Here is a 143,202-nt window from a genome sequence, read left to right on the forward strand (position 1 = left end):
AAGAAGATTCAAGGACATGGCGTACTAGGTAAGCATTTGTAGTGCAGGAATGTGGGGTGGCAGTCAGGAAACATATTCCAAATCATCTGGCTGTATATACGACGGAGCTGATGGCCACACTGTTGGCCTTCCAGTGGGCGGAGAAAGTCAAGCCAGACAGAGTAGTTATTTGCTCTGATTCATGTGCAGTGTTGATGAGTCTGCAGTCCTTTAGCTCATGATGTACTACAAACCCATGGCAGGATTAGACGAATGGGTATACAGAGAAGAGTTACTTGGGTCCCAGCCCATGTGGGAGTGGAGGGGAACGAGGCAGTTGAAGTACTGTACTGGCTAAACAAGCACTTAGTCATGCGGATGTTGATGTTGTCGTTTCAATGAGCAAGGCAGACTCAAAAAAGTTCTCTCCAAGATCGCATAGCAGTTCAGACGTCTTTTGTCCTCGTCTTGTCGTGTCCTGTATATATATATATTTACAACTTTTTTCACATACATTTTATTTTTATTTTCCATCAACTCATCTTCTAAACACTCTCCTGCAACCAGCCTCACCAATTTATATTTATAAAAAATTATTATTTACCTCAGATCTGTAATCCTCCAAGAAGCTGGCCAGAAACTCCAAGAAGCTAGCCAGAAACTAGCCAGAAGCTAGCCAGGAGCTAGCCCAGAAGCTAATCCAGAAGCTAATCAGAAGCTAGTTAGCTTCTTTACTGGCAAATCGTTAGTATTCAGCTAACCACGGTTTGTGGTCATCAGCTATCCTTTAGCTCGAAAATCTATCGCCAGTTTTGTACGGCGCAGCGCGGCTCGGAACGGAACATACCGGACCAATTTTTCTCTCCATGTCCCTGGATTTCAACTGCTCTCTGGACATTCATACCCGGATCTCACAGCTAGCTAGCTGCTATCCGTGTGACAGTCGGCTTTCGTCGATTCCGGAGCAAACATCGATTGTTCCGGTGCTAGCCAGCTCCGTCAATCACTCCTGAGTTCCATCATTCACTCCTGGGCTGCAGTCACCTATCCGGACCCGTTTCACTGCCTACGCGGAGCCCCACCGGGCCTTCACAACTGGACTGCCGACGTTATCTACCTGAAGGAGATCCGGCTGGCTCCTCTGTCGCGACGTTACCTGAACGCCCATCTGCGGCCCGCTAACCGTTAGCTGTCTTACCGGCTGCTATCTGAATAGACAATCTGACAATTTATTTATTTGTATTATTATTATGTTTTCTTCTCGGGCCTCTATAACTATATCTATTGTTCTTATTTTTGTTGTTGTTGTGTGATTTGGATTAATCCCCTCTACCTCACGGAACCCCACTAATCTACTGACCGAACGCAAGAGGTGGCTAACAACAGACTCCATCCTATGCTAGCTTGCTACCGGTTGGCTTGGCTAGCTGTCTAAATCGCCGTGACCCTCAACCAACCTCTCCACTCACTGGACCCTTTTGATCACTCGACTAAGCATGCCTCTCCTTAATGTCAATATGTCTTGTCCATTGCTGTTCTGGTTAGTGTTTATTGGCTTATTTCACTGTAGAGCCTCTAGTCCTGCTCACTATACCTTATCCAACCTATTAGTTCCACCACCCACACATGCAATGACATCTCCTGGTTTCAATGATGTTTCTAGAGACAATATCTCTCTCTTCATCACTCAATACCTAGGTTTACCTCCACTGTATTCACATCCTACCTTACCTTTGTCTGTACATTATACCTTAATACTATTTTATCGCCCCCAGAAACCTCCTTTTACTCTCTGTTCCAGACGTTCTAGACGACCAATTCTTATTGCTTTTAGTCGCACCCTTATTCTACTCCTCCTATGTTCCTCTGGCGATGTAGAGGTGAATCCAGGCCCTGCAGTGCCTAGCTCCACTCCTATTCCCCAGGCACTCTCTTTTGACGACTTCTGTAACCGTAATAGCCTTGGTTTCATGCATGTTAACATTAGAAGCCTCCTCCCTAAGTTTGTTCTATTCACTGCTTTAGCACACTCTGCCAACCCGGATGTTCTAGCTGTGTCTGAATCCTGGCTTAGGAAGACCATTCCCATGCCCCATTCAAGAAATTTAGAACCAGGAACAGATATAGCCCTTGGTTCTCCCCAGACCTGACTGCCCTTAACCAACACAAAAACATCCTATGGCGTTCTGCATTAGCATCGAACAGCCCCCGTGATATGCAGCTGTTCAGGGAAGCTAGAAACCATTATACACAGGCAGTTAGAAAAGCCAAGGCTAGCTTTTTCAAGCAGAAATTTGCTTCTTGCAACACTAACTCAAAAAAGTTCTGGGACACTGTAAAGTCCATGGAGAATAAGAACACCTCCTCCCAGCTGCCCACTTCACTGAAGATAGGAAACACTGTCACCACTGATAAATCCACCATAATTGAAAATTTCAATAAGCATTTTTCTACTGCTGGCCATGCTTTCCACCTGGCTACTCCTACCCCTGTCAACAGCACTGCACCCCCAACAGCAACTCGCCCAAGCCTTCCCCATTTCTCCTTCTCCCAAATCCATTCAGCTGATGTTCTGAAAGAGCTGCAAAATCTGGACCCCTACAAATCAGCCGGGCTAGACAATCTGGACCCTTTCTTTCTAAAATTATCTGCCGAAATTGTTGCCACCCCTATTACTAGCCTGTTCAACCTCTCTTTCGTGTCGTCTGAGATTCCCAAAGATTGGAAAGCAGCTGCGGTCATCCCCCTCTTCAAAGGGGGGGACACTCTTGACCCAAACTGCTACATACCTATATCTATCCTACCATGCCTTTCTAAGGTCTTCGAAAGCCAAGTCAACAAACAGATTACAGACCATTTTGAATCTCACCATACCTTCTCTGCTATGCAATCTGGTTTCAGAGCTGGTCATGGGTGCACCTCAGCCACGCTCAAGGTCCTAAACGATATCTTAACCGCCATCGATAAGAAACATTACTGTGCAGCCGTATTCATTGATCTGGCCAAGGCTTTCGACTCTGTCAATCACCACATCCTCATCGGCAGACTCAACAGCCTTGGTTTCTCAAATGATTGCCTCGCCTGGTTCACCAACTACTTCTCTGATAGAGTTCAGTGTGTCAAATCGGAGGGTCTGTTGTCCGGACCTCTGGCAGTCTCTATGGGGGTGCCACAGGGTTCAATTCTTGGACCGACTCTCTTCTCTGTATACATCAATGAGGTCGCTCTTGCTGCTGGTGAGTCTCTGATCCACCTCTACGCAGACGACACCATTCTGTATACTTCCGGCCCTTCTTTGGACACTGTGTTGACAACCCTCCAGGCAAGCTTCAATGCCATACAACTCTCCTTCCGTGGCCTCCAATTGCTCTTAAATACAAGTAAAACTAAATGCATGCTCTTCAACCGATCGCTACCTGCACCTACCCGCCTGTCCAACATCACTACTCTGGACGGCTCTGACTTAGAATACGTGGACAACTACAAATACTTAGGTGTCTGGTTAGACTGTAAACTCTCCTTCCAGACCCATATCAAACATCTCCAATCCAAAGTTAAATCTAGAATTGGCTTCCTATTTCGCAACAAAGCATCCTTCACTCATGCAGCCAAACATACCCTTGTAAAACTGACCATCCTACCAATCCTCGACTTTGGCGATGTAATTTACAAAATAGCCTCCAATACCCTACTCAACAAATTGGATGCAGTCTATCACAGTGCAATCCGTTTTGTCACCAAAGCCCCATATACTACCCACCATTGCGACCTGTACGCTCTCGTTGGCTGGCCCTCGCTTCATACTCGTCGCCAAACCCACTGGCTCCATGTCATCTACAAGACCCTGCTAGGTAAAGTCCCCCCTTATCTCAGCTCGCTGGTCACCATAGCATCTCCCACCTGTAGCACACGCTCCAGCAGGTATATCTATCTAGTCACCCCCAAAACCAATTCTTTCTTTGGCCGCCTCTCTTTCCAGTTCTCTGCTGCCAATGACTGGAACGAACTACAAAAATCTCTGAAACTGGAAACACTTATCTCCCTCACTAGCTTTAAGCACCAACTGTCAGAGCAGCTCACAGATTACTGCACCTGTACATAGCCCACCTATAATTTAGCCCTATCAACTACCTCTTTCCCAACTGTATTTAATTAATTTATTTATTTTGCTCCTTTGCACCCCATTATTTTTATTTCTACTTTGCACATTCTTCCATTGCAAAACTACCATTCCAGTGTTTTACTTGCTATATTGTATTTACCTTGCCACCAAGGCCTTTTTTGCCTTTACCTCCCTTCTCACCTCATTTGCTCACATTGTATATAGACTTGTTTATACTTTATTATTGACTGTATGTTTGTTTTACTCCATGTGTAACTCTGTGTTGTTGTATCTGTCGAACTGCTTTGCTTTATCTTGGCCAGGTCGCAATTGTAAATGAGAACTTGTTCTCAACTTGCCTACCTGGTTAAATAAAGGTAAAATAAATAAATAAATAAATAAAAAAGCCTAATATGGACAGTGAGTGTACAGAGATGGCAAGAGCTGTGGAATAGAGATACCAATCTCAGGCATTTATTTCAAGTACAGAAGAAAGTCGGGGAGGACAGTAGGAATGGACAGAAGAAAGGAGACTATTTTTACAAAAATTAAGGGTCAGACACAGCCGGTTGAATAAGACTTTGTGATAGGAAAGCATCCAACAGGAAAGTGTGATTATTACCAGAAAACAGAGATAGTGGAGCATGTATTGATACAGTACGGGCAGCATGAGAGGGAAAGAGAGAGGTTGAGAACAACATATTTGAGTCTGTATTTTTTAAGAGAAATTGGGCTGGCAGGTAGGATTTAGTTTCTCCCTCCAGTGCAGTAGGTGACGGCAATGAACCATAATTGTGGATGCCAACCGCCGATGAACCCCACCGAAGAAGAAGAAGAAGAAGGAAATTCCGGTCAACTTTCAGAGTTTCGCGCGCGTTCGAATGTCAAACAAAGAACTGCGGGTACATTCAGCTATCAACATTTTCGATTAAATCAATACATTTGCATAACTTCAGAAATGACAACTGCTGATTACGACCAGGCTTCACTACCGGACTTATTGCCTCTGTACTACCGCCGACTTTTCCCTTTCTCTCAATACCACCGGTGGCTGAACTATGGAGGAGGTGAGTACAGTAAGCTAGCTACTGCTAGCCTCTACGCTTCCGAGTGGGAAGTTCTCTCTCCCTACTCGAACAGTTATTTTATTCAGAATGTTCAATAAACTCTATCGGTTGGTTGTCAGTTAACGTTATGTTGCTAGAAATGAGACAAACATCAACAGCAAAGTTTTTTTTTTAACGGCAGTACCAGCAAAGGACAGTATAATATGAATATAGGCTAAAACTCTAGTGTAGGTAGCAGAATCGCTGGAGTAACTATTTTATTGGACGTATCGAGAGAAGTGGGAGGATCAGGCGTAACATGGTTTCTCCACAGGTAGAGAATCGCGGTCCAAACACGTAAAATAAACACCCTATCCCCTCAGCCCCCAAATTAAATGGGCACTTCTGATGACGTCTGATGACTTCTGAAGAATATACACTTGCAGGGCAAGGGAGGAAATAATCATTTTTAAATGGACCACCCTTAGCCTGAAATTCGTCACTTGTTCATCCCGCGATGATTGTGTTTTCAGCCACCGTAAACTTGCGGGTGCTTTATATGCGCTGCAGTCAATTGAGTGCATGTCTACGTATATTAAACATATAATTATTAATATATGCCTACAGTATGATAGGTAGCAAATTAATTAGCTAACTAACGTTAGCCTGCCTAGCTGGAACTTCTGAAGGAAAAATTTGTATTTCTACAATTTCCAAAAGATACCCAAACAAAAATATATTAGTTTGTACATAGTAGCGAAATTTCTAACTTATTTGCATTCGTTGTTACTTACACTTGTATTTTGATTTCTCCATTGATGTTTTTAATTTTTTGCTGGCTTTTCTTAGCGGATGTACAATCTTCGCGAATTGAATTATGGGGCGTTTCAGACCAGGAGTGAACATAATTGGTAACTCGCAAAGCCGACTAAAAACGAGGGCTGATGGGCTTACGTTGCCAACTTCCCTTGCTTGGCTAATCATTTGGACCCCCTTCCAAGGTGGTGAGGTGGATTACGCCAAGGGCATAAGGCGAGGGTAAGTGGACAAGGGTGTGTCTCTTAAGTGTTTGGACCGCAGTGGGAGTAGATGGATTTTGTTCCAAAAACTATAATCTGTTATGAAAGGGAAAGGGGGATACCTAGTCAGTTGTACAACTGAATGCATTCAACTGAAATGTGTCTACAGCATTTAACCCAACCCCTATGAATCAGAGAGATGTGGGGGGGGCTGCCATAATCCATATACATTTAGGAAATGTATTACAAAAATACTAAATTGATATCACATTTACATAGGTATTCAGACCCTTTACTCAGTACTTTGTTTAAGCACCTTCGGCATCGAGTGTAATTGGGTATGACGCTACAAGCTTGGCACACCTGTATTTGGGGAGTCTCTCCCATTCTTCTCTGCAGATCCTCTCGAGCTCTGTTAGGTTGATGGTGAGCGTTGCTGCACAGCTATTTTCAGGTCTCTCCAGAGATGTTGGATCGGGTTCAAGTCTGGGCTCTGGCTGGGCCACTCAAGGACATTCAGAGACTTGTCCCGAAGCCACTCCTAAGTTGTCCTGGCTGTGTGCTTAGGGTCGTTGTCCTGTTGGAAGGTGAACCTTCGCCCCCAGTCTGGGGTCCTGAGCGCTCTGGAGGAGGTTTTCATCAAGGATCTCTCTGTACTTTGCTTCGTTCATCTTTCCCTCGATCCTGATTAGTCTCCCAGTCCCTGCCACTGGAAACATCCCCACAGCATGCTGCCACCACCATGCTTCACCATAGGGATGGTGCCAGGTTTCCTCCAGATGTGACGTTTGGCATTCGGGCTTCATCAGACCAGAGAATCTTGTTTCTCATGGTCTGAGATTCCTTTAGGTGCCTTCTGGCAAACTCCAAGCGGGCTGCCATGCATTTTACTGAGGAGTGGCTTCTGTCTGGCCACTCTACCATAAATGCCTGATTTGGTGGAGTGCAACAGAGATGGTTGTCCTCCTGGAAGATTCTCGCATCTCCACAGAAGAACTCTGGAACTCTGTCAGAGTGACCATCGGGTTCTTGGTCACCTCCCTGACCAAGGCCCGTCTCCCCTGATTTCTCTGTTTGGCCAGGCGGCCAGCTCGAGGAAGAGTCTTGGTGGTTCCAAACTTCTTCCATTTAAGAATGATGCAGGCCACGGTGTTCTTGGGGATCGTCAATGCTGCAGACATTTTTTGGTACTCTCCCCAGATCTGTACCTCGACACAGTCCTGTTTCGGGGCTCTACTGACAATTCCTTTGACCTCATGGCTTGTTTTTTGTCATGCCGCATAACTGTGGGACCTATAATTGACCGCTCTGTGCCTTTCCAAAACATGTCTATTCAATTTAATAAAAAAAGTGCTGTTTGAATGAATATTTACGCGCCTGCTTCTGCCTACCACCGCTCAGTCAGATACACGCTAGATAATATCTAGTAATATCATCAACCATGTATAGTTTGTTTTTTATAAGATGCGTTTAATGCTAGCTAGCAACTTACCTTTGCCTGTTACGCGAATGCAGTAAGCCGTCTCCTTGTGGAGTGCAACGAGAGAGAGGCAGGTCGTTATTGCGTTGGACTAGTTAACTGTAAGGTTGCAAAATTGGCTCCCCCGAGCTGACAAGGTGAAAATCTGTCGTTCTGCCCCTGAACAAGGCAGTTAACCCACAGTTCCTAGGCCGTCATTGAAAATGTGTTCTTAACTGACTTGCCTCGTTAAATAAAGGTATAAAAACAAAACAATTTTTTTTAAACAAATCGGCGCCCAAAAATAACGATTTCCGGTTGTTAAGAGAACTTGAAATCGGCCCTAATTAATCGGCCATTCTGATTAATCGGTCGACCTCTACTCCACATGCTTAATTACATCACTTTTGTTTTGAGCCGCGTTCACAGTTGGCTTTGAACAGGGCACCTTCCAAAACAAATGCAATCAACTTTCACCCAGTGCAAAACACGCCTAATAGAATCTCCTCACTAGATTACTGGGGATATTTTGTCTCAAATTTCCAACAGCATAGGGCATGTAAGGATTTTAACAGCTTTGCAGACAATGACATTGTGCCCCATGCCTCTGGCATTTTTTGACTGAAACAGTTTTGCCCCTCCAACAACACACTTGCTATCTAGTTCACAACCAGTCAAGTTTATTGGTTGAGGACAAATTCTTTTGCAACCCCTCAGTGACAAAGAACTACTTCCAGAATCGAGAGTTCTCCTTCACGTTGAAGGATGACATCTACGTACGATATCAGTCGTTCAGCACACAGAACGAGCTGGAGAAGGAGATGCAGAAGATGAACCCGTACAAGATTGACATTGGAGCAGTCTACAGTCACAGGGTGAGGATCCATTACCCACTGTCTGGATCTGACCACCACTTACTCACATACTCTTGCTCTCTTCTCCCTTTATCTCTCTCTCTCACACACACCTCTCTCTTGTCACTCAAGTGTCCATTCAATTTTTTTTCTTCTGCCACCCTCAGCCCAATCAGCACAACACAGTCAAGTCTGGATCCTTCCAGGCTCTGGAGAAGGAGCTGGTGTTTGATATTGATATGACAGACTATGATGACGTCAGAAGCTGTTGCAGGTACTTGATCACATTAGCCAGAAAGTGTCTGTAGTTCAACCATCTTTATGATTGTAAAGTTGTGGAGTATGTTTGAATGTACAACAGATTATAATTTGGGGATGATCATTTTTGAAGTTTTGGGGATCTGGGACCGTTCATCAGCTGTCTTGTCTTGCAGTGGTGCAGACATCTGCCCAAAGTGCTGGACTCTGATGACCATTGCCATCCGTATATTGGACCGAGCCCTTCGAGGTGAGTCAGAAAAACGGTTAATTTTCACAGGATTAAAAGAGGTTCAAGACAAGAGCTCAATCTTTCTATTGGTCATTTTACAAAATTGTCTGATGTTGATTAATTTTCATTGTTACCTGTGTTTGTTGATTTTTTTTTCTGGGGTGCTCCAGATGACTTCGGTTTCCGGCACTGCCTGTGGGTGTACTCTGGCAGGAGAGGGGTGCATTGCTGGGTGTGTGACGAGGCCGCCCGGAAGCTCTCTGTGGTGGCACGCTCTGCTGTGGCTGAGTACTTGAGTCTGGTCAAGGTAAGACCACTTCTCATGACATCATAACCCACTCTAGGCTAAAAGAGGTTTCCAACAATCAAGGGTTATACTCTTCTTGGCTATATTTTAATGGATTAGTAGACTCAATCACATGCAATATTTGATAGAGGTGATGCGGGAGCCTTACATTTATCGACTTCTGTTCATTTGAATCAAGAAGTTCTGAGTAAAGAAATGCTAACAATCATAAGATCAACATCATCAAAGTGTTCAACACTGGAGATTGTCACACAAAAATTATATTCTTCAGGGTGGAGATGAGACGGTGAGGAAAGTTGTGCTGTCAGACCCAATTCATCCATTCATCACGTAAGATCACGTTTCAGAGCCATACTTGTATCCTTGTTAGCTGTTGTGGGTTCTACTAGTTGAGAAAAGGACCATTAGTTTAAGTTGTTGTCTAACTGTTAAAGGGCAGAATCATGTTGAATTTTGACTGACCAGTTGACCTCTAACCCTCATCTCCCCTCCAGGGAATCCCTGACTGTGGTGGAGCGCTACTTCTCCCAGTACGCTCTGCTGGGACAGGACATACTGGGTAGCAAAGAGGCTGTAGACAAAGTGCTGGCTCTTTTACCTGAAGATATCCTTTTCCTCTGTGCCACTTTTCATATGAAATGTGGCGTGCATACAGTACATACACTCAGTGGCCAGTTTATTAGGTACCCCACCCAGTTCACGAAAATAGATCGCTCCTACAGACGATGAGTCACATGGCCATGGCTTGCTATATAAAGCTGGCAGACAGGCATCGAGGCATTGTTACTGTTCGGTTGAACGTTGGAATGGGCTAAACGAGTGACCTAAGCGACTTTGAGCGAGGTATGATCGTCAGTGCCAGTTCCAGTGTCTCAGAAACGGCCGGCCTCCTGGGCTTTTCACGCATGTCAGTGTAGGCTTTGCCAAGAATGGTGCGGATATCATTTATTTATTCATTTTAAATTTTCCTGTTCCGACAGGTGCATGATAATGGCCCATTCTAAATACAAACACATTTTGCACATATTATTTAGTATATGTGAAGACAAGATTAATTTGAAAAAAGTGTAAATGGTGAGGATATTATCACTTGTGAATGATGCACAGCGCATGCATTTTTCAGCAACTTTTTCAAATCATAATCTCATGCATCATGTTGCCTAGCCCATAGGCCTATATCTTTTGCTAACGTTTATATCACAACTGAAGTGGCCAAATAATGCCAAACGTAGCCTATAGGCAGTGGCGTGAAGTACTGAAGTAAATATACTTGAAGTACTACTTAAGTAGTTTTTTAGGGTATCTGTACTTTACTATTTATATACTGAAAATAAATATCAACGCAACATACTACAATTTCAAAGATTTTGCTGAGTTACAGTTCATATAAGGAAATTAGTCAATTTAAATACTTTCATTAGGCCCTAAATCTATGGATTTCACATGACTGGACAGGGGCACAGCCATGGGTGGATCTGGGAGGGCATAGGCCCCACCCACTTGGGAGCCAGGCCCAGCCAATCAGGATGAGTTTTTCCCCACAAAAATACTTTATTACAGACATTAAAAACTCCTCAGCACTCCCCCTCAGATGATCCTGGAGGTGAAGAAGCCGGATGTGGAGGTCCTGGGCTGGCGTGGTTACATGTGGTCTGTGGTTGAGTCCAGTTGGACGTACTGCCAAATTCTATAAAACGGCTTATGATAGAGAAATTAACATTACATCTCTGGCAACAGCTCTGGTGGACATTCCTGCAGTCAGCATGCAAATTGCAAGCTCCCACAACTTGAGACGTTGTTTGACAAAACCTCACATTTTAGTGGCCTTTTATTTTCCCCAGCACAAGGTCCACCTGTGTAATCATCATGCTGTTTAATCAGCTTCTTGATATGCCCACCTGTCAAGTGGATGGATTATCTTGGCAAAGGAGAAATGCTCAGTAACAGGAATGTAAATACGTTTGTGCACAAAATTAGAGAGAGAAAAGCTTTTGGTGTGTATGGAACATTTCTGGGCTTCTATTTCAACTCATGAAACATGGGACCAACACTTAACATGTTGAGTTTATATTTTTGTTCAGTATAAAACCAAATACTTTTTTACTTTTACTCAAGAAGTATTTTACTGGGTGACTTTTACTTGAGTGATTTCCTATTAGGGTATCTTTACTTTTACTCAAGTATGACAATTGGGTACTTTTTCCACCACTGCCTACTGGCCCAAGACCCCTGGAACATGTTTGGAAAGCCCATAGTCTACAGAACCTAGTGAAACTAAACCCAGTCATTGCGCAATTGAGTGTGAAAACTTTTTTTTTTTCAATTGTATTGTTCTTACCATAGCCTCAGAAAGTAAGGGCGCTGAGGGTGCTGCATCACCCCCTTAAAAAAAATCTGAATTTATATATACATACATACAGTTGGAAGTCGGAATTTCACATACACCTTAGCCAAATACATTTAAACTCAGTTTTTCACAATTCCTGACATTTAATCCTAGTTAAAATTCCCTATTTTAGGTCAGTTAAGATTACCACTTTATTTTAAGAATGTGAAATGTCAGAATACTAGTAGAGTGATTTATTTCAGCTTTTATTTCTTTCATCACATTCCCAGTGGGTCAGAAGTTTACATACACTCAATTAGTATTTGGTAGCATTGCCTTTAAATTGTTTAACTTGGGTCAAACGTTTTGGGTAGCCTTCCACAAGCTTCCCACAATAAGTTGGGTGAACGGTGTAACTGAGTCAGGTTTGTAGACTTCCTTGTTCGCACACGCTTTTTCAGTTCTGCCCACAAATGTTCTATAGGGTTGAGGTCAGGGCTTTGTGATGGCCACTCCAATACCTTGACTTTCTTGTCCTTAAGCCATTTTTTCCGCAACTTTGGAAGTATGCTTGGGGTCATTGTCCATTTGGAAGACCTATTTGCGACCAAGCTTTAACTTCCTGACTGTTGCTTCAATATATCCACATAATTTATCTTCCTCAAGATGCCATCTATTTTGTGAAGTGCACCAGTCCCTTCTGCAGCAATGCACCCCCACAACATGATGCTGCCACCCCCGTGCTACACAGTTGGTATGGTGTTCTTTGGCTTGCAAACATCCCCCTTTTTCCTCCAAACATAACGATGGTCATTATGGCCAAACAGTTCTATTTTTGTTTCATCAGACCAGTGGACATTTCTCCAAAAAGTATGATTTTTGTCCCCATGTGCAGTTGCAAACCGTAGTCTGGCTTTTTTATGGCATCTTTGGAGCAGTGGCTTCTTCCTTGCTGAGCGGCCTTTCAGGTTATGTCGATATAGGACTTGTTTTACTGTGGATATAGATACTTTTTTTTCCCGCACCAAAGTACGGTCATCTCTAGGCGACAGAACGCGTCTCATTCCTGAGCGGTATGACTGCTATGTGGTCCCATGGTGTTTATACTTGCGTACTATTGTTTGTACCGATGAATGTGTGGTACCTTCAGGCGTTTGGAAATTGCTCCCAAGGATGAACAAGACTGGAGGTCTACAATTTTGTTTCTGAGGTCTTGGCTGATTTCTTTTGATTTTCCCATGATGTCAAGCAAAGAGGCACTGAGTTTGAAGGTAGGCCTTGAAATACATCCACAGGTACACCTCCAATTGACTCAAATGATGTAAATTAGCCTATCAGAAGCTTCTAAAGCCATGACATTTTCTGGAATTTTCCAAGCTGTTTAAAGGCACAGTCAACTTAGTGTATGTAAACTTCTGACCCACTGGAATTGTGATACAGTGAATTATAAGTGAAATAATGTCTGTAAACAATTGTTGGAAAAATTGCTTGTCATGGACAAAGTAATGTCCTAACTGACTTGCCAAAACTATAGCTTGTTAACAAGAAATTTGGAGTGATTGAAAAACGGGTTTTAATGACTCCAACCTAAGTGAATATAAACTTCCGTCTTCAACCTTATGTATGTATATATTTTTTATTTCCCAAAAGTAGTGCCCTGGGCCTTTACTAGTCCTGTATTTTGCAACCCCCCCTCTGAAATGGACTACATTTTCTTCATATGTTTCTTTAGACCTGTCTAAAATAAATTATGTATTTACTGTGATGGTGTAGGCTATATTAAATTGATTTATTAGACTTTTAAAAATGTAGATGTTTTAAAGGTCCACATCAGTGGCTTGGAGGCTATGCGCTGAAGCCAGAGATTATAAACATGTTTATTTTAATTAACGGTTACTGTAAGACTGGCAGTTACTTGAATGACAATCACCTACTGACAAAATGTCATGACCGCCACAGCCTTCGGTGCGACAAACAAAAAACATCCAGTCAGTGGCAGTCCTGTGGGCGAAAACAGCTCGTTGATTTAGGTTCTAAGAGTGGCAATAATCGTTCAACTTAGCAGGTGGGCCACAAACAGGCAAAGAATGGCACAGTACAACAGTGGTGTGCAGAATGGCATCTCGGAACGCGCAATTTGTCAATCCCTGTCACAGATGGGCTGACGAAGTGGCTCTAGTGGGCACCCGATCACCAACATTGGACATTCGAGGAGTGGAAAAACATTACCTGGGCCAACGAATCACGGTCCTTGTTGCATCATGCTGATGGCAGACTCAGGATTTGGCGTAAGCAGCCTGAGTCCATGGCCCCATCCTGCCTAGTGTCAACAGTACAGGCTGGTGGTGTAATGTTGTGGGGAATGTTGTCCTGGCACACGTTAGGTACCTTGATACCAATTGAGCAATGTTTCCATTCCCCAAAGAATTTCAGATGTTCTGGAGGCAAAGGGGGGGGTCCAACCCGGTACTAGATGGGTATACCTAAAAACTGGCCAACAGTGTTCTGTGTGTCGCAGTTTAGCAGGTTTTGTGATATATCATTACATGTTGAGGGAGAACTTGCCTATCCTTAGCAGAGACTTCACATGTCAGAAAGAAGCTGCTGCAGTACTTCCAGACTGAAAAGAACCCTGAGATGCGCTGGGATACACTCAGAAGTATGGCCCAAGACAAACGCGTAGGTGGCCATGATCACACAACACTGCAATAAAGAGTGACATAAGCCCTGTTTGAACACAGTACAACAATGTGGTGATGTCAATGGCAGCCAAGCATGCCCTTATGAAAACTGCTTTTTTTCAACCAGACGACTGCCAAGAAGGGCCACTACTTTGAGATGGAGATCATGCTTCAGTACTGTTACCCTCGGCTGGATGTTAACGTCAGTAAAGGAGTCAACCACTTGCTGAAGAGCCCCTTCAGCGTCCATCCCAAAACAGGTGAGGAGAAACTCATGAAGTGCAAGACTAACACGTTGAACCATGACAAACATTTAACCCAAATGTTGCCTGTGAGAGAAACAGTCAGGATGCTTCTCATCCAATTGAGAGAGATAATCTTTGGATGTCAGCCCAACACGCATAACCTTTCCTCCCTATGTTCCTTACCTCCCCACAGGGCGCATCTCTGTTCCCATTGACCTGAGAGAACTGGATCGCTTTGACCCCTTTGAAGTGCCCACTATCAGGTAAGCCCACAGTCAGTTTGTCATAACATTGTAAAGAGCTTTTCAAAAATGGTATTCCCAAAGGGCTAAACAGAAGGTTTGTGTTGCGTCTGTAGTGTTCTCTGTTGGTTTTCTCACCGATCCTGTTATTGTTTCTCCTTGTAGTCTGATCTGTGAGGAGCTGGATCAGCCCAAGACTGAAGAGGAGCAGGAGGACACCATGGAGAATGAGAATAAAAAAGAAGCAGGAGAGCGGCGGAAGATGAGAGGTACAGTGCCTTGCGAAAGTATTCGGCCCCCTTGAACTTTGCGACCTTTTTCCACATTTCAGGCTTCAAACATAAAGATATAAAACTGTATTTTTTTGTGAAGAATCAACAACAAGTGGGACACAATCATGAAGTGGAACGACATTTATTGGATATTTCAAACTTTTTTAACAAATCAAAAACTGAAAAATTGGGCGTGCAAAATTATTCAGCCCCTTTACTTTCAGTGCAGCAAACTCTCTCCAGAAGTTCAGTGAGGATCTCTGAATGATCCAATGTTGACCTAAATGACTAATGATGATAAATACAATCCACCTGTGTGTAATCAAGTCTCCGTATAAATGCACCTGCACTGTGATAGTCTCAGAGGTCCGTTAAAAGCGCAGAGAGCATCATGAAGAACAAGGAACACACCAGGCAGGTCCGAGATACTGTTGTGAAGAAGTTTAAAGCCGGATTTGGATACAAAAAGATTTCCCAAGCTTTAAACATCCCAAGGAGCACTGCGCAAGCGATAATATTGAAATGGAAGGAGTATCAAACCACTGCAAATCTACCAAGACCTGGCCGTCCCTCTAAACATTCAGCTCATACAAGGAGAAGACTGATCAGAGATGCAACCAAGAGGCCCATGATCACTCTGGATGAACTGCAGAGATCTACAGCTGAGGTGGGAGACTCTGTCCATAGGACAACAATCAGTCGTATATTGCACGAATCTGGCCTTTATGGAAGAGTGGCAAGAAGAAAGCCATTTCTTAAAGATATCCATAAAAAGTGTCGTTTAAAGTTTGCCACAAGCCACCTGGGAGACACACCAAACATGAGGAAGAAGGTGCTCTGGTCAGATGAAACCAAAATTGAACTTTTTGGCAACAATGCAAAACGTTATGTTTGGCGTAAAATCAACACAGCTGAACACACCATCCCCACTGTCAAACATGGTGGTGGCAGCATCATGGTTTAGGCCTGCTTTTCTTCAGCAGGGACAGGGAAGATGGTTAAAATTGATGGGAAGATGGATGGAGCCAAATACAGGACCATTCTGGAAGAAACCTGATGGAGTCTGCAAAAGACCTGAGACTGGGACGGAGATTTGTCTTCCAACAAGACAATGATCCAAAACATAAAGCAAAATCTACAATGGAATGGTTGAAAAATAAACATATCCAGGTGTTAGAATGGCCAAGTCAAAGTCCAGACCTGAATCCAATCGAGAATCTGTGGAAAGAACTGAAAACTGCTGTTCACAAATGCTCTCCATCCAACCTCACTGAGCTCGAGCTGTTTTGCAAGGAGGAATGGGAAAAAATGTCAGTCTCTCGATGTGCAAAACTGATAGACATACCCCAAGCGACTTACAGCTGTAATCGCAGCAAAAGGTGGCGCTACAAAGTATTAACTTAAGGGGGCTGAATAATTTTGCACGCCCAATTTTTCAGTTTTTGATTTGTTAAAGTTTGAAATGTCCAATAAATGTCGTTCCACTTTATGATTGTGTCCCACTTGTTGTTGATTTTTCACTTTATGTTTATGTTTAAACTTTATGTTTGAAGCCTGAAATGTGGCAAAAGGTCGCAAAGTTCAAGGGGGCCGAATACTTTCGCAAGGCACTGTAATTCAAAGAGACCAGTGCAATTCATTACTAAGGGAGCCAAGGGATCTGATATGCGTTTGTTCATTGCACGTTGATTTGACTAACAAAAGCTTATTGGTTTCAGATTACAAACGAACAAGCTTGGCGAAGTATGTGAAACTGTTTGATAATTTCTTGGAGGGGATGGCTCACTCAAGGAAAGGGGAGGTTCTTAAAAACAGTGGTGAGTGTAATTTAAATCCTCAGTGGAAGAATACAATTGTTAGCATGGACATTTCTAAAAGATTTGATTATCATGGCCTTATTTCTCAATTTCTTTTCAGATCTTCAAAAGGACTTCTAACCCTGTGCGGTGTCCAACAATAGTTGTCTAATCTTAAACAAGCATGTCGTATTAGTTGTTAATCTGACATTTAAAAGATGAACACACATTACATATAAGCAAATGGTTTCAGTCTGAGAATTGTCATGCAAATATATTACTCTATGAATGATTGAAAATATCAGTTGTGCAAACTTTTATATGGCTTATTGTTTTCTCATTAAACTGACTTTGTCCTCCAGTTTGTCAACCTATTTTGTGTCTTAGTATTGCTGTAGTGGAGACCAACTGGATCTAGTCAGTTCCATCATGGCATGTGCCTTGCCTAATAAATCCAACTGATACCAATTGAGTCTGAAACAAAGCACTGCAAAAACTTGGAAAGTTTCCACACAAGCCAGAATGTATAATACAATGATATTTGAATTTACTTTACCAGTTGTTTGTGAGGTTGGGACTTCAGTGGGTTGAAATCTGAGACAAAGTATCCTACAGGAAAGTTATTTCCCTGACTTTTTATTTCTATCACCTGGCACATGCGCCAAATCATGAAAACACCTGCAAGACTTTGGTTAGTATGTGTGCATCGTGTTTATGTACTACCATCTTGCGCACGTGCATTAGGCCTCAAGCAAACAAATATTGATTGCCACACACAGAGACTTGTTTTGATGTCTGTTTATTGCCTGTGGATATTTTCTCAAATTTCAACCCACTAGAGGACCAACCCCACATGCAATCGGCAGAGTAAGATCCAATATAAGTTTATTCAACATTCGTGACAGACAACGGGACATTAACTTTTTTAAATGTAATTGTGCGTTTCTATGCTGTAAAGTTACTCAGCATTGCCACAGCGGGACGATTCTTTGCCATGAGAGTCGAAGACAAGGTCAGAAGCATTTCCCCCCCCCAGAATGTCAGAATGAAACTTTTGATAGGCCTATGTACCAGTGCCTATAACTAAACATTAATACCATCCAAATTGTATTGTTCGCATACACACACACTATATATACAAAAGCATGTGGACACCCCTTCAAATTAGTGGAGACAGCTATTTCGCCACGCCTGTGGCTAAAAGGTGTATAACATTTAACACACCGCCATGCGATCTCCATAGACAAACATTGGCAGTAGAATGGCCTTTACTGAAGCGCTCAGTGACTTTCAACGTGCCACCTTTCCAACGACGTCAGTTTGTCAAATTGCTGCCCTGGTCAACTAAGTGCTGTTATTGTGAAGTGGAAATGTCTGGGAGCAACAACGGCTATGCCGTTTAGTGGTAGGCCACAGAAACGGACCCCGAGTGCTGAAGCGTCTAGCGCTTAAAAATCGTCTGTCCTCGGTTGCAACACACTACCGAGATCCAAACTGTCTAAAAGCAATATCGGCACAACGACTGTTTGTTGGGATCCTCATGAAATGTAATCGCATACAAGCCTATTCCTAGCGTCGGCTGGAGTGGTGTAAAGTTTGCTGCCATTGGACTCTGGAGCAGTGGAAAGGCGTTCTCTGGAGTGTTGAATCACGCATCGCCATCAAGCAGTCCAATGGCCGAATCTGGGTTTGGCGGATGCCAGGAGAACGCTACCTGCCCCAATGCATAGCGCCAACTGTAAAGCTTGGTGGAGGAGGCAGAATGGTCTGGGACTTTTTTTAGTGGTTTTGGCTAGGCCCCTTAGTTCGAGTGAAGGGAAATATTAATGCTACAGCATACAATTACTTTCTAGACGATTCTGTGCTTCCAACTTTGTGGCAACAATTTGAGGAAGGTCCTTTCCTGTTTCAGCATGATAATGCCCCCATGCACAAAGCGAGGGCTGTACAGAAATGGTTTGTCGAGATCGGTGTTAAAGAACTTGACTGGCCTGCACAGAGCACTGACCCCATCGAACACCTTTGGCATGAATTATAACACTAACTGCGAGCTAATCGCTAACATCAGTGCCCGACCTCACTAATGCTCTGAATGGAAGCAAGTCCCTGCAGCAATGGTCCAACATCTAGTGGAAAGCTTTATAGCAGCAAAGGGGGGGACCAGCTCCACATTAATGCCAACATCTAGTGGAGGCTGTTATAGCAGCAAAGGGGGGGACCAGCTCCACATTAATGCCAATGATTTTGTAATGAGATGTTTTTCTACTTTTGGTCATGTACTGTATTTAGCAGATGTTATTGCAGGTGTAGTGAAGTCCTTGTGTTCCTAGCTCCAACAGTGCAGTAATATCTAGCAATACACACATCTAAAAGTAAAATAATGGAATTAAGGTATATAGAAATATTAGGATGAACAATGTCGGAGTCCGGAGTATGTATTTTGTGTGTGTTGTGTGTGTATATACACTACCAGTCAAAAGTTTAGACACACCTACTCAAGGGTTTTTCTTTATTTTTTTTTACTATTTTCTACATTGTAGAATAATACTGAAGACAAAACTATGAAATAACACGTCATTTAGTAACCAAAGAAGTGTTAAACAAATAAAAATATAATTTATATATGAGATTATTCAAAGTAGCCACCTTAATGACAGCTTTGCACACACTTGGCTTTGCACACACTTGGCATTATCTCAACCAATTTCAAGAGGTAGCCCGCTCGAATGCATTTCAATTAAGGTGTGCCTTGTTAAAAGTTAATTTGTGGAATTCCTTTCCTCAATGCGTGTGAGCAAATCAGTTGTTTGGTGACAAGGTAGCGGTGGTATACAGAAGATTGCCCTATTTGGTAAAAGACTAGGTCCATATTATGGCAAGAACAGCTCAAATAAGCAAAGATAAACAACAATCCATTATTACTTTAAGACATGAAGGTCAGTCAATCTGTAAAGCATAAAGAATTGTTAAAGTTTCTTCAAGTGCAGTCACAAAAACCAAGCGCTATGATGAAACTGGCTCTCATGAGGACCGCCACAGGAAAGGAAGACCCAGAGTTACCTATGCTGCAGAGGATAAGTTCATTAGAGTGACCAGCCCAGATAAATGCTTATTTGCATAAGAATTCAATTCCATTGATCATCTTTGAGATGTTTCTACAACTTGATTGGAGTTCACCTGTGGTAAATTCAATTGATTGGACGTGATTTGGAAAGGCACACGTCTGTCCACATAAGGTCCCACAGTTGACAGAGTAAAAACCAAGCTATGAGGTCGAAGGAATTGGCCATAGAGCTCCGAGACAGGATTGTGTCGAGGCAAACATCTGAGGAAGAGTACCAAAACATTTCTGCAGCATTGGCGGACCCCAAGAACGCTGTGGCCTCCATTTTTAAATGGAAGCGGTTTGGAACCACCAAGACTAGGCCTAACTGAACAATCAGGGGAGAAGGGCTTTGGTCAGGGATGTGACCAAGAACCCGATGGTCACTCTGACAGATTTCCAGAGCTCATCTGTGGAGATGGGAGAACCTTCCAGAAGGACAGCCATCACTGCAGCACTCCATCAATCAGGCCTTTCCACCAATCAGACGGAAGCCACTCAGTAAAAGACACATTTTTTTATTCATCTTTTATTTAACAAGGTAGGCTAGTTGAGAACAAGTTCTCATTTACTAATGCGACCTGGCCAAGATAAAGCGTAGCAGTGCGACACAAACAACACAGAGTTACTCATGGAATAAACAAACATACAGTCAATAATACAATAGAAAAAGTCAATAAATAGGCCATAGTGGCAAAATAATTTACAATATAGCAATTAAACACTGGAGTGATAGATGTGCAAATAGAGATACTGGGGTGCAAAGGAGCAAAATAAATAACAGTATGGGGATGAGGTAGTTGGATGGGCTATGTACAGATGGCTATGTGCAGTGATCTGTGAGCTGCTCTGACAGCAGGTGCTTAAAGCTAGTGAGGGAGATGTGAGTCTCCAGCTTCAGTGATTTTTTTTGTTGTTGTTGTTGTTGCTGTTCGTTCCAGTCATTGGCAGCAGAGAACTGTAATGAAAGGCGGCGGAAGGAGGAATTGGCTTTGGGGGTGACCAGTGAGATATACCTGCTGTGGTGTGTGCTACGGGTGGGTGCTGCTATGGTGATCAATGAGCTGAGATAAGGCGAGGCTTTACCTAGCAAAGACTTAAGAGGACAAGGAGCTAATGGTTTTGGCGACGAATATGAAGCGAGGGCCAGCCATCGAGCGCATACAGGTCGCAGTGGTGGATAGTATATGGGGCTTTGGTGACAAAACGGATGGCACTGTGATAGACTGCATCCAATTTGCTGAGTAGAGTGTTGGAGGCTATTTTGTAAAGGACATCGCCGAAGTCAAGGATCGGTAGGATAGTCAGTTTTACGAGGGTATGTTTGGCAGCATGAGTGAAGGATGCTTTGTTGCGAAATAGGAAGCCGATTCTAGATTTAATTTTGGATTGGAGGTGTTTAATGTGAGTCTGGAAGGAGAGTTTACAGTTTAACCAGACACCTAGTTATTTGTAGTTGTCCACATATTCTAAGTCAGAACCGTCCAGAGTAGTGATGCTGGACGGGCGGGCAGGTGCGGGCAGCGATCGGTTGAAGAGCATGCATTTAGTTTTACTTGCATTTAAGAGCAGTTGGAGGCACCGGAAGGAGAGTTGTATGGTATAGTTAACACAGGTTAGTTAACACAGTGTCCAACGAAGGGCCAGAAGTATACAGAATTGTATCGTTTGCGTAGAGGTGGATCAGAGAATCACCAGCAGCAAGAGCGACATCATTGATGTATACAGAGTAAAGAGTCGGCCCGAGGATTGAACCATGTAGCAGTTTGGGTCTAGAGTGTCTCCCCCTTGGAAGAGGGGGGTGATGCAGCAGCTTTCGAATCTTTTGAGATCTCAGACGATACGAAAGAGAGGTTGAACAGGCTAGTAATAGGGGTTGAACAAATTTTGGCGGATAAATGTAGAAAAAAGGGTCCAGATTGTCTAGCCCAGCTGATTTGTAGGGGTCCAGATTTTGCTGTTCTTTCAGAACATCAACTATCTGGATTTGGGTGAAGGAGAAATGGGGAGGCTTGGGCAAGTTGCTGTGGGGGGCGCAGGGCTGTTGACCAGGGTAGGGGTAGCCAGGTGGAAAGCATGGCCAGCCGTAGAAAACTGCTTTTTGAAATTCTCAATTATCGCGGATTTATCGGTGGTGACAGTGTTTCCTAGCCTCTGAAGTTGGGAGGAGGTGCTCTTATTCTCCATGGACTTTACAGTGTCCCAGAACTTTTTTGAGTTTGTGCTACAGGATGCAAATTTCTGTTTGAAAAAGCTAGTCTTTGCTTTCCTAACTGTGTATATTGGTTCCTAACTTCCCTGAAAAGGTGTATGTCGCGGGGGCTATTCGAAGCTAGTGCAGTACACCACAGGATGTTTTTGTGCTGGTCAAGGGCAGTCAGGTCTGGAGTGAACCAAGGGCTATATCTGTTCCTGGTTCTAAATTTTTTGAATGGGGCATGCTTATTTAAGATGGTGAGGAAAGCACTTTTAAAGAATAACCAGGCATCCTCTACTGACGAAATTAGGTCAATATTCTTCCAGGATACCAGGGCCAGATCGATTAGAAAGTGACGGCCCACTTGGAGTTTGCCAAATGGCACCTAAAGAACTCAGACCATGAGAAACAAGATTCTCTGGTCTGACGAAACCAAGATTGAACTCTTTGGCCTGAATGCCAAGCGTCACGTCTGGATGAAACCTGGCACCACCCCTACGGGGAAGCATGTTAGTGGGGATGTTTTTTAGTGGCAGCGACTGGGCAACTAGTCCGGATTGAGGGAAAGATGAATGGAGCAAAGTACAGCGAAATCCTTGATGAAAACCTACTCCAGACCGCGCAGGACCTCAGACTGGGGCAAAGGTTCACCTTCCAACAGGGCAACGACCCTAAGTACTCAGGCAAAATAAATCAGGAGTGGCTTTTGCGACAAGTATCTGGATGTCCTTGAGTGGCCCAGCCAGAGCCCGGACTTGAACCTGAGGAATATCTCTGGAGAGACCTGAAAATTGCTGTGCAGTGACACTCCCCATCCAACCTGACAGCTTGAGAGGATCTGCAGAGCAGAATGGGAGACTCCACAAATACAGGTGTGCCAAGCTTGTAGTGTCATACCTAAGGAGACTCGAGGCTGTAGTCGCTGCCAAAGGTGCTTCAACAAAGTACTGAGTAAAGGGACTAACTAGTTATGTATGTCGTGTCTTTACTATCATTAACTGAAGACTTATAGTTTTTATCAAAGATTCTCTGTAATTAGTATTACGCGATTAGACTGATTAATCATATAACCGTAATTACTAGGAAGTCGGGGCACCAAGGAAAAATATTCAGATTAAAAAGTTATCATTTCCTAAAATAACTTTTCAGATATTTTATCTGATCAATTAGTCTTCGAATTAATGAATTATTTACTTTACCTCACGTTAGTCTCATTCCAAACATCATTCCAACATAAATTGTTGGTTATCTGCATGAACCCAGTCTTCACTATGAGTCAACCATACATCAATTGTCTTAAATCATTTATTTATTACTAACTAAGTAATTCACAGAAATGCATAAACATACAGAAAATATGGTTACAAGAAATTATAGGAGAATGTGCCCTAGTGGGCTAAACCGGCATGGCGGCTTGTTAGACAAAAGGGGAAGTGGGGGTCGACTAAGAAGTCACTACAGAGTGATAATTATAACAACTGAAATGCTAGTCCTTTGCACATGAACGCTCACTCATTCGGGAACAATTGCACTCAATATATATATTTACGCTCAGTGTGTCGTCTTGATCGCTGGTGAAAAGTTTGTTTCTTGTGTAGAATTGTCTATCTCTCTCCCTCTCTCTCTGTCTGTCGTGGTTATAGTGTATAGTTCAGAGTGATATTCATTTGTTTCGTTATAGTGGGGATGTTTCGGAGGTTGTCGTGCTTCGCGTTCAATGATACCGAATTCCTAGCTGCAGACTAGTAATTAATATCAAAGACTTGTTCTTATTCTGTCGGTATCGATAGTAGTTTAACCACATGATATGGTTAAAAGATTTAGCAATGGTCAACAACCTTTGTCTCCTCCTAATGGAGAAAAACATGGTCTGGTGATAATTTCTCAAAGTTGGGTTTTATTCGGAATGGCAGAAAAGGGCTGTCCCAGGACGCCTGACCCTAACTGGGCTCAGGGGCAGTCCTCTGATTTAGTTAACTCCAATCCCCTTTTTGAGTTTTCCTTCATTAAACAGTCCAAAATCATATTAGACAATTTTACAAACAGTATCATACTCACTCATTCATCTAATACAATAATTAGATGTAAACCTCATATCTGAGGCTATTATATAAACAGCATTATGGTAATGTGGCCACACCGTCTCCAATGAGCTTCCCCAAGTTGTGACAAACAGACCAGTTTGTAGCTGGATTCTTCACCGATCTTTTATACTTTCTCCAGAACATGAAATTTGTTCGTACCTCAAGTTCTGTGAGGTGGAGGAAATTCCTTTGTGCTCCATGAAAATTTCCTCTGCCTCTTATACTATGTGGCCATGTGGCAGGGTCTTCTCAGGAATTTACGACCTCTCTCTGACCACAGCAGCCTAAATGAAGGAGGAATGGGGGAGGCAGGGAGGGGGGATGGGCTTGCTATACCCAAAGAGGCCAACGTCATGACAGTATTTATGTAATTTTTTTTAGTTTTTGCTTTGTCATTATGGGGTATTGTTTGTAGATTCATGAGAGGAAAAAAACAATTGACTTGATTTTAGAACATGGCTGTAACATAACAAAATGTGGAAAAATGACATGTGAAATGGGTAAAAGAGTATGTAAACAACAGCCTAGTTGAAGGAGGAAAGGGGGAGGCAGGGAGAGGGGGATGGGCTTGCTATACCCAAAGAGGCCAACGTCATGACAGTATTTATGTAATTTTTTTAGTTTTTGCTTTGTCATTATGGGGTATTGTTTGTAGATTTGATGAGATGAAAAAAACAATTGACTTAATTTTAGAATTTAGCTGTAACATAACAAAATGTGGAAAAATGACATGTGAAATGGGTCAAACAGTATGTAAACATTATTAAAGTGACCAGTGCTCCATGTCTATGTACATAGGGCAGCAGCTTCTAAGGTGCAGGGCTGAGTAACCAAGTGGTAGCTAGCTAGTGACAGTGACTTAGGTCAGGGCAGGATACTGGTTGGAGGCTGGCTAGTGATGGCTATTTAACAGTCTGATGGCTTTGAGTTAAGAAGCTGTTTTTCAGTCTCTCTGCCCCAGCTTTGATGCACCTGTACTGACCTCGCCTTCTGGATAATAGCAGGGGGGGGGGGGGGGGGGGGGGGAACAGGGCGTAACTCAGGTAGATGAGGTCCATGGTGATCTTATTGGCATTCCTGTGACACCAGGTGCGGTAGATGTCCTGGAGGGCAAGTAGTGTGCCCCCAGTGATGCATTGGGCGGACCACACCACCCTCTGGATAGCCATGTGGTTGTGGACGGTGCAGTTGCTGTACCAGGTGGTGATACAGTCCTTCTGTTCACCTGATTTAGAATTCCTCACAATCAAATGTCGACCGCATTATCTACCAAGGGAATTCTCTTCGATTATAATCACAGCCGTATATATTCCCCCCCAAGCAGACACATCGATGGCCCTGAACAAACTTTATTTGAGTCTTTGCAAACTGGAATCCATATATCCTGAGGCTGCATTCATTGTAGCTGGGGATTTTAACAAGGCTAATCTGAAAACAAGACTCCCTAAATTGTATCAGCATATCGATTGCGCAACCAGGGCTGGAAAAACCTTGGATCATTGCTATTCTAACTTCTGCGACGCATATAAGGCCCTGCCCCGCTCTCCTTTCGGAAAAGCTGACCACGACTCCATTTTGTTGATCCCTGCCTACAGACAGAAACTAAAACAAGAAGCTCCCGCGCTGAGGTCTGTTCAACGCTGGTCCGACCAATCTGATTCCACACTCCAAGACTGCTTCCATCATGTGGACTGGGATATGTTTCATATTGCATCAAACAACAACATTGACGAATACGCTGATTCGGTGAGCGAGTTCATTAGAACGTGCGTTGAAGATGTCATTCCCATAGCAACGATTAAAACATTCCCAAACCAGAAACCGTGGATTGATGGCAGCATTCGCGTGAAACTGAAAGCACGAACCACTGCTTTTAATCAGGGCAAGGTGACCGGAAACATGACCGAATACAAACAGTGTAGCTATTCCCTCCTCAAGGCAATCAAACAAGCTAAGCGTCAGTATAGAGACAAAGTAGAATCTCAATTCAACGGCTCAGACACAAGAGGTATATGGCAGGGTCTACAGTCAATCACGGATTACAAAAAGAAAACCAGCCCTGTCACGGACCAGGATGTCTTGCTCCCAGGCAGACTAAATAACTTTTTTGCCCGCTTTGAGGACAATACAGTGCCACTGACACAGCCCGCAACCAAAACATGCGGACTCTCCTTCACTGCAGCCGACGTGAGGAAAACATTTAAACGTGTTAACCCTCGCAAGGCTGCAGGCCCAGACGGAATCCCCAGCCGCGTCCTCAGAGCATGCGCAGACCAGCTGGCTGGTGTGTTTACGGACATATTCAATCAATCCCTATCCCAGTCTGTTGTTCCCACATGCTTCAAGAGGGCCACCATTGTTCCTGTTCCCAAGAAAGCTAAGATAACTGAGCTAAACGACTCACTTCCGTCATCATGAAGTGCTTTGAGAGACTAGTCAAGGACCATATCACCTCCACCCTACCTGACACCCTAGACCCACTCCAATTTGCTTACCGCCCAAATAGGTCCACAGACGATGCAATCTCAACCACACTGCACACTGCCCTAACCCATCTGGACAAGAGGAATAACTATGTGAGAATGCTGTTCATCGACTACAGCTCGGCATTTAACATCATAGTGCCCTCCAAGCTCGTCATCAAGCTCGAGACCCTGGGTCTCGACCCCGCCCTGTGCAACTGGGTACTGGACTTCCTGACGGGCCGCCCCCAGGTGGTGAGGGTAGGCAACAACATCTCCACCCCGCTGATCCTCAACACTGGGGCCCCACAAGGGTGCGTTCTGAGCCCTCTCCTGTACTCCCTGTTCACCCACGACTGCGTGGCCACGCACGCCTCCAACTCAATCATCAAGTTTGCGGACGACACAACAGTGGTAGGCTTGATTACCAACAACGACGAGACGGCCTACAGGGAGGAGGTGAGGGCCCTCGGAGTGTGGTGTCAGGAAAATAACCTCACACTCAACGTCAACAAAACTAAGAAGATGATTGTGGACTTCAGGAAACAGCAAAGGGAACACCCCCCTATCCACATCGATGGAACAGTAGTGGAGAGGGTAGTAAGTTTTAAGTTCCTCGGCGTACACATCACAGACAAACTGAATTGGTCCACCCACACAGACAGCATCGTGAAGAAGGCGCAGCAGCACCTCTTCAACCTCAGGAGGCTGAAGAAATTTGGCTTGTCACCAAAAGCACTCACAAACTTCTACAGATGCACAATCGAGAGCATCCTGTCGGGCTGTATCACCGCCTGGTACGGCAACTGCTCCGCCCACAACCGTAAGGCTCTCCAGAGGGTAGTGAGGTCTGCACAATGCATCACCGGGGGCAAACTACCTGCCCTCCAGGACACCTACACTACCCGATGTCACAGGAAGGCCATAAAGATCATCAAGGACAACAACCACCCGAGCCACTGCCTGTTCACCCCGCTATCATCCAGAAGGCGAGGTCAGTACAAGTGCATCAAAGCTGGGACCAAGAGACTGAAAAACAGCTTCTATCTCAAGGCCATCAGACTGTTAAACAGCCACCACTAACATTGAGTGGCTGCTGCCAACACACTGACTAAACTCCAGCCACTTTAATAATGGGAATTGATGGCAAATGATGTAAAATATATCACTAGCCACTTTAAACAATGCTACCTAATATAATGTTTACATACCCTACATTATTAATCTCATATGTATACGTATATACTGTACTCTATATCATCTACTGCATCTTTATGTAATACATGTATCATTAGCCACTTTAACTATGCCACTTTGTTTACATACTCATCTCATATGTATATACTGTACTCAATACCATCTACTGTATCTTGCCTATGCCGCTCTGTACCATCACTCATTCATATATCTTTATGTACATATTCTTTATCCCCTTACACTTGTGTCTATAAGGTAGTAGTTTTGGAATTGTTAGCTAGATTACTTGTTGGTTATTACTGCATTGTCGGAACTAGAAGCACAAGCATTTCGCTACACTCGCATTAACATCTGCTAACCATGTGTTTGTGACAAATACATTTTATTTTATTTGATACAGCCCGACCGGATGCTCTCAATGGTGCATCTGTAAAAGTCTGTGAGGAACTTAGGGGCCAAGCCAAATTTCTTCAGCCTCCTGAGGTTGAACAGGTGCTGTTGGGCCTTCTTCACCACACTGTCTGTGAGGGTGGACCATTTCAGATTTCAGTGATGTGTACACTGAGGAATTTTAAGCTTTTCACCTTCTCCACTGAGGCCCCGTCGATGTGGGTGGGGGCGTGCACGCTTTGTCTGGTCTTTTTTGGTAAACAGGCCTATAACTGTTGTGTCATCTGCAAACTTGATGGCACAACACCTGGGGGTGTCCTGTCAGACTGGGTCATGCACTTCCTGACGGGCCGTCCCCCAGGTGGTAAAAGTAGACAACACCTCCACTACACTGATCCTCTAACACAAGGGCCCCACAAGGGTGCTTGCTCAGCCCCCTCCTCTACTCCCTGTTCACCCATATCTGCGTGGCCATCCTGATGTCACTGAAGTTGCTAATGATTTGTACTGCCGTGTTCATTTATCGTGTTAATGAGGCCCAGACAAAGAAGCTGACCAGTGCTGAAAGATTAAAACAGACACGATCAAGTCACACACAAAAACACCAGTGCCTGCCTGAATGTCAAATGTTAAAATGTCCCACCATATAATGTCAATTTTGCAGATTTTAAATATGACGGTTGAAAATTTAGAGCTGTACATCTGAAAGGATACGCCATAGATGTTATGGAAAAAATAGTGGAAACACCACTTGGAAACACCGGAACAACCCGGAAGAAGAAGCTAGTAAAAAATGTGATAACACCGCGAGACAGAGGTCAGAATTTCTCTCTCACAACCATCTTGGATATAGAATCCTGACTCGGTGAGTCTCTCGCTAATCTAGCTTAATCTAACCGTTTATTGTCTTTGAAAATATTTTAAACAGGGTTCCGACAGTACATGATAAATTTGTCATACACTTTATGTGGATATTAATCTATATCATTGTATGTACACATATTCACTGTTATGTAGTCGATCTCTGGTACAAAATGGGGGAACATGACTGCTCACATTCCCTATCTGGAACAGGCTAACTAGTTGATAACACAGGACGAATTTTAAATGTTACCAATTGTGGTATGTTTGTGAAGTGTTTAGTAAACGTTGTCCGTGTCTGAACACGTAAAATTGTCTGTCGGCTTTTTGTGACCGTGCACAGCCAGCTAGCTAACGTTAGCTTCAAGTGAAGCTTGTTCGCCAGAAAGTGAGTTTAACGTTAGCTTGCTAACTTTTTTGTTTTCTTTGTAGAGTTTAAAAGTTGATACGAGTTTTTATTATTGCTGAAATGTTATATTAAACAGCGTTTCCGTTCAGTGGACATTTTGTATCCTGATTTGCAGTTTAACATTAACTAGTTAACGAATAATTTTAAAGTGGCTTGTTTGTGTGCTAACTAGGGCTGTAGCTAACGCTAGCTATGTAGCAACACGTGAAACACGCACATCACTTGAGTTATAATTTAAAATGGCTAACGTTAGCTACTATCCATTAGCCAGTTACCCCTCAGTTGGTAAGTTGCATAACATTACATTTGACAGTATCAGTAGTAAAGTGATTAAAATGTTACACAAGTACAGTAGCTTGTACTTAGTATAAATGAGATCTAGCTGGGAATGATTGGTATTTGAACACACGTTTAATCCAGTTCCTACTACAGTACACTGAAGCCATCAGCGCTCTGCATTCGCCTAGTCAGTGAGCCATGTAAAAAATAATTAGTAAATTGGCTGTGTTTTATTCAATCCTCACGTGATTTAAATGTAAGCTATTCCTGGTGATCATTACTTGATTTCTCCTTTCAGACACAAGCATGCCTGGCGAAGCCACAGAGACGGTCCCAGTCACTGAGCAGGAGATGCAACAGCCGCAAGTTGAGACTGGTTCGTATTGCATTATTATATCACACATGCATGCTAAGATACTAAACTACAGGGCTAATGGGGTCCTGGAACTCAAACACTGCAGTAGAAGTCATATTCCCCCATTGGGAGTGGTGGCTTTTATTTCAGAGCTCTATATAGGTTTAACTCCTTTTGGGAAAGGTAACACTCGTCAGTTGACACTGAAATAATCAAGCAGGTGACACTGCTGTTGAATGACACTAACATCTGTTGGTAACGTTGACTTGGAACTCTGGGTCGCCTGAGTCCTGCTTTACACACATTCTTAACATAAATGGGGAGGTGTGGTGTCGGGTTTATTTTAAGGGGATGGGTGGGCTGAGCAGCTGATGGATCATATAAACCATACCCTGTCTCTATCTACTCGGTCTCTATCCACAACTTACAGACTAGAAACCTTGTTTTTATACTGGGAAGTGAGTAGCCCTCTAGAATTATGTTTGACAAGGCCGGTCATTGCCTCACTTTGCATTAATGTGGGAATAACTGTGTGTTAACAATTTGGTTGTTGTGTCCTGAAATTCACTGCAGTCCAAATGGGTTATCCAGGACCCCTTATTTACTCAAACTCACTCACAACTGCCTGTTGAATGTCACTGCACTGACAACTGGGTTGTGAAACAATTCCCAATGCATGGGTATTTATGTAGTCGCCTTGTGCATGCAACATTTTAAAGAAACAGGAATTAATTACGTGGTCAAACTAATAGCAACCTTTGGTATAAAGGAGTGGCACTGGCTCATAAGGTTACAGTTGTAGGAATTACTTCTGGTTCTGGGAAATTCCAGTCCACATAAAATAAAAAATGTTATAGTAGCTTTATTTATTTTTTATTCACACTACATTCTCATTGACCATGTTAAGTGTCCATTGCTTACTGCTATTTTCTGTTTATTTTATCTGAAATTCCAGCTTTACTTCGAATTGATGGTAATGATAGTGCTATAGTATAGATTTTTTTTCAACGACAATACCGATTTATTGGAGGACCAAAAAAACCAGACTGATTAATCGGCCAATAAATTTTTATATATATATATTTATATATATATTTATTTATATTTATTTATATTTATTTATTTATATTTATTTATTTATTTGTAATAATGACAATTACAACTAGACTGAATGAACACGTTTATTTGAACTTAATACATAAATTCAATTGATTTAGTCTCAAATAAATCATGGAAAATGTTCAATTTGGTTTAAATAATGCAAAAACGCAGTTGAAGAATGTAAAAGTGCAGTATGTGCCATTGTAAAAAAGCTCACATTTAAGTTCCTTGCTCAACATGAGAACGTATGAAAGCTAGTGGTTCCTTTTAACATGAGTCTTCAATATTCCCAGTTAATAAGTTTTAGGTTGTAGTTATTGGAATTATGACTACTTCTCTCTACCATTTGTATTTCCATATACCTTTGACTATTGGGTGTTCTTATAGGCACTATAGTATTTCCAGCCTAATCTCGGGAGTTGATAGGCTTGAAGTGATAAACAGCGCTGTGCTTCAAGCGTTGCGGAGAGCTGCTGGCAAACACAGGAAAGTGCTGTTTGAATGAATGCTTACAAGCCTGCTGCTGCCTACCACCAATCAGTCAGACTGCACTCATACTTAATTATAATATAATAAACACATGTGAGCTTTAGGTCAGTATGTTCAAATTTTCGAAAACAATGTTTATTCTTTCAGTGAATACGGAACTGTTCCGTATTTTATGGAACGAGTGGCAACCCTAAATATTGCTGTTACATTGCACAGCCTTCAATGTTATGAATTATTGTCGTTGTGAGGAAGAAATATTCTTCACAGTTCGCAACGAGCCAGGTGGCTCAAACTGTTGCCTATTTCTCTGACTCTGAGAGAAGTGACCATTTTCCTAGTTAATATTGCCTGCTAACATGAATTTCTTAATTACATATGGAGGTTTACAAAAAAATATACTTGTGTATTGATTTTAAGTAAGGCATTGATGTTTATGGTTAGGCGCATTGGTGCAACGATTGTGCTTTTTCCGCAAATGCGCTTTATTAAATCATCACCCGTTTGGCGAAGTTGAGGTAGGCTGTGATTCATTGATAAATTAACTGGCACCGCATTGATTATATGCAAAGCAGGACAAGCTAGTTAACTACACATGGTTGATATTACTAGTTTAACTAGTGATTATGCTAAGATAAGTTTAATGCTAGCTAGCAACTTACCTTGGCTCCTTGCTGCACTCGCGTAAATCGGCCTTAATTAATCGGCCAACCTTTACTATGGTAATGTACTGATGCCCTAACAAGTGCAGGCCTGTTATGGCATTGATTTGACTAAATGTTGATGTCAAATGTACGCTACTTCTCTGAAGTAGCTTATGGCTTTTTATTTTCAAGTCATTTGAGAAACATTTGGTTTTGACTAGAAAGGAGTTAGTATTGTGGTTGGTTTTCTTAAAGCATTTTCGTGCTGTAACAAACTAAATTCTGATTAGTATGGCGAAGATGTCAATATGCTAGTGATTATAATTGGTGAAACTTTTATGGATTTCCTCAATACCAAGCCCTGTACTAGAAGCGTTATAAGCAGATGAAAGTCCATGTTTCCCCAAAGAGACTATGGGGGGGTGCTGATTAAGACCACAAATTGCTTTTGAAGTCCATTGGTCATGATGGCAGCCAAAGAAGATGCATGTGCTAAACAAGTGAAGACTACCGATATTGATTGGAGAAGACATGGGTGTTCAGTACCACAGGTGCTTGTTTAATCAAGTTGCTGAGAAACTACATTGAAGGATTTATGGAGAGAGCCCACATACTAGTGATAACTGTTTTTAGCTGAAGACCACACGTGAAGGCTTTAGGAATTAATGTTAGACTGTTGGAAGAGCGGAACAAAAAAAATACCGCATGGAAGTCAGTGGTTCAGAAAAGTATTGAAAATCCTATTGGGGAATTGGTTTGTTGCATGAAATGGGTGAAACTACAATTGAAAAGCAATTTTTTATTTGACGGTTTTTCGGGTTGGGTTATTAAATTGTCTCTTATATATAACAGAATAGGAACTTAGGAAATCTCGATTTCCTAATTCAAAAGTTTTCTAGTATTCCAGTGTGCATGATTGTCTCTGTCGCAAGACACTTCACTCTGAAATGTTGTCATTACAGTTTGTAGGTGTATTGAATGCTACTCTGTCTTCAGAGGGTTTCCTCACACTTTCGGTCTCGAGGTGTTTCCAAGTACAATCTTGTACATTTGGGCACTGCATGGTAACTGGGACATAGGCACAAGTTTGGTTTTGTTGGTATACACATTCACCCATTTTAGGTTCAGTTATAACAAATGGAAATCTCATGTCTGCATCCTTGAACAACCTCACAAACACCTTGGTTCAACTGAATTGGTAGATGTAGATCACAAAACCATTGCTAAAAAATGTACTCTTATTCAATTGTTTCCTCTTAATATTTTGTCGCATAATCAAAACATTTTGGACCCTACCTTCATGTTTTTGTCTCTCGTATAGGGGAGTACTATTAGTGTAGCTAGATTTTCTTAAACACGGTGTTCAATCATTTTGATCATATGCTTTAAAAAAACACGCTATCGCTGTGACTATCCCCTGCTGCTCCTTCCGCTCCTCCTCCTTTCCTTCCTATCAGCTCCAGGGGTGTTGAGTTCCTCTGCTCCCCTTGGGATGTCTGTGCCTGACGTGACCAATGCCCCCTTGGAGAGTCCTGTGCCTCCAGAAGGCTCCACTTTTCTTCCAGAAATCAAAACCCATTCAGTGTCAGACATGGCTTTTGGAGAGGCAGCTAGTGGACAACTTAATGGTGTAAAAGCAACACCTGAAGCCACTGCGCAAACTGAAGTGCCTGGTGTCACAGAGGAAGCAGTGATCCAAGAATCTGTCTCACCAGTTGAGGCAGCTGCATCTGCCGCAGAAGAAACGCATGTTCAGGAACCAACGGCTCTTTCCGACGAACCTGATGCCTCAAATGAAGAACCAACTGTTAAAGACCTAGAAGCTGCTGCAGAAGAGCCGGTCACCCAAGCAACTGAAAATATAATCATTCAAGATTCAACTGAAGTTACAGAGGCCTCCGTGGCAGCTAGTCAAGAGACTGTGGCTGAGGAACCTATGGCTGAAGCTGAAGAACCCATTGAAGTGGTCAAAGAACCTGTGCCTGCTGCTGAAGAGCCCATCGCTGATGCTGTTGACGCGCCAATCGTAGACACTATTGATGGGATGGCACGTGGAACTCCAGAAGTCACCCCTGAGCCTGCAGTTGAGACAATCGTTGAAGATGTGAAGACTGTGAGTTTGAAGCCAGCTCCTGAAGATGCAGTACCTTGCACTGAAGTGGCCAGCTCGAGCCTTGGGGCCAAAGAACCGAAATCTCTGCCTACTGATTTGACCATAGACACTGCCACACTAAACACAACTCTCGTTGAGAAAGAAGCATTTGCGGCCTTCTCTGAGGCCGACCAGCCAAAGGTGACGTCAAATCGTGCAGGCCCGACCATCTCCACCCGGCACCTGTCAGGTGGGTAATTTTGTGTGTAAAGTAAAAGCTCCTTTTACTTTCTTACAGCAGCTCCCCCTTCCAGATCTTTTGTTTCTTATATACTTGCTAACTTTTGCACCCACTGGGCCTAGATTTGCCTTGTAAATGGTATGTTCCCCCAATTTATCTTTTTGTATTTCAATGTGCTTGATGAAAAGGGCTAATGTTGAGAGAATTAAGAATGTCAAGATTTTATTTTGAGGCTTATCTCGAGGGCTCGCTATCTTTTGCATCACTGTTTTAAACTCATTGTTTCACCTTGAAACGGGCCAGTCCATTTAAGCACTTCATGTAAAGAGTTGACTTCCAGCAATTTTTTCCTCTTGTTGTCAGATGTTGACTTTTCTGTTTCTGTTGCTCTATTTTCTCTCTCAGCGCTTATTGGTGTTTGTCCAGGAAGAATGCACCAAGCCAACTGTGTTCATGTGCTTTAACTGCAGTGTGTTTTCAACACTGATATTTGTTTCCAATGAAGGTGTTTGTATCCATTTGTGGGAGTTGTTCCAGTTTAAGGCTTTTTGTTCATTGTGGTACACCATTTTAATCCTCAGTATCTTTTAATCATCCTCACATCTGCTGTTGATTGCTTTAAAAAACAATTAATGGTAGTATTAAACATAGCGAATTGGTTAAATGTTTCAATGAAATACTGATTTTTGTATCTATACTATAGTGAATCCCAAACCTATGGCGTTCGCTATGACGAAGGGGGGCATGAGTGAAAATGTTTGGGAGCACTGGTATAGCTTAACTTTGAAACTCTGTAAACCACAATTCATCATTCTACCTAGGGTTTAGGTCAAATGTTCTTAGTGTTTCTTGTTCTGCATAGCATTGTTTGTAACCTCTAAAGTGCCTTTGAATTTGACCGGTCACAAATTCATTTTGGTATAAATCGTGCCATACTTTGCGAATGCGTTTGCCACACTTTGTCTTTCCTCTGCACTGAGTGGGTCCTCAATTTGAATCTCTGGTTATGAAATTAGAGTAATGTTGTAGAAAATGTGACGTGTGTTTTTTTTGCCTGAATACTTGAAATTGAGTGTGCTGCCCTGCAACAAATCCTTCCATTTTGGAAAGAAGATTGGTGTGGTGTTTATTTTCCTAACCCTGCATTTCTGAGGTAACATTGCCTCCTGTGTTCCGATCTTTTAACCCGCATGGTTCAGGCTTTGACATCCTTGTCTTCCAAATGTAAAAATATTTTTTTTAAACAAATTTGTTTCATTCAGCTGCACCCTCTACCCCTGCAAGTCTGGCTACTTCCCAGAAACCTCAGACTGCTTCTGTCCCTGCCAAGCCCAAAGGCAAAGAGGCCAAGGGTGGCTCTGCCCCAAAGGCTGTCCCTGGCAGAAGAAAACGCTCTTCTATGTCTGCCTCCTCTGCTTCTCCTACCTCCTCCACACCCCATTCCCCCCTAGCTAACTCACCTGGGGCTTCTGGAACTCCCAGCCAGGGCAGTCGTGCCGCACCCAAGGTTGTGAAGGTTGGCAAACAAAGAAAGGCTAAAAAAGAGTATTTTAAGCCTGCTGCTGACCTGCCAGCCCCAGAAGAGGCTCCTGCCCCCACAGAGGCCAAACCTCGTCCTATGGAGCCTAAAGCTGCTCCTGCACAAGTAGTAGCCTCGTCAGTAACTGTTGCTCCAGAGCCTGCCTCTCCCAAACCTGTGGCGTCCCCTGTGTCCTTCAAAGTGACCTCAAAGCCTGCTGCACCAGCCCCTGTGTCATTTGCTGCCGCTATTGCCTCTAGCCCCCCTAGAGCTGCCTCTGAAATGCCCATGGCCAAGCCAGAGCGTCTGCTCAGAGCTGAGGTGAAAGAGGTCAATGCAGCACCTGCCCTGGAGGATGACGATGACCTTCCCCCTCTAATTCCACCAGAGGAGCCAGTAAATATGCCAGTCTTCTCACCCCCTACAGTAGTAGGGACTCCTAAGCCTGCCCCAGTTGCTTCTCCAGCTCCCCCTAAGCCAGCTCCTGTTGAGCCCGTTGTAGCGGCGTCAGCTCCTTTTAAGGCTGTTGTGGCTACACCAGCTCCCCTAAAGCCACCTCCAGTTGTTGCTACAACAGCTCCCTCTAAGCCAGTTCCAGTTAAGCCCATTGTTGCTACACCAGCTCCCCTTAAGCCTGCTCCAGTTGTAGCTGCTCCGGCTCCTGTTAAGCCCGTTGTGGCTACAATTGCGCCCCCTAAGCCAGTTCCAGTTAAGCCCATTGTTGCTACACCAGCTACCCCTAAGCCTGCTCCAGTTGTAGCTGCACCAGCTCCCCCTAAGCCAGTTCCAGTTAAGCCCATTGTTGCTACACCAGCTCCCCTTAAGCCTGCTCCAGTTGTAGCTGCATCAGCTCCCCCTAAGCCAGTTCCAGTTAAGTCCATTGTTGCTACACCAGCTCCCCCTAAGCCTGCTCCAATTGTAGCTGCGCCGGCTCCTGTTAAGCCCGTTGTGGCTACACCAGCTCCCCCTAAGCCTGCTCCAATTGTAGCTGCGCCGGCTCCTGTTAAGCCCGTTGTGGCTACAATGGCGCCCCCTAAGCCAGTTCCAGTTAAGCCCGTTGTGGCTACACCAGCTCCCCTTAACCCTGCTCCAGTTGTAGCTGCACTAGCTTCCGTCAAGGCGTCTCCGGTTGTAGCTTCGCCAGCTCCCGTTGAACCAGTTATAGCTGCACCAGCTTCCGTCAAGGCCTCTCCGGTTGTAGCTTCGCCAGCTCCCGTTGAGCCAGTTATAGCTGCACCAGCTTCCGTCAAGGCCTCTCCGGTTGTAGCTTCGCCAGCTCCCGTTGAGCCAGTTATAGCTGCACCAGCTTCCGTCAAGACCGTTCCCGTTGTAGCTGCTCCAACTCCTATTGAGGCCTCTCCGGTTGTAGCTGCTACCGTTGAGGCCATTGTACCAGCACCTGCTAAGCCAGCTCTTGTTGAGCCCGTTGTAGCTGCACCAGCTTCCGTCAAGGCCGCTCCCGTTGTAGCTGGACCAGCTCCCCTTAAGCCTGCTTCCTATGCAGCTGTGGTAGCTGCACCAGCTCCCCTTAAGCCTGTTCCCATCGAGCCTGTTGTAGCTTCCCCAGCTCCCCCTAAGCCTGTTGAAGTAGCCGTTGTACCAGCACCTGTTTCAAACCCTGCCCCCACCCCTGCTAAACCCCCTACCAAACCGGAGCCTGTGATCAAGAATGACAAGGGTATTGCTCCTTATTTTGTCTGTCTGTGTCCCCTCTGTTTGCCCACCAGTGTTTATTTCTGTGGCCCGTTCAAGTCTCTTTTCCCTTTTTAAGGTTTAAGCTAAAGAAAGTAGAGATTGTAGTAGTCTGTATTAGCTTTTCCTCAAATGTAACCTCTGAACTGGCCTGTTTCAAAGATCACGTGTAGTTATTGGAGCTATTGATTGGAGAAATCGGGGCTCCCATTTGAGTGCCATTTTTATTATTTGGGGTACATTTTTACTGTACTTTCAAACAAGACATTCCAGTGTTTTTCCTCCCAAGATAAGGTTCAAATTATGTAAATGCCCTGCTTTTATATACTGTTTTTTTCTGGGGGGGTCTCTCAATTATAGTGAAATGAGGAGCCCTATTACAGTGCCTTCAAAGTATTCATACCCCTGGACTTATTCCACATTTTGTTACAGCCTAACTTCAAAATGGATTTTAGAAATACACTTTTGCACCCATCTACACACTAATGTCAAAGTGAAAACATAATTTTTTTGCAAATCTATTAAATTAAATGCAGATCTCATTTACATAAGTATTCACGAGTAAGCACCTTAGGCACACAGCTGTATCTGGGTAAGTCTTTAAAAGCTTTCCACACCTGTTTAACATATGCCCATTTTATTATTTTCAAAAGTCTTCAAGCTCTGTGAAATTGGTTCTTGAGCATTGCTAGAAAATCAAGTAGATTTAAGGAAAAACTAACTCTGCCACTCGAACATTTGGCCTTGAGTTTTAGGTTATTTTCCTGCTGAAAGTTGAACTCTCCAAATGTCTGGTGGAATGCAGACTGAACCAGGTTTTCCTCTAGGATTTTGTCTGCTTAGCTCGTTCTTTTTTTAAATCCTGAAACTCCACAGTCCTTAACGATTACAAGCATACCCATAACATGATACAGCCACCACTAGGCTTGAAAATATGGAGTGGTACTCATTAATGCGTTGTATTGTATTTACCCCAAGCATAACACTATTCCGGACAAAACATTCATTGTTTTTTGCGGTATTACTTTAGTGCCTTGTTGCAAACAGGATGTTTGTTTTGGAATATGTTTTTAATTCTGTACAGGCTTCCTTTTCAGTCTGTCAATTAGGTTAGTATTGTGGAGTAACTACAATATTGATCCATCCTCAGTTTTCTCCTGTAAGCCATTAAACTCTAACTGTTTGAAAGTCAACATTGGCCTCATGGTGAAATCCCTGGGTGGTTTCCTTCCTCTCTGGCAACTGCATTAGGAAGAATGCCTGTATCTTTGTGGTAACTGGGTGTATTGATAATTAATGACTTCACCTTGCTCAACGGGATATTTAGTGTCTGCTTTTAAATTATACTTTTTTTAGTTGCCCTTTTGCTAGGCATTGGAATACCTCCCTGGTTTTTGGGGTTGACTCTGTATTTGAAATTCGCTACTCGACTGAGGGACCATACAATTGTATGTATGGGATACAGAGATGAGGTAGTCATTCGAAATTTGTGTTAAACACTATTGCACACAGTCCATGCAACTTATGTGGCTTGTTAAGCACGTTTTTACTCCTGAACTTATTTAGGCTTGCCATAACAAAAGGCTTGACTATTTAAGATGTTTCAGACTTCCGTTTTGAAATGGTGTATTAAGCCTTCGATAAAATCAATTTAATCCCTTTTTTAAATTGTCTAACAAAATGTTGGCAAGTCATGGGGTGTGAATACTTTCTGAAGGTGCTCTATTTCTGTCAGCCTATAAAAGTACTTTTGAGGGGAATGGCAAGGGGGGTGGCAGTTCTATGTCATTGTGATACAGATTTGTCAAGTTGGGAGATTACTTTTCAAATCCATATGCAAAGGATGTGCAAGATTTTACTACTCCAGATACGAAGGGCTATATAAATAAATTTGATTTGATTTCACATTTCTAAGCTGGTCTTAATTTCTACACTGACGTTTTTGTTAACCTCATCCACATATACCCATTTTTATTCTGTTTCACTGCCACAAATGAATAGGTTAGATTCACCTACCACCAACCAATGTTGTGCTCATTCAACATCTCGATTTGTATCAGTCTCTGTTGTGCCTCATAGACTTTGCTCTGTTAAATACCTATACAATTACAATTCTCTTACAAAGGCTACTATAGAAGAACTGGTTTTCTGCAGCTCGTGCCAGTGACCACATGAATAATGCTTGTTTCTCTGGGGGTGGCTTACAGGGTCTGGCACTGAATCAGACAGTGATGAGTCTGTACCAGATCTGGAGGAACATGACTCTGCACAGACACAGCAAGCGCAGGTAAGACCACCTGAGAGTGATCAAGTGCCCAGATAAGACTATTCAGGCAGAGGTCTGGTAGGCCACAGAACAGATTCATTTAGCACGTTGCTTCTACGGTGTATGGGTGTGATATAGTAAACCATTATATTTCACTCCCGACATGATTAGAATAAATCCTGGACTCTACAGTGATTGATTCAGTGACTTTCGTTCTTCTGATTCTACTGAAGCCATCCTTCCTGTTCTGAGAAGAGAAAAGGCCAAAGGGATATTTTAATATGCTTTATTTTTACCGCGCACACCATATTCTTACATATGGGTTGAATTTTTGATCTCATTCTCTAAAAATCTACATCTTGCCTGTCATTAAAGGAGGATTTATATATTTTCCTCCACAGCTTGCAGCTGCTGCAGAAATAGATGAAGAACCCGTTAGCAAAGCCAAACAGAGCCGTAGTGAAAAGAAGGCACGAAAGGTAACTCATTTGAAACGATCTAGACTTGTTTTCCTAAGGCATTCCAGTCTTAAGTATACATTGAATTATTTAAATTACTATGCCATCTATAACTGTCCATTGTTGGAGCTAGTGTTCATTTCCACTCAAAATAGAGCATGACCCATGTTTCTTTGCTTCTCTCCAGGCAATGTCTAAGCTGGGTCTCAGGCAGGTGACGGGGGTCACCAGGGTTACCATTCGCAAGTCTAAAAATATCCTTTTCGTTATCACCAAACCAGACGTCTACAAGAGCCCTGCATCAGACACGTACATTGTCTTTGGTGAGGCTAAGGTAAGATGGATACCGTTTGAATTTTGTTTTCTGATCCCTTTTTAATGTCATGTTAGTGTTATTCCATCTCATCTAAACTGCTCTTTCAGAACCAGAATTACATATTCTTAATGGTATCAGTCAAATGTGCAGTGTAATGTCCATTCAACCAAGGTGTTGGGGTTCTTTCCAAAGGTTACAGCGCTGATGTCACGGTCTGTTTCTCTCCCTTTGTGTCTCAGATCGAGGATCTTTCACAACAAGCCCAGCTTGCCGCGGCAGAGAAGTTCAAGGTACAGGGAGAAGCTGTGTCGAACGTCCAGGAAAACACACAGACTCCCACTGTACAAGAGGAGAGCGAAGAGGAAGAGGTGAGGGCCTTGAGAGGGGTGAAACGGTTAACATAGAATCATCAGCAGGTCATTTCTCTTCAATGATGATTGATACAGTGACTTTCGTTCTTCTGAGTCTACTGAAGCCAACCTTTCTGTCCTGAGAAGAGCAATTGAGTCCAATCCAAAACCCCCATTCCCCTTGATATCAGTGAATTGCAGTGTGAGTTAAACTGTCTGATACTAATGCTTTGTCTCGCTGCATAGGTTGACGAGACAGGGGTTGAGGTGAAGGACATTGAACTCGTGATGTCACAAGCCAACGTGTCGCGAGCGAAGGCTGTACGCGCCCTTAAAAACAACAACAATGATATTGTCAATGCTATTATGGTAAGTATATTTTACCACACAATTCCCTTGTCACCAGACAGTATTATCCAGCACAGGGTCCCTTCAATTCAAATATTTGTAGATTTGAGTTGTGACCTGTCAGTTATCGTAGGATCTACTAGCTGGAGATCCTTTCTCTTCAGTGATGATTGATACAGTGACTTTCGTTCTTCTGAGTCTACTGAAGCCAACCTTTCTGTCCTGAGAAGAGATTGGCACTTAACTATGACAGGGCTTAGTTTGTACATGTATCAACACATTGTATTCTTATATTCACAGGAATTGACGATGTAGGCTGCTGGTCGAAGGGGGTTCTGAAAGTTTGCTGGTTTAATCTACTATTGTTTGTACAATTTATACCCGAGATGGAAATAAAGTTGTGGCTTGGTAAATTGAACTAGGTTTCCCTATGTATTAGTTTTGTGAAATTATGAATTGTACATCTCCAGGACTAGGATTGAAGAACACTTGACTCAAAGGGATTCGTCTGAACAGCGGTATGGAATACAGTTTGGTGTAAACTCTGCTCTGTTTTACTGAACTTTCAGAAGTCCCTCTGCTGAAATGGTATTGTAGGACTTTTCATTGCTGTGGTTAAATATTTTTTTGCAAACAATGTACCACAAATTTAAGACAAAGTATTGCGTTTTAATGAGCTGGTGCTGGGAATCTTGAGACGTTTTGTTACTATGACTAATCTAAAGACTTCCAGTGTAAACCGCACCTCTGAGTAACTGATGAAACAAGGAAACTGGAAGGCACTTGGTCTCTGAAGGATTACTGACAGTAAAGGTATTTGATATCCTAGAAATACCTGACTGATACCTGTGATATTACACCAGACATAACCCAGAGTGCTTCAAATGTATGTTAACCACTGATGGTCTGTTTCCCCATTCTCCTAATGATAAAGGCAAGAAATTGAATAATCTTAGATCGGTGGTCAGGCCAGGTCAACCACGGAATTGGGTCAAACATGCTCCTATCTAGGGTTTCTACTAAAGGGGAGTAGTCTCCTGAACTTTAATTCCTGTGTCCTAACCAGTTCATGAGCAACTGGTGAATGCTTGAGATGCATCCAGCTGCAACCCTGCAGCAGCCTGTGATTTGCCTGTCAATAGACAATACTATCGACATCTACTGGCTGTGGTTAATCCCTACCGGGGGAGAGCGACTGTACCCTCTCTTGGAAGCCACGGATGTTCAAGGCCGACCGTGGTACTGCAGGCATTGACAGGAAACAGGATCCCCCATTCTAGACGGGTGGGTTGTTTGGCATCAAATCTTGTGAAATGCTTTGTGTACAGGTGTACAGTTGTGGCCAAAAGTTTTGCGAATGACTCATATTAATTTCCACTACTACTTCAGTGTCTATAGATATGTGTCAGATGTTACTATGGAATACTGAAGTGTAATTACAAGCATTTCATAAGTGTCAGGCTTTCATTGACAATTACATGAAGTTGATGCAAAGAGTGAATAGTTGCAGTGTTGATCCTTTTTCAAGACCTCTGCAATCCACCCTGGCATGCTGTCAATTAAATTCTGGGCCACATCCTAACTGATGGCAGCCCATTCTTGCATAATCAATGCTTGGAGTTTGTCTGAATTTGTGGGGTTTGTCCACCTGCCTCTTGAGGATTGACCACAAGTTCTCAATGGGATTAAGGTCTGGGGAGTTTCCTGGTCAAGGACCCAAAATATTGATGTTTTGTTCCCTGAGCCACTTAGTTATCACTTTTGCCTTATGGCAAGGTGCTCCATCATGCTGGAAAAGGCATTGTTTGTCGCCAAACTGTTCCTGGATGGTTGGGAGAAGTTGCTCTCGGAGGATGTGTTGGTGCCATTCTTTATTCATGGCTGTGTTTTAGGCAAAATTGTGAGTGAGCCCACTCCCTTGGCTGAGAAGCAACCCCACACATGAATGGTCTCAGGGTGCTTTACTGTTGGCATGACACAGGACTGATGGTACCGCTCACCTTGTTTTTTCCGGACAAGCTTTTTCCCGAATGCCCCAAACAATCAAAGGGGATTCATCAGAGAAAATGACTTCACCCCAGTCCTCAGCAGTCCAGTCCCTGTACCTTTTGCAGAATATCAGGCTGTCCCTGATGATTTTCCTGGAGAGAAGTGGTTTCTTTGCTGCCCTTGACACCAGGCCATCCTCCAAAAGTCTTCACCTCACTGTGCGTGCAGATGCACCTACCTGCTGCCATTCCTGAGCAAGCTCTGTACTGGTGGTGCCCCGATCCTGCAGCTGAATCAACTTTAGGGAACGGTCCTGGCGCTTTCTGGACTTTCTTGAGTGCCCTGAAGCCTTCTTCACAACAATTGAACCCCTCTTCTTGGAGTTCTTGATCCGATAAATGGTTGATTTAGGTGCAATCTTACTGGCAGCAATATCCTTGCCTGTGAAGCCCTTTTTGTGCAAAGCAATGATGACTGCATGTGTTTCTTTGTAGGTAACCATGGTTGACAGAGCACCACCCTCGTTTTGAAGCTTCCGTTCTGTTATTTGATCTCAATCAGCATGAGTGATTTCCAGCCTTGTCCTCGTCAACTCACACCTGTGTTAACGAGAGAATCACTGACATGTCAGGTGGTCCTTTAGTGACCCAGTGGAAATGTGTTTGGGGGATTCAGTTCATTTGCATGGCAAAGAGGGACTTAGCAATTAATTGCAATTCATCTGATCACTCTTCATAACATTCTGGAGTATATGCAAATTACCATCATACAAACTGAGGCAGCAGACTGTGAAAATTAATATTTGTGTCGCTCTCAACTTTTGGCCATGACTGTAGAACAGTGAAATACATACGGGCCCTTCCCAACAATGCAGCGAAATAAATAATATCATTACAATAGGTAATGATATCTTGGCTATAGTGTCTTTAGAATGTATTCATATCCCTGGACTTAATCCACATTGAGTTACAGCCTGAATTCAAAGTGAATTATATTGATGGATTTTCTCACTCATCTACACACTACCCCATAATGACAAAGTGAAAACATGTTTTGAGAAATGTTTGCAACTTTATTGAAAATTAAATATCTCGTTTACATAAACATTAACCAAATACATTTAAACTCAGTTTTTCATAATTCCTGACATTAATCCAAGTAAATCCTGACCCATTCTTGGGTCAGTTAGGATCACCACTGTATTTTAAGAATGTGAAATGTCAGAATAATAGTAGAGAATGATTGAATTCAGCTTTTATTTCTTTCATCACATGCCCAGTGGGTCAGAAGTTTACATCCACTCAATTAGTATTTAATTGCATTTAAATTGTTTAACTTGGGTCAAACGTTGCAGGTAGCCTTCCACAAGCTTCCCACAATAAGTTGGGTGAATTTTGGCCCATTCCTCCTGACAGAGCTGGTGTAACTGAGTCATGTTTGTAGGCCTCCTTGTTCACACAAGTTTTTTTCAGTTCTGCCAACAAATGTTCTATAGATTTGAGGTCAGGGCTTTGTGATGGCCACTCCAATATCTTGACTTTGTTGTCCTTAAGGCATTTTGCCACAACTTTGGAAATATACTTGGGGTCATTGTCCATTTGGAAGACCCATTTGCGACCAAGCTTTAACTTCCTGACTGATGTCTTGTCTTGAGATTTTGCTTCAATTTTCCTCCCTCATGTCATCTAGGTTGAGAAGTGCACAAGTCCCTCCTGCAGCCAAGCACCCCCACAACATGATGCTGCCACCCCCATGCTTCACAGTTGGGATGGTGTTCTTCGGCTTGCAAGCCTCCCCCTTTTTCCTTTAAACATATTGATGGTCATTATGGCCAAACAGTTCTATTTTTGTTTCATCAGTCCAGAGGACATTTATCCAAAAAGTACTATCTTTGTTCCCATGTGCAGTTGCAAACCGTAGTCTAGCTTTTTATGGTGGTTTTGGAGCAGTGGCTTCTTCCTTGCTGAGCATCCTTTCAGGTTATGTCGATATAGGACTCGTTTTACTGTGCATATAGATACTTTTGTACCGGTTTCTTCCAGCATCTTCACATGGTCCTTTGCTGTTGTTCTGGGATTGATTTGCACTTTTCGCACCAAAGTACGTTAATCTCTAGGAGACAGAACGGGTCTCCTTCCTGAGCGGAATGAAGGCTGAAGGCTGCGTGGTCCCATGGTGTTTATGCTTGCGTGCTATTGTTTGTAAAGATGAACGTGGTACCTTCAAGCGTTTGGGAAAAAGCTGCCAAGGATGAACCAGACTTGTGGTCTTCAATTTTCTTTCTGAGATCTTGGCTGATTTTCTTTTGATTTTTCCCATGATGTCAAGCAAAGAAATGTGGGAAAATATAACACATTAGATCTGGTAAAAGATCATTCAAAGATTTTTTTTTTTGTTTTTGTACCATCTTTGAAATGCAAGAGAGGCCATAATGTATTATTCCAACCCAGGCACGATTTAAATGTTGGCCACTAGATGGCAGCAGTGTGTGCAAAGTTTTAGACTGATCCAATGAACTATTACATTTTTTTTCAAAATGTTGTATCAACACTGCCCAAATGTGCCAAATTGGTTTATTAAAAACAGTTCAAGTTCATAACTGTGCACTCTCCTCAAACAATAGCAAGGTGTTCTTTCATTGTAATAGGTACTGTATATTGGACAGTGCAGTTTAACAAATGTCATTGTTCTGCCAATATCAGGTATATCTATGTGCTGGGAAATGTTCTTGTTAGTGCCTTGCGAAAGTATTCGGCCCCCTTGAACTTTGCGACCTTTTGCCACATTTCAGGCTTCAAACATAAAGATATAAAACTGTATTTTTTTGTGAAGAATCAACAAGTGGGACACAATCATGAAGTGGAACAACATTTATTGGATATTTCAAACTTTTTTAACAAATCAAAAACTGAAAAATTGGGCGTGCAAAATTATTCAGCCCCCTTAAGTTAATACTTTGTAGCGCCACCTTTTGCTGCGATTACAGCTGTAAGTCACTTGGGGTATGTCTCTATCAGTTTTCCACATCGAGAGACTGACATTTTTTCCCCATTCCTCCTTGCAAAACAGCTCGAGCTCAGTGAGGTTGGATGGAGAGCATTTGTGAACAGCAGTTTTCAGGTCTTTCCACAGATTCTCGATTGGATTCAGGTCTGGACTTTGACTTGGCCATTCTAACACCTGGATATGTTTATTTTTGAACCATTCCATTGTAGATTTTGCTTTATGTTTTGGATCATTGTCTTGTTGGAAGACAAATCTCCGTCCCAGTCTCAGGTCTTTTGCAGACTCCATCAGGTTTTCTTCCAGAATGGTCCTGTATTTGGCTCCATCCATCTTCCCATCAATTTTAACCATCTTCCCTGTCCCTGCAGAAGAAAAGCAGGCCCAAACCATGATGCTGCCACCACCATGTTTGACAGTGGGGATGGTGTGTTCAGCTGTGTTGCTTTTACGCCAAACATAACGTTTTGCATTGTTGCCAAAAAGTTCAATTTTGGTTTCATCTGACCAGAGCACCTTCTTCCACATGTTTGGTGTGTCTCCCAGGTGGCTTGTGGCAAACTTTAAACAACACTTTTTATGGATATCTTTAAGAAATGGCTTTCTTCTTGCCACTCTTCCATAAAGGCCAGATTTGTGCAATATACGACTGATTTGTTGTCCTATGGACAGAGTCTCCCACCTCAGCTGTAGATCTCTGCAGTTCATCCAGAGTGATCATGGGCCTCTTGGCTGCATCTCTGATCAGTCTTCTCCTTGTATGAGCTGAAAGTTTAGAGGGACGGCCAGGTCTTGGTAGATTTGCAGTGGTCTGATACTCCTTCCATTTCAATATTATCGCTTGCACAGTGCTCCTTGGGATGTTTAAAGCTTGGGAAATCTTTTTGTATCCAAATCCGGCTTTAAATTTCTTCACAACAGTATCTCGGACCTGCCTGGTGTGTTCCTTGTTCTTCATGATGCTCTCTGCGCTTTTGACGGACCTCTGAGACTATCACAGTGCAGGTGCATTTATACGGAGACTTGATTACACACAGGTGGATTGTAGTTATCATCATTAGTCATTTAGGTCAACATTGGATCATTCAGAGATCCTCACTGAACTTCTGGAGAGAGTTTGCTGCACTGAAAGTAAAGGGGCTGAATAATTTTGCACGCCCAATTTTTCAGTTTTTGATTTGTTAAAGTTTGAAATATCCAATAAATGTCGTTCCACTTCATGATTGTGTCCCACTTGTTGTTGATTCTTCACAAAAAAATAAAGTTTATATCTTTGTTTGAAGCCTGAAATGTGGCAAAAGGTCGCAAAGTTCAAGGGGGCCGAATACTTTCGCAAGGCACTGTACGTACAACCTCATGCTAATCACATTAGCCTACGTTAGCTCAGCCATACCACGGGGGACCCACCGATCCTGTAGAGGTTCATTTAATTTCACATTTTGTTTACAATCTTTCGGTTCAACCATAATGCATAATAAGCATCAACAGGGTGAACATATTGGGTGTATGCTGATTAACTGTAGAAAGAATATATTAATTTAGACTTTTTTTTAATGGAAAATATAATTCTTCATAAAAAGGGCTGAAGTCAAAATTCAGACCACTAAGGGGTCAATGTTTTTAAATAAGATATCCAGTTGGCCTCCCTCTAGTTGTAGGTTGGATCTCAATGTTACCTCTTCTTGGTAGAGAAATTTGATCAATCCCTGTGTATTTGAGAGAGGAGATGGGATGGTTAGCTTCAACAAAGTGAGCTGCTACTGGATAGTCGGTGTTCTTACACCTGATTGAGCTGCGCTGTTCAGCTATGCTTTGTTTTAATTGTGTTTTAATTTGTTCTATGTAGGCTTTCCCACATGAACAGGTGATGAGATAGATGACTCCCTTTTGTCTTTATTTTTATTTTTTATAGCTTAGTTTATTAACCCTTAGTCAGCACCTCTACACTAAATAATCTTCTATTTATTAGACAATCAAATGAAAACATCAATACTGGTTGTGCTTATGCCACATTAAAAGCTAATACATGTTTGTCATATCACTTTTAAGGCCTACAGAGATCATATGAAATTAATAGGGTTTCTACGATCACACCAGAGGAAGCTGGTGTAAGAAGCTATAGGAGGACAGGCTCATTTTAATAGCTGGAATGGAATAAAGATGGAACGGTATTGAACACATCAAACATGGAAACCATATGTTCGACTCCGTTCCATGAATTCCATTCCAGCCGTTACAATGAGCCCGTCCTCCTATAGCTCCTCCCACCAGCCTCCACTGTATTACACCTAGGCTATTAATAAAATGTGTGCGCTTGGTTGTCCCTGACCTACCGGTATTTTTTAATCTACTTTCACCCGTATTTAAAACGTAAATACATTTGCACAATGAGTATTTCTTTCAAGTACATAGTTGTTGGTTAACTAACTAGCTAATTTTAGCATAGACATGACGAGCAGTGCTTGACTTGGACCAAAATAGGCGCCGGCAATAATTGTAGGTGCTGGTACTGTTTATATTTAGGTGCAGGAGAAGTTGAAAATTTGAAGTGCAGGAATTTAGCACCGGTGAGCTCCTCAAAACAAGACATTGTATCAATAACAAGATGGACCTATGATTCCCCACATGGCAGCTTCATGTCATTGTTGCTTGCTATCTGACCATCCAGAATCATAACTACAGATGGACTTCTTCCCCATCAACGCACGTGCATAATCTTCGTGTTGTCAGCTAACCCATCTATAGTGAATGGAAAAATCTTTGTGTAAATAATTATTTCTAATGGTAGCCTACTGTACCCCAGTCGGCATTCAACTTCAGGTACTCAATGAGATTGGGCAGCAACACTGAGCTACCCTGCAACATCTTTTCCTGGAGTATCTCAAACTGCATGTTGTGTCTCCATGAGACACCATTTTAACTGACTTTGGCTTGATTTCGCTATTTGAGTCTTCACATAGAAAATAATTGGTGTCACGTAATCGATGGCTTTATCCTTTCATATATACCGTCATTGATCCCTACCACTTACATGTGAAATCCTCTTATATCCTAAATTAATTTCCTCCTTTTCTTGTTAACTTTCCTTTCCTCTTTTCATTGCTCCCATTTCCTCCTTTCCTAGCTTCATTTCCTAATAGACTAGCTTCCTTTTCTAACCTCCTTTCCTTCCCTATCTCCTTTCCTAGGACCCTTCCTCTTTTCCTAGCTCCCTTTCCTTTACTATTTTTCTTTCCTAGATTAATTTCCTTCTTTCCTTACCTCTTCCTAGCTCCATTTCTGTTCTGCCTTTCCTATTTTCCTTGCTACCTTTCCTTCCCTACTTCCCGTTCCTCTTTCCCTAATTCCTTTCTTTACTTGCTCCCTTTTCCTAGGAAGCTAGGAAAGGAGGAAAAGAAAGCAGAAAGGAATCTAGGAAAGAGAAGTTCATGTGTGTTGTAGGGATTAACCACGGCCAGTAGATGGCGATAGGATTGGTTTTAGTGACGGGCTACTTTTAGTCACAGGCTGCTCAGCTGGATACTATTACATTGTTGGAAAAGGAACCGCAAGTAATGGTGCTTTCAAGACAACTGGGAACTCGAAAAATCATGACGCCGGTGATCTTCAGGTCAGAAAGCCGGAGCTCTAGAAAGAGGCCCGAGTTCCAGACTTGGAATTCTGATTTGGATGACTGTTCAAAATCACTTTTCCCACTCGTTTTTTCAGCTTTCACAGTTGTCTTGATTGCACTGAAGTCGGAAGTCGGAGATTTCCGAGGTCCGAGTACCCGTTTGTATTTAACGAGGCATAATCATTTCACTGTTACACCTGTTGTCTACTAAGCATGTGACAAATGCAATGTTATGTTATTAGATTTATTGGAATGTTCTAGAAACGTTAAATTTGCATTAGCCGAGTCATGGCGTCATTGGTGGTGCCAAGTTCCCAGTTGTTTTGAACACGCTATCAGTCGCAATACCATACAGAGGAGGAATGACGGGGAAAAGAGAGGCAGAGGAGTTCTAAGAGAGAGCAGGAGGAAGTGGGTGAGCTTGAGTCGATTAAGGGAGATGGTTTGTTAAAAAAGAATGGTAGAGTGAGTTGAAGACGAGGAGAAATTTAAGTGAATGAGGGTGAAGTATTGGAGGTGGTAGGTGTGAAGTTCTCAGAGCCTGAGGGTTGCACCGAGGGTCCGGATAAAGATGAGTCTGACAGTAGGAGGGAAGTTTTTTGAAAAAGTGATCCATTTTTGTCTGATCCATTTGTGGTTTCAGAGGGGTTGTAACAGATTTGGATTCTGTGGAATTGGTGAGGGTAACCAGAAGTGGTCTTGTGATAATTGTTTGTGTTTCTGTTGGTCAGAGGGAGCAGGTGCTCCATGTTAAACGAATGGGGGCAAGACATGTGACTTGTTTTGCTCTAAAGAAAAGGCCAACATTGAATGGAGTGATTACTGGGGCAGCAGTAAATGTGAAAGCTGACCAACTAAAGGGGAAGATTGATTCCTGGTGTTTGTGATGCTCGTAGTTTGGTGCGACGCAGACAGGGTGGGGTGAGTGGTGAAACAGAGTCATTGTCTGTTCTTTTCAGTTTTGAGGTTGAGTCTTTGCCCAACAAAGTAATGTTAGGATATATATATTATCCTGTACGAGCTTTTGTGCCGAATACATTACGTTGTTACAGGTGTCAAGCTTATGGGCATGTGGCAGCAGTGTGTAGGAGGGAAGTGTGCAGAAGGGAATGAGACAAAGGAATGTGTAGCATTGGGGAAAGTAGTGGTACGTGTTAATTGTATGGGTGCCCATGGGGCTGGGGACCAGAAATGTCCTGTGCGAGAGAGGCAGGTTGATGTTTCCAGGGTTAGAGTAGTGCAGGAGTTGTAATATTCTGAGGCAGTGAAGAAAGTAGAGGAAGATGGGTCAAGGGGGAGGGATCATGAAAGGAGTGGTGTGTTTTTAATTGTTAAAAATTATTATTATTATTATTTTTTCTTCCAGCTTTATTTAACCAGGTAAGCTAGTTGAGAACATGTTCTCATTTACAACTGCAACCTGGCCAAGATAAAGCAAAGCAGTGTGACACAAACAGCAACACAGAGTTACACAGAATAAACAAGCGCACAGTCAATAACACAATAGAAAAAAAGAACTTCTAAATACAGTGTGTGCAAATGGTATGAGGAGGTAAGGCAATAAATAGGCCATAGTAACGAAGTAATTAGAATTTAGCAGATTAACACTGGAGTGATAGATGAGCAGATGATGATGTGCAAGTAGTGATACTGGTGTGCAAAAGAGCAGAAAAGTAAATAAAAACAATATGGGGATGAGGTAGGTAGATTGGGTGGGCTATTTACAGATGGACTATGTACAGCTGCAGCGATCGGTTAGCTGCTCAGATGGTTGAGGTTTAAAGTTAGTGAGGGAAATATAAATCTCCAGCCTCAGCGATTTTTGCAATTCGTTTCAGTCACTGGCAGCAGAGAACTGGAAGGAAAGGTGGCCAAAGGAGGTGCTGGCTTTGGGGATGACCAGTGAGACATACCTGCTGGAGCGGGTGCTACGGGTGGGTGTTGTTATCGTGACCAGTGAGCCTAGGTAAGGCGGCGCTTTACCTAGCATAGACTTATAGATGACCTGGAGCCAGGGGGTCTGGCGACGAATATGTAGCGATTGGTGGTGGGTGGTATAAGGGGCTTTGGTAACAAAATGGTTGGCACTGTGTTAGACTGCATACAGTTTGCTGAGTAGAGTATTGGAAGCTATTTTGTAGATGACATTGCCAAAGTCGAGGATCGGTAGGATAGTCAGTTTTACTAGGGTATGTTTGGCAGCGCGAGTGAAGGAGGCTTTGTTGCGAAATAGAAAGACGATTCTAGATTTGATTTTGGATTGGTGATGTTTGATATTAGTCTGGAAGGAGAGTTTACAGTCTAACCAGACACCTAGGTATTTGTAGTTGTCCACATATTCTAGGTCAGAACCTCCCAGAGTAGTGATGCTGGGCGGGCAGCGAATGGTTGAAAAGCATGCATTTGGTTTTACTAGCGTTTGCTCTTGCGTTGGAGGCCACGGAAGGAGTGTGGTATACAGTGCCTTCCACTAATATTGGCACTCTTGGTAAATATGAATAAAACGGCCTGTGAAAAAAATGTATATTTATCCTCTTGGTATTATATATATTCATAAAACTCTAACCTTAAATTAAAGTCAAATATTTTAAAGGAGAAAAAAAAATCTTATCATAAAACAAATATTTTTATCATATATGTGTGCCACAATTATTGGCACCCCTTCATTCAATACTTTGTACAACCTCCCTTTGCCAAGATAACAGCTCTGAGTCTATAATGCATATTGAGGTTGGAGAACACATGGCAAGGGATCTGAGATCATTCCTCCATACAGAATCTCTCCAAATCCTTCAGATTCTGAGGTCCACGATTGTGGACTGTCCTCTTCAGCTCATCCAACAAGTTCTCTATGGGGTTTAGGTCAGGAGACTGGGACGGCCATGGCAAAACCTTGATTCTGTGATCAGTGAACCATTTTTGTGTTGATTTTGAGGTGTGCTTTGGTTCATTGTCCTGCTGGAAGATCCAACCACAGCTCAGTTTAAGATTCCTTCTAGAAGCAGTCAGGTTTTGATTTAATATCTGCTGGTACTTAATTGAGTCCATGATACTATGTATCCTAACAAATTGTCCAGGGCCTTTGGAAGAAGAACAGCCCCACAATATCAAAGATCCATCACCATACTTCACAGTGGGGATGAGATACTTTCCTGTATGGCTATCTTTCTGTCTATGCCAAACCCACCTCTGGTGTAAAAAAAAAAAAAAAAAAGAAGCTATATTTTGGTCTCATCTGACCATGGAACCCGGTCCCATTGAAAGATCCAGTAATGTTTAGCAAACTGTAGGCACTTGAGTTTGTGGTTTGATGACAGCAAAGGCTTTTTATGGCAACCCTCCTAAACAAGTTGTGGTTATGTAGGTGGCAGTAGTTAATAGTTTTGGAGACTTTCTGACCCCAAGACCCAACTGACGTCTGCAATTCTCCAGCTGTGATCCTTGGAGATTTTTTGTCCACTCTAACTATCCTCCTCACTGTGCGTGGGGTCAATATAGACATACATTCTTTTTCAGGCCGATTGTTAACCTCTCCAGTTGCTTTAAACTTCTTAATTATTGCCCTGATTGTGGAAATGGGCATTTTCAACCGTTTGAGATATTTTCTTAAAGCCATTTCCTGATTTGTGCAGCTCAACAATCTTTTGTTGCACATCATTACTGTATTCTCTGGTCTTTCCCATAGTGATTGATGGCTATGGGAACTTGGCCTGTGTGTCACCTCATATTTATACCCCAGTGAAACACCAAGTCATGGCTTACCACTTAACCATTCCTAATCACTCAGGTGAACTTAAAATCGTAAAATATGAATGGGAATATAGTTAGATTTTACTTATAAGAATTTCTCGGGGTGCCAGTAATTGTGGCAGACATGTTTTGGAGAGAAATATTTATTTCACAATTTTTTTCAATCATTTTACTTCAATTAAAGGTTTGATTTTTGTGAATATTTTTTAGAATATTTTTCACAGCCCATTTTGCTCATGTTTACCATGGGTGCCAATATTAGTGGAGGGCACTGTAGATCTGTACCAGTACAGAGGGATTAATCAACAAGTGATATATGTTCCAGTAAGATTGGATTTTTGGCATTTATAGCAATGGTTATCAACTGTACTGCAGGGATGGAACATAAGTCGCAGAAATAAAGGTTGTGGTGGCAGCTGCAGAGGTATTTTGTGTGTGCAAGATTTGATGTCAGAGTTACATGGTGTGTTAAGTGGTGGTGTCCCATTATTTCAGGCTGTTGGACTAAATAGATTTAAATAGTGGAGTATGGTATTTATTTATTTTTAATTGTGAGTGTAGTTGGATGGTAGAGTTTATTTTTAAATTAAGCAAAGTATAAAGGTGTAATACTCCAGTGTAGTAGGTGGCGGTAATGCAACATTTATTGAATGCCAACTGCCGTTAAACCTCATCAAAGAAGTAGTCGCAATACCAGAGGTTCTTCTTGCTATCCTACCTTGATGTCTTCCTCAACCAGTGATAGATCTAGGGTTGCTTGAGAGGGTAAGAGATGTTGAGGAAGGAGTAGATTCAGTTGTAAGTGAACATTTAAGAACACTATGCTTTCTTGAACATATTCACAGATGGATCTACGGACCCTAAAACAGGGAAGACAGAAGCAACTTTTAGTGTTCCTGAATTTAAGGTGGCAGTGACAAAAAGAGCAACGGATGATTTATCTGTTTACACAAGGGAGTTGTTGGCCATACTATTGGCTGCAGAGTGGGTGGAGGTGGTGAGGCCAGACAGGGTAGTCATCTTCTGACTCCTGTGCAGCACTGATGCGCTTAAATTCATGTATGTCTTAGAGCAGACAGGATGTATTGTATGAGATTTTGCAGTGTTTGTATAGGGTGAAACAAATGGCGGTATTTGTGACGTTCCTCTGGGTACCAGCTCATGTGGGAGTAGATGGGAATGAGGAAGTGGATATTATTGCCAAGCAGGCTCTTAAACGTCCTAATGTTGAGATGGAATTATCAATCAGTAAAGCAGAAGTCAAGGGATTAATAAGAACAGTGGTTAAAAATGAGTGGCAAGAGTTGTGGAACAGTGATAGTAAGGGAAGACACCTGTATAAGATCCAGGAGAGGGTGGGGGCAGGGAAGCCTACAGGCTGAGACTGGCACCCACAGGGCTAAATAGTACATTGAAAGTGGTGGGGAAACATCGACTGGGAGGTGTGATCATATTCAGGAGGAGATGGAGACAGTGGAACATAATTCTATTTCAGTGCACTTGTTATTAGATTTGAGGAGTAATGGGGTTGAAGAGCCAGGATTAAATGAACTGCTGAAGACCTTTTCAGGGGATGTGGTATTTAATTATGTAATTCGTTTCCTTAGGAAGACGATATTATTTGGGAGGATTTAGACCTTCACTGTCTCTGGTCCACACTCCAGTCCAGTTGGTGGCGGTAATGCACCTTAAAGTTGGTTGCCAACCGAGATATAAAATCCACAGAAAAAGAAGATACACAGTCCGCGACTCATAGAAACGGTGGCTTTGCAGTGTATGGATATAGCACATTTTTGTACAGCCCATTGAAACGAAATCCCCATAAGGACAGTATTGTAAATTAATTTTGTATCCCCAAGGAGAAAGCTATCACACATCTACAACAAGACATGTAAGTTTGATGAATTGCGAGCTTCTGTAAAATGTAGTCCGCAAGAGCACGTTAGCGCCACTAGCTAGCTAACGTCGTTGGTTTCGTTAAGGTTATGGCAAGTTAGCTACCTAGCATACCAACATGCTTTTACGAAAGGCGGGAGGGACGCCTAGCGACGATGGGCCTTGTTAGGTATCTGTTGGCTACCAAGCTAGCTCATTTAAATGCAAGTCATTGAATATAATCATGCGAATGTCGGTCAGTTGATTTGCTAACTAGCTAGCTAGTAACGTTAGAAAATAAATGTTTTAAAAAAAGAAGCTAGTACTAGTAACTAACGGCAAGGATTGAACTAGCTACTAACGTTAACCAGATTTAGAAACTGTTTAACCAAACTGAATACAACGAGGTTTCTTTCTATGCTCACATTGTTCAGTCATGGGCTAAATTCCCCTGCTAGCCAAATATACGCTAGTTATCTAACGTTAGTTAGCTAATGATGGAAGTTGGCTAGGTAGTGGTCAAGTGCACCGCATGGCATGTGGTGTGCATTCCATTTCCCCCCCCCCCCCCCCCCGAGTTAACGTTAGCTATAAAATATATTTGCTAGTTACCTAACACAACTGATTAATTAACTATTATATTAGCATGTTGATCGATCCCCATGGTTGTTTCCCACATTTGAACTGAATCCAATCATGACATGTTAAGGTTACTAACACACTAGTTAGCGAAGTGCTCTGATTATAAGTAACTTTAGTTTTATTCTAATGATGAATGACTGACAGTTTAAATTAACAAAATGTTTACATACATACTGTGCACATAGATAATGTCCAGTTAATCTCAACAAAATGAAAGGTTGGTCATCCTACTGCCGGCTGCTAACTGTAAGGAAGCCAAGAGAGATGGCTAACTAGCCAATGATACATAATGCTCATTAATGGATGTCCTAAAGTAGTGAAGTGCATTTAACATCAATTGTCAGTATGGTAAGATAAATGTGATTAATCTTAGGCAGTGAGGGCAAAAGTCGTCTTAAAGCTCTGGTTTAGCCCATGTCATTGACAGCCTACAATGCTTACTTTTGACTTTGAACAAGAATATGGAAGGAATGTGTAACTTTAGCTATCTAGATACTATTTAGTCAGTCAGGCCTTAATCAAACCTTGATCATTCATTGGTGCATTGGGGCTATTTTTCACTACAGCATCACATGAGAACACTAAAGCAGGAAGTAGCTAATTTCATAAACATTTAATGTTTTTATATCAGTTGAGTTTGCACGTTTCAAGTTAATGTCTCTATCTCTGACCTCAACAATGCAGTAATAAATAACAATATAATACTAAAAATAAAAGGGTAGAACAAAAACAAGATGTAAAAACACGATAAAGTAAGCAAGCATACTATATACAGGGTCAGTTCCAGTACCATATTTACAATGTGCAGGGTTATGGTTTTTTATTAGCATGTTATTTTATTTCACTTAGTCCAGCATGTTGGAGCTTGAAGCCTAAGATTGTCACTGTATCCTATAATCGTGCCTGTACATGTGACTTAAACACTTTGAATCTGAGAGGTAGATATGTATAGGGCTAGGTGAGTAGGCATCACAATATATGATAAACAGAGTAGCAGCAGTGTATATGATTGTGTGTAGAGTCAGTATAAATGTGCATGATCAAATTATGGAGTGTGTTGGAGTGCCTAGTGTTTAGGGCCCTGTGAGTGTGCATAGAGAATAAAATACAAAGGTCAACTCAGTCTGTGTACCTATTTAGCGGTCTTGTCTTTTTACATTTTATTTAACTAGGCAAGTCCGTTAAGAACAACTCCTTATTTACAATGACGGCCTAGGAACAGTTGGTTAACTGCCTTGTTTAGGGGCAGAACGACAGATTTTTACATTGTCAGCTCGGGGTTTTGATCTAGCAACCTATCGGTTACTGGCCCAGCGTTCTAACCACTAGGATACCTGCCGTCGCATGGGGATAGAAGCTGGTCAGTAGCCTGTTAATCGGACTTGATGCACCAGTACCGCTTGCTGTGCGGAAGAAGAGAGAAGTCTATGGCTTGGGATTTTAACTTTTTTTCCCGGGCCTTTCACACTGCCTGATACACAGGTCAGGGAGCTCGGCCCCAGTGATGTAATGGGTTGTCCGCTCCACCATCTGTAGCGCCATGTGATGGAGAGCAATGCTATTGCTGTTTGTAACATATTTTGTGCTGCTACCTTGTTGTTGCTACCATGCTGTGTTGTGTGTTGCTGCCTTGTCTTAAGTCTCTCTTTATGTAGTTGTGTTCTCTTGTTGTGATGTGCGTTTTGTCCTATTTATTTTTTTAAATATTTGTTTTAATCCCCTGTCTCCGCAGGAGATCTTTTGCCTTTTTGGTAGGTCGTCATTGTAAATAAGAATTTGTTCTTAACTGACTTGCCTAGTTAAATAAAAAAAATGCCATACCAAGCAGTGATGCAGCCAGTCAAGATGCTCCCAATGGTACAGCTGTACAACTTTTTGAGGGTTCATGCCAAACCTTTTCAATCTCCTGGTGGGGAAGAGGTGCTGTCGCACCTTCACGACTGTGCATGTGTGTGGACCGTTGAGTTTTTCGTGATTTGGACATACATGAACTTGAATCTCTTGATCCGTGGGTTAATGTGGTGGAGGTGATGTTGCCTACCCTCACCACCTGGGGCCGCTCCACCAGGAAGTCCAGGATTCAGTTGCAGAGGGAGATGATCAATCCCAGGGTTCTGAGATTGGAGGGGACAATGGTGTTGAATGCTGAGCTGTAGTCAATGAACAGCATTCTCACATTGGTATTCCTCTTATCTAGGTGGGTGAGGAAAGTGTGGAGTGCAATTGAGGTTGTCATCTATGGATCTGTTGGGGCGGTATGCAAATTGGAGTGAGTCTAGTGTTTCGGGGATGATGGAGTTGATGTGTGCCATAACCAGCCTCTCAAAGCACCTTATGATTACAGATGAGTGCTACAGAGTGGTAGTCATTGTGGCATGATGCCTTAGAGTTCTTGAGAACAAGAATGATAGTGGTCATCTTAAAACGTGGGGATTATACCCGCCAACTATTATGCGCATGCTCAGAGAACATGCTCAGGAATACCATCGGGCCTTGTGGAATTGATCTGATTAAAGACTTTACGTATGTCGGTCTCAGAGCGAGATCACCCAATCTTCTGGGTCAGTGACAGCCCTCACACTCGGAAGGATGTCATGGTCAAAGCGTTCATAAAATCCATTGAGTTTGTCTGGTAGAGAGGTATCTGGGCAGATCACCGCTGGGTCTTTTGTCATTCGCAATGGATGTAGCCCCTGCCACATGCGGCGAGTGGCGGAGCCTGTGTAATATAATTCCACCTTATTCCTATATTGTCCTTTAGCTCGTTTAATGACTGCGGAGGTCATAGCGGGACTTCTTGAACTTGTTCCTGTTCTCAGCCGTAGACTCAGGGTTGTCTGCAGTAGCCCTATCCTCTAGTTTAGCGCCAACTTGTGTTAATCCAGGGCTTTTGATTGGGTAAGCGGCTAACCTTAACTGTGGGGGATAACGTTGCAGATGTCTTTCATTGAGTTTCTTCATCTGTGTTCCCAGGCATCCGGCGACTGCTAAGTGGTATGACAGGCGGGACTCCGTCTACATCGAGTTCTGCGTAGCGGACAGCAAGGATGTCAAGATCAATTTCGAGGAAGCAAAGTTTGTTTTCAGGTGAGTTATAACTTCTGTCAGTGGAGGTTTAAAGGAGAAGTTTGGCTAACTGCTCTAGGCATTTGATAATTCCTCTAATTCAGTTTGTCACATTTATGCTGAATTTCCTTTCACCCCTCCCTTTACCAGTTGTCTTGGAGGAACTGATCAAGTCAAACATGAGAACGAAGTAGACCTTTTCGAAGGCATTGATCAAAATGTGAGTAACTTCATTGCATTGTCTTCCTGTCTTCAGGACAAGATGCAGATTGCATCTGACAAGATATAACTAAGGGGACTTAGGTTTGCAGCATGGAAATGTTCATGTATCTCTCTTGTACACACAGGAATCCATACACAAACGCACAGATCGGTCAGTGTTGTGCTGTTTAAGAAAAGCTGAACCTGGGAAAGCGTGGCCTAGGCTAACGAAAGAGAAGGCTAAGGTTAGTGATGGTGTATAATATTTTGTTCCATAATATATACACTAAATGGCCAAAAGTATCTTGACACCCTTTCAAATTAGCGGATTTGGCTATTTCAGCCACAGCCGTTGCTGGCGGATGTATACAATTGAGAACACCGCCATCCGATCTCCGTAGACAAACATTGGCAGTAGAATGGCCAGTGCTGAAGAGCTCAGTGACTTTCAACATGGCACTGTCATGGAATGCCACCTTTCCAGCAAGTCAGTTGTTCAAATGTCTTCCCTGCTAGAGCTGCCCCAGTCAACTTTAAGTGCTATTTTTGTGAAGTGGTAATGTCAAGGAAGTTTTAGGCAACAAGCTCAGAGAACAGGACTGGCGAGTGCTGAAGCATGTAAAATAATTCTGTCCTCAGTTGTAATACTCACTACAGAGTTCCAGGAGAACTGCTCCCTGACAGGGATGGAAACAAATTTGTTTACAAAATTTGAGAGTAATAAGCATATTGAGAATATTCTTGTGCTGATGTTGCTTTTCATTAAGGCCATTCTACTGCCAATGTTTTATGGAGATTGCATGGATGTGTGCTTGATTTCATACACCTGTCAGGAATGGGTGTGGCTGAAATGGGTGTCCACATAGGGGTGTCCACATACTTTCGTATGTAGTTATATTAGTTATCTATATATTTAACTAGTATATCTATATAGTTAATTTAAATGCACATTTTCTGTATTTGGTACATAATTGATTTTGGAACACTGAACTCTAAATGCATGTAAGGAGCCTGGAAGATGACATCCTCCAAACGAGCATCTGCAATGCCTTTTTGTCATGTAAGATATTCCTCAACAGTTAACTTGGCTCAGCGTCGACTTTAACAACTGGAAGGACTGGGAGGGCGACTCAGACGAGGAACTAGGCAACTTCGATAATTTCCCAGAGGGGGGAGATGGGGATATGGCATTCAACACACAAGAAGCGATGGCTAAAGTAAGGGCCCTAGGGCAAACTGAACTTGCACTTGAATGCTGTATGAAAGGTTGGGCAAAGATTGTACAAGTAATATATGCCAACATGATGATATTTGTTTCCGGCTGTTCTGTGTGATTCTGATTGCAGATGATGAACAACATGGGAGGGGAAGACTGCCTACCTGATCTAGATGATGTTGATGATGTAAGAGCTTTTCTGTGGAGTTCCTTCTTTCCCTCAGTATCACTTGGCTTAATACAAAAACATGTCTCACGCTAGCCGTGTCCCTCTTGTGTATGGGTTTGCTAATGAATGATCAGTGTCTCTTCAGAATGTGTGGGACACAATATGCACTTGCAAAACCTTAATTGCAATGGTCATATTCCGCTTGATTGCATGCTTTTTTTCTATTCCTGTTTAGGACGAGTCTGCAGATAGTGACGATGAAAGTAAGCAAAATGTTTTCTGACCAGATACTGAGCTTTCGAATGACATTTTATACCCCGACATCCCTTAACCCTGAAAATGTAATGATGCAAAATGTGCCATGAGAAGTATATTTTTTTGACCATGTTTACTTTACATTATTTTTAATTATTGGTTTTATTTTCAGAAATGCCTGATTTGGAATAAAAGGCCTCAAAATCCAGGAAGTCGGGATGGAAGGCAGGAGGAATCATCAAGACTATCTTGAAATATAAGGCAGTGGGTAAAAACACTGTACATGAGTCAGTAGCCATATTTAAATCCAGAGCTCTTTTCCAATCAGTCCACTGAAGGTTAATGTCTATAGTGTTGTACGGAGCAGCAGTCTCCACTTCCATTTGCAGTGCTGCACTCTTGGCATATCCTGTTTTACTATTAATTGTTACAAGTAAGCATTCATGATTTGTTCTGAAGTACTGTATAGTAATCATCCTCAACCTAGAAAACAATACATGTGAAGGCATTTATGAGCAGTTGACTAATGTTATGAAGTGTAATTAAACGGACAAATGTTTTACACCCCCCGCCTCATGGATCTGTGTTTGAAGTTAGTTGATCAGGTTACAATTTCTGTTTGGTTCCCTCTTGTGAGCTGCCTCCTGTGGCATATAGATAGTGATCAGAGAAACAGTTAAAAGTTTCAGTACCTTAGCCTTTAAACTTACATGTTTCCCCTTTCCTCCTCATCTGTTAAATCGTTAAAACAGTATATCAATGTTCATAAGATTTGAATGTTCTGAAATTCTGTCTTAATGTTCTCGGATATACATTTTATGGTACCAGTTATTTTTTACTAATTCCATATTGATATTATCTAACAGCAGATCACATGAAGGCAAAATCAAAGGAGGCTTGAAGCTCGGTTTGGCAAACATCTGGTTGTTTTTTTTTACTTTCAAGAATCTTTCCATCTGTTTAGAGTTGTCAGAGTACATTACAATACTCCTGGGTCTTGTGTGGTGATGGGGGTTATGACATGGTAAACCTGTGTATTGACCAAATTAAACTTGCACTGTCAAGAAAATGAGATGTGTAGTTATTGGTGTGTATGTCAAACCTGTAAAGTTATCACATGCTTAAGCACTTCAAATGATGTTGAGTTACACTGGAAAATATATTTTTTTGTCTACATCGTTCTAAGAAACTAAGACTCGTGTTTCCCATGGTGCAAGTGTTTGAAGACTGGCTATGCATGTTTCGTGCCAAATACGTTTTTGAAAAGACACTGCTTTCAGTGGTGTGACTTTTCATACATTGGAAATGGGAGGACATGGCTACTGTACTTAATTAATCACTGTTTACCAAAACAAATGACCAAGAATACTGCATAGAGGTGTGTTTCTCAACCATCTCAAGACATCTGATCAGCTTCTCACTGTAGGTAAATAGCCTAGAAATAATTCTGCTCCATGTTTGCTTTCATTTAGATTTGGGTATGTCATTTTAGGAGAGGATTTAAAAAAGGGGGTGGATCCTTTATCACTCACCCACCCCTTCCCTAAAATGAATGCTCTGCGCCCCAGCACCAGAGGGGGTTGTACATACACCAGAGCTTGCGTGCGCGCTAGTTCCCTTTTATTTATAGGCTACATAACCTGGTCTAATCAACGTTTGAGTATATATTGTACCGTTGGTTATCAAAATAGGTTCTTTCAGTATGAAAAGTTGGAAATGTTCTTGTGAAATAGAGAGAATGACATCACTGACCGACATGCAGATGACCACCTGCTACCATAGGACATAGGGAAGGGTAAAATATGGCCAACAAACTGTTTGTATAAAAACATTCAATGTAGTTAATGTACAATCATATGCCTAATTGATTACAATAACATTTGAACAGGGCCATATAATAGTATACTGTGGGGAAAAATGGCACAACATACAATTTCATTTGTCTGGCAATTTGTAATGTTTATGAATTAAACGTCACCCTCCCAACTCCGCGCCATCTCAGCATCACTTTCTGTAGCAGCATTCTGACCAGACACCTTTTGCGCTCTAATGATTCCAAGAGACATCCCATTCGGTCCTTGAGCCGGCCTTTGTCTTCGGTATTGAATGAGAATAATTAAATAGTTGTGCCTTGAAAGATGTGTAAAACGATTAGGAACTGCGAGACAATAGGGGGTTGCGCGTTGAAAGAGCAGGTGATCACATGAGACATAAACATAAAATCCAGATGGAGCTGAATGATGATTAGTCGATTAATCAGGCTGTAATACACAAATACTTGATATGTACAGCCTGAAACTAATGTCAGCAAAATCGTGTAAATGTTCCTCACAAGCCAGAATGTTCAATAAAATTACATTTAAACTTACTCTATCGGTTGTCTATGTGGTCTGCTCTTCAGCTGCTTGAAATTTGAGACAATATATACGGTAAAGTATTGTAATATACTTTTACATGATTTTGCAGTCATTTCCCCTATTAATCTGTAATTACACTAACATGCATACCTATTTTTAAATTACATGGTATACCTGGATTTTTGTGTGTAGTCTAAAAGTACAGGTAGGCCCTACATCCAATTATTTACAGTGCATTTGGAAAGTATTCAAACACCTTCACTTTTTCCACATTTTACATTACAGCCTTATTCTAAAATTGTTTAAATTGTTTTTTTCCCCTCATCAATCTACACACAATACCCCATAATGACAAAGCAGAAACAGTTTTTTTGAAATGTTTGCTTTTTTACAAAAAATAAATAACTGAAATATCACAATTACATAAGTATTCAGACCCTTTACTCAGTACTTTGTTGAAGAACCTTTGGTAGTGATTACAGCATCGAGTCTAATTGGTTAGGATGTTACAAGCTTGGCACACCTGTATTTGGGGAGTTTCTCCCATTCTTCTCTGCAGATCCTCTCAAGCTCTGTCAGGTTGGATGGGGAGCTTCGCTGCATAGCTATTTTCAAGTCTGGACTCTGGCTGGGCTACTCAAGGACATTCAGGGACTTGTCCCGAAGCCACTCATGCATTGTCTTGGTTGTGTGCTTAGGGTTGTTGTCCTGTTGGAAGGTGAACCTTCTCCCCAGTCTAAGGTCCTGAGCGCCCTGCAGCAGGTTTTCATCCAGGATCTCTCATTTCTTTTCCTGTCTAGTTTTCCAGTCCCTGCCGCTGAAAAACATCCCCACAACATGATGCTGCCACCACCATGCTTCACCGTATGGTGCCAGGTTTCCTCCAGACGTGACGCTTGGCATTCAGGCCAAAGAGTTCAATCTTGGTTTCATAAGACCAGAGAATATTGTTTCTCATAGTCAGAGAGACTATGAAATGTTTTAAATTTCACCCTTGCACACTCTTGGCATTTCCTCAACCAGCTTCATGAGGTAGTCACCTGGAATGCTTTTCAATTAACGTGTGCCTTGTTAAAAGTACATTTGTGGAATTTCTTTCCATCTTTATGCGTTTGACCCAACCTGTTGTGTTGTGACAAGGTAAGGGTGGTATACAGAAGATAGCCCTATTTGGTAAAATACCAAAGTCCCTATTATGGCAAGAACAGCTCAAATAAGCAAAGAGAAACAACAGTCCATCATTACTTTAAGTCATGAAGGTCAGTCAATCCAGAACATTTCAAGAACTTTGAAAGTTTCTTCAAGTGCAGTCGCAAAAACCATGAAGTGCTACCATTAAGCACTGCCACAGGAAAAGAACACCCTGAGTTACCTCTGCTGCAGAGGATAAATTCATTAGAGTTAACTGTACCTCAGATTACAGCCCAAATAAATGCTTCACACAGTTCAAGTAACAGACACATCTCAACCTCAACTGTTCAGAGGAGACTGTGAATCAGACCTTCATGGTCAAATTACTTTTTTGGACACCAAAAAGAAGAAGAGGCTTGCTTGGGCCAAGAAACACGAGAAATGGACATTAGACTGGTGGAAATCTGTCCTTTGGTCTTATGAGTCCAAATTAGATTTTTTATGGTTCCAATTGCTGTGTCTTTTTTAGACAGAGTAGATGAACGGATGATCTCTGCATGTGGGGTTCCCACTGTGAAGCATGGAGGAGGAGGTGTGATGGTGTGGGGGTGCTTTGCTGGTGACACTGTGATTTATTTAGAATTCAAAGCACACATAATCAGCATGTGTATCACATTATTCTGCAGCGATACGCCATCCCATCTGGTTTGCGCTTAGTGGGACTATCATTTGTTTTTCAACAAGACAATGACCCAACACACCTCCAGGCTGTGTAAGGGCTATTTGACCAAGAAGGAGAGTGATGGAGTGCTGCATCAGATGACCTGGCCTCCACAATCACCTGACCTCAACCCAATTGAGATAGTTCGGGATGAGCTGGACCACAGAGTGAAGAAAAAACAGCCAACAAGTGCTCAGCTTATGTAGGAACTCCTTCAACTGTTGGAAAAGCATTCCAGGTGAAACTGGTTGAGAGAATGCCAAGAGTGTGCAAAGCTGTCATCAAGGCAAATTGTGGCTACTTTGAAGAATAAAGTATAAAAGATTAAAGTATAAAAGTATAAAATATTTGTGTAACACTTTTTTGGTTACTACATGATTCCACATGTGCTATTTTATAGTTTGATGTCTTCCCTATTGTTCTACAATGTAGAAAATTGTTTAAAAAAAAAAAATTGTAGGTGTGTCCAAACTTTGGACTGGTAATGTAGAATTTTGTCCTGTATAATTTTATTAATTCTTATGGAAGACTGCTCCAACTGGAGAGTGCCAATATGGCTGACCGGTGGCTACAAAGTCTTTTGATGGCCAATTCAACCACACCAGCCACTGCCTGCTCACCATGCTATCATCCAGAAGGCGAGGTCAGAACAGCTGCATCAATCTGGGACCGAGAGACTGAAAAACAGCTTCTATCTCAATGCCATCAGACTGTTAAATAGCAATCCCTAGCACATTCAGAGGCTTCTGCCCTATATACATAGACTTGAAATCACTGGACACTTTAATAATGGAACACTAGTCACTTTAATAATGTTTACATAATTTGCATTACCCATCTTATATGTTTTTACTGTATTCTATTCTACTGTATTTTAGTCTATGCCGCTCCGACATTGCTCATCCAAATATTTATACATTCTTAATTCCGTTCCTTTACTTTAGATTTGTGCGTATTGTGTGAATTGCTGTGAAATTGTTAGATATTACTTGTAAGATATTGCTACACTGTTGGAGCTAGAAACACAAGCATTTCGCTACACCCACAATAACATCTGCTAAACCTGTATGTGAGCAATACAATTTGATTTGATTTACATCGTATCAGCAATCTAGGTTTTGTATCGTTGCCTACTTCAGATGACAATTATCCTAATATGGACTGTTCCGGTGCTAGAGCTCTCCTGGCTGCCCGCAGTGTGTAAACTCCAGAGACGGAAGAGGAAGCGAGACAACCCACTCGCTGTTTTATTTATTTTTTGTCAAATGACAGTCAATGAACTAAGTAGACCAGACACAACTGCTATTGCATTGGTGTTTATGGGAGACCCACCCCGTTAAGTCGACCGGAACTGATCATTATTTTCAATAGTAAACGGCCTGAGTGAACTATCTTAATTTATCCGTCGGTTCACCCATTCACTTCTTCTTTCGGCTCGATGTATTTATCTTCTGTGATCATCGCTGCGCTCGAACACAAGCCATGTTTTCTCATTTGAAACCCAAAGGTTAGCGAATACTGTACCTGATTTATTTACATAGCCTGTACCTACTTCAGCCATATTTGTTCACTCGGATGATAAAATACATCAGTGCCTTTGAAATCCAAGGATTACAAGGTTAGTCCGTTTAAATTACATTTTCTGTCAAACTTTTGATGTGTGTGTGTGTGTGTGTGTGTGTGTGAGGGAGGATGATGCGGTCTCACAATATCTCAGGTGAATAAAGCGAAAACAATGTGCGTTTATTAGCTAACTAACAAAAGACACGCTCAGAAACTTAAACGATACTCCAGGACAACTGATGTTGTTACTCTCCACGTGTTTCATCAACTAGCTATCATCGCAAAAGTTTAAAGAGTACAGACCTGCTGTGAATGTATTATAAATTAGTTACACTGCGTTGTAGTGAACATCTGTTGATTATTGTCAATAACCTTTAATTTAGCATTATCTTATAAGGGTCTAGAGGTGTCGAATAATATGTTGAAACTATGAGCAACTTAAATAATTTTAACCCGATTGTGTTAAATGTAGTTACATCTCACTAACGAACTCCTTGTTGGATTGTTTTTTGTTGCAGTGTACAGTAACGTTAGAAAGATATCAAATCAGATGCTAACTAGATAACGCTAGATAGGCCTAACGTTAGTTGGAAATGAAGTTAACCATTGGGTGGCGAGTTTTGAATGAAAGCTAATTTAGCTAGCTAGTCAAGAAATGGACAATAACAAAACTAAACATGTTTAGCTATGCAACTGCTCGTGCCACCTTTTAATTAAATTACACAAGCGTTTAGCCCTTTTTTGTTTTCGTTATTGACAGTTTTTTGATAAGCAACTGGATAGCGGGATCTTTTAGCTAGCAAACAACCAACTTCAATGTGACAAGTTAAATAACGTGTCATGGTTACATTAGCTCGCTATCATGAAAGACTGCAATAGCTAGTTTGCTGACAAGTTGAGTATTGGATGAGAGATTCCGGTCTATGCAGAGAGGCGATATCAGAAACAGCGCATGGTCACGTGTAGCAGAAAGCCTTGCTAGTAAGCAATGACAACCGAATCTAATTTTCTGTCGTTAGAAATTAGGTAATAAATGATTAACTACGGAAGTTGTCTGTTTTCAAATTGCAATTTTAATATATTTGTGACATGGTTAATATTTGTGGCGAGCTAACATAGCTTAATGAAGCCAATGTTTTCAACTAGCTAATGTTCGCTGCTTCATGCTAATATGCGTTTATCGTGGGATGGATGTTGAAAACGCAGGTAAACATTAGGAGGAAGGAGGACCATCCTCCTCAGTGAATTTCATAAAAATGGTAAAACATTTGTAAAGTTTTTATTTTTAGATAAAACTATACTAAATGTATTCACGTCACCAAATAATTCATTAAAACCCACTGTTTTGCAATGAAGGTCTACAGTAGCATAAACAGCACTCTGTAGGGTAGCTTCATGGTGTAGCTGGGGGATAGCTAGTTTCCGTCCTCCTCTGGGGAGGCTTATGGTTCTCACCTCCTTCCATAGACTTGCACAGTCCTCCGAGTGATTAGAGCTCTTGCAACAAAAACTGACTTTCTTTTCTCCACCCAATCAGATTATCAGTGAATGATTCTAGTATCGAATGCATAAGCCACAGCTAGCTAGCACTGCAGTGCATCAAATGTGGTGAGTAGTTGACTCGAAGAGAGAAAGACAATAGTTGAACTAATTCATTTATTTCAAAATGAAGGAGAAGCAAGGGAGAGAGAAAGATACTTATTTTTTTCTTGAGTTTCTCTTACTTAGCTAGGAAATGCAGCTAGCTAGTTCAGCCTACTCTAACACGCTTCTCAAACAGAGAGATGCTATGTTAGCTAGCTGGCTATGACTATCCAACACTGGAACTCTTCCAAGTCAAGGTAAGCTTTTGATTTCACAAATGTATTGCCATCAGGGCCCGCCGGTGTAAGTGCTACACTGCTCACTGACTGTATACTGTAATGTTACTGCATGATTGTAGCGAGTTTACTAATGCATTAGTTCTATTAGCTATGTTGACTGATGTTACTTTAGCTAATATGGTGACAACGATGTAGGCTGTGTGTAGCAGTTATGATATATGGTTTTGCTTGGAATGTTTTTTTTTTTGCCTGGTCACGTACAGCTGAAGTGTTGTTCATTGAAGTCCACAAGCGAATGGAAAAGGTGAGAGGAGGAGAGCGCATAGGAATACAATGTGGCTACTATGGGCTGTGTTTACACATGATCAGGCGTGTATTCATTCCGCCTGTTCTGTTGAAAAACGTTTCTTAAACGGAAGCAAATGGAACGACACAGGGATAAACACCTGAATTTGTCCAATAGAAATTGTCGTTTGCAACTGATGGACTAATGATTACACCCTAGATCAGCTAGATGCAGGCAAAAGTGTGCAAAGTGGTATTGAATGTGTCACTGTGTCACTGTCTGTCCAAAATGTTTCTCTCGACCTGTGTAAACTTTAATTCATAGGTTAGGTTGTAGCAACCTCATGATGGGTATTGGGCAAATAAGAGTATCATGTAGTAGCATAATCCTATCGCTGTTAAGATATTCCATTCCCTATATTCAATGTAACAACGATAGGACATGATACTCTTATTTCCCCTTTACCCATCATGAGGTTGCTACAACCTAGCCTATCCACAGTCATCCAATATGCTATAATAGAAATAAAGCCATGCTCATGATGTACAAGCAAAGCTAATGTTATATTGTTTGAAAGTAGCTAGCTAATAAATGTATAACTACTGAAGTTGTCTGTTTTCTAATTGCAATTACCATCGCTTTGTTATATATGGCCAAGATTTGTGGTGAACTCGTGAGCTAGCATAGCTTAATGAAACCAATGTTTTCAGCTAGCTAGTGTTAGTTAACTCTTAATGCTAATATTATGCGTTTATCGTGGGATGGATGTTGACAAACGCAGTTAAACGTTGGGTTTACGAACAGTCAGACGTTCTGTACAATATGTAGCTACTTGTTGAAAACCACGATATACCTTTTTCAATGTATAGCTAGATTTCTTGAAAACATGTCTCGCAGACCAAAATATTGTCGTTCCCCCGCTGTCAAAATGGGTTCGCTGTGCTTTAACGTAGATCAACCCGTGGCGTATATTGCATGAGTGTGCTGGCCAGAGCATCCCTGCTTCTCTAACTGCGACATGTTGTGGAAGTGCAACGTTATATGTCGTCCTCAACGTGTCATCATTCATAGCAATCTTCAGGCTTGCCAGCGCCTGCATTGTAACCAATACATTTTAGTGTATGGTTCTAGCTAGTTATTTTATTTATTTTAAAAAATCACATAGTATTTGTTGTTTAGTTTATACTGCTCACTTATTTTATTAATGGGAACCATCCATTGCATGTGTATTCTGCTTGTAAGAATAGACCATGAGACAGCTGCAGGGAATTTCTGTGAATTTTATTTTATGTTCAGGATCAAATATTTTTTCCTTAAATATTTACTGTTTTTCTTCATGACTTGTTGTCTTTGCTACCTGTTTTTCAGATGGAGGCGAACAACTATTTCAACTATGGCACCCACTCCTCTGTGTCTGTTAACTCAGGACTGAAACTCTCCTCAGGGGATTCTGTCTATACTAATGGGTCCTCCATGAGTTTCCCTCAGCAGGAGAAGAGTGAGTACAGCACCTTGTGCTGGGGACAATAAAAGGCCACTCGAAAATGTGCAGTTTTGTAACAAAACACAATGCGACAGATGTCTGAAGTTTTGAGGGAGCCAGCAATTGGCATGCTGACCTGCAGGAATGTTCACCAGAGCTGTTGCAAGATAATTTAATGTTAATTTCTCTACCATAAGCTGCCTCCAACGTCGTTTTAGAGAATTTGGCAGTATGTTCAACTGGCCTCACAACTGCAGACCATGTGTAACCACGCCAGCCCAGGACCTAGACATCCGGCTTCTTTACCTGCAGGATTTCTGAGACCAGCCCACCGGACAGCTGATGAAACTGAAACGTATATCTGTCTGTAAAAAAAAACTTTTGTAGGGAAAAACTAACTCTGATTGGCTGGGCCTGGCTCCCGAGTGGGAGCCAGGCCCACCCATTACTGCGCCTCAGCCCAGTCATGTGAAATCCCTAGATTAGGCCCTAATGAATTTGTTAATTGACTGATGTCCTATGAACTGTAACTCGGTAAAATTGTTTAAATTATTGCATGTTGCGTTTTACATTGTTGTTCAGTGTATATCAATAACTGATTTAAATGAATATCGCTCTGCCCCAGTCTTTTCACCCCTTTTATAATGAGCAAGAGATTGTATCTAACTCTAGAGCAGGTCTTTGGTGTATAAGCAATTCATTCATGTAACTTCACACCTCAAATTTTCTAGAGAATTTATGATTGTGCAGGATGCATGATGTGTGAATTGAACACTCTGAAAAATGAATTATCTGACCCGTCTTCTCTTACTCTTGTCCCTGACCACCTTTGCAGATATGAACGGTGAAATGAATGTGAATGGCAGCACTACTGTAATTGGGTCCAGTGTGCCTGGCTCCCAACCTCCAACAGCCCCATACCCTCATATGAGCAACCACCACCACCAGAGTAGCATGGGCTACGACTACCTGTGGGGAGGACAGCCACAATACAGCCCAGCCATGAGCTTGTCTCCTGGGCATGGCATGCACCAGAAGCAGCCTCCCACTGGGGTGATGCAGCAACAGAGCCAGCAGCATTTCCAGGGTCACGGACAGTACCAACTGAACGGGGGCATGCCTGGGTCCCGTCAGCCCCCCGTGGTGCCACCCCCAAACATGACTCTTACAGGGGGCCAGTACTGGAACAGGGTTAACCCGGGGCAAAAGCAGAGCAGCGCAGCCATGGCAATGGGGTATAACTCGCACAGCGTGTACGGGGCCTACCAGAGCCAGGTGCACCCTGGGATTGCGCCCTCACAGCATCACCAGCAGCAGCCTCCACAGCCACCCCCTCAGCAGCACCAGCAGCAGCAGCAACCTCAGCACTACAGCATGGTGTCCAACGGGATTCCCTACTACCAGCACCAGCCCCAGCAGCCATCTCTTCCCGCTCCACAACCTCAGGCTCAGATGATGCCCCCTACCTCCCAGAATTTCACCCCTCCACAGGGAAGCCCCCAGCACCACCAGATGGGCCGGGGGGGCACAGGCAGCCCCCTCCCCATGGCGGTGTCCTCTGTCCCCATGATGTCACCCTCGACAATGGCGGATAGTGGATCGCCCCAGAGCCAGACCAGGGAGAGGAGTCCCCATGGTGGTTCTGTAGCGATGCCAGCTGTCATGCAAGGTGAGATGCACATATTTACACTGGTTTCAAGTCTTCTGAGTAACCTAACCCCTTCTATTTTATAGCACGGAAGAAGTGTTTCATATTTCTGTGGTCGCTAGATACATGGCGCTGTTTCTACAGATACTGTATCACAAGAGTTTGAACTTCCGGTTTCAAAGCCATTTTTCAATTACTTAATTTTCTTTAAATTAGGCCTTATCTGCTAATTTAGTAATCAGTGTCTCAGCTGTCAGTGATTGAATTCGCATAGCAGATTTAAAACCTCTACAGGATTGGTGGGTCCCCCTTGGGACTTTTGAGCTGACGTAGGCTAATGTGATTAGCATGAAGTTGTAAGTAACAAGAACATTTCCCAGGACATAGACATATCTGATATTGTCAGAAAGCTTACATTCTTGTTAATCTAGCTGCACTGTCCAATTTACAGTAGCTATTACAGTGAAATAATACCATGCTATTTTTTGAGAGTGCACAGTTATGAACTTAAAGTTATTAATAAACCAATTAGGCACATTTGGGCAGTCTTGCCACAAAATGTAACAGAAATGCAATGGTTCATTGGCTCAGTCTAAAACATTGCACATACACTGCTGCCATCTAGTGGCCAACATCTAAATGTGCCTGGGCTGGAATAATAAATGATGGCCTTTGTCTTGCATTACACAGATGATGGTGCAAAAAAAACAGTTGGTTTTCTAATGTGTTATATTCTCCTACATTCATTTCACATTTCCACAAACTTCAAAGTGTCTCCCTTCAAATGGTATTAAGAATATGCATTTCCTTTCTTCAGGTCCTGAGCTACAGGCAGTTAGGCATTTTAGGCAAAAATTGAAAAAAAAAAGGGGCCGAAAAAAGGGGTTTTTAATGTCAACACTGTAAACTGTTTCCATGACAGAACTGAAACCGTGTTTGCATATTCTGTCATCTCAGTTTGATAAGAGACATTTTCTGACGAGAGGACATTTTTTGTGGAAAGGAATAAGGATGTGTCAGCTGGATTCCTTCTAACACAGGTTACAGTATGGACAAGTCCCAAAAAGTTTAGGAAAGTCACCTCTTGCAGTGGTTCGAGATGTAGGCTTATCTATAGGTCATTCATTGTTCCTGTTTGACTGTAGTTAGCTCTCCATGTCAGAGAACCTTACTTGTTTCCTGGTTTGGACCCTGGCCTGTATCTCCTGAGAGAAATCATGTTGTAAATCTCACCTCACATATTTCCTGATTCTCAACCACTGTAGTCGGGTGTAGCTCACCTCCAATTTAGTGTGCACCACAATACATAGCGAAAAACTCCTGGCCCTTCATACAGGCAATATATTTATTGTCATCTCACTGAAGTGGAACGCTGGCATGCATAAGATTGTCGACAAGGTGTTTTATAAAAGCTCCATCTGCTCTTCAGATTCCCTCCTTTGAATTGCCTTGCCGCTGCTGTGTTTTGTTCTTGTCATTTCTAATGGTCTGACTGTTTTGTGTTCCCTAGTGCGGATGAGTGAAACGTTTAAGGATGTGGATAAAGGCTACAATGGGATGGAGAGGGCGTCTGTCGCCCAGCGGCTGCCTAAAAGCGACAGCTACCCTCCCAAGCCCCCTGGACCTCCCATGGGACCCACCAGTGACTACTGCCAGCGCTCCAAGCAGCCAATGGCCCAGCACCATGAAATGACTACCTTAGCGAGGGAGTCTGCGCTGCCTGAGCCTCCACACTTGATGTCGGCGCCTCCCCTTGTGGTTTCCACACCTCCTTTAGCTAAGGCAGCAACCCCTCCTAGGGTCTCCGCAGCTGCACACAAGCCTAAGATCACAATACGCAATGCCAAGCGTCGGCTGGAGTGGTGTAAAGCTCGCCGCCATTGGACTCTGGAGCAGTGGAAACGTGTTCTCTGGAGTGATGAATCACGCTTCACCATCTGGCAGTCCGACGGACGAATATGGGTTTGGCGGATGCCAGGAGAACGCTACCTGCCTGAGTGCATAGTGCCAACTGTAAAGTTTGGTGGTGGAGGAATAATGGTCTGGGGCTGTTTTTCATGGTTCGGGCTAGGCCCCTTACTTCCAGTGAAGGGAAATCTCAATGATACAGCATACAATGACATTCTAGACGATTCTGTGCTTCCTACTTTGTGGCAACAGTTTGGGGAAGGCCCTTTCCTGTTTCAGCATGACAATGCCCCCGTGCACAAAGCGAGGTCCATACAGAAATGGTTTGTCGAGCTCGGTGTAGAAGAACTTGACTGGCCTGCACAGAGCCCTGACCTCAACCCAATCGAACACCTTTGGGATGAATTGGAACGCCGACTGCGAGCCAGGCCTAATCGCCCAGCATCAGTGCCTGACCTCACTAATGCTATTGTGGCTGAATGGAAACAAGTCCCCACAGCAATGTTCCAGCATCTAGTAGAAAACCTTCCCAGAAGAGTGGAGGCTGTTATAGCTGCAAAGGGGGGACCAACTCCATATTAATGCCCATGATTTTGTAATGAGATGTTCGACGAGCAGGTTATGTACGGATCCGCAGTCTCCACTTCCATTTGCAGTGTTGCACTCTCGGCGAGTAAGCGTTCATGATTTGATCTGATGTACTGTATAGTAATCATTCTCAGCCTAGGAAAGGAATACAAGCAGTTGCCAAATGTAATGAAATTAAACAGAGTAATCTGCCCCCCCCCCTAACCATTTACAGTTTTTGTTTGGTTCCCTCTTGTGAGCCCCCTCCTGTGGCATATAGATAGTGATCAGAGAAACAGTTAAAAGTTTCAGTACCTTAGCCTTTAAACTGACATGTTTCCCCTTTCCTCCTCATCTGTTAAATCGCTAAAACAGTCTATCAATGTTCATAAGATTTGAATGTTGTGAAATTCTTTCAGGCATCTGTCTTATTGTTTCTCCCAAATATACATTGTTTTACTAATTCCATATTGATATTATCTAACAGCAGATCACATGAAGGCAAATTGAAAGGAGGCTTGAAGCTCGGTTTGGCAAACATCTAGTTGTTTTTGTTTGTTTACCTTCAAGAACCTTTCCATCTGTTTAGAGTTGTGTCAGAGTACATTACAATACTCCTGGGTCTTGTGTGGTGAGGGGGTTGATGGGGGATATGACATGGTAAACCTGTGTATTGACCAAATTAAACTTGCACTGGCAAGAAAATATGAGGTAAATGTGTAGTTATTGGTGTGTATGTCAAACCTGTAAAGTTATCACATGCTTAAGCACTTCAAATGATGTTGAGTTACACTGGAAAATATATATTTTTGTCTACATCGTTCTAAGAAACTAAGACTCGTGTTTCCCATGGTGCGAGTGTTTGAAGACTGGCTATGCATGTTTCATGCCAAATACGTTTTTGAAAAGATACTGCTTTCAGTGTTGTGTGACTTCCCATACATTTCCAATGGAAATGGGAGGACATGGCTACTGTACTTCATTAATCACTGTTTACCAAAATAAATTACCAAGAATACTGCATCAAGCGGTGTTTCTCAACCTTCAGACATCTGATCAGCTGCTCACTGATGTAGGTAAATAAATATCCTAGTGGCCTCCCGAGTGGCGCAGCAGTCTAAGGCACTGCGTCACTACAGACCCAGATTCGATCCATCTGTGAACAGGAGACCCATGAGGGGGCGCACAATTGGCCCAACATTGTGTTAGGTGAGGGTTTGGTCGGCCGGAATGTCCTTGTCCCATCACGCTCTAGCGACTCCTTGTGATGGGCAGGGCACCTGCAAGCTGACTTGGTTGCCAGTTTCCTCCCACATATTGGTGCGGCTGGCTTCCGGGCTAAGCGAGCAGTGTGTCAAGAAACAGTGCGTCTTGGCAGGGTCGTATTTCGGAGGACGCATGTCTCTTGACCTTCACCTCTCCTGAGTCCATACGGGAGTTGCAGCAATGGGAAAAGACTGGAACTACCCATTTAGATATCATAAAATTAAAAAGTACAAAATAATAATTCTGCTCCATGTTTACTTTAATTTAATATCACCCACCCTTCCCTATAAAGCTATTAGCGCTGCGTCCCAGCTCCAGAGGGAGCCATAAATACACTAGCACTTGCGTGTGTGCTAGTGCCCCTTACACTTATTTCTAGGCTACATAACCTGGTCTAATCAGTGTTTTTGTGGATATATTGCATCATTGGTTATCCAAATAATCTGTTATTTCTGTATGAAAGTTGGACATTTTCTTTTTTATGAAATAATAGAGATTGACATCACTTCCGAGATGCGGATGACCACCTGCTACAAGAGGAAAGGCTGAAAGATGGCCACCGAGAATGATGTTTGTACAAAAACCATTCAATGTCAATAGAGTTTGTGTACAATCATTATATGCCAAATTGATTAAAATAAAACGAGAACAGGTCCATATAATAAACCGCCTACTGCGTGCAGTTCCAGTGTGAAGGGGGAAATGTGGTTTCTGTTACTATAATGTAATATTGTTATTGTAGTACATGGCACTACATACAATTTCATTTGTCTGGGTATTTTTTATTGTTTATTAATTAAATGACACCCTCTCAACTCAGCATCACTTCCTGTAGCTGCATTCTGACCAGACACCATTTGCGCTTTAATGATTCCAGGGGACATCCCATTGGGTCCTTGAGCCATCCTTTGTCTGCGGTATTGAATTAGAATAATTAAGCAGTTGTGCTGTGGAAAATTATTACGAATTGCGAGAAAATAAGGGTTATCATGTTGAAAGGGTTCGACAATAAAGATGATAACATGGGGCCCCATTCAATGAAAGGGCTTAATGAGGAAGCTGTTCAAACATCCTGTTCTTAGGAACAAATATTATTCTTCTCTTTAGAAAGCAACACAGAGTTTGATATTATTATTATGCTTTTTCTGAATGTGCCCATTTTATCATGAAATGAAGCTGGCAATCTGAAGACTACAGAATATGTTTAGTCTTGTGTAACTTACTTTCTCCTAAAGGGCAGTTTTTTTGCTGCTGGATTGGGATAGTCCTTATAAAAGGTCAATGATGTTTTGCACAATGATAAGGTGTGTAGAATGCCTGTTGAGTTCAAAAGTAGACCAGCTAACAATATGTTAAGTGAAATGAATAAATAGAAACACCTGCAAACGGTTATCTTCCCATGAATTGTATTGCACTCAAATTTATATAATCCTCGAAAGCAGGTACAGTGGGGCAAAAAAAGTATTTAGTCAGCCACCAATTGTGCAAGTTCTCCCACTTAAAAAGATGAGAGAGGCCTGTAATTTTCATCATAGGTACACTTCAACTTTGACAGACAAAATTAGATTTTTTTTTCTCCAGAAAATCACATTGTAGGATTTTTTATGAATTTATTTGCAAATTATGGTGGAAAATAAGTATTTGGTCACCTACAAACAAGCAAGATTTTTAAGTGGGAGAACTTGCACAATTGGTGGCTGACTAAATACTTTTTTGCCCCACTATAGTTCTATTCCTTTCATAGAATCTGTGTTTTTAATATGAGAATTTGCCAAATGTATTGTAGGAGAGAGTTTACCACAATATTACAACATCAAAACATAAATGTAATTAAGTAAACATTTTACCTTGAAATGTTAGACTTCATAACAATGAAATGGGGAATGAATAGGTTAACATTTGTGGCGGTGTAAGAGTTTTTTCAAAGTAGCAGAGCTGCTGAATTTGCACGCCCTCAACACAAGAACCATGTGATGTGAGAGACCATATCCCTAATGGTACAAACTAATATCATGATTTATCTATAATTGAGACATTCTTCAAGTCTACATTTTATTTGTCCCAGAGGGCAATTGGTTTTGCGGCAGGTGAGCTGCACATGAGATGTTAAAAAAACATAATCCAGATTAAGCTGAATGAGGGTTAGTCTGATTAATCAGGATGTAATATAAAATTCATTGGTATATAGCTTTGAAACTAATGCCTGCAAAATCGTGTAAATGTTCCTTACAAGCCAGAATGTTCAATAAAATTCTATTTAAACTTACTCTACCGGTTGTTTGCGTGGTTTGTTCTTCAGTTGCTTGAAATTTGAGACAATACAGGAAAGTATTTGCAGTAATTTCCCCCATTGATCTGTGATTGCACTCAAATTCGTGCATATTCTTTATTACATAGTATACCTGTATTTTTGTGTGTATTCTACAAGTAAATGTAGGCCCTACATCCAATTATTTATATATACACTAGATAGCTTTTTGGGGGCGCTGTCTTGAAGACACCGTCCTCCATCTTGGCACTCCCCCACTGTCGTAAAAAAAATATTTTGGAAGCTATAGAAAGGCATTTATTGTCTACATTCGTTTTTGCCACGTTTTATTATATTACAGACACCTTAATGCATAATTTTAAATTATGTGAGCTAAACATAAAATAATGATCAAAACATAAAAACATTTTATTTTAAGTATATATTTTATTAGATGATTAATGTTACTGTCCCACTACAATAACAAAAATACGTAAATACTTAATTTTGTTCTCTACAATTCCATTAATACTTTTTTTAAGACAGCTGCTTCTGGGGATTGCCAATATGTCCGACCGGTGGCTATAAAGTATTTGAATGGCCAATACACAGCATCTGCAATCCAGGGTTTGCATAGGTCATTGCCTACATCAGATGACAATTCTCCTAATATGGTGCTATTCCGGTGCTAGGACCCAGAGCTTCCCAGGCTTCCCCAGTGTGTAAACTCCAGAGACGAAAGAGGAAGCGAGACACCCCACTCTCTGTTATTTTCTGGTTAAATTAAAGTCAATGAACTAAGTAGGCCAGACCCAGCTGCTTTTGCATTGGTGTCTAAGGGAGACCCACCCCTTTAAGTAGAGAAGAACTGACCATATTTTTCAATGGTAAACGGCTTGAGTGAACTATCTTTATTTATCCGCCATCTCGTAACCATTCACTTCCTCTTTCGGCTCGATTTCTTTCTCTTCTGTGATCATGGCTGCGCTCAAACACCAGCCATGTTTGCTCATTTGAAACCCAAAGGTTAGCGAATACTGTACCTGTTTTATTTACATAGCCTGTACCTACTTCAACCATATTTGTTCACTCGGATGATCAAAGACATCAGTGTCTTTGAAATCCAAGGATTACAAGGTTAGTCAGTTTTAATTACATTCTATGTCAAACTTTTGAGTGTGTGAGGGAGGATGATGCTGCCTCACTATCTCAGGCGAATACAGCAAAAACAATGTGCGTTTATTAGCTTGGTGGCTAACAAAAGAGAAGCAGCCACTGTTTTAAGAACGTAAACAAAAACGATACTCCAAGACGACTGATGTTATTACTCTATATGTTTTAGTTATCATCACAAATGGTTATGAGCACAGACCCGCTGTGACTATTATTAACTAGTTTTACTCAGCGTTGTAGCTAATGTCTGTTGTTGATTACTAGTGACGCTATTGTCAATAACCTTGAATTTAGCATGATCTAATAAGGGCCTAGAGGTGTCAAATGATATGTTGAAACGATCAGCAAATTCTACAATCGCCCGATTGTGTTAAATGTAGTTACATCTCACTAACGAACTCATTGGATGATTGTTTTTGATGCCGTGTACAGTAACGTTAGAAAGATATCAAATCAGATGCTAACCTAGCGCCGTATTGCTAACTAGATAACGTTAGATAGCTTACAGTAGGCCTACCGTTAGTTGGATATCACGTTAACCATCTGGTGGCGAGTTTTGAATGAAAGCTAATTTAGCTAACTAGTCAATATATGAACTATAACAAAACGAAACATGTTTATGATTCCGCTCGTGCCGCTTCTTCTTCAATTCCACTACAAGCACTAACGTGGAGCCCTTTTGTTTTCGTTGAGTTTTAATAAACAACTGAATAGCGGTATGGTTTGTTTTCTAGCTAGCTCATCAACTTCAACTGGACAAGTTAAATAGCGAGCTAGTGTAACCATGACACGCTATCATGAAAGACTGCTATAGCTAGTTTGCTGACAAGTTGAGTATTGGATGAGAGATTCAGGTCTATGCAGAGAGGCGATATCAGCAACAGCGCATGGTCACGTGTAGCAGAAAGCCTTGCTAGTAAGCAATGACAACCGAATCTAATTTTCTGTCGTTAGAAATTAGCTAATAAATGATTAACTACGGAAGTTGTCTGTTTTCAAATGGCAATTTAAATATATATTTGTGACATTGCCAAGATTTGTGGTGAACTATCGAGCTAGCATAGCTTAATGAAACCAATGTTTTCAGCTAGCTAGTGTTAGTTAGCTCTTAATGCTAATATTATGCGTTTATCGTGGGATGGATGTTGACAAACGCAGTTAAACGTTGGGTTTACGAACAGGCAGACGTTCTGTACAATATGCTGTACAACTTGTTGAAAACCACGATATACCTTTTTCAATGTATAGCTAGATTTCTTGATAACATGTCTCGCAGACCAAAATATTGTCGTTCCCCCGCTGTCAAAACGGGTTCGCTGTGCTTTAACGTGGCGTTCATTGTCCATGAGTGTGCTGGCCAGAGCATCCCATCTGCTGCTCTAACTGCGACATGTTGTAGGAGTGCAACGTTTGTGGTGTCGTCCTCAACGTGTCATCATTCATAGCCATCATCAGGCTTGCCAACGCCTGCAGTTGTAACAATGCATGTTTGTGTATGGATCTAGATAGATTATTTATTATTTATTCAAAAAACTATTATTTATTTGATGTGCAGGGTCAAATACTTTTTCCTGGTTTATTTATTGTTTTTCTTCATGACTTGTTGTCTTTGCTACCTGTTTTTCAGATGGAGGCGAACAACCATTTCAACTATGGCACCCACTCCTCTGTGTCTGTTAACTCAGGACTGAAACTCTCCTCAGGGGATTCTGTCTATACCAATGGGTCCTCCATGAGTTTCCCTCAGCAGGAGAAGAGTGAGTACAGACCCAATTTTCTGTGTTTACTCTGCCTCTATTTCTATGGTGAACAAAAATATAAACACTATGTAAAGTGTTGGTCCCATGTTTCATGAGCTGTAATAAAATATCCCAGATATGTTCCATACACACTAAAATCGTATTTCTCTCAAATGTTGTGCACTATTTTTGTTTACATGCCTGTTAGGCAGCATTTCTCCTTTTCCAATATAATCAATCTACCTGCCAGGTGTGGCATATCAAGAATCTGGTTAAAGTGTGTTCATTGCACAGGTGCACCTTGTGCTGGGGACAATAAAAGGCCATTCGAAAATGTGCAGTTTTGTAACAAAACACAATGCGATAGATGTCTGAAGTTTTGAGGGAGCCAGCAATTGGCATGCTGACTGCAGGAATGTCCACCAGAGCTGTTGCAAGATAATTTCATGTTAATTTCTCTACCATAAGCTGCCTCCAACGTCATTTTAGAGAATTTTGCAGTATGTCCAACTGGCCTCACAACTGGCCTCAGGACCTCTGGCTTCTTTACCTGCAGGATTTCTGAGACCAGCCCACCGGACGGACAGCTGATGAAACTGAGGCGTATTTCTGTCTGTAAAAAAGCTGTTTTGTAGGGAAAAACTAACTCTGATTGGCTGGGCCTGGCTCCCGAGTGGGTGGGACCACGCCCACCCATGACTGCGCCCCTGCCCAGTCATGTGAAATCCACAGATTAGGGCCTAATGAATTTGTCAATTGAGTGATTTCCTATAAACTGTAACCCAGTAAAAAACAAAAAAAATATTGCATGTTGCGTTTTTATATATTTAAGTGTATATCAATAACTGATTTAAATGAATATCGCTCTGCCCCAGTCTTTTCACACCTTATAATGAGCAAGAGATTGTATCTAACTCTAGAGAAGGTTTTTGGTACATAAGCAATTAATTAATGTAACCTCACACCTCAAATTTTCTAGAGAATTTATGATTGTGCAGGATGCATGATGTGTGAATTGAACACTCTGAAAAATGAATTATCTGACCTGTCTTCTCTTACTCTTGTCCCTGACCACCTTTGCAGATATGAACGGCGAAATGAATGTGAATGGCAGCACTACTGTAATTGGGTCCAGTGTGTCTGGCTCCCAAACTCCAACAGCCCCATACCCTCATATGAGCAACCACCACCACCAGAGTAGCATGGGCTACGACTACCTGTGGGGAGGACAGCCACAGTACAGCCCAGCCATGAGCTTGTCTCCTGGGCATGGCATGCACCAGAAGCAGCCTCCCACTGGGGTGATGCAGCAACAGAGCCAGCAGCATTTCCAGAGTCACGGACAGTACCAACTGAACGGGGGCATGCCTGGGTCCCGTCAGCCCCCCGTGGTGCCACCCCCAAACATGAATCTTACAGGGGGGCAGTACTGGAACAGGGTTAACCCGGGGCAACAGCAGAGCAGCACAGCCATGGCAATGGGGTATAACTCGCACAGCGTGTACGGGGCCTACCAGAGCCAGGTGCACCCTGGGATTGCGCCCTCACAGCATCACCAGCAGCAGCCTCCACAGCCACCCCCTCACCAACAGACACAGCAACACCACCACCAGCAGCAGCAGCAACCTCAGCACTACAGCATGGTGTCCAACGGGATTCCCTACTACCAGCACCAGCCCCAGCACCCACCTCTTCCCACTCCACAACCTCAGGCTCAAATGATGCCCCCTACCTCCCAGAATTTCACCCCTCCACGGGGAAGCCCCCAGCACCACCAGATGGGCCGGGGGGGCACAGGCAGCCCGCTCCCCATGGCGGTGTCTTCTGTCCCCATGATGTCACCCTCGACAATGGCGGATAGTGGATCGCCCCAGAGCCAGACCAGGGAGAGGAGTCCCCATGGTGGTTCTGTAGCGATGCCAGCTGTCATGCAAGGTGAGATGCACATATTTACACAGATTTCAAGTCTTCTGAGTAACCTAACCCCTTCTATTTTTATAGCACAGAAGAAGTGTTTCATTTTCATATTTCTGTGGTCGCTAAATACAGTATCTGTAGAAACAGCGCCATGTATCACAAGTGTTTGAAATTCCTGTTTCAAAGCTATTTTTCTTTTCAATGACTCAACTCTTTCAATTAGGCCTTATCTGCTAATTTACTAATCAGTGTCTCAGCTGTCAGTAATTGAATTCACTAAGCAGATTTTTTTAAATGTCAACGCTGTCAACTGTTTCCATGACAGAACTGAAACTGTGTTTGCATATTCTGTCATCTCAGCTTGATAAGAGACATTTTCTGACGAGAGGACATTTTTTGTGGAAAGGAATAAGGATGTGTCAGCTGGATTCCTTCTAACACAGGTTACAGTATGGACAAGTCCCAAAAAGTTTAGGAAAGTCACCTCTTGCAGTGGTTCGAAATGTAGGCTTATCTATAGGTCATTCATTGTTCCTGTTTGACTGTAGTTAGCTCTCCATGTCAGAGAACCTTACTTGTTTCCTGGTTTGGACCCTGGCCTGTATCTCCTGAGATAAATCATGTTGTAAATCTCACCTCACATATTTCTTGATTCTCAACCACTGTAGTCGGGTGTAGCTCAACTCCAATTTAGTGTGCACCACAATACATAGCGAAAAACTCCTGGCCCTTCATACAGGCAATATATTTATTGTCATCTCACTGAAGTGGAACGCTGGCATGCATAAGATTGTCGACAAGGTGTTTTATAAAAGCTCCATCTGCTCTTCAGATTCCCTCCTTTGAATTGCCTTGCCGCTGCTGTGTTTTGTTCTTGTCATTTCTAATGGTCTGACTGTTTTGTGTTCCCTAGGGCGGATGAGTGAAGCGTTTAAGGATGTGGATAAAGGCTACAATGGGATGGAGAGGGCGTCAGTCGCCCAGCGGCTGCCTAAAAGCGACAGCTACCCTCCCAAGCCCCCTGGACCTCCTATGGGGCCCACCAGTGACTACTGCCAGCGCTCCAAGCAGCCAATGGCCCAGCACCATGAAATGACTACCTTAGCGAGGGAGTCTGCGCTGCCTGAGCCTCCACACTCGATGTCGGCGCCTCCCCCTGTGGTTTCCACACCTCCTTCAGCTAAGGCAGCAACCCCTCCTAGGGTCTCTGCACCTCCTGCAGTGTCTATGGCTCATATGAGTGCCTCAGGGCCTCCTGTTGTTTCATCTTCCTCTGTTACTTCTACGCCTCCCCGAAACTCAGCTCCTCCTGTGTCCTCTGCTCCTTCTCCCCCTGTGCTCGGGCCTCCTCCCAGGCTGTCGTCGCCTCCTCTGATGTTACAAGGCCTAAGACCTTTTCCAGTGACTGTGTCCACACTTCCATCAGTCGTATCACCTCCCTCCTCATTGTCTGCACCTCCTCCTAAGCCATCTGCTCTTTCTCCTTTACTGGACAAATCCTCTAGACCTCCATCTGTGTCTGCTCCCAATCCAGTCAGTGCTCGTCCCCCAGTGTCTGTGGCACATCAGACTGCTCACACTACATCTACACCTCCTGCAGTGGTCTCGACTTCTACCATGGTGTCTGCTCTCCCGCACTCCATGTCTGTGCCTATCCCCGCTCTTCAACAGATGGTCCAAGGATCCAGACTACCTCCTCTGACTTCTTCTCCCCCTAATTTATTTGGAGCACTTCGAGAAACGTTTTGGACTTCGTCATCAATGTCTGCATCTGCTCCTTCCCCAGTGGTGTCTACTCCCTCGGTGGCAATCATGGCACCTCCCTCAGCAGTGTCCAGGCCTCATTCAGCAGTCAGTTCACGTTCTATATCAGTGTCCTCACTTTCTCAATCAGTGTCTACTTGTCCCCTAGCAGTTTCTGCCCCTCCCGCAGTGTCTGTGTCTGTAGTGTCCTCCTTTCCAAAGGAGGTGTCTATGCCTCCTCTAACAGTCCAAGGCCCTAGAGCTCTACCTCTGTCTGGACCTCCTCTCACATCCCAAACCTCCAGAGATCCTCCATTGTCTGAATCACCTGCCTTGATGTCTGTGCCTCTTGCAGTGATGACTGCTCCTCTTGAGGTACCTTCTGCGCCTCCACTATCCGCCCCTGCTCCTCCACAAGCTCCTAAACGGATGGTTCCCCCAGAGCCAGAGGAGCGATGCATGGGGAACATGAAGTACATGGGGAACATGAAGGATCCCTCTGTAGAAGCAGACAGAGTCAAAACATCATCAAATATTGATTCCGCAGGGTCTCCGACTCGTCAATGTGAAAAACACTCAATCAAACCCCTCACAGTTATTCCTGGGACGACACTGCACCCCAAGAACCAAGAGGACTCCCCTGGGGACCAAGTTTGTGCTGAGAAAAATGACACCACCCCGATGGGCGGTGCAGACATTCCCCAGGAGAAGAGAAGTCTGGATGACATCTGTGTGACGGATGAGTCAACAGTTGATGAGTCTTTTGACGAGTCCTTGCAGGCGGAGTCCATACGCCTCGACAGCACCCATATGGAAGACCTCAGCCTCACTGAGGAAGATGACATCAGTAACAACTCGTCATTTGACGATGCCTCTCGGTTTGATGAAACTTCTAGACTTCACGATACCTCTCGCATAAATGACACATCTCGATTGGATGACATCTCCCGCGTAGATGGTGATAACTCTCTGTTTGACGATACCTCTCACACGGATGATGACACTTCCCGCTTTGACGACAGCTCTCGCGTAGATGGCAGCAAATCTCTATTTGACGACAGCGCTCGCGTGGATGACAGCGCTCGCGTGGATGACAGCGCTCGCATGGATGACAGCACTCACGTGGAGGAAACATCACATGTTGGAGACACTACAATGGATAGCAGCTTCTCCTCTGTGGAGGACTCTAGGGAATTGACTCTGGATGATTCCCAGACAGAGAACGTTTCTCGGGCAGAGGAGACCATGGACAGCTGCCTGAGCACCAAGGAGTCCATGCTGGAGTCCTCTCTGAACAACACCTCTCAGATGCAGGACTCCAGTGTTGACTTGTCCCAGAATGACATCTCTCAGTCAAGCTCAAATTGCCCTGCCAAACCAACCCCAGCCTACAAAGGTAAGATCCTTGCCATAGTTGATGTATGACAACCTATGTTTTTGTAATTAATTCGATTTTTATGAGTCAGAATCTCCTGTTAAGTAAGATGTGTGGCAATCTAGAACTTTGCAAGAAAGAGTTGTGGGTTAGGTCTTGGAAATTATCACAGCCAACAATGGAAATACATATTTTGTCAACAAACAGTAACTCCGTTAATTCGATGTTGCTACACATTGACCATTAACCTTATGCCCTCTTGACACGGTCTGAAGGTGACCGTGAGGCGGAGGTCTGGGATATACCAGACTCCACTGGCACCACCAGCACCAAGGCCAGTGCTGCTACCATCATGGCACCACCTGTTATCATGGATAAAGGCAAGCACACAGCGGCGCTCAGTGCCCTGGTGGAAAGCCTGGTTGGAGCCCCGCTCCTGCCCCTAGGTGCCCCAGCCCTGCCCACGACTGGCCAAAAGACCAAAACACCAAGGAAACCCAGGAAGCCACGCACTCAAGCAGCCTCCATTCCCGGTAAACCAACTTCTCTTTATCCCTTTTTTTTATCTGTGTAACTAATTCATTTTGAAAAAGGTAGTGTACAAACAAGGATTTCTGAAATTTCTGTTGTCACTCTCCAGTTCCGCAGGCCCCTGGGAAAGCCCAGCGGAAGTCTGCTATTAAAACTCCAAAGGTAGAGAAGATAAAGGTAGAGAGGAGGAAGAAGCTTGAGGTAGGAGAGAACAAGGAAAAGGGACGACCTAGAAAGAGAAAGAAGATTGAACCAGTAGCAGCCACAGGAGAGCCTGAACATTCTGCTGAAGGCTTACTTCCTGGTCAAAGTGGACCAGTCACTACCATTGGTAAACCATGTCTGACCAGTGGCGAGACCCCACCAGTGATCAAACCCAAGAAAGTTAGAGTCAAGAAAGTAAGTGTTCTGGAGCCGAAGCCACACAAAATAGCAAAAATGGACATTGACACTAAACCCAATGATGATGACAATAACGTCAACGACGGCGACGACAGTTCCACTGCGGGTAATGAATGAGCAAACTACTTTAATACTGGAAATTATTGAAAAATGGTTACATATTTTTCAACTAGATATAGTTATAACCCAATGATTATAAACTCTAAACCAATGGCATTGTTGATGGATGAGTCATTTGGTACTGATCTGATTCAACTATCTTTGTTCTTTGTACAGGTGACACTCCTAGAAGGAGGATAGCAACAGAGGAGCAGGTCTACTTCCCTCTGCTCCACGGGTAATGATACATACACTCTGATTTATACAGTTTATGGAGCGAGAAGTCCCCCTTAATTAGGCTTTCTCTGTGCCAAATACTTCTAGTGTGTGGAAAGTGCAGAAGGTTTATGTTCACCCATAAATACAAAACCCCTCAGTTTCATCCTTCTATTCTAGGCCCACTGCATGGATACTATGTGCTGCTTTTACTCTGTTGAATGTGGTTCTTAACTGACTTTCTATTGATCTGTGCTTTAGCTGGAGGAGGGAGATCCGGGTCAAGAAGAATGAGGACCGACTCAAGGGCGAGACCTGGTACTACAGCCCCTGTGGGAGGAGGATGAAGCAGTTTCCTGAAGTCATCAAGGTAAATGGCCCTGAGTTACAGTAAAACCTCACCACAGGAGCCATTTTGGCACAACATAATCTTACTGTCAATTTATTGTGTGATACACGAGAGAACTTCAGCAGCTATAAATAGTCCTTGATACAATGGGTTTTCTTTACCTCAGGGCATTTACCACATCAGACAGACACTAATTTTGGGTGAGAGATTGACTGTGACCATCTAAATTAAGAGACTATGGAGAGGCCATGTTTTTAGCATACAGGCATAACTGTAGCTGCATTTAATCAACCCATTATTTGCTCATACTGTGGGTGGATGACTCGGTGACCTATGACCTGTGTTTGTCCATGTTCTTCTGCTCTGATGCCACTGACTGACGACCCTGTTCTCCCTCAGTATCTAAACAGGCACCAGGACACTGCTGTGACCAGGGAACACTTCAGTTTCAGCCCCCGCATGCCCGTAGGAGACTTCTACGAGGAGAGGGACTCCACTGAGGTGTGTGTGAATTTATTGTATTTGCTGACAGATTTTTCATCATAAATACCTACAGTAATAACTCAACGCACACTGTCAATAATATCATAAAACACATTTCCCATAAAACTTTTCATATGATCTCTTCCAGGGAGTGAAATGGTGCCTACTGGCCAATGAGGAGGTGCCCTCCATGATCATGGCCATCACAGGCCGACGTGGCCGACCTCCAAACCCTGACAAAGAGATGCCCCGGCCCCGAGCTCGTCGTACCAAGGGTGGGCCAGTCCGAAAGCCCGGCAGGCCGCCCAAACCCAAGATGGTGGACCTGCTGAGCAAGGTGGATGCCAGAATGCTGAAGAGGCTAGAGGCCAAGGGTGAGTGGAGGTCATAGCCTGGCGATATGAGTCTGTGTTCACTGGTTGGAAAGTAAGCTCCTGTACAGACTTATTCAATGGCACAAAATAATCAGCCATGTAATATTGTAGAATCTGTCTGCATCAAAAAGCTTCAATTAGGTTGGGGATTTTGAAGTCTCCAATGTAAACGTGTTTATCTCATTTTAGATGGTCTGACTGAGGAGGACAAGGAGAAACTTGTCAAAATCAAGAAGAAAATGAAAAGAAAGGTACGGTATACTAAGTATCAAAATCTGAAGACGTGCTGTAACATTACATGTTGGTGGTGTATCCAGGTTGTCTCCAACACACTTAACTCAAATGGTTCCATTGCTCTCTTCTAGGCAAGGATGAAAAGAAAGGAGGATAACAAGAATAAAAAGATCCGACAGGAGAAAAAGCAAGCGAAGGTAAGGCATATTTATATATAAATATATATATTTTTGACCAAAGCAATAATCGGCCACACTCTATTTAACAAACCCCTCTTACCCTCTGTTCAGCTGGACAAGGAGACCAAGGAGGTGAAGGCTGAACCAGCCGACCAGGAGGCCTCACAGCCGGCCCCACCACAGCCACCCGCCCCTGAGCCCAAGAAGCGCGGCCCTAGGAAGAAGGTTGAGGTGCCGCCACCGGTTGTGGAGACTGACCAGGAGAGGTTGGCCAAGGGGAAAAGGGTGCTGGGGGCCAGGAGTAAGGCCAAAGCCCTGGCTGCTGCCCAGGCAGAGGCGGAGGCTGCGGCCCAGGCAGCCCTGGCAGCTAAGAAGCAGGTGGAGAGGAGGGCCCAGGCCCAGAGACGGCTGGAGGAGAGGAGGAGACAGCAGATGATCCTGGAGGAGCTGAAGAAGCCCACTGAGGACATGTGTCTCACAGACCACCAGCCCCTTCCGGAGCTGTCTCGGATCCCTGGCTTGGTTCTTTCTGGTGTGGCCTTCTCCCACTGCCTGACTGTGGTGGAGTTCCTGTACAGCTATGGCAAGGTGCTGGGCCTCCACATCCCCACTGATGTGCCTAGCCTCAGCACCCTGCAGGAGGGCCTCCTGGGCCTGGGAGACAGTCAAAGCGAGGTCCAGGATCTGCTCATAAAGCTGGTGGAGGCCGCACTCCACGACCCAGGCCTGCCACCCTACTACCAGGTGTGTGTTGTTGACTGTATGGAGATAGTTTTGGAGATGGTTGTTCCTGAATATTTGTTTGACAAAGCGCTGTCTCCATGTAGACATTTTACTGTTAGCTATAGTTTACCAATTAAAAAATGTATTTAGCTGTATGTTACATGTAAACTCTAGTTCAACAGATTTACCTAGTTCAATTTCTTCAATCCCCCTCTTTCTCTCCCTCTAGTCGGTGAAGATCCTAGGGGAGAAGCTGGTGGACCTGGAGCTGACTCGCAGCACAGTGTCTGAGGGCCTGAGGATCTTCCTGGAGTCCCATGGCTTTGACATGGAGGTGTGCAACGTGCTGCGGACCAAGACCTTCCTCACCCTCAACCCCGACACCAAGGCTGCCATCCTGGGCTTCCTGGTGGAGGAGCTCAACGGCAGCAACATTGTCATAAGGTCAGGATGACAATACACAGTTTCTCCCTAAGGAGTTAATAACAACCATATCCTAAGTATGATGCAAATATATTTTACAGCAAAAATGTGTCAAAAGAAACCCCTTCTGGAAAGGATATCCCACATTTAAAGTAAACCCTGTTTGTATTGTTTTGCATTGCAGTGAGATTGACAACACACTGGAAAACAGGGCTACTTACAGGAAGAACAAGTGGATCATCGAGGGGAAATTGCGCAAGTAAGACCAGTCATAGCTCCTTGAATTTAGATTTATTTTAGTTTGTGGAAGGAGAGTGTTATATCACTGGGGCTTTATGTGTGTGATCTCCCAGACTGAAGGCAGCTCTAGCACGGCGTACGGGGCGGTCTGAGGAGGAGCTCTATCTAGAGGAGAGGAGGCGCAGTGCCAGGGTGGCAGAGGAGGAGAACCTCAGTCTGGAAGAGAGCGGCGGCCCCATGGAGAGGGGCAGCCGCCGCCGCACACCCAAGGAGGAGCCCAAACTGAGTGAAGTGCGTGTGTGTGTTTGTGTCAATCTCAATGTGTTGGTGAGGATGTCTGTATTATGCTCACCAAATGTCCTTTCCACAGACTGACAGCCCCACCAACGCCAGCATTCCAGAGTTGGAGAGGCAGATCGATAAGCTAACCAAGGTAAGGCATTAATTTTGTTCTTCTGTAGTGTCTTTTCTATCAGTGTAACTACATTGTGTTCACAGTTCTGAGTTGTTTTGTTTGAGGAAAATGTCACCCTACATGACCAAAATTATGTGGACACCTGCACGTCGTTGGTCCCCTCTATAACAGTCTCCACTCTTCTGGAAAGGCTTTCCACTACATGGTGTAACATTGCTGCAGGGATGTTCAGCCGCAATGGAAGCAAGTCGACTGGCAGGCCAGTCAAGTTCTTCCACACCGATCTCGACAAACCGAGATCTGGACCTCGCTTTGTGCACGGGGACATTGTCATGCCGTAACAGGGAAGGGCCTTCCCCAAACTGTTGCAACAATCGTCTGGAATGTCATTGTATGCTGTAGCATTAATATTTCCCTTCACTCTAACTAAGGGGCCTAGCGCGAATCATGAAAAAACAGCCTCAGACCATTATTTCTCCTCCACCAAACTTTACAGTTGGCACTGTGCATTAGGGTAGGTAGCGTTCTCCTGGCATCCGCCAAACCCAGATTTGTCCGTCAGACTGCCATATGGTGAAGCTTGATCACTCCAGAGAACGCCTTTCCATTGCTCCAGAGTCCAATGGCGGCAAGCTTTATGCCACTCCAGCAGACGCTTAACGTAGGGATAGGCGTCCCGTCAACAGGACAGTTTTATAAATCAGATTTTAGAGAAACAACAAATGTCGGTACATATGTGTCTTATATCGGCTGAAAGCTTAAATTCTTGTTAATATAACTGCACTGTCCAATTTACAGTAGATATTACTGCGAATAAATGCCATGCTATTGTTTGAGATCTCCTAACAACAAAACACCTTTTTTCACCGCGATAGGTTTGATAAATTCACCACTGAAGGTGAAATGTGTACTTAAATCAGAACTAGATTTCAGAATTGTATCATCCAAAGGCTCCCAGACATAACATGGAAGTGTCATTTTGTTAGATAAAATACATTTTCATATCCTGCACATTTGATTTTGTATTTCCACTCGTTCAATTTGCAAAGAAAGGAATCTGTGAAAATCTAACCCGAAATGTTGTTTCAACCAGTCAAATCACATTCGTATTTATTCCTCCAAGATCCTAGAACGTAACCCGACTTCACTATATAATTAGGAGTGTACTATATCCTATAGGACACCAAATTTGGTCAGATAGCGACGCCTTCAAATTACAAGAATATGGAGAGTTATGAAAACAGGGTGTTTTGCAAATGTTGAATTTACGATATGGCTACTAATACTGGAAAGCTAAATCAAAGTCCAAGTATACAGATCGGACGATATTCTTGCAGAAAAATGTAAATGTCTCCTTCACGATTTGCCCAAATGTACCTGGGTGACTTCACACTAAATGTCATGTAGTTTGCTCATACTTCAAGTTATCCGTCTGAAACTTTGCACATACACTGCTGCCATCTTGTGGACACCATCGGAATTACATCCAGAGTGATGGCCTTCCTTTGGGACCTTCCTGTTGCATTTCGAAGATGGTGGTAGAAAAAACGTTTTTGTTTTGTTTTTGTAGTCTACCAGATCTATTGTGTTGGTTTTTGTCTTTTGTATTTTCTTCGACCAGATCGATTGTGTTATATACTCCTCCATTCAATTCACATTTCCACAAACCTCAGTGTTTCCTTTCAAATGGTACCAAGAATATGCATATCCTTGCTTCAGGGCCTGAGCTACAGCCAGTTAGATTTGGGTATGTCATTTTAGGTGAAAATTGAAAACGCGCTTCATCACTCGGCGGTCCCATTCTGTGATCTTGTGTGACCTACCATTTTGCGGTTGAGCCGTTGTTGCTCCTAGGTGGTTCCACTTCACAATAACAGCACTTACAGTTGACCGGGGCAGCGCTAGCAGGGCAGAAATTTGATGAATTGACTTGTTGGAAAGGTGGCATCCTGTGACGGTGCCACAATGAACTGCGCTCTTGAGTAATGCCATTCTACTGCCAAGGTTTGTCTATGGAGATTGCATGGCTGTGTGCTTGATTTTTATACACCTGTCAGTAACGGGTGTGGCTGAAATAAACAAATCCACTCATTTGAAAGGGTGTCCACATACTTTTGTGTGTATGTGTGTGATATATATGTATGTTTGTTTATTTTTTCCTCCACAGCGACAGGTGTTTTTCCGTAAGAAGCTGCTCCAGTCCTCCCACTCCCTGCGGGCGGTGTCTCTGGGCCAGGACCGGTTCCGCCGGAGATACTTGCTCCTGCCCCACCTGGGAGGGGTGCTGGTGGAGGGGCCTGAGGAGATCCTAGGTGAGTTGCAGAGCAACTGCTCTCAACCCTCTGCTAGCCATCTTTTTATTGACTCTAAACATATCCATCCTCTGTCTGTTAGCGACAGAAGATATCCTGGTGAAGGAGGTGCCCGTCACTCTTCTGAAGAGGGAACCCAAAGTGGAGGAGAAGCCCACAACCACCCCTGCCCCCCCCGCCTCCCCTCCCCAGTCCCAGACCTCCTTGCCCCCTAAAGAGGACCCTCTCCCTGGCACCGCCTCTCTTATGAGCAGTCCCAGGGCCCGGGGTCGCCCCCGCAAGATCAAACCAGAGGTGGAGCTACACCTCCGCACCGCCAAGTGTCGCCGCCGTCGCCGTAGCAGCAAGTCCGGAGGGGAGGAGTCGGGGCCAGGCATTTCCCAGGACACCACCACCACCACCAATGGAACAGAAGACCTCACTCAGTCCACTTTCAGTAACTGTCTCAGCCAATTGCAAGGCGCCTTAACCAACGGGACGGAGCCAATAACAGGGACGGCACCTAAAGGCAGACTACCAGAGGATAGCGTGAAAGAGATGGCGGAGAAACAGGGGCAGTGGTTCAACCTGCTGCCAAAACAGCCTTGTGACAAAACCTCTCTGACAGAACCTCAGACCCCCCCCAGCAAGCCGCCCAAACGCCTCCCTCTGACCCCCAGCACCCTGCCCGCCCTTGCTGCTCCACTGCTGCAGGTGATTCCCCCTCAGCCCCCTGCACACACTTCAGGACCCTCATGGGAGAGAACACTCAACATAAGTTACTACTGTTGAACATGTTTTCTTCATCAAAGAAGATTTTTATCTCTTATTAAACTATCTTTCTCCCTCTCTCCAGTCTGTACCAGACCCCACACCCCAGGTGACCCCCAGCCCAGCCAAACCAGGGCGCAGGCGGAGGAGGGGCGGCAGTCCCGCCCGCAGGGTTGGCGCTAGAGCGGCTGCAGCTAAGCGTCGTGGCCGCCCTTCTTCCACACTCTTCCAGGAGATAGAGCAACAGTACTTCACTCAGCTCGTGGTCAAGCCCATTCCAGCATGTAAAGCCATTCAGTTCAATCCTTTAAAACATTTTTTTTTTTACACATGCTATTGAAAACTACCTACGGATTATCCAATATCATCTGTAGTGTCTGACGATGACACTTGTCAGCAATGTAAACATAATGCAATTTGAGCTGCGGATTTGGCTTACATGATTATGTATGGTTATCCGAAGTAGCAAAACTACAAGATCTAATCCTATGCTTCTGTGTGGTTAGCCGATTATGGCTAGCATGGTTTGCTAACATGCTACGGTGTGATGCTGGTGTCATGCTGGTGTCAAGTGTGTGTGTTGCTGTTGTTTTGTTAGCAATGGTGCGTGGCTGGTGGTGGATAAAGGAGCCTGAGGACCTGACGGCCACCCTGCAGGCCCTGCACCCACGAGGCATCCGGGAGAAGGTGCTCCACAAACACTTGGCCAAACACATGGAGTACCTGGCTGAGGTCTGCACACGGCCCATCAACGGTGAGTCAGTGAGCACTGGTCAGGAAAAGATGGGGATATGAAAAGTCATAGTGTGTCAGATTTGGTTGTTTCATAGTGAAGCTGCTTTGGACATCAATGGGACTTTAAAGAAGTATGTTGTTGTAATGAATGGAAATGGGATGATGACACTTTCCTTGTCCTTTTTTCTCTTCTATCTATCTCTATCCCCTTCCCCTTGCATCTCCCTTCTCTCCGTCCTCCCGTCAGACCCTATATTCCAGGTGAAGGTGAAGGAGGGAGAGGCCCTGCTAGAGTCCCTGCAGCAGCCATGGCAGGTCCAGGAGCGGGCCCTGGAGACAGACGTCGGAGCCCTCCGCTGGGTGGAGGACCTGGAGCAGAGGGTCATTGCCGCCGACCTGCACCTCAAGGTGAGACGCCAGGGGGACAGAGGGGCCCTGTCTCAATAGTCTAAAGTTTCTTTCTATCCCTACTGACATCCCTCATCTGCACTGCTCTGGAAACACAGATAGTGGAGAGTTGATCCTGAAATACCTTTCCGTCATATCATCCCCAAATTTACCGCCTTTTCAGATCTGTGCAGACCAAGGCAAGGAGGACACTTTAGACTGTTGAGATGCACACAGGGATGCATGGGTAGGGTGGGTGCCTGGTAGTTTGTAAAGTAAGTTGGGTTTGAAATGTCTGGAGCTTGTCAGTTTATATTTTGTCATTTTTTTTCTGTTTATTTTTTACTATGGCTGCAGTTGCACTGAATGTCCAGAGGGTGGCGTAGGTGGCATGTGCTGCTGCAGTTTATACAGTGACCGTGTCCCCCCCTCCTGGCATTGTCATACAAAAACAGGGAAACTTTTCACACTCATCACATCATATGTCCATTACTTATATTTCAAGATGGCTCCTCAGAATGGAAGGAGCGACTCTGACAATAACACGGAAACGCCAGCCGCAGGATTCCAGGTACAAACCAGGTTTTCGATCTACAATTCACACATCCTCACCCTTCTTTTGGATCTACACTCTTTCACAAGTCTTCATGTTTCCCTTTTAAGAATTATTTTTGTCACCTCCTAAAATTGAAAAGGAGACGCTGTGTCTGAAATCTGTCTTGTCTACTACTTAAACTGCATACTGTGTACTACATACTATTTGGAACATACTTTTAAGTAAAAGCGGATACAGTAGTCAACGACTAGGCTCATCCTACTGAGAATACGTTATCAATGTGCAATTATGTTGATTTCTGCCATTTGTTAATTTTGGTACAGCGCGATTATCAGCTGTTGTCACACGCGTGTCTGGAAAGACAATTCTCTTCAGCGAATTCTACTAAATGAAAAGCCAAAATGAGTATGACATCCTGTCATTTAATGCATACAATTTTTTGGAAATGTCACATACTATAAAAAATAAATAAATTGTATGCCTACTATTTAGATTGCAAGTACAGGTATTCGGACACAGCCAGTGTGTCTAGAGTTGTCACGTCAACACTCCTGCTCCTAACACTGTTTGAAATAAGCGCTCTCTGTGTTTTTAGGGGCCTGCTTTTATATTTTTAAAATAGTTGTGGCTTAAAAAAATGTATCATTTGATGTCTGCACTCACTTACCTTACCTCACCTCGCCCACCTTACCTTACCCAACTTACCTCACCTCGCTTACCTTACCTCACCTCGCCCACCTTACCTTACCCACCTTACCTCACCTCGCCCACCTTACCTTACCCACCTTACCTCACCTCGCCCACCTTACCTTACCCACCTTACCTCACCTCGCCCACCTTACCTTACCCAACTTACCTCACCTCGCTTACCTTACCTCACCTCGCCCACCTTACCTTACCCACCTTACCTCACCTCGCCCACCTTACCTTACCCACCTTACCTTACCTCACCCACCTTACCTTGCCCACCTTACCTCACCTCGCCCACCTTACCTCACCTCGCCCACCTTACCTTACCCAACGTACCTCACCTTACCCACCTTACCTACCTTACCTCGCCCACCTTACCTCACCTCGCCCACCTTACCTCACCTCGCCCACCTTACCTCACCTCGCCCACCTTACCTCACCTCGCCTCGCCCACCTTACCTCACCTCGCCCACCTTACCTCACCTCGCCCACCTTACCTCACCTCGCCCACCTTACCTCACCTCGCCCACCTTACCTCACCTCGCCCACCTTACCTCGCCCACCTTACCTTACCTCACCTTGCCCACCTTACCTCACTTCGCCCACCTTACCTCACCTCGCCCACCTTACCTTACCTCACCTCACCTCGCCCACCTTACCTTACCTCACCTCGCCCACCTTACCTTACCTTACCTTGCCCACCTTACCTTACCTTGCCCACCTTACCTTACCTCGCCCACCTTACCTCGCCCACCTCACCTCGCCCAACTTACCTCGCCCACCTTACCTCACCTCGCCCACGTTACCTTACCCACCTTACCTTACCTCACCTCGTCCACCTTACCTTACCCACCTTACCTCACCTCGCCCACCTTACCTCACCTCGCCCACCTTACCTCACCTCGCCCACCTTACCTCACCTCGCCCACCTTACCTCACCTCGCCCACCTCACCTTGCCCACCTTACCTCACCTCGCCCACCTCACCTCACCCACCTTACCTCACCTCACCTCGCCCACCTTACCTTGCCCACCTTCTTACCTCACCTCGCCCACCTTACCTTGCCCACCTTACCTCACCTCGCCCACCTTACCTTGCCCACCTTACCTCACCTCGCCCACCTTACCTCGCCCACCTTACCTTACCCACCTTACCTCACCTCGCCCACCTTACCCACCTTACCTCACCTCGCCCACCTTACCTTACCCACCTCACCTTGCCCACCTCACCTTGCCCACCTCACCTTGCCCACCTCACCTTGCCCACCTTACCTTGCCCACCTTACCTTGCCCACCTTACCTTGCCCACCTTACCTTGCCCACCTTACCTCACCTCGCCCACCTTACCTTGCCCACCTTACCTCACCTCGCCCACCTTACCTTGCCCACCTTACCTCACCTTGCCCACCTTACCTTGCCCACCTCGCCCACCTCACCTTGCCCACCTCACCTTGCCCACCTCACCTTGCCCACTTCACCTTGCCCACCTTACCTTGCCCACCTTACCTTACCTCACCTCGCCCACCCCACCTTGCCCACCTCACCTTGCCCACCTCACCTTGCCCACTTTACCTTGCCCACCTTACCTTACCTTACCTCACCTCACCCACCTTACCTCACCTCGCCCACCTTACCTTACCTCACCTCGCCCACCTTTTCTCACCTCGCCCACCTTACCTTACCCACCTTACCTCACCTCGCCCACCTTACCTTACCCACCTTACCTCACCTCGCCCACCTTACCTTACCCACCTTAACTCGCCCACCTTACCTCACCTCGCCCATCTTACCTTACCCATCTTACCTTACCCGACTTACCTTACCTCGCCCACCTTACCTGACTTACTTCACCTCGCCCACCTTACCTTACCTCACCTCACCTCGCCCACCTTACCTTACCTCACCTCACCTCGCCCACCTTACCTTACCTCGCCCACCTTACCTTACCTCACCTCGCCCACCTTACCTTACCTCACCTCGCCCACCTTACCTTACCTCACCTCGCCCACCTTACCTTACCTCACCTCGCCCACCTTACCTCACCTCACCTCGCCCACCTTACCTTGCCCACCTTACCCAACTTACCTTACCTCGCCCACCTTACCTCGCCCACCTTACCTCGCCCACCTTACCTCGCCCACCTTACCTCGCCCACCTTACCTCGCCCACCTTACCTCGCCCACCTTACCTCGCCCACCTTACCTCACCTCGCCCACCTTACCTCACCTCGCCCACCTTACCTCACCTCGCCCACCTTACCTCACCTCGCCCACCTTACCTCACCTCGCCCACCTTACCTTGCCCACCTTACCTTACCCACCTTACCTTACCTCACCTCGCTCACCTTACCCACCTCACCTCGCCCACCTTACCTTACCTTGCCTACCTTACCTTACCTCACCTTGCCTACCTTACCTTACCTCACCTCGCCCATCTTACCATGCCCACCTTACCTCACCTCGCCCACGTTACCTTACCCACCTTACCTTACCTCACCTCGTCCACCTTACCTTCCCCATCTTACCTCACCCACCTTACCTCACCTCGCCCAACTTACCTCACCTCGCCCACGTTACCTTACCCACCTTACCTTACCTCACCTTGCCCACCTTACCTTACCCACCTTACCTCACCTCGCCCACCTTACCTCACCTCGCCCACCTTACCTCACCTCGCCCACCTTACCTCACCTCGCCCACCTTACCTCACCTTGCCCACCTTACCTTACCCACCTTACCTCACCTCGCCCACCTTACCTCACCTCGCCCACCTTACCTCACCTCGCCCACCTTACCTCACCTCGCCCACCTTACCTCACCTCGCCCACCTTACCTTACCTTGCCCACCATACCTTGCCCACCTTACCTCACCTCGCCCACCTTACCTCGCCCACCTTACCTTACCCACCTTACCTCACCTCGCCCACCTTACCCACCTTACCTCACCTCGCCCACCTTACCTTACCCACCTTACCTCGCCCACCTTACCTTACCCACCTCGCCCACCTCACCTTGCCCACCCCACCTTGCCCACCCCACCTTGCCCACCCCACCTTGCCCACCCCACCTTGCCCACCCCACCTTGCCCACCCCACCTTGCCCACCCCACCTTGCCCACCTCACCTTGCCCACCTCACCTTGCCCACCTCACCTTGCCCACCTCACCTTGCCCACCTCACCTTGCCCACCTCACCTTGCCCACCTCACCTTGCCCACCTCACCTTGCCCACCTCACCTTGCCCACCTTACCTTGCCCACCTTACCTTACCTTACCCACCTTACCTTACCCACCTTACCTTACCCACCTTACCTTGCCCACCTTACCTTGCCCACCTTACCTTGCCCACCTTGCCCATCCCACCTTGCCCACCTTACCTTACTCACCTTGCCCACCTCACCTCACCCACCTTACCTCACCTCACCCACCTTACCTTACCTCACCTTGCCCATCTTACCTTACCTCACCTCGCCCACCTTACCTCGCCCACCTTACCTTACCCACCTTACCTCACCTCGCCCACCTTACCTTACCCACCTTACCTCGCCCACCTTACCTTACCTCACCTCGCCCACCTTACCTTACCCATCTTACCTTACCCGACTTACCTTACCTCGCCCACCTTACCTTACCTGACTTACCTTACCTTGCCCACCTTACCTTACCTTACCTCGCCCACCTTACCTTACCCACCTTACCTCACCTCGCCCACCTTACCTTGCCCACCTCACCTCACCTTGCCCACCTCACCTTGCCCACCTTACCTCACCTCGCCCACCTTACCTTACCTCGCCCACCTTACCTTACCTCACCTCGCCCACCTTACCTCACCTCGCTTACCTTACCCGACTTACCTTATCTCGCCCACCTTACCTTACCTTACCTCGCCCACCTTACCTTACCTCACCTTGCCCACCTCACCTCGCCCACCTTACCTTACCTCACCTCGCCCACCTTACCTCACCCACCTTACCTTACCTCACCTCGCCCACCTTACCTCGCCCACCTTACCTTACCTCACCTCGCCCACCTTACCTTACCCACCTTACCTCACCTCGCCCACCTTACCTCGCCCACCTTACCTTACCTCGCCCACCTTACCTCACCTCGCCCACCTTACCTCACCCACCTTACCTTACCTCACCTCGCCCACCTTACCTTACCCACCTTACCTCACCTCGCCCACCTTACCTTACCTCACCTCGCCCACCTTACCTTACCCGACTTACCTTACCTCGCCCACCTTACCTTACCCGACTTACCTTACCTCGCCCACCTTACCTTACCCGACTTACCTTACCTCGCCCACCTTACCTTACCTCGCCCACCTTACCTTACCTCGCCCACCTTACCTTACCTCGCCCACCTTACCTCGCCCACCTTGCCTCGCCCACCTTGCCTCGCCCACCTTGCCTCGCCCACCTTGCCTCGCCCACCTTGCCTCGCCCACCTTACCTTGCCTCGCCCACCTTACCTTGCCTCGCCCACCTTACCTTGCCTCGCCCACCTTACCTTACCTCGCCCACCTTACCTCACCTCGCCCACCTTACCTCACCTCGCCCACCTTACCTCACCTCGCCCACCTTACCTTACCCACCTCGCCCACCTTACCTCGCCCACCTTGCCTCGCCCACCTTGCCTCGCCCACCTTGCCTCGCCCACCTTGCCTCGCCCACCTTGCCTCGCCCACCTTGCCTCGCCCACCTTGCCTCGCCCACCTTGCCTCGCCCACCTTGCCTCGCCCACCTTGCCTCGCCCACCTTACCTCGCCCACCTTACCTTACCTCGCCCACCTTACCTCACCTCGCCCACCTTACCTTACCCACCTCGCCCACCTTACCTCGCCCACCTTACCTCGCCCACCTTGCCTCGCCCACCAGCGAGCATTTAGCCTCCCTTGATTAAAATAATAGCCAATCAGCATTGAGCTAAACTGAGTGAGCTCAGCTGTGAATGGTCCTGGCGCACCAAAAAAAAGTGTCAAGGGAGCCAGTTTGGATTTGGCGTCACTCCTATCAAATCGCATTGAGAGCATACATCATTGACTGAAACAACTTGAATTGTTGCATCCCGTTGTGTTGTCCTCCAGTGGCTGGCTAGCTCGCCTAAATTGTCCCTTTCCTAAATTAGCCATGGCTGCAAATGGGGATTTGGACTTGTGGTTTTACTTAATTCTCTGTACTGGCCAATGATTATTACTGTGATTCTGTTCCAACTATTAATTCATACATTCTGCCCCTGGCCTGAGAGGATGGAAGTTCAATATGTAGTTAGATGTAGAAGGCCCATGAAAGGAAGTTAGGCTTGCGCGTAAGGATTTTAGCCAGGTAGCCTGACCATTTCGTTGACATGAGGATGGTGGCATTGGCGTATCTCTACAAGTAGGGTGAGTCAACATGTTTTTATACTTGCGCTCACAGAAATCAGTACCATGGACACATCATATTTAGCTTACGTTTGACTAAATAGTTGTTGGTATCTTTTAGTTGTCACCTGTATTAGACTAAGCAGAGGTGATTTGATAGGTGAAGTTGAATTGGTTCTGGAATAGTGGAAGCAGTTCCTGTTTTCTTTGCGACTTGCGGTAACTCTCTGGTTCAAAATGTAATAGTTGTTTAGTGGTCTGAAAATGTCAGAAACGTTAACTTGCTTAACCGTGCTGTAGGTCACGTAACTGTTTGTTACATACAATATGCTTTGTAGACTTCTCCGGACAGAGTTAACAGTTAACTTGCTCTCCCGTTTTGTGATGACAGGGTTGTGGTTGGATTTATTCTTCTATAGGCCTAAAGGCAGAGACAATATCACCGTCGCAAGGCATTTAAACTAACAGGTTATAGAGCAAACAATGCAATTTTCACAACACAGGTTGTAATATTTATTTTTTACCCACGTACTGCTTGCCCGCCCGCCGTACCTCACAACCCTTTTAAGTCTTGCTCTAGCTTCAAAGTTCTTTGCTTCACTGCCTTTTGATTGTCGAGAACTATAATATTCTCTTTTCTGTCATTCTCCCTCCTCCCCACCTCAGCCCTACACAGTTCCAGAGGTGGACTCCACGCGTGACGACCTGCAGTACTACGAGCATGATGTGGACCCCCGGGACGACTGGATCGTGCGGACTAAGAAGGAGTGGTCAGACCTGCCCCGTGTGGCCAGCCACCCGCTGGACCTGGCCGTCCTGCGCCTGGCCAACCTGGAGAGAAACATTGACCGGCGCTACCTGAAGGAGCCCCTCTGGAACCTGGCCGAGGTGGTGCGTCTCGCCCCCCTCACCCCCGAGGAGAGCCAGATGGGCCAGATGGACGTCATGAGGTGGGAGGGACAGGGTTGGGGTCAGAGGTTGGAAAGGGTGGAGTGGAGCGTGATTTAATAATATCATGGATTAGATTTGTGTGGTATTTGGTCAAATTGCTCAAAGCTCTTCAGAGTGATTTAAACCTTCGTCTCACTTCAGCCCTTAATTGTGTTGAGACCTATTTTTATAATCTCTTTCCCACAGTCTGGAGAGTGAGATCACCCCCAGATTGCGGACATGGCGCCAGGCCCTGGACCGCTGTCGGAGCGCCCCCCAGCTATGTCTGTGTCTGCTACAGCTGGAGAAGGCCATCGCCTGGGAGAGATCTGTGGTCAAAGTGGTGGGGACAAGCCCAGTAGCAATACTCAATATGTACACTGAGAATAGAAACCATTATTATGAAGGGAATAATATTATGGATGTAAGTGAAACAAGGAATATAGAACATTCCTATGGCAAATATCATAGTAGTGACATGCTGATGAGATCATTGAGAAGACCCTTTGATCCAAAGCAACTTACAGTAAACACATGTAGTATTGCACTGTAGTCTGAAAGACGGCAACAGAGCATTTCCCTTAAAGACAACTGTGTCCCTGTCTGTGTGGTGTTGTAGACGTGTCAGGTGTGCAGGAAGGGGGATAATGATGAGTACCTGCTGTTGTGTGACGGCTGTGACCGTGGCTGCCACATGTACTGCCTGAGGCCAAAGGTCACCCAGGTGCCAGAGGGGGACTGGTTCTGCCCCACCTGCGTCTCTAAGGTGAGGACTGACTGAGGCTGCACTCTGCTTGGCTACCCTTATGGACCACAACAGGGGTCACTGCTCATCTAACCAGGGGGGAGTTCAGAAGGGTGAACTGTTCAGACCATTCAACTTGGCTTAGATTAAGAAACTCTACGCTGATTCACTTTTTGTAAATCCAACCAAAAAGCCACGATGGTGCAACATAATTACAATAGTAATATATGGTGAAACAACATGAACACATACACACATTTTTGTCCCCAGTGTATTAAACCATAATATTGTCAGAACCTACTTCAAAAACCTGCCACAGCAGTACCCTCTGATTTCTGCTCCCCGTGGCCTCCTTAACCTTTCTCCCAGGGCTGTTATTTCATCCCTGTCTCACTGTGTCTTGTTGTTTATAAGGCTAGTGACGGTGAGTCACCATGTAGCAACCATCGCTCCTCCAAGCAGAGGACCCGGGTGAAGAGGAGGAGGTACGAAGACGACAGTTCTGACGAAGAGGCGGTGCCCAGCAAACGCAGCAGTGGTGGTGCTAATATGGCAACACGGCATAAGGACGGTGGCCCTGCCTTATCCTCCCGTTACTCTGGAGATGGAGGACGCACAGCGGGCTTCTCACCCGCCAAGCGCCGCCGCATGACCACCCGCAACCAGCCCGACCTCACCTACTGCGAGTGAGTCTGACCTCAGATCAGTTGTAGTGTCACAATGTTGCAGTGGTTATAGAACATGATATTAAATGACTCCCCTCAAATGAGTTATCGTGTCCCGTTGCTCCAGTGGTTTCTATAAGACCATTAGATTCATGTTCTCACTATTGTGATGATAGTCCAGTTCTAACTGACGTGTGTTTTGTGTGTAGAATCATCCTGATGGAAATGGAGTCTCATGCTGACGCCTGGCCCTTCCTGGAGCCCGTCAACCCCCGCATGGTGCCCGGCTACCGACGCATCATCAAGAACCCCATGGACTTCCTCACCATGAGGGAGAGGCTGCTGCAGGGAGGGTATGGGGGCCACTCATTCTCTCTCTCTGTCTGTGTGTTGGCTTGTATTGCTATGCTTGTGGGTACCGGAAGTGCCCTCAAGGATAGTGAAACAACGAAAATTCTCCCTTGTGGGGACATTTCCTTCATCCCCACAAAGACAAAGGCTATTTTAAGCTTAGGGGTTAGTTTAGGGTTATCTTTAGGGGTTAGAGAAAATAGGATTTTAGGTCCCCACAGTGTTGTGTTCAAGATCACATGGCGAGACCGATTCAAGACTGGAGGGGGGGCAAGACTGAATCGAGACCGAGACCAGAAACATGCGAGTCCAATTCAAGACCATGATTGTAATTTTGTCAAAACACCACCATAATAAGAGTTCAAAATGTCCAGTATTTCTGGCTTCATATTTCAGAACAACATATGGATTCTTTAGACATTCAGAATAGTGAAAAAATACATGCTGAGGGAAAATAGAGCCACAAAAATGATTACTAACCCAAACAGTGGGGAATAATGGTCCTTCAGAGAAGGGCTAAGGATATATGAAATAATATTATTTTCAATGATGTTCGGATTTAATCACTTCAGTTTTTGTTGGAAAGGGTTAACGCTGAAGAGAAAAAAAGATCCAATCAGGATTTTTCTTTGCTGGTTTTTGTGGAGATAAATCTAGCTAGCTACGTCAGCTGTTGACTAGGCCATCAGAAGTTAAAGGCAACTGCCGTTCAACTGTATTAGGGCAGCATTTTGGAGTGACAGTGGAATCAACCAGTCACATTTTGACTTGTAGTGGGTGGGACCGTTTGTATAAAAACATATGGTAACTTCTGCCTATCAAAGAGGATGTTGTTGCTAATTTATTAGTTTATAACTTTCAACAAGAAGTTAAGTTTCAAATTAACATCTGGTGAGTGGAACTGTTTGTTATTGTGGCGCGCTTGTTGTTAGCCATCTCTTTGAAAAAACATTATTGCATTTAAAGTAGAACTGACAGCATTTTAGCTGTCATTTAATGAGAAAAATTGTTCATTTACACCCCCCAGGAAGAATATTGCACTTTTTAAAATTTTCTGACAATCTACCACATTATCATACATTCTTAGAATGTTTGGGAAGTACATATACTATGGTATTTGTGAAAATTCTATAGCAATATAGAGTGGGAAAGCTGTGAGTTTGGACAATTAATAGACACTGCAGTAAATAAAACCAAATAAAAACATCTGTCTTGTCCAGGACCTATAGCCAATCAGAGCTACATTAGGCCTTTATACAAACAAGCCATTTGACACATGGAATTGTAGCCTCCTCATCCTTCTGTAGCTTGCTTGCCAATGCATTCTTGTCCCCAACAAGCACCCAAGCTAACTGGCTAAAGTTGGCTACCTAGCTACTTCCCGACGCAAATGAGAGAAACTCACTCACCATTTTACTTGCCGTAGCAGAGCTGGTTGTCTAGAGAGTTGTTGACTAAATATTATATTTCTTGCCTACGTTTACTGACACCGGTCATATTCAGCTGGTGTTGCACGTTTGTAAATTCATAGTTTGTTCTGCGCTCTGGCACACTCCGATCCATCTATTCTGACAACAATGCCTTGGTGTATGTCATGGAACGTTGAGTTAAATGGAATCTATTTTTAAAACCTCTTATAAAGTTGGGTTTGTAGCATAAACTGGGAATTAAAATTTTGATTTTTATCATCTGTTTCATATCTGCACTTTAAACGTTAGTGGAGTGCTGCAGAGGTGGTTGTCCTTCTGGATGGTTCTCCCATCTCCACAGAGGAGCTCTGTCAGTGACCATCGGGTTCTTGGTCACCTCCCTGACCAAGGCCCATCTCCCCCGATTGCTCAGTTTGGCCAGACAGCCAGCTCTATGAAGAGTTGGTGGTTCCAAACTTCTTTCTTTTAAGAATGATTGAGGCCACTGTGTTCTTGGGGACCTTCAATGCTGCAGAAATGTTTTGGTACCCTTCCCCAAATCTGTGCTTCAACACAATCCTGTCTCGGAGCATCTACGGACAATTCCTTCAACCTCATGGCTTGTTTTTTTTTCTGACATGCACTAACAACCGTGTGACCTTATATAGATAGTTGTGTGCCTTTCCAAATAATGTCCAATCAATTGAATTTACCACAGTTGGACTCCAATCAAGTTAAATAAACATCTCAAGGATGATAAATGGAAACAGGATGCACCTGAGCTCAATTTAGAGTCTCATAGCAAAGAGTCTGAATACTTACTTAAATAAGTTATTTCTGTTTTGTATTTTTAATACATTTGTTAAAATTTCTAAACTGTTTTCACTTTGTCATTATGGGGTATTGTGTGTAGATTGCTGAGGATGTAAAAAATATATAGCATCCATTTTAGAGGCTGTAACAAAATGTGAAAAAAGTCAAGGGGTCTGAATAATTTTCCACGGCACTGCATTTCAATTGGGAAATTCTTAATGGTTGTGTTTTTGTATTCTTCTGATTGGGACCTACTGGTTATGTCAGTTTATGGACGGATTATCCTTTGACATCATGCTGTGTGTGACTGCTGTCTTACTGGAGGCCTATAGGTTCACCACTATTAACATATCACACACTGGAGGCCTATAGGTTCACTACTATATTAACCTGTCACACACTGAAGGCCTATAGGTTCACCACTCTACTAACCTGTCACACACTTTAGGCCTATAGGTTCACCACTGTATTAACATATCACACACTGGAGGCCTATAGGTTCACCACTGTATTAACCTGTCACACACTGAAGACCTACAGTACTTTGCGAAAGTATTCGGCCCCCTTGAACTTTGCGACCTTTTGCCACATTTCAGGCTTCAAACATAAAGATATAAAACTGTATTTTTTTGTGAAGAATCAACAACAAGTGGGACACAATCATGAAGTGGAACGACATTTATTGGATATTTCAAACTTTTTTAACAAATCAAAAACTGAAAGATTGGGCGTGCAAAATTATTCAGCCCCCTTAAGTTAATACTTTGTAGCGACACCTTTTGCTGCGATTACAGCTGTAAGTCGCTTGGGGTATGTCTCTCAGTTTTGCACATCAAGAGACTGACATTTTTTCCCATTCCTCCTTGCAAAACAGCTCGAGCTCAGTGAGTTTGGATGGAGAGCATTTGTGAACAGCAGTTTTCAGTTCTTTCCACAGATTCTCGATTGGATTCAGGTCTGGACTTTGACTTGGCCATTCTAACACCTGGATATGTTTATTTTTGAACCATTCCATTGTAGATTTTGCTTTATGTTTTGGATCATTGTCTTGTTGGAAGACAAATCTCTGTCCCAGTCCCAGGTCTTTTGCAGACTCCATCAGGTTTTCTTCCAGAATGGTCCTGTATTTGGCTCCATCCATCTTCCCATCAATTTTAACCATCTTCCCTGTCCCTGCTGAAGAAAAGCAGGCCCAAACCATGATGCTGCCACCACCGTGTTTGACAGTGGGGATGGTGTGTTCAGGGTGATGAGCTGTGTTGCTTTTACGCCAAACATAACGTCTTGCATTGTTGCCAAAAAGTTCAATTTTGGTTTCATCTGACCAGAGCACCTTCTTCCACATGTTTGGTGTGTCTCCCAGGTGGCTTGTGGCAAACTTTAAACGACACTTTTTATGGATATCTTTAAGAAATGGCTTTCTTCTTGCCACTCTTCCATAAAGGCCAGATTTGTGAAATATACAACTGATGGTTGTCCTATGGACAGAGTCTCCCACCTCAGCTGTAGATCTCTGCAGTTCATCCAGAGTGATCATGGGCCTCTTGGCTGCATCTCTGATCAGTCTTCTCCTTGTATGAGCTGAAAGTTTAGAGGGACGGCCAGGTCTTGGTAGATTTGCAGTGGTCTGATACTCCTTCCATTTCAATATTATCGCTTGCACAGTGCTCCTTGGGATGTTTAAAGCTTGGGAAATCTTTTTGTATCCAAATCCGGCTTTAAACTTCTTCACAACAGTATCTCGGACCTGCCTGGTGTGTTCCTTGTTCTTCATGATGCTCTCTGCACTTTTAACGGACCTCTGAGACTATCACAGTGCAGGTGCATTTATACGGAGACTTGATTACACACAGGTGGATTGTATTTATCATCATTAGTCATTTAGGTCAACATTGGATCATTCAGAGATCCTCACTGAACTTCTGGAGAGAGTTTGCTGCACTGAAAGTAAAGGGGCTGAATAATTTTGCACGCCCAATTTTTCAGTTTTTGATTTGTTAAAAAAGTTTGAAATATCCAATAAATGTCGTTCCACTTCATGATTGTGTCCCACTTGTTGTTGATTCTTCACAAAAAAATACAGTAATATATCTTTATGTTTGAAGCCTGAAATGTGGCAAAAGGTCGCAAAGTTCAAGGGGGCCAAATACAAAAGGCACTGTTCACTACTGTATTAACCTGTCACACACTATAGGTTCACCACTTCGCAAACCTGTTTATAATAGATGTAAATGCTGTTCAGATATTGTTTCAAGAAAGGAGTGTATATATTTGGCCCCAGGAAGCAGTTTTATGCGCTGAATGAATGGAAGCTGTTAATTATGATTTTTATTTTTATTTTACCCCTTTTTCTCCCCAATTTCGTAGTATCCAATTGTGTAGTAGCTATCTTGTCTCATCGCTACAACTCCCGTACGGGCTCGGGAGAGACGAAGGTTGAAAGTCATGCGTCCTCCGATACACAACCAACCAAGCCGCTGCTTCTTTAACACAGCGCACATCCAACCCGGAAGCCAGCCGCACCAATGCGCCGGAGGAAACACAGTGCACCTGGCCACCTTGGCTAGCGTACACTGCGCCCAGCCCGCCACAGGAGTCGCTGGTGCGCGATGAGACACGGACACCCCTACCGACCAAGCCCTCCCTAACCCGGGCGACGCTAGGCCAATTGTGCGTCGCCCCACGGACCTCCCGGTCGCGGCCGGTTACGACAGAGCCTGGGCGCGAACCCAGGACTCTGATGGCACAGCTGGCGCTGCAGTACAGCGCCCTTAACCACTGCGCCACCCGGGAGGCCCTTTAATTATGATTTTTTTTACTCCACTGGTTTTGGCTGGTCTCAAAGAAATTACGAGTCCTCACTATCCCAAGACCAAGTCAAGACAGAGATGCAAATAACACCGAGACAAGACCGAGACACTCTGTGGTCTTGACTACTACAACACTGGGTCCCCACAAGGATAGTAAAACTGTGTCTACAACATGACCCAAACTTCCTTAATGAGGCCGGTTCCTTTCATTTTCAACAATGTTACGGAAAATGTGTACGCTTATATTTGACCGGTTGTTCTCTTCTCTCCAGGTACTGCAGCTGTGAGGAGTTTGCAGCAGACGCCCATCTGGTGTTCAACAACTGCGAGCTGTTCAACGAGGACACGTCCGAGGTGGGCATGGCTGGACACTCCATGAAGCGCTTCTTCGAGAACCGCTGGGCTGAGTTCTACGCGAGCAAAGACCAATAGGACTCTTGTGCTGGGGGCAGGGTCACCCATTGGCTGATGCTTACGCTCCCCGTTACTACGAAGACTGTCTGGGCCGGAGTATCCTCCGGCTCGCTGTATACATATATGTATAGATCTATGTATAGATTTGGATATTTGTCTGTTCTTGTTTTTCCCTTTCTCTGCTTCACCTTTTTTAAAACCTCGACCGTTGGCTTGAAATTCTCTCGACGACAGAGGGGGATGTTTGAGCTCTCTTCTTCCCTCTGCACCCTCCCTTCTGTACCTAGCCACCTGTTTGGAATTTTCCTGTTGTCATGTTCTCTCCTAAGCCACACCCCTTGTCTCATAAGGCCACAGTATTCGTCCATCCCTTCCTCTGGGGGCGGGAGGAGGGTCTGAGGCCCTGAGCGGATTGGGTTCTCAAACTCTACCCTCTGACCGCGACAGGAGGTCTGCCAGACCAATGCGTCACTGCAGACCGGACATGCTCTGACCTCGTTTCCACCATATAGATCAAAACCCTAAGGTCCTCTCTGAACTCAAACACTTTGGGATTGGACCCTCTTTTAACTGTTCAATGGAAATGTAGTATGGTCTTATGCCTGAAGCAATTTTTCTCACTATATTTTTATTATATATTCTATATATGTGTATATATATATAGAGTACAATAGCTGGGATTATTTAATAGCAATAGCTTGTAGTGAATGTGTACAGACTATATAGTTGAGATGTCTAGACGATTTATGAAAAGGCCAGTAAAACAAAATGGAAAGGAGTGTTTTTTTTGTTTGTTTTTTTCCCCCTGAAGACTTACATTGTGTAACGCAACCCCTGACCTAACTCATACACACCCACACTCCTGCTGCTTTGTGAAGGTCACTGGTTTCAGAAACTGGAGGCTTTAGTGTCTTTTCTTTTCTGTCCTGTTTTTAGACCTTTTTTTTCTGCTCCATAATGACAACTAAGACCGGTAGTGACAGCAACGGGAATTGTCAGGTGTGGTGTGTTCATAGATCGTGTCAAGAGAACTGAAATGATGCTACCGCCATTATTAAATACGGTTTGCTTTGTGTTGCAGCTCTTTACCATATTGGTCAAATTGTGCAGAAAGCTAGCAGGCTGCTGAAATCTTATTGGTTGACTGTTCGCAAACAAAATGATGTCACGTTTTTTAGCGACACCCGTTCATGGGAAGAATTGTTTTGATTTTACAGAAAATTGTCACTCAATATTTCTTACAATGCATTTTCTTTCTCACTAAATTTAAAGGACCTTCATAGGAATTTGTTTAACACTGGAAATGTTCAGTCTCATCAATTTCAAATGAATGTAGAAACATACCCCCCCCCAAAAAAAATAAAAGCTTGATAACTTGATGTAACCGTTTAAAATTGGGGAGAAGCTATAACTCTTATTTTTATGAATACTGCAGAATAACAGTAAATATGCATTGAGGTTTCTTCTGCTTGTGGGTTTCTGAATTTTGACAGTTAAGCGCAGGAACTGGTATCACTTGTGTGTTAAAAAATAAACATTTTGTTCTAGACACCTACTGATTAAAAGCCTTCAAAACAAGTATGTCCACATTTTGCTAAGCTCATGTTCCATTTATGAATCTTATTTTTTTTTTTAAGTGGCCACTGTGCTCTATAGAGCCCCACAGTGGAGGAGTCATAATACCCATAAAATACTAGCGGTCAAACAGGGAAATGGTTCCAATTGTTTTTCCACCGTAAATTGTTCCAATATGGGGGAAAAACACTTAAAGTAAGGGTTGTGTTTCGTGTAGGCTTACCCAGGTGTGGCATTTTGATAACCATGTAAATCTCTCTCGGACAAGGTGACTTTTTTTATCAATATATTTTTCTCTTTTTACTCTGATTTGAAAATGCTAATTAGCATCAAAGTAGACATGCAAAACGACAAAGCACTGCAAGCTCCTGCATGTCATCTAGCTGACACCTTTAGTAACAGGTATTGTTAATTTTAAACTTGCCCGAGACAGTTCACAGAATTGTCAATTTTTAAAGTAATGTAGCCAATTTACACAATACCACATTTAGAAAACATTAGTTAATCCAGGTTTTCTTACCTTTGCCTCAATTCGGCAGTCTCGTCCAGATCATCATGGCATTTGTAGTTATTTTTGATAGCCTAATTCGCAATTAATTTTGGGGGGTAAATACAAGTGAATACATTGATAAAAGTCACCTTGGCTGAGAGAGATTTTAGAAGGTAATTGAAATGTCATCCCAGGGTAAGCCTAAATGAAACACAGTTTTAGAAACACAGTTTCTAAAATCCCCTATGGGAAAAATATTAATGGTGGAAAAATGATTGGAACCATTTCCCTGTTTGACCGCTAGGTTTTCTGGGTATTATGACTCCTACTGTGGTCCTCTAGCGTGGCATGGTTGGTGTGTTATGGGAACGGTATGAAGGCGGCATGACGATACTTCACAGTCTGGGTTTTATTTAAAGCGTGGTTTCTTACACTGAACTCAAACTGGTCGATAGGAAATTCATTTTTGTGTTCCTTTCTACACAAAAGGGACATTCCTTTTTCTATATAAAAAAAACTAACTAAAAGACATGAATAAAACCAAATCTGGTGTTAAGTGAATTTTTCATAATGTACAGTTTTTGTGACTACATTTGTTCCTTTCTATATTTTTAGGACCAATATAATTTTTAAGAGGTATTACAAGACCATGTTGTATCTTGGTGATGTAACACGTGTGCATCTGTAGAATGTACTGTTAGTTGAATAAAAACCACATCTAGTAGAGACTACACTCTGGAACTGTCCCTGGGTCCTCATTTCATTCTTCTTTTTATTAAATCACAGAAGTAGGACATCCAATAAGAATTATAGGAACCAGCAAGCTAGTACAGTAAGTAGCCTGAATGGAGAGCGGTGCTGTACACCCATTCACAGACAACCCTATATATGGTGCATTCGGAAAGTATTCAGACCCCTTCACATTTTGTTACCTTACAGTCTTATTCTAAAATTGATTAACTCGTTTTTTCCCCCCTCATCATTCTACACACAGTACCCAATAATGACAAAGCAAAACACGGTTTTAAGACACCTGTGGACAGTTATCTTCCGGGTGACTCAAAAAACTTGTCTTGACCACAAACCCAAGGTCTCTTTTAAATGTAACCATTGCAACCATTGCAGTAATATGGCACAGAATAAGTAATTTGTTGACACAGCTTCCAAAATGGAGTATTACGTCAAGCATTTCATTAACTGTAAAACCACTCGTCATCTATAGATTGGAATGTCCACAGTGCAAGGTGTTCTACATTGGACGGACAAAGAGACGCCTTCAAGACCGCTCAGCGGAACACAAGTACGCCATACGGGTAGGCATTGAAGACTACCCCATGGCAAGGCACTACAAGTCCCTACCCCATGGCAAGGCACTACAAGTCCCTACCCCATGGCAAGGCACTACAAGTCCCTACACCATGGCAAGGCACTACAAGTCCCTACACCATGGCAAGGCACTACAAGTCCCTACACCATGGCAAGACACTACAAGTCCTTACACCATGGCAAGGCACTACAAGTCCTTACACCATGGCAAGGCACTACAAGTCCCTACACCATGGCAAGGCACTACAAGTCCTTAAACCATGGCAAGGCACTACAAGTCCTTACACCATGGCAAGGCACTACAAGTCCCTACACCATGGCAAGACACTACAAGTCCCTACACCATGGCAAGGCACTACAAGTCCCTACACCATGGCAAGGCACTACAAGTCCCTACACCATGGCAAGGCACTACAAGTCCTTACACCATGGCAAGGCACTACAAGTCCTTACACCATGGCAAGGCACTACAAGTCCCTACACCATGGCAAGGCACTACAAGTCCCTACACCATGGCAAGGCACTACAAGTCCCTACACCATGGCAAGGCACTACAAGTCCCTACACCATGGCAAGGCACTACAAGTCCCTACACCATGGCAAGGCACTACAAGTCCCTACACCATGGCAAGACACTACAAGTCCCTACACCATGGCAAGACACTACAAGTCCCTACACCATGGCAAGGCACTACAAGTCCCTACACCATGGCAAGGCACTACAACTCCTTACACCATGGCAAGGCACTACAAGTCCCTACACCATGGCAAGACACTACAAGTCCCTACACCATGGCAAGGCACTACAAGTCCCTACACCATGGCAAGACACTACAAGTCCTTACACCATGGCAAGGCACTACAAGTCCCTACACCATGGCAAGACACTACAAGTCCCTACACCATGGCAAGACACTACAAGTCCCTACACCATGGCAAGGCACTACAAGTCCCTACACCATGGCAAGGCACTACAAGTCCCTACACCATGGCAAGGCACTACAAGTCCCTACACCATGGCAAGGCACTACAAGTCCCTACACCATGGCAAGGCACTACAAGTCCCTACACCATGGCAAGGCACTACAAGTCCCTACACCATGGCAAGGCACTACAAGTCCCTACACCATGGCAAGGCACTACAAGTCCCTACACCATGGCAAGGCACTACAAGTCCCTACACCATGGCAAGGCACTACAAGTCCCTACACCATGGCAACCCTGCCTCCCTACAAGCTATGGGTATTGATCATATTCCGGCCTCTATTAGAAAAGGGCACTACAAAGGTTACACCATCAAGGACAACTAAAAGCATAACGGCAAGTCAACTGTATGTTTGAGTGCATGCCTGGCACTATTTATATGTATGTGTGTCCGTGTATGTGTGCATTTGAATGAGAGTGTATATGCATGTGTACAAACACCTGCACGGCATCAGCCTCAGGCAAACAGGCATTTGCTGTAAAAACACTGGCCCTCAGTGTCATTCAAACTTACTTTTTATTATGTTTTATTTTTACTTTATTTTTTATACTTTTATCTTTGACCATCATTCTATCCCCGCCCAGCAACTCCACTCCCACATGTCTCCAATTCCACATCCCAACCCTCAGCTTCCCTCAGCCCATCCCTCCGACAGTTGAAGTCGGAAGTTACATACACTTAGGTTGGAGTCTTTAAAACTCTTTTTTTTCAACCACTCCACAAATTTCTTGTCAACAAACTATTGTTTTGGCAAGTCGGTTAGGACATCTACTTTGTGCATGACACAAGTCATTTTTCCAACAATTGTTTACAATTCCAGTGGGTCAGAAGTGTACATACACTAAGTTGACTGTGTCTTTAAACAGCTTGGAAAATTCCAGAAAATGATGTCATGGATTTAGAAGCTTCTGATAGGCTAATTGACATCATTTGAGTCAATTGGAGGTGTGCCTGGATCTATTTCAAGGCCTACCTTCAAACTCAGTACGTCTTTGCTTGACATCATGGGAAAATCAGCCCCCCAAAATTGTAGACCTCCACAAGTCTGGTTCATCCTTGGGAGCAATTTCGAAATGCCTGAAGGTACCACGTTCATCTGTACAAACAATAGTACACCATGGAACCACGCAGCCGTCATACCACTCAGGAAGGAGACGCATTCTGTCTCCTAGAGATGAACGTACTTTTGTGCGAAAAGTGCAAATCAATCCCAGAACAACAGCAAAGGACCTTGTGAAGATGCTGGAGGAAACAGGAACAAAAGCATCTACATCCACAGTAAAAACGAGTCCAATATCGACATAACCTGAAAGGCCACTCAGCAAGGAAGAAGCCACTGCTCCAAAACCGCTACCAAAAAGCCAGACTACGGTTTGCAACTGCACATGTGGACAAAGATCGTACTTTTTGGAGAAATGTCCTCTGATCTGATGAAACAAAAATAGAACTGTTTGGCCATAATGACCATCATTATGTTTGGAGGAAAAAGGGGAGGCTTGCAAGCCGAAGAACACCATCCCAACCGTGAAGCACGGGGGTGGCAGCATCATGTTGTGGGGGTGCTTTGCTGCAGGAGGAACTGGTGCACTTCACAAAATAGATGGCATCATGAGGGAGGAAAATTATGTGGATATATTAAAGAAACATCACAAGACATCAGTCAGGAAGTTAAATCTTGGTCACAAATGGGTCTTCCAAATGGACAATGACCCCAAGCATACTTCCAAAGTTGTGGCAAAATGGCTTGAGGACAACAAAGTCAAGGTATTGGAGTGGCCATCACAAAGCCCTGACCTCAATCCTATGGAATATGTTTGGGCAGAACTGAAAAAGCGTGTGCGAGCAAGGAAGTCTACAAACCTGACTCAGTTACACCAACTCTGTCAGGAGGAATGGGCCAAAATTCACCCAATTTATTGTGGGAAGCTTGTGGAAGGCTACCTGAAACATTTGACCCAAGTTAAACAATTTAAAGGCAATGCTACCAAATACTAATTGAGTGTATGTAAACTTCTGACCCACTGGGAATGTGATGAAAGAAATAAAAGCTGAAATAAATCATTCTCTCTACTATTATTCTGACATTTCACTTTCTTAAAAAAAGTGGTAATCCTAACTGACCTAAAACAGGGAGTTTTACTAGGATTAAATGTCAGGAATTGTGATAAACTGAGTTTAAATGTATTTGGCTAAGGTGTATGTAAACTTCCAACTTTACCTTCAGAGGTCATTCAATTCAATATTCATCAATAATAAAAAAAAGCAGTTTAAGGCTGAAGAGAAGACTAACAAGGGAAATCCATGAACCAGTAGTACAGGTAGATAGATACAAATAAAAACGATACTACAGAGATACAAAATAAGCTAGAGGAAAAACAAAAAGAACTTGAGGAACTTATTCAAGAACGATCTAATATAATCTATTACAAAAATAAAGCAAACTGGAGGAATGTGAAGAAAAATCCACAAAATTCTTCCTGAATCTCCAACCCAGGAACGCTAACAAAAATAAACTCGCTACTGAAGACTGAGCCATCTATGGTTCTCTGAATTAAATTTTAAAAGAGGAAACTAAATATTTTAAGCAGGTGTTTGTTCTCTTTTCCATCTCATCCTCTCCCGCAGAATGAAGATTGCAGTAACGAATTATTTTCAAATAATACAAAAATGGAAAATTAACAAATGTGGAGAAAGATCAGTGCGAGGGCCAAATTACAGAGGAAGAACTTTCTGAGGATATTAAATCCTTTCAGTCTGGAAAAACCCCAGGGCTTGATGGCATACCGGTAGAGGTATATCAAGCCTTTTTTGATATACTAAAATCTCCATTGTTAGATTGTTTTAACTACTCCTATAGAAATGGTAGTCTGTCAGGTACTCAGCAGGAAAGTATGATTTCAATATATCAATAAAACAAGACCCAGATGGCAAATATAAAGATCCAGTCTATGTAAAACACTGGAGGCCCCTTACACTTCAATGTTGTGATGCAGAAAATACTATCAGAATGCATAGTAGTCACAATTAAAAAGATTTGAGCAGGTATTGTTCACCCTGATCAGACAGGTTTTTTTACATGGACGATACATTGGAGATAATATACGACAACTACTATAAATAATAGAACATCTAAAAAGCCAGGCCTGGTATTTATATTGGATTTTGAAAAGGCCTTTGATAAAGTAAGACTGGATTTTATTTATAAATGCCTGGATTTTTTCAATTTTGGTGATTCTCTTATAAAATGGGTAAAAATAATGTACAGCAACCCGAGGTGTAAAATAGTAAAGAGCGGCTACTTCTCAGAGAGTTTTAAATTATCAACAGGCGTTAAACAAGTCTGTCCACTGTCACCAATCTATTTGTTATGGATATCGAAATGCTAGCTATTAAACTCAGATCCAATAACAACATTAGAGGATTTGAAATCCAAGGCTTAAAAACAAAGGTGTCTGTCACGCCCTGGTCTTAGTATTTTGTGTTTTCTTTATTATTTTGGTCAGGCCAGGGTGTGACATGGGTTATTTATGTGGTGTGTTTTGTCTTGGGATTTTTGTAGGTTATGGGATTGTGGTATAGTAGAGTTGTCTAGGTAAGTCTATGGTTGCCTAGAGTGGTTCTCAATCAGAGGCAGGTGTTTATCGTTGTCTCTGATTGGGAACCATATTTAGGCAGCCATATTCTTTGAGTGTTTCGTGGGTGATTGTTCCTGTCTCTGTGTTTGTTTGCACCAGATAGGGCTGTTTTGGTTTTTCACGTTATGTTTAGTGTTTGTATTGTTCGTTATTATCTTTATTAAAGATGTATCAAAATAACCACGCTGCATTTTGGTCTGATCCCTGCTACACCTCCTCTTCAGAGGAAGAAAACCTTAAGTGTCCATGTCTGCCGATGACTCAAGTTTTATATTAAGTCCGCAAGTTAGATCCATGCAATGTCTCATTGACAATCTAGATAGGTTTTAGTCCAGAATCCAGAAAAGTTCATTATGATAAGTGTACAATATTATGTATTGGATCTTTAAAAAAATGCAACTTTTACATTACCCTGCAGTTTACCTATACAATGGACTGACGGTGAACTAGACATGCTTGGTATTCAAATCACTAAAGATATAAAAGAGCTTTCCACAATGAATTTCAATAGAAAACTTAAAATAGAAAAGATCCTGCAACCATGAAAGGGAAAAATACCTGTCTATTATTGGAAAAATTGCCCTGATTAACTCCTTAGTCAAATCTCAGTTTACTCACCTCCTTATGGAGCTGCCTACTCCTGATGAATAGGAATTGGGTGGGCTGAGATTATTAAATACAAACGCACTAAACCTCTCTAAAAGCTTCACTTATTCAAAAGTTTGACTTGAACCCTAAATGGTTCTCAAGTAGATTACTAAGAAAAGCTCATCCATTGTTTAAAATGGCTGTGTTTGCCTTTGTGCAGATTGCCATGTCTCATTTTAGATTAATTGTAAATGATACTGTTTTCAAAGCATCTCTTTTTCAAACAAGCATTGCAGAGCTGGCTACGGTTTCAATTTCATCCCCCTGAAAAGATAAAACAAATATTACAACAAATATTATGGTTGAACTCAAATGTGCTAGTTGATAAAATACCTGTATTTATAAGAGATGTTTGAAAAGGGTATTTTGTTCTTATTATAAATTGGAATGGTAGAGTTATGTCTTTCATGGAGTTACAATAATTGTACGGGAAGGTCTGCATTACCCCAAAAATGAAGGAGGCAGGTGGCAGCGGGAGGAGGTAGGGAACTGGTCTGTCTGCCCAATATAAAGGATCAAAACTGTCAGAGGAATAAAAATAGCATAAATAGGAAAGTATACCAGTTTCATTTGAGTACCAGGATGTTGACAACTGTGCCATACAGATTGCAAAATAGTTGGGAAGAGATTTTTGATGTACCAATTCCATGGTGTATGAGTTGATATATAAAACGATGCAAGATTCAGGACTTAATAAATTAATATGTCGAATTCTTGCCACCAACAATATGTTGAATATTTGGGGCATAAAATCATCAAAGCTCTGCAGATTTCGTTGTGAGGATACAGAATCAATAAACCACTTAATTTGTTATTGCCTTCAGGTAGCTTGCTTCTGGTCTCAGTTTCAGGAATTTTTTCAATTTGACCTTTATTTAACTAGGCAAGTCAGTTAAGAACAAATTCTTATTTTCAATGATGGCCTAGGAACAGTGGGTTAACTGCCTGTTCAGGGGCAGAATGACAGATTTGTACCTTGTCAGCTCGGGGGTTTGAACTTGCAACCATTCCAGTTACTAGTCCAACACTCTAACCACTAGGGTACCCTGCCACCCCATTGTGTCACAGCTGATGAAAGGAGAGGACCAAGGTGCAGCATGGGTAGCGTACATTGTCTTTTAATGATCAAAATGACGCCGACAAAACAATAAACAAAACAATAAACAAAACAATAAACAAAACAAAACCATATCGTGAAGCTCAACGGCAAAGTGCCATAAAGAAAGTCAACCTCCCACAAACACAGGTGGGAAAAAGGGTACCTAAGTATGGTTCCCAATCAGAGACAACGATAGACAGCTGTCCCTGATTGAGAACCATACCCGGCCAAACACCAAAAAATAGAAAACATAGAACACAAAACATAGAATGCCCACCCCAACTCACCCCAACTCACACTCTGACCAAACCAAAATAGAGGCATAAAAAGGATCTCTAAGGTCAGGGTGTGACAGAATGGCTGAAAATGCCATTTGATAACATTTATCTAAAATTGACCCTAGAAATAGTACTGATGGTAGATCTGGAGAGACCGGGTCAGTCAATTGCTAATATACTAACACTCTTAGTAAAAGTATTTATCTTCAACTCCCAATCTGTGGATTTTATTTGATTAGATAGATTGAAATTGTACGTTAAATCAATCAAATCAATCAAATGTATTTATATAGCCCTTCTTACATCAGCTGATGTAAAGTGCTCACAAAGTGCTGTACAGAAACCCAGCCTAAAACCTCAAACAGCAAGCAATGCAGGTGTAGAAGCACGGTGGCTATGAAAAACTCCCTAGAAAGGCCAGAACCTAGGAAGAAACCTAGAGAGGAACCAGGATATAAGGGGTGGCCAGTCCTCCTCTGGCTGTGCCAGGTGGAGATTATATCACAGTATAGTTGAAAGATATGTATAGAAATCCGGAAAAGGGTGAGATTTGATACAGTTGAAGTCAGAAGTTTACATACACCTTAGCCAAATACATTTAAACTCAGTTTTTCACAATTCCTGACATTTAATCCTATTAGATATTCCCTGTTTTAGGTCAGTTAGGATTACCACTTTATGTTAAGATGAAATGTCAGAATAATAGTAGAGAGAATGATTTATTTCAGCTTTTATTTCTTTCATCACATTCGCAGTGGGTCAGAAGTTTACATACACTCAATTAGTATTTGGTAGCATTGCCTTTAAATTGTTTAACTTGGGTCATACGTTTCGGGTAGCCTTCCACAAGCTTCCCACAATAAATTGGGTGAATTTTGGCCCATTCCTCCTGACAGAGCTGGTGTAACTGAGTCAGGTTTGTAGGCCTCCTTGCTCGCACACACTTTTTCAGTTCTGCCCACAAATTTTCTATAGGATTGAGGTCAGGGCTTTGTGATGGCCACTCCAATTCCTTGACTTTGTTGTCCTCAAGCCATTTTGCCACAACTTTGGAAGTATGCTTGGGGTCATTGTTCATTTGGAAGACCCAGTTGCGACCAAGCTTTAACTTCCTGACTGATGTCGTGAGATGTTGCTTTAATATATCCACATAATTTGACTTCCTCATGATGCCATTTATTTTGTGAAGTGCACCAGTCCCTTCTGCAGCAAAGCACCCCCACAACATGATGCTGCCACCCCCGTGCTTCACGGTTGCGATGGTGTTCTTCGGCTTGCAAGCCTCCCCCTTTTTCCTCATAATATAACGATGGTCATTATGGCCAAACAGTCATGGTGTTTATACTTGCGTACTATTGTTTGTACAGATGAACGTGGTACCTTCAGGCATTTGGAAATTGCTCCCAAGGGTGGACCAGACTTGTCGAGATCTCCAATTATTTTTCTGAGGTCTTGGCTGACTTCTTTTGATTTTCCCATGATGTCAATCAAAGAGGCACTGAGTTTGAAGGTAGGCCTTGAAATACATCCACAGGATGCCTCAATTAGCCTATCAGAAGCTTCTATAGCAATGACATCATGTTCTGGAATTTTCCAAGCTGTTTAAAGGCACAGTCAACTTAGTGTATGTACACTTCTGACTCACTGGAATTGTGATACAGTGAATTATAAGTGAAATAATCTGTCTATAAACAATTGTTGGAAATATGACTTGTGTCATGCACAAAGTAGACGTCCTAACCGACTTGCCAAAACTATAGTTTGTTAACAAGAAATTTGCGGAGTGGTTGAAAAACGAGTTTTAAAGACTCCGACCTAAGTGGATGTAAACTTACGACATCAACTGTACATGTAAAGGTATACCAAACAATAAGGGGATTTGCTGAACCTATATTATACTGGAATAATTCAGTTATAAATTATTTTGTCTTAGTTAAAAATAAATTGCCCTTAAGTAAAGTTTGATTACATTTCCAATATCCCCGTCCACGTGGAAATTCTATAAGTTATGAGAAGATGATGATCCAATCGCATTCTATCTCCTATTAAAACTTTTTTAAACTTTCTTCTTACCTTTATTTAACTAGGCAAGTCAGTTAAGAAAATATTCTTATTTCCAATGACAACCTATGAACAGTGGGTTAACTGCCTGTTCAGGTAGAAAGACAGATTTGTACCTTGTCAGCTCGGGGGTTTGAATTTGCAACCTTCCGGTTACTAGTCCAACACTCTAACCACTAGGCTACCCTGCCGCTCTGATGAAAGAGAGAAAGAGACATCGACATAACCAGTTCCGAGCCCAAACAGTACAAAGCATTAGGCAGGCTCAAGGTCAGGGCAGAAAGAATGGTCAGGCAGGCGGGTTCGGTGTCAGGACTGGCAAGGGTCAAAACCAGGAGGACTAGGAAAAACAGAGACTGGGAAAAATAGGAGCTAGGAGATAAACGCTGGTTGACTTGGCAAACAAGACAAACTGGCACAGAGAGACAGAAAACACAGGGATAAATACACGCGACAAGCACAAGGACAGGTGAAACAGATCAGGCCGTGACACGACACAATCCTGTCTCAGAGGCCTACGGACAATTCCTTCAACCTCATGGCTTGGTTTTTGCTCTGACATGCACTGTCAGTTATGGGACCTAATATAGACAGGTGTGTACCTTTCCAAATCATGTCCAATCAATTGAATTTACCACAGGTGGACTCCAATCAAGTTGTAGAAACATATCAAGGATGATCAATGGAAACAGGATGCAGCTGAGCCCAATTTCGAGTCTCATAGCAAAGGGTCTGAATACTTACGAAAATAAGGTATTTCTGTTTTTATTTTTAATACATTTTCCATAATGTATAACCTGTTTTTGCTTTGTCATTATTGGGTATTGTGTATAGATTGATGAGATTATTTTTGTATTTCATCCATTTTAGAAAAAGGCTGTAATGTAACAAAATGTGGAAAAAGTCAAGGGGTCTGAATGCTTTCTGAATGCACTGTACACCTCAGCACCCCGGTGAACCCTGTCTGGAGCACTTGCTGCAGGGAAGGCCCTCCCGTCAGTGCCAGCTGGACTGTTTGAAATTGTACAGAGTGGAAGAGGTCTGGGGTATGGATAACTTTCACCTATGTGCTGATTATTTAGAGGTTGATGTTATAGCAGAGGGAGATAACAGCATAACCCTTCAAACACGTTCTTCTGGCACTGTGCATGAGCTCTCTATTCTGGGATATGATAGATAGTCTCTCTCCCTCTGTCTCATATCCCTTAGCTGGCACTTTTGGAGGGGTTTTAGTGGCTACCAGTTAGGGGTCTGAGTGGGGATTTGTGTGTGTGTATGCATGGTTGTGTGTGTGGTAGCTGAGTGGTTGTGTGTGTGGTTGTCAGCACTCTGGGTGGAGGGGGCTGAAAACTCCCCGTGCCAGTGGGTTCGACTGCTCCCTCCACTCATGCCTCCCCACACAGGGGGGCTTAGTTCCACAAAAGGGAGTATAACAGCACCTGTGGTGGGGGGTAATCCACCCCATAATAGGGCACGCTAATGCTCCCCATAACCAGTTCATTCTGGACCGGGTCTGCTACAGAGTGGGACCCTGAGGCCTAGGGGGCTTCTCTTGGCCATTGCCCTCCTCTGGTCCCCTCTTTTCCCCTAAACAACCCTCTATCACTCCCTACCACTGGGTAGAGGTGTTATCCAGTGTCATCTTGGCATAATTTCTGATTCTTTTGATTAATGACTAACAATCAAAATCATCACACAGCCTGTTGCATACGTCACAACTTGAAATTCATGGACGTGAAATTTGGTTTAAATCTTGACTTTATTGCAACGTTAGGGTTTATAGAATGTTTATCAAATACCCAATAACAAGCTAAATACATAGAGCATGTTGTTAAAACAGGAACTCTGTGTGTGTGTTTTTTTAGGGAGGATCTTCACAGAGGTGATGTTTGTTTCACATCAAAGAGTATGAGAAAAAACATCCTCTGAGCCAGCATCACAATAGGTGCCATGGCAACTGCATCACGAAAGAGACTGTCTCCATGGCGATTAGAACGGTAGATTGATGAAAGACAGAAAAGGCAAGAAGGGTGGGAGGAGAGGAGTAGAAGCCATGGTGAGTGGGAGATGAACAGTTTAGATATTAGATCATTGAAGATTAAATTTAGATTCGTTAGATTCATTTGGCCCTTTTAATCCCAGTAAGGTGTTCTGTTATTTTCCATGTTGTAGGACCATGACGTCATGATCAACCTTTCACTTTCCTTCAGTCAGATACCCCTGTACTCATCCTCTATCACTGCAGTCTCTCTCTCTGACTCTTTTTCTCTATGCCAACATGATAACATTGTTACAACTATCAACATTTTTACATTTTAGTAATTTAGGGCAGACGCTCTTATCACAAGCAACTTACAGAAGCAATTATTGTTAAGTGCCTTGCTCAAGGGCACATAGACATATTTTTAACCTAGTTGGCTCAGGGATTCAAACCAGCAACCTTTCAGTTACTTGCCCAACGCTCTTAACTGCTTGGCTACCTGCCAACCAATAATTGTAAAATGTCTATGTGTGATAGAGTAACCTTGTGGTTGGATCCAGTCAAACTGCACCCAGTAACTTCTCAATTCATCCAAAATGTGGATGCTCTATTTGTGTTTGGTAATGATATGGCCTGATTATGATATGGGTGCTCTTTCTCTCTCTCCATCTCCACTCAGTACTGGGCCTCTTCTCAGGGTCATTGACATGAAAACGAGTCAGAGGAGCAATGATGTGTGCCAGGTGCTTAGGACACTCCAGCTGAGCTTAGGCCAGGAGGAGAAGCCCCCGGCTGGGGAACATGACCTCATACTGGAGGAGGGGGAGTCCCAATGGTGACCAAACACACTTGGGCAATCACTCCACCTAATTCGTAACACACAGGTTCGAAGGGGGAGGAGGCAGAACCGAGAGGAAGGAGGTCAGTGTAAGGAGGGATGAGAGAGAAGGGGGAGGAGGGGGATAGAGAGGCGGGCCATGCTCTTTCAGGGAAAGATCCTCAGACTGTCTGGCCCCAGTCACACAGACGGATCACACGGACAGAAGGACAAACATGTAGACAGAGAGAAGGATCCCACAGATCGACAGAAGGACAGACAGACGGACAGACAGACAGAAAGACAAGATATAACTAAATCAAATCAAATTTTATTGGTCACATACACGTGGTTAGCATGTGTATGTTATTGCGAGTGTAACGAAATACTTGTTCCGAGAGTGCAGCAATATCTGACATGTAATCTAACAATTCCAGAACATCTACCTAATACACACACACATGGGGCGGCAGGGTAGCTTGGTGGTTAGAGTGTTGGTCTAGTAACCGGAAGGTTGCAAGTTCAAACCCCCGAGCTGACAAGGTACAAATCTGTCGTTCTGCCCCTGAACCTACTGTTCCTAGGCCGTCATTGAAAATAAGAATTTGTTCTTAACTGACTTGCCTAGTTAAATAAAAATAAATAAACACATATGATATATAAATATATGGATGAGCAATGACAGAACAGTATATACTGTACATATGAGATGAGTAATGCAAGATATGTAAACAAAGTGGTCCATTTATTAAAGTGGCCAATGATTTCAAGTCTGTATGTAGGCAGCAGCCCCTCTCTGTTAGTGATGGTTGTTTAACAGTCTGATGGCCTTGAAGCTGTCTCTCGGTCTCGGCTTTGATGCACCTGTACTGACCTGGCCTTCTGGATGGTAGCGGGGTGAACAGAGAGTGGCTCGGATGGTTGTTGCACTCTACCTGTTCACTATACCTGTTCAAAATGACACTGCGTGAGGTGAAAAAATAAGCAAATTCTAGAGCATTAATACATTTCTCATGAGCCCTACATAGATTCCTACTTTTCCTTTATCTTATTTTACCTGAAATTAACTAATGTTTGTCCAAGAAAACCAATTATGATTTACAATGACAGCCTTGTAAAGAGTGTGTGCTTGCAAGTGCATTGGTGTGTAAAAATAATGCTGGGTTTTACTACTTGTTGGCAAGAAGTGAATGGACATTATCAGACAATTAGTTAGTCAAGTGATGTTAATAACTTGATCCTTTGATTTGTATTTATTTATTTCACCTTTATTTAACCAGGTAGGCTAGTTGAGAACAAGTTCTCATTTACAACTGCGACCTGGCCAAGATAAAGCATAGCAATGTGAACAGAAACAACACAGAGTTACACATGGAGTAAACAATAAACAAATCAACAACACAGTAGAAAAAAATAGTCTATATACATTGTGTGCAAAATGCATGAGGAGGTAGGCAATAAATACCCTGTAGGCCATAGGAGGGAATAATTACAATTTAGCAGATTAACACTAGAGTGATAAATGATCAGATGATCATGTGCAAGTAGAGATACTGGTGTGCAAAAGAGCAGAAAAGTAAATAAATAAAAACAGTATGGGGATGAGGATGAGGTAGGTAAATTGGGTGGGCTATTTACAGATGGACTATGTACAGCTGCAGCGATTGGTTAGCTGCTCAGATAGCAGATGTTTAAAGTTGGTGAGGGAAATAAAAGTCTCCAACTTCAGCGATTTTTGCAATTCGTTCCAGTCACAGGCAGCAGAGAACTGGAAGGAAAGGCGGCCAAATGAGGTGTTGGCTTTAGGGATGATCAGTGAGATACACCTGCTGGAGCGCATGCTACGGGTGGGTGTTGCCATCGTGACCAGTGAACTGAGATAAGGCGGAGCTTTACCTAGTATGGACTTGTAGATGACCTGGAGCCAGTGGGTCTGGCGACAAATATGTAGTGAGGGCCAGCCGACTAGAGCATACAGGTCGCAGTGGTAGGTGGTATAAGGAGCTTTAGTAACAAAACGGATGGCACTGTGATAAACTGTATCTAGTTTGCTGAGTAGAGTATTGGAAGCTATTTTGTAGATGACATCGCCGAAGTCGAGGATCGGTAGGATAGTCAGTTTTACTAGGGTAAGTTTGGCGGCGTGAGTGAAGGAGGCTTTGTTGCGAAATAGAAAGCAGACTCTAGATTTGATTTTGGATTGGAGATGTTTGATATGAGTCTGGAAGGAGAGTTTACAGTCTAGCCAGACACCTAGGTACTTATAGATGTCCACATATTCTAGGTCGGAACCATCCAGGGTGGTGATGCTAGTCGGGCGTGCGGGTGCAGGCAGCGAACTGTTGAAAAGCATGCATTTAGTTTTACTACGGTTTAAGAGCAGTTGGAGGCCATGGAAGGAGTGTTGTATGGCATTGAAGCTTGTTTGGAGGTTAGAGAGCACAGTGTCCAAGGAAGGGCCAGAAGTATACAGAATGGTGTGGTCTGCGTAGAGGTGGATCAAAAAAAAAAAAAAAAAAAAAAAGAAAAGAGTCGGCCCGAGAATTGAACCCTGTGGTATCCCCATAGAGACTGCCAGAGGACCGGACAACATGCCCTCCGATTTGACACACTGAACTCTGTCTGCAAAGTAGTTGGTGAACCAGGCAAGGTAGTCATTAGAAAAACCGAGGCTACTGAGTCTGCCGATAAGAATATGGTGATTGACAGAGTCGAAAGCCTTGGCCAGGTCGATGAAGACGGCTGCACAGTACTGTCTTTTATCGATGGCGGTTATGATATATTTTAGTACCTTGAGCCTGGCTGAGGTGCACCCGTGACCGGCTCGGAAACCGGATTGCACAGCGGAGAAGGTACGGTGGGATTCGAGATGATCAGTGATCTGTTTGTTGACTTGGCTTTCGAAGACCTTAGATAGGAAGGGCAGGATGGATATAGGTCTGTAACAGTTTGGGTCCAGGGTGTCTCCCCCTTTGAAGAGGAGGATGATCGCGGCAGCTTTCCAATCCTTGGGGATCTCAGACGATACGAAAGAGAGGATGAACAGGCTGGTAACAGGGGTTGTGACAATGGCGGCAGATAGTTTCAGAAATAGAGGGTCTAGATTGACAAGCCCAGCTGATTTGTATGGGTCCAGGTTTTGCAACTCTTTCAGAACATCTGCTATCTGGATTTGGGTAAAGGAGAAGCTGGGGAGGCTTGGGCGAGTAGCTGCGGGTAGCTGTTGGCCGAGGTTGGAGTAGCCAGGAGGAAGGCATGGCCAGCCATTGAGAAATGCTTGTTGAAGCTTTCGATTATCATGGATTTATCGGTGGTGACCGTGTTACCTAGCCTCAGTGCAGTGGGCAGCTGGGAGGAGGTGCTCTTGTTCTCTATGGGCTTTACAGTGTCCCATAACTTTTTGGAGTTAGAGCTACAGGATGCAAATTTCTGCTTGAAAAAGCTGGCCTTTGCTTTCCTGACTGACTGCGTGTATTAGTTCCTGACTTCACTGAACAGTTGCATATCGCAGGGACTATTCGATGCTATTGCAGTCCGCCAGAGAATGTTTTTGTGCTGGTCGAGGGCAGTCAGGTCTGGAGTGAACCAAGGGCTATATCTGTTCTTAGTTCTGCATTTTTTTGAAAGGAGCATGCTTATCTAAGATGATGAGGAAGTTACTTTTAAAGAATGACCAGGCATCCTCAACTGACGGGATGAGGTCAATATCCTTCCAGGATACCTGGGTCAGGTCGATTAGAAAGGCCTGCTCGCAGAAGTCTTTTAGGGAGCATTTGACTGTGATGAGGGGTGGTCGTTTTACCGCGGACCCCTAGCGGATACAGGCAATGAGGCAGTGATCACTGAGATCCTGATTGAAGACAGCGGAGGTGTATTTGGAGGCCAAGTTGGTCAGGATAATGTCTATGAGGGTGCCCATGTTTACAGATTTAGGGTTGTACCTGGTGGGTTCCTTGATGATTTGTGTGAGATTGAGGGCATCTAGCTTAGATTGTAGGACTGCCGGGGTGTTAAGCTTATCCCAGTTTGGGTCACCTAACAGAACAAACTCTGAAGCTAGATGGGGGGCGATCAATTCACAAATGGTGTCCAGGGCACAGCTGGGAGCTGAGGGGGGTCGGTAGCAGGCGGCAACAGTAAGAGACTTATTTATGGAGAGATACATTTTTAAAATTAGAAGTTCGAACTGTTTGAGTATGGACCTGGAAAGTATGACAATACTTTTCAGGCTATCTCTGCAGTAGAATGCAACTCCTCCCCCTTTGGCAGTTCTATCTTGATGGAAAATGTTATAGTTGGGTATGGAAATCTCAGAATTTTTGGTGGCATTCCTAAGCGAGGATTCAGACACGGCAAGGACATCAGGGTTGGCAGAGTGTGCTAAAGCAGTGAGTACAACTAACGTAGGGAGGAGGCTTCTGATGTTGACATGCATGAAACCAAGGCTTTTTCGATCACAGAAGTCAACAAATGAGGGTGCATGGGGACATGCAGGGCTTGGGTTTACTTCCACATCACCCAAGGAACAGAGGAGGAGTAGGATGAGGATGCGGCTAAAGGCTATCAAAACTGGTCGCCTAGAGCGTTGGGGACAAGGAATAAAAGGAGCAGATTTCTGGGCGTGGTAGAATATATTCAGGGCATAATGTACAGACAGGGGTATTGTGGGGTACGGGTACAGCGGAGGTAAGCCCAGGCACTGGGTGATGATAAGAGAGGTTGTATCTCTGGACATGCTGGTTATAATGGGTGAGGTCACTGCATGTGTGGGAGGTGGGACAAAGGAGGTATCAGAGGTATGAATAGTGGAACTAGGGGCTCCATTGTAAACTTAAACAATGATAACTAACCTGAATAACAGTATACAAGGCATATTGACATTTGAGAGAGACATGCAGCGATCAATGTGACACTGGGGTCTGGTTCAGACATTGATAATGATCAATCCACAGATTACTACCATAACTTGATTATAACCTGCTAGGCCATTTGATTTAGATAGTGTTGGTTAGAATACAAATATAAGTAATATATTTCTATTCAAGACACAGGGTTTTATATGGTATTTACAATGGTAGTTGAATGCTAGATAAACATGTTCCTCTGTCCCCTTTCCCTGAGGAGTTGCGTAGTTGTGAGTTCTGGCGTGCCATGTTGGCCGAGTTGCTGGGCTCCCTGGTGTTTGTGAGTGCTGTGCTGGGGGCCTCTGTGCCGGGCCCTGGAGAGGCCTCCATGGGGCTCCTCTACCTAGCCCTGGCCGCAGGCATGGTGGCTGTCACCCTGGGACACTGCTTTGTAGAGATCAGCTGGGCACAGGTGAACCCACTTTTATGGACTTGGTTGTGTGTCTGCATGCATGTGTGTGACTCTAAACTTTTGTCACAGAATTACTGTGAATTGATCACTATTATTTGTCTATTTTTATCTCTGCAGGCTGGACTTGTCTATTTTTATCTCTCAAAGGCTGGACTTGCTGAGGGCACTGGTGTATGTGGTGGCTCATTGTGTGGGGGCCTCCCTGGGGGCTGGGGCTCTCTACCTCTCCCCTAAAAACCACAGCAGACTGCTTCATCAGCAGGCTCAGAGAGAGAGTGTGTGTGTGTGTGCGTGCGTGCGTGCGAGTGTGCATGTGTGCGTGTGTGCGTGTGTGCGTGTGCGTGTGTGTGTGTGTGAGAGAGCTTTTCTTTGACATCTGTTGGGAGAAATGACTGACGTACAGTTCATGAGTGTTGCCTAATCACACATATGAAGTTTTGAGAGAGAGAGAGAGGTCTAAATCTAATCATGGACCTGTACCTTATCTCTCCTCCTCCCTCTCTCCCGCCCCTCCTCCTCATCCTCCTCCTCTTCCTCTTCTAGGTTCCTCTGGAGGTAAATGTGGTGAATGTGGAACTTTGAAAGTTTCTTCAAGTGCAGTCGCAAAACCCATCAAGCGCCATGATGAAACTGGCTGTCATGAGGATCGCCACAGGAATGGAAGACCCAGAGTTACCTCTGCTGTAGAGGATAAGTTCATTAGAGTTAAAAAAATAAATAATTACCACTTTTTCTCCCCAGTTTCGTGGTATCCAATTGTTGTAGTAGCTACTATCTTGTCTCATCGCTACAACTCCCGTACGGGCTCGGGAGAAACGAAGGTTGAAAGTCATGCGTCCTCCGATACACAACCTAACCAGCCGCACTGCTTCTTAACACAGCGCGCCTCCAACCCGGAAGCCAGCCGCACCAATGTGTCGGAGGATACACCGTGCACCTGGCAACCTTGGTTAGCGCGCACTGCGCCCGGCCCGCCACAGGAGTCGCTGGTGCGCGATGAGACAAGGACATCCCTACCGACCAAGCCCTCCCTAACCCGGACGACGCTAGGCCAATTGTGCGTACCATCACCAAAGTGACATTCTGAAAACAACCCCAACGAGCGATGGAGAGGAACCAGAATCACTGCCCGGCCATCCAGAGTTCATCGGGCCAGTCAAATTTGTATTTCTGCAGTATTTTTGAGTGTGTCAAATTCCTGATGGTAAATGCCCATTGAAACATATTGCAAATGCACAGCCGTGCACATGGTGATTGGAAAGGGTTACCAGGAACACATTTTTATAATGGTTTTTAATGCCATTACGGGGTGGCAAGGGGTCCACGGTTGGGTAGGGAGCATCCCCCCACCCGTGCCCTTGTCATTTTGGACATTTTTCCAAAAATCGTTAAAAAACAACAGTCCCACTTCTCCCTCATCATACATGACAAATAGACCATCTAGGTTGATTCATGGCTTAACATAGTGCTATATATCATTTTGGCAGTTTAAATGCCTTTTGGACATGGTTCACTGACTTTTGGGTTTGTAAACCGACTTCCATTGATCGAACATGGCAAATGGACATAACATCCTGATTTGGCACTTTCAAATCTTTCATATTGCATTTGGACATTTCTTATGGCATTTGGCAAAAAAAAAAAAAAAAGTGACTTTTGACTTCGGCTTTGACTTTCTATAAAATCATATTGCAAATGGACAAAACATATGCCTTATGGACAAGTAAAAATAAAAATGATAATCAAGTATGACAAAAGTAGGTTCATACAGTTCTTATACATGTGTAATTGACAAAACATCGAAAGAATTTCGTAAAACGGTCCAGAAAGCACTTTTTTAAGGGGGTGATACGTTTTTTTATTTTTTTATTCACATTTTCGACTTTTGACTTTTGACTGACTATGAAATCATATTGCAAATGGACAAAACATATGCCTTATGGACAAGTAAAAAACATTTCCCCAAAAATTATGATAATCAAATTTGACAAAAGTATGTTCATGCAGTTATACATGTGTAATTGACAAAACAAAATCGAAAGAATTTCAAAAAACGATCCAGTAAGCATTTTTTTAAGGGGTGATAAGTTTTTGAATAAATGTTAAAATGTTCAAAATTTTACTCTTGGGTCTTGACTTGTGTTACATTTGCAATATGAAAAATGACGGTGGAGCGCACTCGCCATCTATTGGATTGTTGAAGTGTTACACTTTGCATTTGCCATATGGCATTTGCAATCAACTTTGAATGAAACGACGTCCAATTGAGTGGTATTGGACACTGTGTATATGTTTCGTACGGTGCCAATATGTTCCCATTAATTTTTGTCCATTTCAGGGGGGTGTTCCCTTACATGAAACCGATACACATACAATGACGACTGGGGAAGGAACTAAATGGAGTGACAATTATAGGGCAGGTAATCAAGGAGGTGATCGAGTCCAGGTGAGTGTCGCAATTATGCATTATGATTGTGACAGTTGTGGGGCATGACAAGCAGACTGGTGACAAGGTTAATGTGGAAAACCACTCTTTATCACGACTTCCGTCGAAGTCGGCTCCCCTTCTTGTACGGGCTGCGTTTGGCGGTTGACGACACCCGCCTTCTAGCCATTGCCGCTCCATTTTTCATTATTCCATTTGTTTTGTCTTGTTCCCCGCACACCTGGTTTATATTCCCTAATTAACTGCATATATATATTCCTCTGTTCCCCCCATGTCTTTGTGTGGGATTGTTTTGTTACGTGTTTTGTATTGATGCACCTAGCTGGTTTTTCCCCGGGTACTATGTTTCAACCCAGAGTATGTTTAATTGTTTTTTCTTTTTGCTTATTTGTGACTTTGTTGCGCTTTGCACTTTTGCCTTTGGCTCCCCCACTGACTTGCCTAGTTAAATAAAGGTAAAATAAATGTTTTAAAAAATCCCATCAGTCATTGGGTTGTAGTACAGAGGACAGGGGGTTAGTAAAACTACAATTGCCAGCATACCTGGAGTTTGTGGACAGGCTATTCATACAAATATGGACAGTAAGTATACAGCAGTGTGGGAATGATACGGTCCACTAAAGGCATGTTGGCCCTTGTACACTGATGCATCCGTCTGTTGTTTGCTTCTGCAGAATAAAGTGTGCGCCTGATCACAACTCTCTGCTCTCCTGCACTTGACTTCAACACCAGTAGCGCATACGCTGACATAATCCCACACCACCCATGGAGTCAACAGGAGCAGGTACCCCGGTTAGAGGAGTCGAGGTACGCGTCCGAGAACACTCAGCGATGCTGCAACATCTTGGCTCCAAGACGGATCACATTGTCCAGACCATGGACCGCTGGGAGAGAGGGAGTCTCTCCAGCGCCTCGACCAGCACAACCAGGGGTACCTCTACCCATCCCCCCTGTATCCGGTCCCAGTGGGGTGTGTCTCTCCCTTCCCAGGGAGTATGACGGCGTTTGCCCACTCTCAGGGAGAGCTCTGGAGTGGGCAAACGCCGTGTGGGGAGAAGGAGATGTGGCGTTGAACCACCGCTTCCGGGCAGTCTTTGACCATCCGCCCGAGGGTAGAGCGGTGGGGGAGCGGCTCTTCCACCTGAGGCAGGGGATGAGGAGCGCCCAGGAGTTCACCCTAGAATTCCGGACCTTAGCAGCCGGAGCAGGATGGAGCGACAGGGCCCTTATCGACCACTACCAATGCAGTCTGCGCGAGGACATCCGGCGGGAGTTGGCCTGCAGGGATGCCACCATTACCTTTGACCAACTGTTTGATCTGTCCATCCGATTGGATAACCTGCTGGTCACCTACGGACGTCCAGAGAGGGCTCTGTTGGTTCCGTCTTCCAGCACTCCCGCTCCGGTGCCCATGGAGTTGGGAGGGGCTGCGCTTAGGGAGGCTGGAGGAGGGGCCTTCACGTGCACCATCTGTGGCCACAGAGGGCACACTGCCAGTCGGTGCCGGGTTGGTCCCTCTGGGAGTCGAGGGAGCAAGCAGGGCTCTCTGGCGTCACCCCAGGTGAGTCTTCACCACTCTCATCCAGAGCCCTCTGTTGACCACCTGTTTGTGCATGTTTGTTTTCCTGAGTTTTCCCCACATTCCCAGCATAAGGTGCTCGTCGATTCAGGCGTGGCTGGGAATTTTATTGACAGGATCGGGTTATAGTGGGTCTGCTCTACAGCACGCTCTCTCTCGTAGAGCGGGAAGTCGGCTGTTTTATGACAGTCGTAAATACCGAAACTTCTTTCTTCACTCCCTTAGTTTAGGGATTCCCATCGTTCCTGTGGTTACACCTTTCCCTGTACACGGTCTGGATAGTCGACCATTAGGGTCCGGGTTAATTAGGGAAGCCACCATCTCCCTGGCCATGGTGACGCAGGGGAGTCACGAGGAGAGAATCAGTCTCTTCCTCATTGACTCTCCTGCATTTCCCGTGGTACTAGGTCTTCCCTGGTTGGCTAGTCATGACCCCACCATTTCATGGCAACAGAGGGCTCTCACAGGGTGGTCGCGAGAGTGCTCGGGGAGGTGTGTAGGCGTTTCCGTTGGTGCTACCACGGTGGAAAGTCCAGACCAGGTCTCCACCGTGCGCATCCCCCCAGAATATGCCGATTTGGCTCTCGCCTTCTCCAAAAAGAAGGTGACTCAATTACCACCCCATCGACGGGGGGATTGTGCGATAAATCTCCTGGTAGACGCTGCACTTCCCAGGAGTCACGTATATTCCTTGTCGCAAGCGGAGATGGCGGCTATGGAGACATATGTCTCTGAATCCCTGTGTCAGGGGTACATTCGGCCCTCCATTTCACCCGCCTCCTCGAGTTTCTTTTTCGTGAAGAAGAAGGAGGGAGGTCTGCGCCCGTGCATTGACTATCGAGGTCGCAATCAAATCACGGTGAGGTACAGTTACCCGCTATCTCTCATCGCCACGGCGATTGAGTCAATGCACGGGGCGCGCTTCTTCACTAAACTGGATCTCAGGAGCGCTTACAACCTGGTGCGTATCCGGGAGGGGGACGAGTGGAAGATGGCGTTCAGTACCACCTCAGGGCATTATGAGTACCTCGTCATGCCGTACAGGTTGATGAATGCTCCATTAGTCTTCCAATCCTTTGTAGACGAGATTTTCAGGGACCTGCACGGGCAGGGTGTAGTGGTATATATCGATGACATTCTGATATACTCTGCTACACCTGCCGAGCATGTGTCCTTGGTGCACAGGGTACTTTGATGACTGTTGGAGCATGATCTGTATGTCAAGGCTGAGAAATGCCTGTTCTTCCAGCAGGCCGTCTCCTTCCTAGGGTATCGCATTTTCACATCAGGGGTGGAGATGGAGAGTGAACGCATTTCAGCCGTGCGTAATTGGCCGACTCCCACCACGGTAAAGGAGGTGCAGCGGTTTTTTCGGGTTTGCCAATTACTACCGGAGATTTAGCTGTGGTTTTGGCCAGGTGGCTGCTCCAATTACCTCACTGCTGAAGGGGGTCCTGTACGTTTGCAGTGGTGCGCTGAGGCGGACAGGGCTTTTGGGCACCTAAGGGCTCTGTTTACCTCGGCTCCCGTGCTGGCCCATCCGGATCCCTCTTTGGCGTTCATAGTGGAGGTGGACGTGTCTGAGGCTGGGATAGGAGCCGTGCTCTCTCAGCGTTCGGGCACGACACCGAAGCTCCGCCCCTGTGCCTTCTTCTCGAAGAAGCTCAGCCTGGTGGAGCGGAACTATGATGTGGGGGACTGGGAGCTGTTGGCTGTGGTTAAAGCTTTGAAGGCGTGGAGACATTGGCTTGAGGGGGCTAAACACCCTTTCCTCATCTGGACTGACCACCGCAACCTGGAGTACATCCGGGCAGCGAGGAGACATCCGGGCAGCGAGGAGACTCGTCAGGCAGGTTCCCAAAATGTTAAGGCAGGCACACTGTCCCGGCTGTATGACATAGAGGAGTGGCTCATGGATCAGACTCCCATACTCCCGGCCTCCTGCCTGGTAGCGTCGGTTGTGTGGGAGCTGGACGGACATTGAGCAGGCGCCGCTCCCCTTCAGTATCCCGTCGGGCGTCTGTACGTTCTGTCTGCTGTCCGTGACCAGCTGATCTATTGGGCCCACACGTCACCCTCCTCTGGTCATCCGTCCGGGATCGGCCGGACGGTGCGCTGTCTGAGTGGGAAGTACTGGTGGCCTACCATGGAAAAGGACGTGAGGGTTTATGTTTCCTCCTGCTCGGTGTGCGCCCAGTCTAAGGCTCCTAGACACCTGTCCAGAGGTAAGCTACATCCCTTACCTGTTCCACAACGGCCTTGGTCACACCTGTCGGTGGATTCTCTAACCGATCTTCCTCCCTCACAGGGAAACACCACGATCCTGGTCGTTGTGGATCGTTTCTCTAAGTCCTGTCGTCTCCTCCCTCTGCCCGGTCTCCCTACAGCCCTACAGACTGCGGAGGCCTTGTTTACACACGTCTTCCAGCACTACGGTGTGCCTGAGGATATAGTGTCTGATCGAGGTCGCCAGTTCACTTCGAGAGTCTGGAGGGCGTTTATGGAACGTCTGGGGGTCTCGATCAGCCTCACCTCAGGTTTTCACCCTGAGAGTAATGGGCAGGTGGAGCGAGTGAACCAGGACGTGGGCAGGTTTCTGCGGTCTTCTTGCCAGGACCGCCCGGGGGAGTGGGCGGCGTTCGTGCCCTGGACCGAGATAGCGCAGAACTCGCTCCGCCACTCCTCCACTAACCTCTCCCCCTTTCAGTGCGTATTAGGGTACCAGCCGGTCATGGCGCCTTGGCATCAGAGTCAGACCGAAGCTCCTGCGGTGGATGACTGGTTCCAGCGCTCGGATGAGACATGGGAAGCCGACCATGTTCACCTCCAGCAGGCCGCGCTGGTCGTCACCGCAGTGAGGCCTACAGGGGACCGGGTCTGGCTCTCAACCCGAAACTTGCCCCTCCGCCTGCCCTGCCGGAAGCTGGGTCTGCGGTTTGTGGGGCCATTCAAAGTCCTGAAGAGAGTAAACAAGGTGTGTTACAGGTTACAGCTTCCACCCGATTACCGCATTAACCCCTCGTTCCATGTGTCTCTCCTCAGACCGGTGGTGGTTGGTCCGCTCCAGGAGTCTGAGGTGCGGGAGGTCCTTCCGCCTCCTCTGGACTTCGAGGGGGCCCCGGCGTACTCCATCCTTTCCATCCTTGATTCAAGGAGTTGGGCGTGGAGCCTTCAGTGGAGGAGAGGTGCTGGGTTCCGGTGGCGGACGTGTTGGACCCTGAAATGCTGCGGGAGTTCCACCGTCTCCAGCCGGATCGCCTGGCGCCTCGCCCTCTGGGTCGGTGTCGGCGAGCTGCTGGAGCCGGGTATTGTCAGTAACCAAAAAAGTGTTTAACAAATCAAAATCTATTTTATATTAAATAGCCACCTTTTGCCTTGATGACAGCTTTGCATAAAATATAAAATATTTTTTGATTTGTTTAACACTTTTTTGTTTACTACATGATTCCACATGTGTTATTTCATAGTTTTGATGTCTTCACCATTATTCTACAATGTAGAAAATAGTAAAAATAAAGAAAAACCCTTGAATGAGTAGGTGTTCTAAAACTTTTGACTGGTATTGTATGTACAATTTTACATTGTGTGTCTGAGTGTGTATACACATTCACAGGTATCATTTGTCATGACTCTCCTGGGATTATCTGAAGGATCGGGTTACAGTGGGTCTGCTCTACAGCACGCTCTCTCTCCTAGAGCGGGAAGTCGGTTTTATGACAGTCGTAAATACCGAAACTTCTTTCCTCACTCTGCCAAAATGAAAATTGAGAATTTCTTTGTTACCACAGAGAAAGACTTTGCAGTACGGTAACCTCAAAAGGTTGAATAATGTAACAATATTTCTGTCACGGCTGGCTGAAGGACCAAGGTGCAGCATGATAAGCGTACATTTTAAATTTATTTAAAAATGACGCCGACAAAACGAAGAACAAAAAAACTAACCGTGAAGCTTTGGGCTATGTGCCCTGAACAACTACAAAGTTAACGTCCCACAAAACAGGTGGGGGAAATGGGTACCTAAGTATGGTTCTCAATCAGAGACAATGATAGACAGCTGCCTCTGATTGAGAACCACACCCGGCCAACCACCTAGAAATAGAAAATCACAGACTGTCCACCACAGACTGTCCACCACGTTGCACCACAGACTGTCCAGGAGTTGGCGGATGCTTTGGTCCGGGTCTGGGAGGAGATCCCTCAGGAGACCATCCGCCACCTCATCAGGAGCATGCCCAGGCATTGTAGGGAGGTCATACAGGCACGTGGAGGCCACACACACTACTGAGCCTTTTGACTTGTTTTAAGGACATTACATCAAAGTTGGATCAGCCTGTAGTGTGGTTTTCCACTTTAATTTTGAGTGTGACTCCAAATCCAGACCTCCATGGGTTGATACATTTGATTTCCATTGATAATTTGTGTGATTTTGTTGTAAGCACATTCAACTATGTAAAGAAAAAAGTATTTATTAAGAATATTTCATTCATTCAGATCTAGGATGTTATTTTAGTGTTCCCTATATTTTTTTGAGCAGAGTATTTTATCATTACTCCCCCTGTCTGTTAATGTTTTGAAATGCTAAAGAGGCCTACCCTAATCATTGACACACTCACACAGGCCATCTCCATGTATCTGAGGCTCTCTCACCTCAAAGCTCTGCAATTCTGCTATTCACTGTCAAATAGGTCATCAGATCAGTGCCCTCTAATGACGCAGGCGTAAATAAGTTGTGGGAGCAGTACGGTTGCTAAAGTCCGGGAACTTTAAATAAATTCCCTATTTTTCAGTAGAATTTCCTACTTTTTCTTTCCTGATTCCAGGAATCCTCCAGTTGAGATTTCTGGAAAACTAGGGAATTCATTGAAATAAGTAGTGGGATCAGCCTTTCACAGACTCACTCCCTACCCCCTCTAAATAGGTTGTTGGATCAGCCTTTTACAGACTCACTCACTTGCTCCTGGTTCGCCGTTGATAATGGCCCCACTTTCCAAGGGTGTATCAGAGGAATTGGGATATGCAAAAAAAAAAACACTTCCAATTCACACATGCGTATTAATACACACTTGTATGTATGTGAACTAGGACAAATATAAGCACCCACCAAATTATTATTGTTATTAAAACAATACTGGGTTTGTAATGAGCAATTAGAGGAAACTACATTAATGTAAATATAGAGGGAAAACAGGAATTTGGGGTAATTATATATTTCATTTGCACCTTATTTTAGTATTTATTTACCTTGAATATGTTTTTTAAATGTTTTACTTCAACATTTTACTCTCAATATGTTATATTAGTGAAAATGTGGCAATTTTTCTTGTGTTCATGTTTGTGTTGACTATATAAAGCTATGAATGTTGTAGAATAAACACTTCGCAATCATTATTGAAACATCATAACAATTTGTGCACACACACACACATATGTGCGTGCGCATAAATGCATGTGCGCACACACCATCTCATGCACACTCATGCACATATGCACCTTCAAACACACATGGATCTGCTCTCCCCCCCCCCCCCCCCAACAAACAATAGAAAATAACTGCCTCGTGCCGCCAGCATTTTGCATTGTGTTTTTTCGGTGTATTAAAAAAAGTTAAAATGGTGAGATCAGCGTTCTCCATTCATGGCCCACTGCCCAGTGACGGCTTTGGACTGGTCAGCAATATGCTCCAGCGTTGGAGCTCAATAACCCGTTTCCCCTGTCCCCTGCCACTGTCCTACCCTGTCCCTCCCCTTGTCCTCAGCCCCATGCATGGATTGTTCAGGGCTTTGGCTGCTAGTGGGCCACCCTGCCTCTCACCCCTCCTGCCTGGCACACACACACACACCCTCATACACAATTCAAACCTCTGCCTATTCAATTCTCCACTGAGCAGCCCAGCACCTCCTAGAATGCTGGCCCAGAAAGAGTGTGAGAGAGAGAGGGAGTGAGAGAGAGAGAGAGAGAGAGAGAGAGAGAGAGAGAGAGAGAGAGAGAGAGGGAGAGAGAGAGAGAGAGAAAGAGAGAGAGAGAGAGAGAGAGAGAGAGAGAAAGAGAGAGAGATGCTTACTGTTTACTTTTAATTTAGTTTACTGTTAATTTGTTTTGTTTAGTTCACTTTTGTTTATTATCTACTTCACTTGCTTTGGCAATGTTAACATATGTGTCCCATGTCAATAAAGCCCTTAAATTGAATTGAAATTGAGAGAGAGAGAGTGAGAGCAAGAGAGAGAGCAAGACAGAGAGAGAGAGAGAGATGTGTCTAAGTGATACCTGACTGTTTTGTCAGGGCTGCCCTTTACAATGCTGATATTTGTAATTAGTTCACAACTTAAATATTTATTTAGTTAAGTTTTGAAATGTATTTGTTTTCTACCACTTTGGAGCAGTAGTAAATATGCATGCCTCTGTACTGTGCTTTGGGTGTCAATGTCAAGTTAATTGCTTTAAAGAAGTGCCCTATGCTTCTATGTTATGCAGACATCTAAGGTCCCCATGTCATGCTCCCAGCTTCAATGTTTTGTTCATAGCCCTTAAGTAGTGCTCATAACCACTTACGTATGCTTAATACCTCTGTCAATAACACTGTTGGGATTTGAGCTCAGTGAATAGTGTGAGTGCAGTACCTCTGCCCCGTGGGAAGAATCTGCAAAAAACACATCTTATCAGTTGTGAATGATAACTACAAACATGTTTCTAAAAAACCAAGCGGTTCCACTGTTCACATGTGGCACACATGCTCGATGCTAAGACAATGGTTTCACAAGGTCAGGCATTTCTATTTATGAGTCAATTCCGCACACTGTTGGCTTAAGGCTCATCTGTCTGGGGCCCCCCTTGGATCACTGTGTGTGTGTGTGTGTTTGTGTGTGTTCTCCGCCATCAGCACTTGTTCCCATGGTTATCATGGTTATGATGTGTCAACAGATAACATACACTATATGACACTATGAGACTAGACAAACTCCTCTCATCACTTCTGTGGGGTTGATCTCCACCCCTAGTTCTTATACTCACCCAGTCACTTGCTCTTTCTTAATTGCCTCCTCCCTCTTGTGTCAATGTCACACTTTTCTCTTCCTCCCTTAAGGAAGAGAAAACGCTCCCTCTCTTCCCCTCTCTTCTGTTGTGGGAGGCAACAAAGAGGTTCAATTTGTTTGATTTGGGCCATTCTGTGTCCACCACCGGGATTATGGCGTCACTGGGCCCTGGGGGGGGGGGGGGGGGGTTATAAAGCCCCCGGTGGGCCTTCTCCCCTCTGTCAGAGAGGCTAAAACGTCCCTAGGACAGTCCGTCTATTCCTGTCTCTACTCTAGAACCACCCCTCTAGCATCAATGCACATCTCCTCTTGACAACTATTCTGAGACACACACACACTTCCACACACACATACCTATGTTGCTACGGCAGGCGGCCAGTGGAGGCGAGCACAGTTGAGTTGATGTTTGACTGCCTTCGCGCCAACTTGAGATCATCCCGTAGCTTAGAGCTAGATCTGTCTGGTGGATTCCTCTGTCAACTTTTTTAACTGTTTGTCTTCCAACTGATTGGCTAAGTAAGACAGCGTTTGGGTCAGCCCAGCAAACTGACCTCCAAAGGGATTAAAAAAATTTTTAAAGTGCAAACGAGCAGCAAGACTTTTAAAACGTACACGTTTACCTTTTCTAGATTCACCTTGACAACTTTTATTTTGTGAGAAAAACATTTTCTGTTACAAGGAGCGTCCAGTGAACAGCCAGCATGTGGGAGTTCCGGTCCATGACGTTTTGGCGGGCAGTCTTCGCAGAGTTCTTCGGGACCATGTTCTTTGTGTTTTTCGGCATGGGTGCCGCGCTGCGCTGGACAACCGGACCCAACCACATTCTGCATGTGGCGCTGTGCTTCGGCTTGGCAGCTGCCACCATGATCCAGTCCATTGGTCACATTAGTGGCGGCCACATTAACCCGGCCGTCACCTTTGCCTACCTGGTGGGTTCCCAGATGTCCCTGTTCCGCGCTTTTTTCTACTGGGCTGCCCAGATCCTGGGGGCCGTGGCCGGGGCCGCTGTGCTCTATGGGGTCACCCCCAACAACATGAGGGGCAACATGGCTCTCAACACGGTAAGGCACCACCCACCCACCAAGTGCATATCTCAAATAGCACCGGGCCTATTCCCTTTATGGTGCATTAAGGGTCCATATATATCAGCTCAAAGTAGCAAAACATTTTTTGGTAGGCTTCTTAATGCTAATGGGGATTTAGAATGGGTAGAGATGAACAGGTATTAGGGAATCATCATGGAACCTACTGGTAACTACAGTTGCTGTGGTACAATGACCACAATACATGCCATCAGCGTTGTATAGAGCTGAGGCCATAGCGGTGAAGCCCCTGAACGTTTTACAGTTTGAGTTATGTGTTCCATCTTTGATTGCTGTCATGTCCTGTTACAGGCCTTTAAAGCCACAACTAATTGTATACATAATATACACTTAACTAGAAAGAGGACACACTTACTTTACAAAGTGAGTTGTTCACAAAGGACCTCAAGTCTGATGCATATTTTTCTCCTCTGGCCGTCTACAGTTGCAGCCTGGTATCAGCCTGGGCATGGGTACCACAGTGGAGGTGTTCCTGACCATGCAGCTAGTGATATGTATCTTTGCCGTGACAGATGAGAGGAGGAACGGACGCATGGGCTCTGCTGCCCTGTCCATCGGCTTCGCTGTCACCATCGGACACCTCATGGGGGTGAGCAACACACACACACTGACACTTACACACACTGGTAAGAGAAAACACACGCAATTCCCAAAACACTTATATCCTCATAGTGGAACACACACAAAAACAGACTTGCATTGTGTACAACAGAAATGTACTCTTTGCCAGTCTGTATTCTGAGCGCCCTATTGTCCTTCTCTGCTGTAGATGTACTACACCGGTGCTGGAATGAACCCTGCAAGGTCTTTCGCCCCCGCTGTGCTCTTCAGGAACTTTGTA

The 143,202-nt window shown here is 44.0% G+C and overlaps 7 protein-coding genes and 3 non-coding genes across 15 annotated transcripts in view; all 10 read left to right on the plus strand.

The window, feature by feature from the left end:
- Window positions 1-4,848: 4,848 nt before the first annotated feature.
- On the plus strand, window positions 4,849-17,192 carry prim1 (DNA primase subunit 1). The gene is made up of 13 exons (XM_021566629.2): window positions 4,849-5,148; window positions 8,323-8,480; window positions 8,627-8,733; window positions 8,894-8,967; window positions 9,120-9,256; window positions 9,528-9,586; window positions 9,751-9,860; window positions 14,170-14,261; window positions 14,391-14,523; window positions 14,702-14,771; window positions 14,916-15,019; window positions 16,741-16,839; window positions 16,940-17,192. The coding sequence occupies exons 1-13, from the start codon at window positions 4,863-4,865 to the stop codon at window positions 16,957-16,959; spliced, it is 1,449 nt and encodes a 482-aa protein (XP_021422304.2). The 5' UTR covers window positions 4,849-4,862; the 3' UTR covers window positions 16,960-17,192.
- Window positions 17,193-28,985: 11,793 nt separating this feature from the next.
- Window positions 28,986-42,086, plus strand: LOC110492373 (nascent polypeptide-associated complex subunit alpha). 3 transcript variants are annotated; one of them, XM_036947351.1, is made up of 9 exons: window positions 28,986-29,116; window positions 30,099-30,176; window positions 35,982-37,916; window positions 40,138-40,217; window positions 40,598-40,675; window positions 40,842-40,988; window positions 41,210-41,338; window positions 41,567-41,689; window positions 41,969-42,086. In XM_036947351.1, the coding sequence occupies exons 2-9, from the start codon at window positions 30,107-30,109 to the stop codon at window positions 41,981-41,983; spliced, it is 2,577 nt and encodes an 858-aa protein (XP_036803246.1). In that variant the 5' UTR covers window positions 28,986-29,116; window positions 30,099-30,106; the 3' UTR covers window positions 41,984-42,086. The 3 variants fall into 3 exon arrangements, with proteins under 3 accessions (XP_036803246.1, XP_021422305.2, XP_021422306.1); XM_021566630.2 differs by lacking the exon at window positions 35,982-37,916 and adding an exon at window positions 33,844-34,728 and having other exon boundaries at window positions 28,987-29,116; XM_021566631.2 differs by lacking the exon at window positions 35,982-37,916 and having other exon boundaries at window positions 28,996-29,116.
- LOC118939611 lies at window positions 40,382-40,452 on the plus strand. The gene has a single exon (XR_005036644.1). It is a non-coding gene; the product is annotated as a small nucleolar RNA SNORD59 (small nucleolar RNA).
- LOC118939608 lies at window positions 41,395-41,468 on the plus strand. The gene has a single exon (XR_005036641.1). It is a non-coding gene; the product is annotated as a small nucleolar RNA SNORD59 (small nucleolar RNA).
- LOC118939609 lies at window positions 41,826-41,899 on the plus strand. Its single transcript, XR_005036642.1, has one exon. It is a non-coding gene; the product is annotated as a small nucleolar RNA SNORD59 (small nucleolar RNA).
- Window positions 42,087-55,713: 13,627 nt separating the features above from the next.
- Window positions 55,714-62,519, plus strand: LOC110492374 (prostaglandin E synthase 3). Of its 2 annotated transcripts, XM_021566632.2 has the most exons (8): window positions 55,716-55,914; window positions 59,514-59,627; window positions 59,757-59,826; window positions 59,954-60,052; window positions 60,887-61,024; window positions 61,154-61,210; window positions 61,428-61,455; window positions 61,620-62,013. In XM_021566632.2, coding segments are annotated over exons 1-8 (528 nt in total). In that variant the 5' UTR covers window positions 55,716-55,912; the 3' UTR covers window positions 61,640-62,013. The 2 variants fall into 2 exon arrangements, 1 of the variants encoding a protein (XP_021422307.1); XR_002468992.2 differs by having other exon boundaries at window positions 55,714-55,914; window positions 60,887-61,210; window positions 61,620-62,519.
- Window positions 62,520-67,303: 4,784 nt separating this feature from the next.
- Window positions 67,304-76,749, plus strand: LOC110492376 (trithorax group protein osa). Its single transcript, XM_036945790.1, has 5 exons — window positions 67,304-69,060; window positions 70,697-70,826; window positions 71,647-72,480; window positions 73,970-74,386; window positions 76,694-76,749. The coding sequence occupies exons 2-5, from the start codon at window positions 70,697-70,699 to the stop codon at window positions 76,747-76,749; spliced, it is 1,437 nt and encodes a 478-aa protein (XP_036801685.1). The 5' UTR covers window positions 67,304-69,060.
- Window positions 76,750-79,208: 2,459 nt separating this feature from the next.
- Window positions 79,209-112,794, plus strand: LOC110492375 (bromodomain adjacent to zinc finger domain protein 2A). 3 transcript variants are annotated; one of them, XM_021566634.2, is made up of 29 exons: window positions 79,211-79,474; window positions 81,249-81,378; window positions 82,444-83,295; window positions 84,191-86,416; window positions 86,671-86,928; window positions 87,036-87,434; window positions 87,605-87,665; window positions 87,905-88,013; window positions 88,392-88,493; window positions 88,624-88,849; window positions 89,039-89,100; window positions 89,215-89,280; window positions 89,374-90,006; window positions 90,215-90,429; window positions 90,593-90,667; window positions 90,762-90,939; window positions 91,019-91,081; window positions 93,231-93,375; window positions 93,458-94,068; window positions 94,211-94,409; window positions 94,724-94,879; window positions 95,108-95,268; window positions 95,753-95,818; window positions 102,521-102,804; window positions 102,992-103,127; window positions 103,404-103,550; window positions 103,944-104,215; window positions 104,404-104,547; window positions 109,850-110,054. In XM_021566634.2, exons 2-29 carry the CDS (start codon window positions 81,249-81,251, stop codon window positions 110,007-110,009), a joined length of 8,136 nt encoding a protein of 2,711 aa, XP_021422309.2. In that variant the 5' UTR covers window positions 79,211-79,474; the 3' UTR covers window positions 110,010-110,054. The 3 variants fall into 3 exon arrangements, with proteins under 3 accessions (XP_021422311.2, XP_021422309.2, XP_021422310.2); XM_021566635.2 differs by having other exon boundaries at window positions 79,213-79,585; window positions 109,850-112,794; XM_021566636.2 differs by lacking the exon at window positions 95,753-95,818 and having other exon boundaries at window positions 79,209-79,585.
- A 16,923-nt stretch (window positions 112,795-129,717) lies between these two features.
- Window positions 129,718-130,860, plus strand: LOC118939476 (lens fiber major intrinsic protein-like). Its single transcript, XM_036945857.1, has 2 exons — window positions 129,718-130,202; window positions 130,320-130,860. Exons 1-2 carry the CDS (start codon window positions 129,969-129,971, stop codon window positions 130,434-130,436), a joined length of 351 nt encoding a protein of 116 aa, XP_036801752.1. The 5' UTR covers window positions 129,718-129,968; the 3' UTR covers window positions 130,437-130,860.
- Window positions 130,861-141,465: 10,605 nt separating this feature from the next.
- Window positions 141,466-143,202, plus strand: part of LOC110492377 (lens fiber major intrinsic protein-like) — a 3,466-nt gene continuing 1,729 nt past the window's right edge. Inside the window, exons 1-3 of the mRNA XM_021566638.2 lie at window positions 141,466-142,319; window positions 142,786-142,950; window positions 143,131-143,202. The exon at window positions 143,131-143,202 is cut by the window's right edge and continues 9 nt beyond it. Of these exons, the coding sequence (XP_021422313.1) occupies window positions 141,960-142,319; window positions 142,786-142,950; window positions 143,131-143,202 (597 nt within the window). The 5' untranslated portion in view covers window positions 141,466-141,959. The remainder of the gene's footprint in view (window positions 142,320-142,785; window positions 142,951-143,130) is intronic.

This window comes from Oncorhynchus mykiss, chromosome 16 (assembly GCF_013265735.2).
Source record: "Oncorhynchus mykiss isolate Arlee chromosome 16, USDA_OmykA_1.1, whole genome shotgun sequence".
In the NCBI taxonomy this organism is placed as follows: Eukaryota; Metazoa; Chordata; class Actinopteri; order Salmoniformes; family Salmonidae; genus Oncorhynchus; species Oncorhynchus mykiss.

Excerpts from the sequence above, each read along its gene's own strand:
- prim1 (XM_021566629.2), top strand. The coding sequence starts at position 4,863 with ATGAACCATAATTGTGGATGCCAACCGCCGATGAACCCCACCGAAGAA. Across the intron at positions 14,262-14,390 it reads GTATGGCCCAAGACAAACGC|ACGACTGCCAAGAAGGGCCA; the intron begins GTAGGTGGCCAT and ends TTTTTCAACCAG. Across the intron at positions 14,772-14,915 it reads TTTGAAGTGCCCACTATCAG|TCTGATCTGTGAGGAGCTGG; the intron begins GTAAGCCCACAG and ends TTCTCCTTGTAG.
- LOC110492373 (XM_036947351.1), top strand. The coding sequence starts at position 30,107 with ATGCCTGGCGAAGCCACAGAGACGGTCCCAGTCACTGAGCAGGAGATG. Across the intron at positions 40,218-40,597 it reads CACAGACACAGCAAGCGCAG|CTTGCAGCTGCTGCAGAAAT; the intron begins GTAAGACCACCT and ends TTTCCTCCACAG. Across the intron at positions 40,989-41,209 it reads TTGTCTTTGGTGAGGCTAAG|ATCGAGGATCTTTCACAACA; the intron begins GTAAGATGGATA and ends TTTGTGTCTCAG.
- LOC110492374 (XM_021566632.2), top strand. Across the intron at positions 59,827-59,953 it reads TCGAAGGCATTGATCAAAAT|GAATCCATACACAAACGCAC; the intron begins GTGAGTAACTTC and ends TTGTACACACAG. Across the intron at positions 60,053-60,886 it reads TAACGAAAGAGAAGGCTAAG|TTAACTTGGCTCAGCGTCGA; the intron begins GTTAGTGATGGT and ends ATTCCTCAACAG.
- LOC110492376 (XM_036945790.1), top strand. The coding sequence starts at position 70,697 with ATGGAGGCGAACAACTATTTCAACTATGGCACCCACTCCTCTGTGTCT. Across the intron at positions 72,481-73,969 it reads GATGCCAGCTGTCATGCAAG|TGCGGATGAGTGAAACGTTT; the intron begins GTGAGATGCACA and ends TGTGTTCCCTAG. Across the intron at positions 74,387-76,693 it reads TCTCTGGAGTGATGAATCAC|AGATTGACATCACTTCCGAG; the intron begins GCTTCACCATCT and ends ATGAAATAATAG.
- LOC110492375 (XM_021566634.2), top strand. The coding sequence starts at position 81,249 with ATGGAGGCGAACAACCATTTCAACTATGGCACCCACTCCTCTGTGTCT. Across the intron at positions 94,410-94,723 it reads GGTCAAGCCCATTCCAGCAT|CAATGGTGCGTGGCTGGTGG; the intron begins GTAAAGCCATTC and ends TTGTTTTGTTAG. Across the intron at positions 95,819-102,520 it reads CGCCAGCCGCAGGATTCCAG|CCCTACACAGTTCCAGAGGT; the intron begins GTACAAACCAGG and ends TCCCCACCTCAG.
- LOC118939476 (XM_036945857.1), top strand. The coding sequence starts at position 129,969 with ATGCTAGATAAACATGTTCCTCTGTCCCCTTTCCCTGAGGAGTTGCGT. Across the intron at positions 130,203-130,319 it reads TAGAGATCAGCTGGGCACAG|GCTGGACTTGTCTATTTTTA; the intron begins GTGAACCCACTT and ends TTATCTCTGCAG.